Consider the following 144,179-nt stretch of genomic DNA (forward strand, 5'->3'; position numbering starts at 1 on the left):
CAAAGAAACATATTGTTCTTCGTTGCTTATCCATAGAGTTTTCTTTAGGCAACAAAACACTTGAGGTTGAGGCAACAGAATCTTTTGCTTAGGGTTTAGGAAAAGGTCATGGTATTGGTTTAAATATACTTTTTCAAAAATGTGGTGCAATACATTACTTATAAATACGTGCTCCGTGTCACAAAAGAAAGGACGATAATTTTGTGCAGTTCAGTTTTCTTTGCTGTGATTAAGAATATTCTTTGCTCGTGTTTTTGCGGCTATGAAATTCAGATGCTTCGTTTTTGCTTGTGTCATTCCGGTCTCGTCTTACTCGTTCACAGAGACGTCTATCATAACATTGAAGCTTTGGATCCTGAAAAACTCAATGTATTCCGCACAGTTCGGGAGATCACAGGTGGGTATATCATACGTATTTGCATATGCATATGAATTATTAAAGAAATGCATGTCATTTTCTCTTGACTCCTATGCTATATATACTGCTCATATATGTGACGCTTGTGTGTGTGTGTGTGTGTGTGTGTCTGTGTACTCAAGTCTACCTCACCCTCTCCCCCTGAGACTGTCCACTCCAAGGACAGACACTGCAGCATAAGATGAATATCGCATGAGTCTTTCAATCTTCTCTTTCTCTCTGCTGCTTCTCCCTCGGGGAGCTCCTAGCCTTGAGTCTCTCGGTCCCAGCTCTCCCTTCACGCACCATGAAGAAAAGATCCAGAACATGCGGTGCGCATCGTTAATCCGCCCACTCCCCTATGCCACCGTCACTTTTGAGCTGCGTGTACACTGTCATCTTTCCGGACGTTTGACGGCGCCACCAGAAAGGAAGCTGATTTCTGATTCTGACTCTGTCCCCAAATGTTACCTTTGAAATATTTTTGAGTGATATTTTTTAGTAACAAAGGCTGTTTACAAAAGCAGAAGCCTCATAAAATAGTACATCTATGTCTCTTGAAGTAATACTTAAATGCTTTTTTAGATATTGTACCATCTCTACAACTGATACTCGCAAATGCTGTTAGAATTGGTCAAAATTACTCTTTAAATGTATTATACAGGGTGACAAAAGCCCACAATTAACTGTGTTGATGAATGTAACAGTGTAGTAGTAGTTTTCCTATTTACTCGTCGTGCAGCTCGTGCTCACGCGGTGCCACATATGCCAGCATTATCTAAATGAGATTCAAAGCATGCCATTCTGCCAAGAAAAGCACTTCATTTAGAGAGCAAACAAGGTAGTTCAGGCTTGGAAGTAAAACAATGAATATCTTATGTGTGAAGAATAACCACATTTTCCAACTGATGTGAATTACAGGCAGTTTGTGTAGAATTGTAACAGTGAGACGACAAGAGGACAAAGCAAACAATATCATCTTCCAGAGCCTGAGAATAAATAAAATCAGGACGACTGAGTGCGCAAAAGGTGCAAAGCATGAAAGATAAAAGGATTTTAAACTCTGACAAAATGTGATTAGCAAGCAGTCTCAGTCGTTACTGCATAATTAACTGCTGTCTTACTAAATCAAACATTCATTTGAGATTGTGAGCTCTAAATGTATGAAGTGCGCAGCGAAATCCGTGGTGTGCCTTTTAAGTAGTGACCCCACGTGTATTTGCCCCTGAACGCATTTCAGAGATCTTATGCAGCTGAAGAAAATCTGAATACACAATGAAGATGCTAAGTGCAATCATTTAAATATAGTTGGTCTTCCGAGAGTTGTTTTTTTTTTTGTCCCCCCCTCTTGATGGCACTTTGAGCAGCAGGTGATGGGGCATAAACCAGTGGCCGTGTAGTCAGACATCTGTGTCAGCTCAGCTTGTCATCTCTCCGAGCTGTCAAGAGAACGTGACTCCTGACAGAGGCAGCCAACCTGCCTCCGTGACCCCGAGGTCACAGCTAGCATTGCACTAGCTTTCAAATGAGCTGTGTGGGAGGACAGCTCTCGTCATCCACACCGCCGCACCCGCCTTTCCCTCTCCAATTGTTTTCCTCCTTTCTCTTTGTGTTTTCGGAGGCTCTTCTCAACTTTGCATAAGTGGGTTTCTCGCTGATGTGACTCGGAATGTAATCACCACAACTTAAGCACTCTTAACCTTTGCTTGTGAGCCCGTGGACCCTTCTCTAAGTGGCTCCACGGTGTAATTTGCTGTGTGCACTGGGGTGCTGCGGATGTGACTCTCAGTAGAACATGAACCAAGGCTCTGTGATCTTTTCGCCTTTCCTGCACGGAATCATTCATTCACAGAGGAGAAGAAGGCATAAAAAATGAAGATGAGCCTAGTTTCCTTCCCTTCAGAACTAAGTTAAATTCCCTTTGCCATACACTTTTCCTTCTGTTAGTCTCACTACCTGTTGTACCCTCTGACAGGTGGTCTTAGGTAGGAAATGCATGGAAAGCCTAACATTTATGTATTTATTTAAACAATTTCTTAAGCAAACAATCCTACACACAATGCAGCATCATTTTAAAATCGATCACAAATCTAAACTGTCGATTTTTTTTAAGCCTCAGATACTTTACGCCGCTGGGTAGCGTATAAGTCTAAATTAAAGGCTATCAAAGTATCAAATTGTTGCTCTAAAAGATTTGTTGACATTTGGAAAAATATAGAAAACATCAGATTTATCTTAAAACACGGCAGTGTTATGGCACTGAACGTATCAACCTGCAAAAGTGAACATGACAGCATGTTGTTTGTTACAGGTGATTGATTGATATTAAGTGTAACAGTCTGGAGGAGGATCTGAGAGTCTCATCTTTCGAAAGTTGATTTGCCCCTAAACCATATTGCTGTGTCTTTACTAAATCCTCACTGTATTAAGCACCATACTTCCCATAGTCAGACACTGAATGCTTTTATAGTGCTGCAGCATTTTTATAAAATGAGCTCATACACAAGGGTTGTCAAATGCCTTTTTTGATGTAGTGCATGTAACTGTGATGTAACTCATTTAACAAAGCCTGCCTGTCAGTCACAATAGCCCCTTGTCAGTTTTTCTTTTTGTTATACTTTGCTTTTCATTGCAGCTAGTAACTGCACCATTATTTCTACTTTTGTGCCATACCATAGCCTGGTTCAGTGTGGTTTAGTAGCTCACAAAAACCCTCACTAACTACCATGTTTATAGGCAGCCTCATATTGAGCTCTGTCCTCTTTTACTGTGTAATACTCCCATGCTGAGCCTGCTTCCCTGCTTCCCATGGACCACTTCTTCCTGTTTGGTAAATTCTTAACATTAATTGATGGGTCAATCGACTGAATCTGGCCCCTCTAGCTTCATACAGTTTCCCTCCGTGTAGATTACTCTGAGAAATGCTCTGTTAAATGAACTTCGGTGAACAATCATTTATTTTGCTCTATCTGTAGAGAGAGATAATAATTGTCCAGTAACTAGCTCTTTCATCTCTTCCCTGTACACTCTTAAATTTAAAATTGGAGTTGTTATCTTGAGTCCAATAGGTGTTGGTGGGGAGGCCAAAGCCTTTTTCTACCAGCTTATTTGGAATGGTGAACGCACGAGAAGCTGAAGTAAAATCTAAGAACTTTGCTGGTGGTGGTGGAAATAGTATCCTCTGGGGATCAGTTGGGCCAGTATGCAAACTGAGCGGGATCTAGTGAGAAGAGCAATTTGGCTGTGATGTGACATTTGACAAGCTCTAATACCACAGGGTGATAGGACAGTGCTTGGCACTAGGATGGTGGCCGTGCCTTTGAATGTGGGGACAGTTGGTTGGCACAGAGAGACATTATAGATGTCTGTAAGGAAGTCTGTCAGTTGTGCTGAACACTCTCTGAACAGATGGTTGGGAATGGTATCGGTTCCTGCAGCTTTCTGTGGGTCAAGCCTTCCACACATCAGCAGTGGCCACAATGTGAACTAACTCATTAGGCGATGGATGAGTCTGTTTTCTTGGTGTACTGATGAATGCTTTAAAGTGTGCATAGAATGGTGTTGTAGATATGTCCAGAGTTTGATTCTGAATACGCCTGTCAAAATGAAGAATCAGCTCTTGCTGAAAGTACATGCCTTGTTTCTTGATCAGTGGTCAGTATAGATGGCCCTCAGTAGCACCTCTTTTGTTGTCCATGGCTTCTAATCCTGTGGATTTCATGACGATGGCATCTGGCAACCAGCCTACTCGTCCATCCTGTGTGTTCAAAGCAATCTTGTATAGCTGAAGTGGATCCTTCTGGCCAGACTATGACCCATTTACTTGCTGCCCTGGGGAAACCACTTAAGTAGTGGTTGGTCAACATTATAGATATTAGTCAGACTGACCAAAGTGGGGATGGAGGAGGACTCCCTTGAATGCCCCTTGGGTCGTAGTGTACACTAAATCCAGTATGTTGTCCCCTCTAAAACCCTCATGGCATTTGGTACAGTCTTCAAAGCCAACCACTACAGAACCTTTGGGGATGTATACAAACAGATAGCTAGGCAGGGATTTTACCATCAGCAGCTCCTGTTGTAGGGAGCAGTGGGACAGCCATTACAGCAATAACACACCAAGCGCTGTTGACAAGCACACAAGACCAACCATAGCTGGCCTTACAACTTGAAGTGTCTCGGCCCAGCTGGGTTGGTGAAATAACGTTAGCCCTTCCAGGTGGGTGGCTGTGTTTGTAATTCTGTCATGGACACACGTGGAGATTTTCTTTTTTTATTTCACATCGGGTAGCTTAGCAATGATCTTGGCTGTTTCTCTGCTTCCCCTGCCTTTCACTTTATTCTCCCTGAGGGGATGCAGTGGGAAATACCAGTGTTGTCTAGACTGGGTTAGGGAGACATGGCCAGGAATGCAGCTTTACAAGGGTGGTCCCCACTTGTCAGTGGGCTCTACTCATGTGAATTTGAAGTGGGTTATTTTCCAGATAAACACCTAAACTCCCTCAGTCAACAAAGTATTTCACAGATATCAAAGTTCTTCTTCTTTTTTTCCATCTTTGTGAGTATACCGGGTAAAGACAGCTGATATGTGTCTTGTGATCAAACGTGATTAGAAGATGAGCTCTATGAAATAATTTTGTGGAAATTTTGTGAAATGTATACCGATCAAGCATAACATTATGACCAAAGGTTTCTCAGCAGAACATTATATTGTCACAAGATGGTCAATGTTATTTACTTATCCTGTCAGTGCTTTTAATGTTGTGCCTGATCGGTGTACGTATATGCAGCATGAGTACAAATCACACTGATGGGTTAAGTTAGGAACAACCGTTTATATATTTTCTCTTTCCTCACCAACAATCTTCACCTGCTCTCTGAGGATGTGTATCTACCTTGCACAGTTGTAACAATGGGAAAACCTATGTGAATTGTTAGCCCCTGATTATATTACTACAGGCGAGCGTTCAGGAGTGCAGTAGACTGTTATCTTGATTAGGGAGAGCCCCCCCTGCCTCACTGAAGTAGCCGTATGGCAGAGCTGCGAGGTGCCTCAGCGCTGCAGGTTTTGTCATTAAGACAATTAGCATTGACAAGTACAACGCTAACGATTCTATAGCGCTGCTGCCTCTGGGCTTAGAGGCCCTTACAGCATCATAAACTGCACACCATGAGAAACGAGATGGACAAATAACAAAAGAGCAATTAGCTTTTACAATCGTTTTGACGGAGTATATTTAGAACTTTATATAAATATCTTATAATGCTTTGTAAACGAATTAACTCCAATTACTATCGTATCTCAGTGGCAGCCAATATCTTCTTTGGGAAAGGCTATATAAAGTAGAAGTATAGTATACTACTATTCTTAGAGGAAGCATTGTCTTCCCCCGGCTGTTTGGTTGTAAATCTTGCAGTCTTGAAATATTTCTCTTGAGTGAATATGTGTATCAAATTATTCTCATGTCCATTGCATATTGAGCCCAGGCGTGTGATTCCTCGCAATTACCTGATCTTTTTTTCCCCCCTTCTTCTTATCCTTCTTTTTTTAATTTTTTTACAGTTCCTCATCAAACAGCCTTAATAACCGTTCATTCAGAGCTCGCTCTACTGGGATAAACAAAACGATGTCCAGGAAGCGATAAAGGTGCCGTTGAAAGTTATTGCTTTCTTGTCAATGAGCCAAGACGGCCGTCTTTCTCCACAACTCCGGTCTCCTCTCTCCACCATCGCCTCCTTTCTGAATAAACAAAAATGATGCGTCCCGTGGGAGGAAATCACTCGGTTTAATATAATGGAGTCAGACACTGTTCATTGACTGGAGAATGCACCATACTGCACAGAAGATTTTTCACCACCACCGACCTCCTCTTCCTCGGCAGTAAAACCGCAGTCTCTCTTTTATTGCTGAAGTAACTTATGAAATGTTGTGTTTTTCTTTTTCTTGTCATCATATTTACTTAGACTTCCCTTCCTTCCACATTCTTCCTGCTCCCAGTGTGGGTTTTCCCTTGGTCTCACAGACTCATCCAACTGTTTTGTTTGTCCTCTGGTGTTGGCGTGGGGATTGTGCTCTCCTACTGTTCCTATACTAAATATTTCATATTTCTGAATCCATTATTGAATATCCTAAATGAGCCACAGCCACCTTCTCGACTTTTCATTTAATCTTTTAAATGATTCAACAGTAGGGAGGCTGATAAAGGAAAATGCACAAATATTGATATGTCAGAGTTAACACTTGTGGTAGCTGGCACCAAACTCCTCTGTGGATTTGACGTGCCGTGTTTTCAGGTTGGGCTCAGGTGGTGTGGTCACTGTGGCTGCGGAACGCCGCTAATTCTAGAGAGATGCCAGTTCTCGTTTTATACTTGTCACCGAGTAAAATCCACTATATGACGGACAGATGATTCTAGCCTGTCAGTACCAGAGGCTCATTATAACTGGCGTGTCTGTGTGTGTGTGTGTCTGTGTCTCCATTTAGGCTTCCTTAACATCCAGTCTTGGCCTGACAACATGACAGACTTGAGTGTTTTCTCCAACCTGGTGACTATTGGGGGACGAGCGCTGTACAGGTACTTGATAACGTAACCGCTTTTTCGTGATCACATGTGTTAGACTGTTTAGTGTAACTGAAACTGTTGCACATGAATAGATTCTGATTCAAGTTGTAGCAAAGTGACGCAAAAACATCTTGTCTGAAACTAGAGCTCATAGTAATTAAGTAAAGTGCATTAATTCAGTAATGACATAGTTAGAACAGCTTTGTGATTGCATTTGTTAGAGTATAATTAAAACTTGTAGAATAAGCATGTAAAGTAGCAAATGAACGGGTTTGGTTTGTCGCAAGGAGAGGCAAAATATCTTCTCTGAAACCAGAGCTCATGGTAAATAAGTAAAGTCAGAATTGTACATAATTAATGTACACACAGCGATGTGTGTTTGAACTTAACTCACAGCTAATCTCACAGACTGTGCCATAAATTTAAAGCAACTAAAGCATTAACAGTCAAAGCATTTCAAGGTGCATACATTTGTTTTTGCAATGTGCAGTGACTCATATTACTTTGGCATTAAAGTAGTGACGCAGGGTTTGTGACAAGACCTATTGTAGCGCATTCTGCTACACTCCAAACCAGACCGAAGAATCCTGATTGCGCATCAAGCACGTGCACGTACGAGCTTGGGTTTATGCATCATTTTTATGTAAATCAACAACCAATGCGGTCTGGTTGGCTTTGCTCCTGTGGTTAAGTGCTGTGGCTTTTGCCAAGAGCAATTTTTGTTACCACCAAACATTTTTTTATTTTTTTTCCCACCGGTTTTGTTTTGACATTTAAGAAGACAGCTTGGTGTTTTAACCCAGCTGATAGAACATAATTATTTATCATTTAGATTTTAGTGGTCTCCGCAAGAGAGCTCTGCAAATTTGTAGTGGCATTTTGGGTGGAAACAAAGTGTCATCTGAGGATATACTGGGGGTGCAGCGCGCGCCTGTGTGTGTGGGTGCGCGTGTGTGCCTCTGTGGGTGTGCGCGAGAGTGTGTGTATGTGCACTGCACCTGCCTGCAGATGGAAACAGCAGGCTGCAGTACAAATTACAGCCTGCCACCCACCCTTGCCCCGTACTTGATCCTGCACACTCTCTGTCTATCTGATGGCTCTGACACCCCACTGGCCTCCTGTCATTTTTAAACTGTGCAAGTGGGGCATATGGGGGAAGTTGGGGGTGGGCTTTGAAATAAAAAAAGAAAGAACGAGAGGCTTGCTCTGAGGATGAGAATATATATATGCTGAAGGCAGAGTAGAAACATATAGACACATGTAAACACAAAGAAAATTAAACAAAGAATTAAGATGCAGCGCCCCGCACTCTACATGCTCCACAGTATTAAAGATGCTAATTGGAACATTTTAAACATCAGCTGTATCATGTAAAACTGATAGTACAGTGCCATAATTATTGTTTACAAATGAGACCACGTGGAGATAACTAGCAGCTTTTCCTGTTGTTCTGCAGCACTATGTTTTATTTATTTTTTCAGAATAAGGCCACACACTGTAAGAATGCTGCTGCATGTTTTCACGGTTTATTGCTAAAATAATGGCTCTGGCTCTGTTTAACTGAACGCACTGACAATGAGCATAAGGGAAAGTTGAAGTATCCCCATTTGAACTCCTGTTTGTTAATCTTTAACGCGCATATGTTAAACATTTATTTATAGAGCGTTCACAAGCCGCGACTTGCAAGGTGCACTTTTTAAGAGCAAGATGTTGAACAAATAAACAGGCTCTGTGTGCGTTTTGTTTGCTGCTATCTTCCCGTTCTGCATTAATCCTATCTAACACGTCCACATGTAAATATTCTGCAAACGTGTTTTAATCCAGTGTGAATTTTAACAGCTAAACAAGACGAATTCAGGGATAGGATGCATGTGTTAGGGTTTCCTTTTGATACCGGTGGCTCTCAGCCCGTATTCACATATTTATTATTAAACCGTTAACACAGTCTTGCATCAACGTTAACCATATGGTGGTAAATGTATGTTCAAAAATAATTATGCCAGGTGGCATCACATTTTTCATTTTTCTTAGTATGCCAACATAATCTGAAGTGCGATATCTTAAAAGTATGCATATAGACTTGATGAGTAGGCCACATGATAACTTCTTTTCTGCCTCTTTCTTTTCCCCCGTTCTAACTCATCTCTTCTCCTCCTGTGCCCCTCACCTTGCTTCCCTTTTTGTCTGGCCCCATCTTCCTCTCACTTCCACCCGTTATTTCCTCTCTCTCAGTGGGATCTCCCTGCTGGTGTTGAAGCAGCAGGGCATCTCATCGCTGCAGCTCCAGTCTCTGAGAGAGATCAGCGCGGGGAACGTCCACATCGCGGAGAACAGCCAGCTCTGCTACTACAACACCGTCAACTGGACGCGACTGTTCCGCGCCACCAACCAAAACTTTCTGATCCGCAGCAACCGGAGCCCGCAGGAGTGCTGTAAGTTCATGCCAGAGCAGGGCAAATATTTTTACTTGCATTGCATAGGAGTTAAAGACACAAAGCATTTGAATACACTGTTCCCAGTCAGATTCTGTACCTAAAACACCAGAAAACAATAAAATATGTATTATTACAGTAGGTTAGGTTACACACTGAAAAATGTAGGAAATAAAATTGCTGACATGATTCAAAATCCACATTAAATGTGACAGAAAATCAGTTGGCCTATCTGTTTATTTTTTGTCATGACAGCAGATTGATAATTATTAGCTAATTAACCACCAGGACCATGCGGCGAGTGCACGGTTTTAGCCACATTTAGTTAATAACATATGTTAATAACATGGGCAAATAACATACGATGAGCTAAAGAATGTGTTTCTAAAAATGGAGGAACTTTTATCATACCAGTGCCACAAGTGTTAAGACATTATTCATGTATGTTTAATGGTCATTAATGAACCAGTATTTGCATTATTGAGTTGGCCCCCCCTTTCAGTGGGCATGTGCTCCTTTCCCCTGGGCAGTTCCTTAGTGTTGAGAGCGCGCGCACACACACACACACACACACACTTTACAGACTTTGAAGACTTTGGATGAGATTCAGGAGTCACATCCTTGATGCGATTGTGTGCGTGTCCTGACTGAGCCTGGCAGGGAGTGGAAGAGGGCAAGTATCACACTGTTACAGGGCAGCAAAGACGGAGGAGAAGGAGCCTTCTCAATGTGAAGATGCATTAAGCTGAAGAGAAATGCCGTAGAAACTGCATTAAGTTTGAACTGAAAATACAAGTATTTTGTGCCATCAAATCCATTTTCATCAAGTCATTTCATCCGGGTAGTTTAGTAACCCACTGGAAACCATTTCAGCAGCCTTCCAAAAAGCTTTCTCAGTTACGTTACCATTAAGCAAACAGCGTTTTCACTCTACATGCATCGACTAGAGTTTTCTGTGGATTTGATTGCAGTGGATTTTCTCTCTGTAGCTCGACAAGTCGGTCTTTAAATAGTGCGCTGTCTCCAAGTACGTCTAGTTTTGCGCGAGGCTGCTCGGTTTCATTTAGCTGCGCTCTAATTTGACTGCGAGCATTCAGATGAACAGCACCGCTGAGTACCTCTTTTGATATTTGACTGAGCGAACGCTTGACTGATGTGCAGACGAGACAATTAAACATGTTTACTACATTTTGTTCTCGTCTCCAAAGCTCCTTTTGGAAAAGAAGGTTCTGCGCGCTTAGCTCCAGCATTTAACAATAAAGACGAGCTTTCTGCCGCTACAGCTTCGTCAAGTCAAAAAGCCGATGAAACTGGAATCCCATGATGGAGGCCTTAAAGTTTGAGTGACTGCTCTTTGCAGTGAAATGTCAGCGGTTTCTTGGGATGTTTCTTTCGCAGATCTTTGGGTATTTCAGGAATAAGAAAAGCTTTGTGTTTCTTCACACACTTATTCAAAACCCTGAGCTTGGAAGTTCAGTGTTATCACCGCAGTAAACTAAATAAACTTTTTTTTAACAATGTCTCTACACAGCACATGATTGGTAACCCAGTATGGGATCATTGAGTTTTGGATGTGTACGTTGGCCTGCATATTTCACAGCCAGACACGTTACACCTTCATCAGTAGCATTATTATATGGAGCCCAGTTGAGCTTGGATAGTTTAAATCAGGTTAAACTGAGAAAAGGTCTAATCAGCCAGGTTGGCATGGCCTAAAGACTGATTGTACAAAAGCTGCAGCACCTTCATAGCGATGTGGGAGATGCTAATGTTCTTTTCTCCTGTTCCAAAACTGGAAACGTTGCATGCAGATGATCTGCGACACTGTGACACACTCATTTTTTTATGGCAACATCCCAGTTTGTTCCCAGAGCCGTCGTTCATGTTATTAGTAAAAACCAACCCTGCCAAAATGATCAAAATGCTGAGACAGAGGCATATAAAAAAATAAATAAATAGGTGCTCTACCGTGTGTTACTGACATACTGTGAAGTATGAGTGAGCACTGGAGCTAGTTTATAGTAAATGGCCTGTAAAATCCCAAATAATCCAGCTAATGGATGCAAATGCAGTACGGTTTCAAAATATGACATCTGATCTCATATAAAATCTATTATTAGTTTTAGTTGTCCCATGCTGGGACATTTCCTCAACAGCTACACACTTGTGGCTGTTCAATTGCATTGCTTTCTTCTCCCTTCCATCATACAGTCTTTATTATAACCATCATCACTGCCTATTCTTCTGGCTGGCTTGGACCTCAAAGGGCTTCATGCCTCCTTTTTCTCCCATCATCTCAGATACATCTGACCTTCAATCCTCCCTTGTGCATATCTCTTTGTTTAGCACCCATCATTCTGCCTTATTCCTCATTTCTGACTGCGTGGTCAGTTTATCTATAGCGCTGGAGCGCCAACAGAGGTGGTTAGGCTTCTAGTGAGGGGTAGAGCTTTCATCGTGTGCCCTAAAAAGCAGCTCTATTTCTCTTTTCTCTGCGTATCTGCATCTTTCTGTCTGAAGTTTTAAGCATTCTGAACATGACTATGGGTGACACCGAGGCATAGCCCCTGGCTTACATGTGACCTGGATGGTGAAAACAGCAGGGGTCTTTTCGTTGGCATGTTGAGAGGGGAGGAGAGGAGAGAAAAGAAGAGAACAGAGTGTGTTGTAAAAATCCACGAGAAAGGGGGAAAATCACTTCAGAGGCAGATGATATGATGATAGTTCCCAGCGTATCTGCAGCGCTGTCACCGCGTTACTTCAACACTCTCATTTTGTCACTGTAGAGCCGAGTGCTGGGTGTGGGGGCAAAAAAAGAGAGAGATAAGACATCCAGGCCATTCAAGAGCAGATGTAATGGCCTGAGTCGATTATGAAAAACATCACGGCAGAAACGGAGAGGACAGAATACGGATTGTTCATGACTATGTGCAAAGTAAATTAAGCCTGCGCTTTATATCTTTAGAAAGCAAAGGTCGCCTTTATTGTGGCTTTATTGTTATACATGACAATCCAAATAACCAACAATACTTACTGATTCTGTTCATGTGCAGCTAGGGGTTGGTGTGTTGAATGCAAAAAGCAAATGTTCTCGTATTTTTATTTATTTTTTATTTTTTTGCATTACATTTAAATTGTTGCTTTTTCTTTGCTTCCCCTTTCTGTGAGTGTAAATTAAATCAACAAGTCTGCGTGGCATCTGCAGGTGCTCTCTGGGTCTCGCTGGTGATTTGTCACTGTTTGCTCAGCATTTCATAATGAAGCAGCACAGCAACTTTGCTAACTGCACGGCGGATTATATCACACAGGACTGTGCACGCGCTACACACCGAGACCACTTATTTAGACCCTACAGCGTATACACTCGCAGAAAACTGCCAGCCCAGCCCTGGATTGATCAGAGTTAATTAATGTGATGTTTTTAAAAGCTGTTGGAGAGTGTTTTGTAAAAAAGAAACTGGGTCGTAAGTAATTATTCTGCAACTTTTCTGCGTTTATTGTTTACTGACGAGAAATATCTGAATCCCTCATCACGTCTTTCAGCCCCACACCTATTCCTCTTTCTTGCTGCAATTACTCCTGCCATTGTTTGGGAAAGTTGTCACCTCAAAAACATGGCTTTTATAGGCCACGGAGAATGAACAGCTGCTCTGCGGAGGCGGAGAACTTAAATGCAAAAATAAGCCCTCACAAATTGCATGTGGCTTAGTACATCTAGCCCCGTGTCCTCTCATAAATAATGGGATTATTTGGGGTTATTTTTTTACCCAGCTAATTTGGGGGAATTTGGGGTTTTTGTTCTCTGCGCCTGCACCGGTGGTGAGTCATCAAAACACAACTGTTTTCTGCATGAATGAAAAGCGTTTCCTCTCACACTGCCTTTCTTTATGTGTGCACCGAGCAGCCAGGGAGCGCATGGTCTGTGACCCGCTGTGTTCAGACGCCGGGTGTTGGGGTCCTGGCCCGGACCAGTGTCTGTCCTGCCGATACTTCAGCCGTGGGCGAACCTGCGTGGATACCTGCAACCTCTACGAAGGGTGAGTTACGCAAGTGCGCACAAACTCAGACACGGCGCATCAACACAGTGCGGATAAGACTGGGTAAATAACAGATGGATAAATGGATGCGTGGTTCAAGGCTGGGTGGCATTCTTGCTGCTGGACAGACTGAGGGAGACGGCAGATTGGGAAGTGGCTGAAAAAATAAAACTGTGCTCTAGTAGACCCTCTACAACTGATAATATATGACAAAAGAGAGAATAGATTTTCTACACATAAACATAACCCTGTCTAATGCATGTAATACCATAGCAGCATATAATCACTTTCTGTTATATCAAATAAGACTACCGGGATTTCCTTACAAGTTAGACTCACCCCAGAAAAATGATCACAATTGAGAAAAAACACTTTAGTACTAGTGGACAAACAAAATGAAAAATATATATCTCTCTGACTCTGACTGTTCTTGGGGCACGTAAAGCACTTTGCAAACTCTCTTCAGTCATCAAGATCAGATCTTGCTTTTGTCATTTAGGTTTTAATCGGTATCTCCACTAACCCACACGTCTTTTGCTTAGTGCTGTTTCTATTCCTTTTGTTGTGCAAGGTTCAGAGAGAGGGTAAAACCAAACCCACCCATTGCAACCAATTAAGTAACATCAGCACTGCATCACTGCATCACTGCAGTACATGCGCATGGTGTCAGTGGGACACGGATAAATAGAACTTTTATTTTCAGTGGCATAATGCGGAAAAAACAAGGTAGTATTTTTGTCACTGAGAATGTCAAATGCCTATTATCGTGCTAAGTGCTAACCCGGCCTGCTGTCGACCCCCAAAAGTGCCACATAGAGCAACACTCTGAACCTTCATCTCATCAGTCGTGGCCCATCAGAGTTGGTGGCAACAATAGCCCATTTTATTGTTAAAGTGAGGATGAGTCCCCGGATTCATGAATTCTCCACTGCTTCCTGTACCAAAACAGATGTTCCCAGAGCTGACTTCCTTAAGGCTTTCAAGTCAAGTGCCAGTTCAACCTTAGTCTTTTTCTTTTGTCCCGGAATCAGAAAGTTTTTATTTATAAATATAAAAAGGACCTTGGACCTTTTACCAACAGAAAATGTTTGTCAAATTTGGAAATCAAATCAACAAGTGGCTTTTGAACTAATAGACGCACATGTGGAGCAAACTGTATATACCTCAACTCACCCAGCAACCTGTGCTATAAAAGAAAAAAGAAATGCAATATGAAATTCGCTTCAGCCGCTTGAACACAGTCAATCGTGCACTTCTCAACTATGTAAGAAAATAAAAAGTTTTGAGTGCTTTCTGTGGTGCCCTCTTAGTTCCTTGATTCACTGTCTGCACTTTAAAAAAACATTAGAACAGCATGAAATATGTTTTATATTTTGGCTTCCCCTACACTAAAAATGCCCTTTGCATTTGATATCTTAGTTGTAGATTCTGATTCCTGATTATAAACTGATTTGGCAATAGAGTGTCATCTCTAGATTATAAATTGCAACACAGAAATTGTCAAGGGGAGACTGTGAAACACTAAACAGGGTCTTCTCGTGGTGAGGTCAGCTGAATACTTAAGTACTACAGTGAACTTTTCACTCCAATAGTCAGTAGCCTATATCCGAATATCTATAATCCAGTATATCAGAAACCACAGAGGAATTCTGTTAATGCCATTTACAATTCATAAATTGACACGGTTTAGAAAGTTTTAATGCAGTTGACCGTACAAATATTATTAAATAAATTGTGATCAGGACCTGTCCAGGGTGTACCCCACCTCTCGCCCGATGACAGCTGGGATAGGCTCCAGCCCTCCTGTGACCCTTCACAGGATAAGTGGTTACAGAAATGAATGAATCAATGAAATTGTTGATCAGTTGTATGTCTGCTTTCTGCTGCCCTCATAGTTTGAATCATAAATTCCAATTGAAAAGAAAGTCTGCTTTTGAAGTAATCACATAAAGGTTACTAGTGCAGTAAAGATCTGATTCCAAGCACTTGACAGAAGTACTTGACAGAAGCCCTCGCAGAAGTGTTCTCAATAGGTTTCAGAAGAATGAAGCAGCAGTAAAATTTGTTTCCAATCAAGGACAAATACATAAACACAAATCAACTTATCCTATTTTGCTAGACTTGAAGGCATCCACGGTTGTTGGACGGCCTGCTGCATCACCCGCTCATCAAAAGTTTTCAACAGCCCAAGGCTCTTTGTTACAGTTTTCAAGTTTAGCAGTCATTTTTTTTTTTCTGTTTACTAGGGATGATATTAAGAGCCAGAGGGAAAAAAAGAACCATTTAAGGAGTGGTGGTGAATCTTGGTTTAAAAGGCACCCCTGCAGTGTCATAACAACAGGGGTTCCTTGACTTTAAAAGGAAATTTAGCTTGATGCTACCTACCTCGCAATGAAAGGTGAGAAGACCTGCTCCCCCACGGAGTTTTATTAATGACATTTTAGTTTTTTTTTTCCCCTCGCAGAGATGCTAGAAAGATGCTTTAAAGTTCAGTGTCCTGATTCGATCACAAAGTTTTGGAGGCCGCGTTGCAGAGGAACGAGGAGGACGAGAAGTTAGGGCAGGGGGGCTAGGCGTGTCACTGCGTGTCACAGTCACTGCTTGCGCACGGGGCCACGCCCTGCCTACCTGTCCACCTGCACGTCAGCACCATCTACACCGCCAGCATCACCAGCACAGCTATCGCACCCTCCACTATATACAAAGACCCTAACCCTTCACCGTCTCAGCGTAGTAACATTGTGCTTCACGAGCCTCAGTTGAATTAATTCATATTTTAATATTGCTTGTGGATTTATCTGTCCAATCAAATCCTCACATTGCTCTGTAGTTGAGATTTTTGTTCCGGCAATTCTAGTAAATGGTAAATGGCCTTGCTTTTATATAGCGCTTTTCTACCTATTGGTACTCAAAGCGCTTTACAGTCACAGACACATCTACCCATTCGCTCACACAAGCACTCACACATTCACACGCACTGGGAGCAACTGGGGGCTCAGCGTCTTGCTCAAGGACACTTCGGCATGTGGCACATCCCGGGGATCGAACCACTAACCCTCTGGTTCGTGGACAACCCGCTCTACCTACTGAGCCACAGCCGCCCAGTCCAGTATGGATTTGCTGAGTGGCAGAAAGTGTACCTTAAGAAGGTGAAGAAGTGTGTATTACAAAAACATGGAAGATCCAGAAGTTAGAGCCTGAAACCCCCAGAGCAAGCACAAATATGACGGTGGTAAGGAAATGTTGAGCAGAACCCTGCTCATATTGGATTAAGGGGACTCGTCTGCTTGAGGATGGACAGATAGATAGACAGAAAAATAGTGAGGTGGGAAAGAACGGAAAGGAGTGAAGTAGGAAAGAGAAGTAGAAGCAAAAGCGGGCAAATTTATACATGCATATGCAGCATACATACATTACAGGTGATACTTCATACATGGAGGATTGATAATGAATATAAAGAGTGGATAGAGACAAAATTTAAAATATAAATTAAAGAACAGCTTAGTGGGTGTATAATGTGCTTATAAAGTTACTGTAATAAGAATAAACAGGGGCACTGAGGCAGAACACTATGTCAGAGATGAAAGTCATTTACATTACAAGTGAGTAGGCTGGCATAATGTATGCATATACGGCATGATGTATCATAAGCAGAACAGAGTTATTATTAACATTCAGGTAAGAATGGATGACTGCATGCAATGAATATTTGGCAGCTTGATCAGATCAGACAACATGCAGCTCCAGACCAGAGAAACTGGTCCCTTTATAGTGCACTCATTGGATTACTTGTAAATTCGAATTTCAACCCTATAGTGTTGTTGTAGGGCATAGGAAGAGTTTTTTTTTGTTTGTTTTTTTGCAAAATTAATTATGTAGAAAATCAAGGTCAATCTATGCTGATTGGCTGGGTGATAAAGAGTTAAAAGTAAAGAGGGTGACTTGCATCTGAACCCAAACTGGTAGCCTGATAGCAGAAGACTCTGCCTCCCATTCTACGTTTGGAAAGTTGAGGAACCGCAAATGGACCTTCATTTTCCGAGTAAAGTGTTCTACTGGGGTATTTATGAAGGCTTAGAAAGTTTGGCCTTAAGGGTCTGGTACATAAGGAGAATTCTTTTAAATTTTTATTCTGCATTTTACTGGAAGACGATGAAAGGAAAAGAAAGCCGGTAATTCCCATCAATGCTCTTGTTACAGCATTTTGAATCAGCTGGAGGCTTTTAGGGAGTTTTTTTGGACATCCTGAAAATACGGATTTACAGTTGTCCAGCCCAAAAGCAGCAACAAAAGCTTTAGTTTAAAAACACACACACGAAACACTGGACTCATACCAACTCAGCATTGGGTCAGCGGTGGTTTATTAATGGTTTTTGAAAATGTTTACAAAGTCAAAACTTTTTTTTCACCGAAAAAATACCAAATGTGCATTTTTACTTGTCCGTGTGACCATACATACAGGTTTGCGAATGTGTTGCTTTATCTTTGTCCTTTGCAGAGAGAAAATACAGGAAAGAACAGCCAAGCAAAAACCGCCTGCAACAGCCCATAAGCGTCAATGATATCTTCCAGCTACACCGCAGCCTTTATTATTTAAACCAGCGCACACCCAGACAAAGGCTCACCATCCCTAACTCCTGGAAGGTTCTATGAAGGCCAGATGAGGCATAATTAATACTAATTTGATTTAGCTCCCACTGGGACGTCAACTGTTTTTTTCCCGCCACCTCTAAGCAGTTCTTCCACTCTGACCAAAAGAGAAGGACCCAACATTCGTTCCCTTTCTCCTGCAGTGACAAAGGCAAAGTGCCAGCGCGGTCGCAGTGTGGTCAGAATTAATGACTTTTTGGGGCCACTCCGGTGTTCTGCTATTAAAAGGGGATTGCAGAAATTGAATAACAAGGCACTTAATTTAATTGATTTTTGAAAACGTTGCAGCCCTCGCAGGTACTGCACCTTTCAACTGCGTCGACCCCCTGAGTGATGGTATCAGTGTTACAGTTAGCTAATTAGCTTCAATGCTTGCGGGCAGAACAGGAGTGTGTGTGTGGGTGTGGGTGTGGGTGTGGGTGTGTTTGTGTGTATTGTGTGTTTTGGTTACGCTACAGCTACATGTACTGACCATGAGTTACTGACTAGGACTAATAATTCCTCCATCTCTTTCAACCCCTCCGTCTGTCGTACTCGCTCCGGATTGATTCAGACATTATTGATTGGTTTACAAGCTTGTGTTTATTACGGAGAATGAGATATGGAGATGACATTGAGATTTGTGATTCGTATTTAGCAGGAATTCAACGAATCATTGAATTGTGTGTGTGTGGTTTTTTTTCCCTCATTTTTGCTGGCATGCTTGGTATAGAAATTGCACCCTTCTCTCATAACTGAAAACATGAAACCGTAATAAAGTTCATTATGACGTTCAAGGTCTTGTGCCGTTTCTTGTCCGTAACCAAAGCTGCAGCGTATTGGTACTCAACAGGACAAAAAATAGAAATAAAAAATCACAAAAACATGCTACCTTACATATTTTATGGCCATTTCTTTTTCATGGGTGCATTGTCAGCGGGAGCAGCTTTGCTGTCGAGATCGATTTCAAACATAAAACATGAAAAACAAGTTAATGCTGAAAACTGTCATCACCTACGTCGCGCAACGAGACGGCTTATTTTAGTATTGGGCGAGGGTTGATATTAAAACACCAATCTTGGATTCTTAGTCGCTGAGTAAACGGAATAATAGATAAAAAAGGATCTTTTAAGACACTCCTTGCTTTTTACGCAGAGGGCAGATCAGTTTGCTGGAGTTTCACTTGCTTTGCACAGAGTTATATATTGAGTGATGGTACAAGTGAAATGGAGGTAACTGCAGCATCATTGCTTAACATGTTTTTTCTGTCTAATATCTGGAACACCCTAACCCTAACCCAAATAAGGGCATTCTAATAATAGGGCCACATTTAACCGAAAAAGAAACGCTATATCTTTTTCTCCTCTACAATATCTATCATTGTTGTTCTCTCACTCTTGTTTCTCTTTCTCACACTCCCTCCCTCGCTCCCTTTCCTCCACCTCTCCCAGGGATATCCGAGAGTATGCCAATGGGTCAGTGTGCGTGGAGTGTGACGCCCAGTGTGAGCGAGCCGACGACGACTCTTTGACCTGCCACGGCCCGGTAAGCTCGCCGCTACTGACAGTGTTGTGGCAGATTGAAGTGTTCATTTTCTGCATTAAATGGAGACAGAGAAGATGGCTCTTGGAGCGACCCATGTACATTTGCTGTTCTCTCGTCATTAAATGGGAATGTGAGGAAATAGTAACTGACTTGGTAACATTTTTCCACATTTGGAAGTGAACTGCACTCGGTTCCGTCTCAAAGCCATAAAACTGCTGGCTTTGTTATCGACTTGGACTTAAAACAATAGTTTTAAATAGTATTGTTTGCTGAATTCATCCGTCCTGCTCACACTGGTCAGCCCAGATCAATCCCAAGTGTGTGATTGAATTTGTGCCCCCTGCCTTGTCCAAATAATTTATTAAAAAGTTTATCTGAGGTGGATATGGATCTTTAGCACAAAAAATAATAATAAATCTCCCAAATTTACATCCTTTTTATTGTAAAATTCCACCTTTTTATTACAATCCCTCCACCTCGTAAGTCTTATACCAACCTAAGATAAAACTTAAAACAATTATGTGTTCCCTCTGTGTTCATATCACCACCTCAGCATGCGAATATCCTTTAATGTCATCAACAATGAAACACCAGCGGGTGACAAAGGGATCAAATCAACTAAACACATCTCTAATTAAATTGTACTTAAAGGATTAGCCTAATCATATTCTATACTTCTCTTATTGTCACCAAAGTCGCAAGCCTAAAACCCACTATTAATTCAGCCAGCTCCAGAAAAAAAGCCGAATCAGTTTTCTGTGTCGGGCCGCCCCGAAATAATAAGACAAATAAAGGATTTGCTGCAAACATTCCCTGTGGCCATCATAGAGTATGATGAATTATTGTATTAGCAGTCAAAGTGTGCCTTTCAGCTGAGCTATTGATTATGTCTCATGTTGTGACTTTTGCCAATACAACCGATTGTTTAAGCTAAGCTCAGCATTATTTCTCATGCTAAATCACTGCGGGTTTGAAGTCAGTGCATGTGCATATCATGCATTTGTTTTCTTTTTTCTTTAATATGTGTGTACACCAATCAGGCATAACATTATGACCACTCCAAAACAGTTGTGACTCATCAGAGAATGGTCATGGGCTCTCTGAGGGTGTCTTGTGGTGTTTGGCAACAGAATGCTGTTTGTTAGTAGGGGCCTTTGGGTCCTGTGGATCAGGCTTGTTCCAGTGCATCCCACAGATACTTGATAAGTTTGGGATCTAGTGAATTTGGAGACCAGGTCAACACCTTGTGCTGTTTTTCATGTTTTTTTAGTTGTTCCTAAAGCGTTTTTGTGTGTGTGCTTGTGTCGGGCTGCATCCTGCTGGGGATGGCTGCTGCCGTCGAGGAGTGTCATTCCATGTGTGAACTACCAAACATTCATTCAGGGATGTTTTCTATTCTATTCAATGTTCTTTCCCAAAATGTGTTTGTGTGACCAACAAACTTTGATAGCACATTGATGAAAGATTGTTTGGTAGCAGCTGTACATATAAAAAAATAAAAAAGTAATCCCTGACCTTCCATTCCTGAGTGTCTCTTGTGAACACTGGTACGCCCACAGCCACACAAGGCCCCTGACCCGGCGCTTTCTCTTAAAATCTTATCTGGCTGTTTGACAGAGAGGGATGATTTGCGACAGACGCAAGCCAAAGAGGCCGTGTGCTGCCTTTTGCGGCCCCATCACACCCCGTCAGATAGCTCTACCAATAGTTTCGTAGCAATTCCCAAAAGAAAATAAAAACACTGCAATCTTTGTGTTTGTGTGCGAATTTTGGGAAGTTAGCACAGTTATCGTTTGTTGGCTCGAGAAGAGCGTGTTTGTTGCTACTGGAGGAGATTTGTTGTTTTGATTGTCTTGGTTGCTAGCTTCCAGCTTTGCACCTGGCTTTCTTGGACAAGTGATGGGAGGGTGGCTGCTATAATGAGAATAAAACAACACAGAGCCTGCAGCTTACTTTCAGCAGACTGAGGAACAAAGGCATTAAACATTTGAAGTTGACAGTTGTTGCACAGAACTGGGTTATTTTATCTAGGTAATTAGAGTAAACACAAAAGTACGGACTACATCCATGTCTTTATGATCTGTTTTTGGTTTATATAGAGGTCTTGAAAATTTTAGCTTCTATAGGCAGTTACTGAACATTCTCATACAATCATTACCCTGTGTGTGTGTCTGTGCATGCGTTTGTCAAGCTGTCTATAATGGAAATGTCCCAACCTGTTGGACTCCGTGCAGGCGTCACATGTGCCGCACAGTCACACAAATGGATTACAGCAATCATGTTATAGCCACAGAGTCCATAGCAATTACATTACAGCTTACACACAGTGATTTGATAGGCCTAATGCCCTCTGTGGAGAGAGAGAGAGAGGAAGGTACTGGAGACACAAATGCACAGGTGATGATCGGAGAGCTAGAGCAGTGTCTGATCAGTAATACAAGCGCACTTGACATTTCATCTCCGGCACACCCATCTGTTACTATGTACTTAGTGAATACTGAAACCTCCCAGCTCAGGTGTCCCGTTGAATACCTTCATCTTCTGTAAATGACGGGTAATAGCAGAGATTGTGTTGTCTTTAATGTCCATTAATTGCCTAGTTAAACATAAACACCTGGTATTAATATATTTTGCGAAGAAGGGACAGAAATATTCCTTCACACGTGCACGTAACAGCACCATGTACAAACCCCGACACACAGGCAGACCAATTTAAAATTACAGCAGGGTGCTTTGGTTGATGCTCCGGTTTCCCCAGTACCCTGCTGGACCAAACACTGTTTGCTTTCTCCGTCACATAATTTAGCTTGCTGATGTGATGGGACTGTGGCATACACACACACACACGCGTGCGCAAATAGCTACGGGTGGGAAGACACTCATAAAACCAAAGTGGCAGGCTCAACGCTGAAGCCAGTGAGAGCAGAGAGACTTTCAATTTGCATAATTATGCCAGGGTGAGTACGCATTCACACGCATACAAGCTATGAAGAGCGTATGCAGAAGCATGAGTGTATAGGCACTCACGTACAAACACACACACACACACCCATGCATGCAGGCCATACAAAAACGCAACTTCAGGTTGAAGCGTTCAAACCCACTCCTCCTTCCTGGTGATGGTTATCTGCCTTTGCTGTCGTCTTTGTATCTTTGTGGCCCCTTGCTTATCAAGTATAAAATGTGTATGTGTCTCACGTGTATTTATACAGTGTGTGTTAATGTATCAGTTCCTTATTGTGTGTGTCCAGTTTAGACATCTAGGGAGTTGTTTATGTGACTCAAAGGTATGGCTGTTGATTCGATTTCCGCTCCATGTGTTTACGTGTGGGTGTGTGCGGGTGTGTATGTGTGTGTTGTTTGCCAATGAGATGTTCTTTAGGCCTGCTGATGTTACGAGGCCTGTCTGGGAGATCTCTCTGCCTCTCTTCCTCTCCTCCCCCACCCCTTCCCTCGCCTATATTAGCTCCATAAATCCTGTTCTAGGCGGATTGTTATGGTCATTGTGTGTGCTGTGAGCGATGGTTATTATCTGCCTGCTCTGCTCACACTGCTTTATGCGTCTCGTCTGCTCCCCCCCCCCCCCCCCCCCCCCCCACCTCCGTCCCTCTTTCTCCCGCTCCTTTTCGTGCCGTACCTCGCTCTCTCTTGCCGTCTCTCTCCTCGGCTCTGTTGTTCTGCATCCAACTCCGGTCTGTCTCCTTCACTTGCCTTATTACTCCGCTTTTCTCTCCTCTCACCGCTTTTTTCACTCCCGTTATCTCTCTTTCACTCTCAAACTCTCACCGTTACACAGATGCAGGTACGACAGCTCTATCTCTGCCGCGAGACATTCCCATATAAATATACCAGTCAATCAGTCTGCGGTCTTTCAGTCTGAGGCTGGAGCAGATATCTCTAAATCTCAAATTTGTGACAGTGCAGATTTGTCCTTTATGCTGGACTTAATGATATCAAGTTTAGCTACCAAGTTTGGCATGAACACCTGGGGGGAAATAGTGTCACCTAAACACCTATGAGAGGAAGCAGTCCAGTGCAAGAAGCACTGATAACTGAACTTGTTGCAGAAATATGGTTTTCAGTGTAAACATCAGGTAGTCATGAAGAAATCAGACTATATATTGGAAATAGTTATCCAATCAGAAACTTGACTTTTTTCAATCCAAGTTGTACTTTACTAACACTGGTATCATGCACGCTTAGACATGTTTTATAAATCAAAATATGCATTTTAACAATTTGTTTGTACATGTGTTTTTCTTTCTTTCTTGTCTTCTTGCCACCTGCAGGGCCCGGAGCATTGTGTGCGATGCCTCCATTTCAAGGACGGTCCAAATTGTGTTGAAAAGTGTCCCGACGGCGTGCAAGGTGCCAACAGCTTCATCTTCAAGTACGCCGAAGCCAACAACGAGTGCCATCCCTGCCACGCCAACTGCACCCAAGGGTAAGCCGAGTCGGGACAAGGACAAGTCGGAGCTGAGGGCTTTGACTCTCGTCACTCCACGAGATGTGAAGACACTTCAGATGTTCTTTCCTAAATCTGAACTGAGTCCAATCTGTAACAGATTAATGAAAGCAAACGGCAGTTAAATGAACCAAAACTACTGTAAACTTTATCCCAACCATAAATGTAAGAACAAACCTTTTGTTTTAAACCTTTTGTCCTAGCTATAATTCTCATCACTCCAGCTTTTAAATCTTCATAATTACATATCCGAATTTATGTTTTTATGTTACAACATCATCACAATCGCTGGATTTGCTTACATGTGTGCAGAGCAGACACCGAAGCTCACCAATTTGCCTCAAAGGCCAATTCCAGCACCACCTATTTCCAAGGAGAGTCAGTTGCATTTTGGTGTGTGTATTTTCAAGAGGAGCTGTTAACTAACAGAATATATAATCGTGCTGCATTTTCTCACTCATGCGTTGTAGGTGACTTTTACTTTCGTACAAGGCTTTTGATTGAAAAGCACATGCTCGCAAAGCTTCTACTATCCACATCCTGCAAACAGAAAATGATACACCCAACACGTTTCAAGATGAGTGAGATAAATTGGGGCGAAAAGCAAAAAAAAAAAAGTGAAGTACCCACTCCACTGCTCACTAGCCACCGATCGCTCAATGTAATATTCAACAAGGTTTGGTAAGACATCATTTTGTATTTAACTCCACAGGGAGTTTATGTCACTTGCCTGTGTGTTGTTTCTCCTCTCCTGAGTGACAGGCTGCGGCTCGCTTGAGCATAACAATATAGTCGTAAATGGAAAACACCAGCCTGACACTTTGTCACAGGTACAGTTTCATAAGCGGGTCCGCCTCTCAAAAAAAAAATAAACAAGCTGATGCAGGGGGAAGGCAGGGAGAGAGATATGCTGAGAGAGAGAAAGAGACAGGGGCTTCCAAATATTCAAAACAGCCACTACATTTTGGAGCTACAGTACGTAGTGCATGTGGCATTTGATGCCACTAGTGCACACTGCTCATAGGAGGTTTGAAACGTTAACGAAAGGAGACTGGTGAAACCTCTAGCAGAGATCTTTGCTTTTCCCCAGAAGACACTGCCGCTTTGTGATCTGCCACAGCCACTGACGTCTAGTTGATGTTCACTATGTGAATTCTAGAGTAAAGATGAGGCTGAATAAAAGCTAAAAAGGCTTTAGTTCAGAGCACATTTTGCATTTCAGGAAGCATATGGAGTCATCTTGGTGCTATCTTGACATGTTTAGTGCTGTCTCACCTTTTCCTTTATTTGTTTATCTAGGTGCATTGGACCAAGACTTCAAGACTGCATTGGCTGGATGGACAGGTATAAAATTCCTTTCTTTGGATTGCATACAAATACACAGACAGACAAACAGACAGAAGAATCACAATAAGCAAAGTCTCTGATTAATGGTTAGCTCTGAGGCCCAAAATCCCCTTGAGTGTCCTTAATGTCTTTCTGTGCATGGATGTTTGTGTTTGTGCACAAGCGGTTTGTCTGCCTCTTGATAAATTGATAGCGCTTTAGCTTTTGTTGTGAGGCTTGGGGGGTTGAGAAAAGGGAAGAAAATGCTGCTCACAGTTTACAGCAAATGGATTCCAGACTTAATAAGTGAAACAGTTTGGCATCAAGTGGTGCTGAGAATTGTTAGGTGGCATTTAAAGGATGATTAAAAAGAGAAAAAAAAGGCTGGTAAGCAGAGGGAGCAGCCAGCACTGCACAACTTAGCGAGAGAGTGTGGAGATCTCCTGCACACCAATAAAAACGCACTTAGACCTAGATCTAGCAGCGTAGCACGCATCTTTGTACTCGTGAATAAGTGAAATCTGCACAAAGATAATCAGCCACAATCTCAGTATGTTCTCCCTGAAAATGAACCGATCAGTTCTCAGCATCTTGAACCTTTTTTCTGAGGGCGTACTGCCGATGCTGAATGGGATCTTATGATTTCAAAGAAAACAAAAACCATGCCATTTAAAAAGACTGATCAAAATCTGCACATTTCTTCCCGGAACTGTATTGGGACACTGCCAGCAGGATGCAGAGGAACTGCAGCAGATGGGAGAATGTAGCTATCAGCCGACCTGGTGAACAGATCAGCTTTTATCAGATCTCCGATTGCTCCGGCCAGGATGTAGCCCTGTCCTAGCCACAGCTATCAGGCTTAGCTGGCTGCTCTGAGATGTCGCGCATGTTGTAAACCTGTCACCTGTTGGAAATATCGGATTTTGAGCACGGCCGAGAGTGGCTTATCAGGAATATATGATTGCACAAAGCCTTCTAGGGCCACCTGACATTATCTCGTATCTTTATGTAGCGATTTTGTGTGTATCTGGTTAAAGCAGATTAATCACTTCCTGTCACTTACTCGTGTAATATTTTGTCTGATAAAATTGATTAATAGCTCATTTAATTTGTAATTTATTTTTCACTTTATGCAAGATTATCCATGCTGCCTGTTCCTGATATCTCTGTGTTCACTGATTGGCTCCTTGTGCGTGATGATTTAATAATTTATTTTTTTTAATACCCTAATGTTGCTCTAATGGTGCAGAAACATTGCATTTAATCTGGCCAAATGCTTCTCTGGTCATGTGCAAAGGATGCTCGCTGGGTGATCTTTAGAAGTGCACGTCTCGAGTATTTTCATAGTCCAGCTGGGTTTCATCCGATCGCTCAGGGGACCTGTTAATGTCAGCTGGAAAGACCACTGAAGTGGAGCGTATGGAAAGAATTAGACTTCTACTGTATGTCTCGATGTTAAAATGACATTTGGCATCTCGTAATCCTCGGCGGCTGCTCAGATACTGAACTGATATGTGTCTATTTGTAGCTACTGTGTATCTTTGAACGCCGGCCATCAGTCGTCTTGTCCCTTGCCAGATATGAGCACACACACACACACACACATCTTGTGTGCATGCCCTTAAATCTAATGATGCTTTGACTGCTCGCTTCCCTGCATAGAAGGTAGAGACTCTTTACACAATGCATAAATTATCATTCTCCCTTAAATTAGTTCCTTTAAGGAGTAGTTTGACATTTTGTGAAATAGCCTAGATTACTGGGTCTCATATCTGTCCCGTACATATGAAGCAACACTGAATAGACGGTTAACAGAATAAAGACCAAACAAGGGGTAACAATTAGCTCGGGCCGTTTGCAAAACAGTCTTCCAGCAACATTAAAGGTCAATCATTATCACATTATAGCTAATTTAGTTTGTTTAATCCGTATGCAACCCAGACTGTGAAAAAAAAGGCTTTCACAATGATTATGTGTCAGAGTATTGCTCTGCTAATCCACAAACATTGTACATTTCTATGTGGATATGCACTCACTTGTATAATGAATTCTAATATGACAGTCCTGTGCTAAATACCCCCATTGCGACTGTCATAATGCTCAGTTTACATACAAACAGTGTCAGAAAGGTGGGATTGGAACTCTATGATCATTGTGGAGGGTAGTTTGGGGTGCTGTCAAAACTGGATTGAATTATACACAAAAAAAAAAATTCTGTTTTTTAGCCCCCTGGCTAAAATGGGCTCTGCGAAATAAAAAAAGATATACTGATCAGGCATAACATTATGACCACCTTCCTAATATTGTGTAGGTCTCCCTTGTTCCTCCAAAACAGTTGTGACTCATCAGAGAATGGACATGGTCCTTCTGAGGGTGTCCTGTGGCAGCAGAATGTCGTTAGTGGGGGCCTTTGGGTCCTATGGGTTGAGGGGAGGGGCCTCTGTGGATCATCCCACAGATACTTGATCAGTTTGGGATCTAGTGAATTTAGAGGCCAGGTCAACACCTTGTGCTGTTTTTTTTTTGTTGTTGTTTTTTTATTTAATGTTTTTTGAGTTGATCCTAAACCGCGTGGTTGGGGTGCCTGGTATGGTCTAGTTGGGCAGTACATGGCATCCACGCGAATGCCAGATCCAAAAGTTTCCCAGCAGATCCCCTGCATTTGTTTTCACTACTGCACCTAATGAACTGGCAATAGAAGACCAAGCATGTTAATGTGTTAGTGTCAAAGCTGCTTGTAAGCTTCTAAGCTAAGCTAATTCTCAATTCCTGTTTAATAGAGACGTTACAGAGTGATATCTGTCTACTCTCCTCATAAAAACAAAATGTCAAACTATTCCCTCAAGGAGCTGTGATCATGACATATATTCAGTAGAATATTTTGCAGTCCATTAATTATCCAGGCTCCCTGGTGGATAATCCATAAATGGTCACACGCTTTTCTAAACTTTAAGATATTTTTTAAATGATTTGTAGCAACATGCAAGTATCTGCAGTGAGCTTTCGCTGGCCGGTGCAGTACATCCGCCCGGCTGATTTATTGGTCGAGCTCCAGTCCTCGCCAGCTCTCAACCGTCACATGTGCTAAGTATAGTGATTTTCTCCCTGTGCAGCCGGTGAGAGAGATGTGGAGGAGATACGGAGTTCTTCACTTCCCATGAAGACGGCTGACTGTGATAATGTTTTATGGGCTGCATCTTTGCAGTCTGACATATACAGCACTAAATAACGGCCTTTTTTTTTTTTTTTTTTACACAGATTCGTAGCCTGAGTACTCCTTGACCAAATTAGGCTTTTTAATACATCAAGAAAAACAGCAGGGTTAGGCTAGGATTTGGGAAAACCAACTCTTCGCTGCTTCTGTAGTATCTCTACAGTAAACAGTCTGGCGAGCGTATCAAAAAATTATTGAGGGTCTTGATTTCAGATGGCAGTATCAGCGTGGGGCTGAGAATTCACTTTGATGGTGATTTCCATGTTTTTGATCTCAGCTTCTATTTTAATGAGAGGGCATGGAGAGATATTTGTTACCAGATAAAGCTAAGTGGGGAAAATAGACAAAAACTAAAGCAGAGGACTTTACTTCATATAATCATATGCTTCAGAAGCGTGTTTTGTGTTTGTTTGCTGGCATGTTTTGTGTATGTGTATGTATGGACACGAGTCTAGTTTGTGTCATCCTAAATCCGTACTGCTACTCAACCTATTCAACCTGCGCGCCCTTCCTCCACTTTTGTCATCTCATTACGCGCATCCCGTTCGTCATCGCCCACTCCACTTTCTCGTCCTCAGAACCCCTCTGATTGCGGCGGGGGTGATCGGCGGCCTCTTCATGGTGGTGATCATGGTACTGAGCGTCGCAGTGTCTGTGCGCCGCAAGAACATTAAGAAGAAGAGGGCCCTTCGTCGCTTCCTGGAGACGGAGGTAAGCAAGAAAGTAGATGAAAGGTCAGCTGAGAGGAGGGAGAAATTTCCCTCCGCTGCACTCCCGGATAACAAGAAACGGAGGACATGAGCGACCTTCCGTTACTTGAAATCTTGCTGCAATCCTTTTTATATAAACCTTTGATTTTGTGTCATGTTGGCTGTAATTTTGCCGTATCTCTGGACAACTGAAGACATTAAAACAAATGGGAGAAAATACTGGAATACATTTAAGAAAATTAGTGGAAAGGGTCAATAAATCTTGACATTGTCATTGACTGAAGAAGAGAGAGAGAGAGAGAGAGAGAGAGAGATTTGTATTTGTATTATTTGTAGTGGAAGAGAAAGCCAGACCGAAAGGGAAAGAGAGACTCTATGTTTCCTAATGGTAATTGCTGAAGTGGAGAAAGTTTCAGAAACTCCGAGGCTCAGATATTGACTTTGCCGTGGCGTGCTGGAGAGGATACTTCTACTAGTTAGAAGCAGGGGACCACGCCATTAGAAGAGAAAGCACTCTTTCTTGGCACTGAAAGGTGAAGAGCACACTATATAATGCACTTGTGTGTTCACAGTGAGAATAAGGTCTTGTTTCACTGCTTTATCTCTCTCGCTCTCCACTACGCGTAAGTATAAGTGAAGTGTCTTGATAAAATTGCGCTGATACAGGGTGCTATTATTCTTCCTCTTTTATACTGGACTTCTGTTACATTGTCCCGGTGCATTTCCATACAAAACTAAGCAGCTACGGTTTCACAGAGCAATCTGAATATGTCACCAGAAGTTATCTTTACATACGCAGTCAATTCCAAAGAAATCTTCTTACTTATTACATGGAAACGTGAGTATTAGATGCTACGAAAGGAGTGGCATGTGACAAGTTTGTAGAAGAAAATGGAATGCAAATGAAAACTATAAGATTTTAGAATGAGAAGCCATACTCTCTCCAGATAATTCCGCCTTTAATGGTTAAATTTTGCATTTAATCTAATTACAGTTCAAATTCTGTATTGTAGAGTCTTTGATTGATAATCACATGCTTTAAAGGCCCACACAAAACAAAATGACATCCCAGAACCACCAGCAACAAAGGCCGACTCTGACGTCCCATCATACCTATGTCCTAACATTGTGTAGGTCTCCCTTGTGCCTCCAAAACACTCATCAGAGAATGGACATGGGCCTTCTGAGGGTGTCATGTGGTGTCTGGCAACAGAATGTTGATAGTGGGGGCCTTTGGGTCCTGTGGGTTTAGAGGAGGGGCCTCTGTGGATCAGGCTTGTTCCAGTGCATCCCACGGATACTTGATCAGTTTGGGAACTAGTGAATTTGAAGGCCAGGTCAACACCTTTTGCTGTGCTTTTGTGAGCCTGTGTCAGGCTGCATCTTGCTGCTCCCATCAAGAAGTGTCATTGCTATATTGTGAGGGTGCATGGTCTGGTCTGGACCATAAACCTTTACCAACAGCCCAATGCTGGTCAACAGCCGTTTGATGTCTTGGTGTGTCTTGGCCTTAACAATAAATCTGAAGACTTACACCAGTTGGTTTATGGTACTGCACATCACTTTCACATCCGTCCAGCCGAGATCAGTCAAAAATGTGTCCAGTGATCTTCCACCTCACACAAATATCTGCGATCTCATACAGTGGGTTTGGAAAATGTTTCCACTCCCACAACTTTCATTTTTACACTGCTTGGTATGTTTTATTTAATTGTGGATGTGAATGGATACCATTTTCCCCATCAATCTACGCTCAATAATAATCCACAAGTGACAGTGTGGTTTTTTATAGGCATTTTGCAAATATATATAAATTCAAAAACCGAAATCTCTCATTTGCAAAAGTTCTTCCTGTCTGATTACTGCCTGTGGGCTAACTTCATCTATCAGTCTAATGCTTTCACTGTCAATTTGACCAAACCCCCGTAGAAATGCTAACTTTACTGGAGACAGAAAAATATATTTCAACCCGTTTTGTGTTTCTCTTTCTAGGCTCATGTGTTTATCCAGAGCAGCCTGTCTGTGTGTCTTCTGAGTAGCCTATTTCTAGTTGTTAAGTCATTTGTGGGTTGATAAAATAGACTGCAAAGTTTCTGTGCAACGGCACACATTTTGGTTTGTTTTTAGCACTGCTCTGTATAGTGGGAAGCTGGACAGCTACTCTGTACAATGGCTTCTACGCAGCCTCAGCATCTTCAGCACCACTGCTGCCGGACAGCTCCCAGCACAGTGAAAAAGAGCTCTGTCCTTACTTGTGTGTCGGTGGATCATTTCAAAGACATCTGCATTATCCTGTGTGTGTTTGTGGATCCCCGCCCTGCTTCTTTGCACCCCGCAGAAGCTGATTTGTTATTCCATTTAAATGAAGAATGGCTATTGTTTTTAATCAAATGGTAACCATAAGCCAGAGGGACAGACGCTGCCGACCACAGCCAGGCTGATTTACGTTCTCCGCTTTCCTCTCTCTGCCCTCCCTCCCTCCCTATCTAATCTTCCACCCTTTTCTGTAATTCTCCTTATATTGCTCCCTCACTAATGCTTTTGCATCCTCTGACTAATTCAGCAGCTCGCTTCTCCATCGCCGTCTTGTTGTTGTTGTTGTGTTTTGTTTTTTTTCTGCTCCTCTCCCTCTCCCCATCTTCCTCCCTCCCCCTCTCCCCGGATGTAATCTTTCTCCCTCTCTTACTCTTTCATCTGTTCGTTCCTCCACTTGAGCAGTAATGAGACAACAAAAGTGTCAACTCCTGTTCAGCCTCTGCAATTATCCACCTCCCCCAATCTTTTTATCACTTTTTAGCCACGTATCTCCAGCTTCCACTTCTGTTCACCCATTAAATGTCTCTCTTTCACTTCACTGACATTATAAATGGTAATGGCACTTCATGGTTTGGATTTGTCTTGTTGAAAAAAATTATTTATTTGAAACCCTACTGTCACGGTTTGTGCTAGACGGCATATGTAATTACTAGTTAAGTTTAGGTATTTGACATGATGGTTCTTGGAAAAACACTTATGCCTAATTTTAAGTAACTACATGGTAAGAGTAGTTGTGTTTCACAGCACAGCTACTAAGAAATGAGGTCGCACCCTCTTTTTCATCATTATTATCAAAAGACTTTCGAAAGCATTAGGAAAAGGTGCTTTTTAGACATGATTATTAATCACAGGTGACACCATCTTCTGCAAAAAGTGTTTTCTTTTTTAATTGACCTGGACATGTGTACACACTTGAATATTGCACTGTTTCCACAATCTTCTATGCCACTCAACCATATGAGTGATATCAGGTAGTTCACTGATTTCTTAGGATGTGTACTAAAATAAATTCATACATTTTAGATTTTAAATGTATCTTTTATTTCACCATAAAAGGTCTGGTTGAAATACCAGACATCTTCTTGAAGGGAGTCCTGATGAAGACAACTGTTTCACAATTTGCAACCACAAGGCATATAGCACACTCGCTTGACGTTTCATTAGGTACACTCGTGAAAACAAATGCATTTTAATGACACTCCTTGATGGCAGCAGCCATCTCCAGCTCAAGGTGTTGACATGGCCTCCAGATTCCCTAGATCCCAAACTCATCAAGTATCTGCGGGATGCACTGGAAGCCTAATCCGGGGCTACCCCCTCTCTCAACCCATCGGACCCAAAGGCCCCAAATAGCAACATTCTGTTGCCAGACACCACAGGACACCCTCAGAAGGCCCATGTCCATTCTCTGATGAGTCACAACTGTTTTGGAGGCACAAGGAAGACCTACACAATATTAGGACGGTGGTCATAATGTTATGCTTGATCGGTGTAACAGTCCTGCACTAAACCCACCTTCATGACTGTAATAATGTTAAGTTTATGCTAAAATAGCACCTGAAAGGTGCTAATTCAACCGTATGATCATTCTGGAGGATTTAGTTTGATGTGCTGTTAATGTTATTTAGCCTAGTCCACTGACTAAAAGGCACAACAAGCACGATGCAATAAAAGCACAATACAATTCAATAGTACTACAAACCACAACATCCAAAGTGAAAACTCAGTTGAATCAACCACTCTCTCAGTTATTTTAAACAAATGCTGAATATCATAACCTTCATGGAGATAGGATTTAGTGCAGGACTGTTATATTAGAATGCATGTGCCGTCACTAGTATTTAAAGAATTGGCAAGTAAGTGTATATAATTTGGGAAAAGAATACAAGCAATAGTAAAAGAAGCTTAGTGTACAGGATATACTGTGACATCTATAGCACGTTTCAGATCGTGTCAAGGTTTAGATGAATTAATGAGAAATTGTGACTATGCTGGCTGTTTTAAAAATAATAAATAAATAAAACAGAATTCCTGTCCCTGTTTGGAGCTTTGTGATCTTGTTTGTGTTACTGAATGTTCTGTGCTACTGAATGTGTTTTTAGTTGGTGGAGCCTTTAACACCCAGCGGAACAGCACCCAATCAAGCCCAGCTTCGCATCCTGAAAGAAACAGAACTCAAAAGAGTGAAGATCCTCGGATCTGGGGCCTTCGGGACCGTCTACAAGGTAAAACACAATCAAAAACAGCGCACCAGTAACCGTTTGCGTTTCTGTTGCCAAATAAATGAATGTGCCACTAAATTTGAGACCGTCTTCCCCATCCTACATTGTGAGAGGAAGACAAGAGAGAGACGGATTGCGGGATCATTAATGACAGGAAATGAGATGGAAGGCTGGAGGCGGGACATGAAAAGAATAAGTAATAGCAGACAGTGAGACCCCTGGGGTGACAGTGAAATAAGAGGTGGCTGAGGTCGCTGGCAGTGCAGTGATGGGTTGGAGAGAGGAAGGGGGGAAAAAAACACAGCTGAAATTAGAAAGAACAGATTCTGTCTCCCTGAAATTATAATTGGTCATTTTGTGGATCCCTCCATTCACAATATGGCACATTTTTAGCTCAGAGCCTAAGGAGCACAAGCCCAGATGCCCTTCTTCAAAGCAATGCCTTGCACGCTCACCTGGGGAATTTCAAAGCAGCTCTCGACGTGTAAGATTATATAGTCACTCCAGAGCTGATCCACAGGGCCCTGAACTCTCTCCCACTGGATCTTCTCAGAGTTGAGGAACGTTGGTGAGATGCCAAGATCCATCCTGATAGTGAGCAGAGAAATCTCACCTCAGCAGCTTGATTGCATGATCTTAATGTTTCAACTCAAAATCCTTAGCCAGTGTTGAAGCTCAGCAATCAGACTCACTAAATTTATTTCTTTCCAACTCAGCTCTCTGAGAGCATTTCTACTTATTGGTTTGGATGGTGATATACCAACCTTGCTGAGCTTAACAATTTACATGGATGTGTAATTTAAGACAACAGCGTGGATAGATTAGTAAGTTTTGCTGGCATGCCAGATTTAGCTGCAACACAGTCTGGTTTGTGATGTGATTCCACATTTTTCCTCATCAGAACTGAACAATGGTGTCAAAACATGCCATCCATATGTTTCATAAATTATTGTGAAAATGTAGAAATATTCACCATCTGGAAAGTCGGCAACATCTCGTCTTTGTTTCGCAGTTTGAACCCTGTTTTAGAGGTGCAGTGTTCGTTAAAGCAAGATGTTAAATGTTGCATAAATTCTGACGTGTTTACAAGCATGCAACAACTTTGTCAGCCAGGAAATGAATGCGCAGCCTGGCATTCAGTGTCTGCATCTCAACTAGGCGATCATGCGCCGAAGAGTGAAATCAAACCGAGGAATCACCACTTCTAGAGGCGGGGGTGTTGCTCCTGCCGTCAATGAGGGTGTGCAGTCACATCAGAAGAAAGGGGGAACCCATTTTAAAGACTTTGAAAAAGTTGAGAGGCACTTGATTTCTCTCCTCTCTTAAATGCTTTGGCAGCCGCTAAATCACTTTAATCCGACCTGAAATTAGATCCTTCACCATGATTAAACAGTTTAACGTGGGTCTTTCTCAAGGGCAAAATAACCTTAATCATACAGCATGCCGTGCATTCTCACACGCTGCCGGTGAGAACATGGAACACGGATATTTACAAAGCTGACAAATAAAATTTGGGGTGAAGATATTCAGTGTATTAATTGAGATTACTCATTTTTTATTCATTTATTTATTTATTTTTTAGTTGGAGATTTGTCCAACGAGTTTGCAATCAGTATAATGAGTCTACATCATTCTTTTTTGTGTGTGTGTGTGTGATCCTCCTTCAGGGTATTTGGGTCCCAGAGGGTGAAACAGTGAAAATTCCTGTAGCCATTAAAATCCTAAATGAGGCCACTGGACCCAAGGCTAACGTGGAGTTCATGGACGTGAGTATCTGGAATCCCGAGAAACATAAAGAAATTATTATTTGTTGCTGGTTTTATCTTGGTTGAAACATCAACTTTTACTGAAGAAACTTCAGTTGCACTTCATTGGTCATGTGACTAAGTGAACATAAATTAAAAGTGAACATGTCACCAGTAAAAAACACAACAGTATGTGAACACATCAACATTATGAAACACTTCAAGATGTACCACAAAAAAAGTGATGGCATCACCAATCATATACAAAAGAAAAAAAACAAGCGTACTCAAGCACTGCATTTAAAGTGTACGTAAGGGCTGGGATCACAGTCTTTTGCTACTAAATTCACTGCTGGCACTGTGACTATGAAAATTCATGTAGTCATTAAAATCTTTAAATGAAGCCATTGGACCCAAGGGAGTTCATATGGAGTTCATGGGCAGTAGGAGTATCTGGAAAACAGAAAAGAAAAAATATAATTATTTGTTGCTGCTTCTCTGTTGGTTGAAACCTGAACATTCATTCTTTGTCTTGGGTAAAACGTTCTTAAGTTGTCAAGAGAACACTAATCAAAAAACTCCAAGACGTACGACATTAGGTGAAAGAAACAATGGTCAAATACACAGAAGAAATTACAACAATCAGTGAACGCATCACCAAACGAATACACTTCAGGATGTACAACAATAAGTGAACACTTCAGGATATACAACAGTAAGTGAATGCAACACTGTTCCAAAAGCACCAGTCTGTTGCCAGCCCAAGGTTTTTACTTCACCTCAGTAAAAAAAAAAAACAAGCCTACACAAACGCTGCCCTTAAAGTAAAAGTAACACAACTAAAAGCTTCTCATTCTGTCATTGACACTGTTTTTTTTTTACTGTAGTCAGTTCATTTTAAAACAAGATCAGGTAGAAGATCAAAGATCTACTGGCTGGGGCACTGTTTTGAAAATCCCTGTAGTCGTTAAAATCCTTACCTAAGCCATTAGACCCAAGGGTGTTCATATGGAGTTCATGGACATACATATCTGGAAAACACAAAAGAAAAAAGCAAGTATTTGTTGCTGGTTTTCTGTTGGCTGAAACCTGAACACGGGTGGAAAACACTGTGTTCACATTTTTCCCAAGAATAACTGCCGCATCTCTCTTCAACTGAACTCCAGTGCTTATGTTTGTAAGTGAACACAAATCAATAAGACTTCATGACGCACAACACCAAGTGGAGGCATCCTTGGTCAAATACGATGCAGAAAATGCAAACGCATCACCAGTAAAATACACTTTATTCAGGACGTACAGCGATTAGAAAACATATCACGGTCCTAATAAAATGCAGGATGTACAACAGAAAGTGAACGCACCACGCGATCTAACTTCAGTACAAAACAAGCCTACACAAGCACTCCACTGCTAAAAGCTACTAATTCAGTCACTGCCTACTGTTATTCATTTAAAACAAAGACAAAAGATCACATAGAAGCTGTGTTGGGACACGGCCATCTAAAAAGCAATCACCGGAACATTGTGGTCACACATCAATGTCCTGGCACACACATCAGCCCTGCTGATGATACGAAGCTATTAGGAACTTAACTTCCACCCCAGACATCACGCTAGAAACCAGTAGCCCGTAGGAGCTCTACATACCAGGCACATACGCACACATCATGCCACGGGCTCCCAGTGCAGTGCACAAGGCCCCACTTATAAAACATTCACAGCTTGGCTCATTTCAAAAGGAAAAGTGGAAAAAAAAAATCAAAATTACTACCCTGTGATGATGCAAGGCAGATGAAATAACTCCCATCAACACACGTGCACACGCAGACGAAGGCGCGCACGCGCAGGGAGGAGCGCGCCGAAAGCGACCCACTTGCACTCATGTTTCCCACTTAGTTTGGCAGTTTTAAAAGGAAGAGTTTTAGAGTGTTAGCATTTCTATTTTTAACGGGACGTCTTTGATGAATATCCCGTGTGCGTTCAATTTTATGTTGCACGTACTTTGGGAGCTTGTCTGACAATCGGTAAAACCAGATGCAGCAATGAAAGGGACAACGTATAGGAGACATGGAAAAAAGGTGATGGGACATAATGTGCACAGAGGGGGGTGGATGTGATAGTATAAACAATGCTTATTCATGAAGCAGCAGAAATAACATGTATGCACGTGGAACAGCTCCAGCCCACAGTTCTAATTCATCGCCTCGCCTTAAGGAGGGTTTGTTTGCTGTGCTCAAAAATATGTGTAACTAACTAATCTAAAAGAAGAACAGCAGAAGAGACCGACAGTGTGATTGGCTGAGTAAGACAACAGAAAGACTAACTGACCAATAAAAGTGGGAGACACTAATAAATCCTTCTCCCAGTGAAATCATACTCTTGACCGATACCTCCCTTAACCTTCATCTGCTTCCACCATGTAGTCCTTCTTTTGACTGACGAGCAGCTGGGGGCTCAGCTTCTGCTCCAGGGAACATCGGTGGTAGCTACAAAGGGAAAGCAAAGTGCCATTCATTTGCTTTACCCATCTGTTATTTCCCAGCCGGACTGGGAATTCTGATTGGTGACCTTCTCGTGGGCAGGCCACACTCACTTGCCACTGACTGTTTGAAGAATGTCACACAGGATTGATTGTCTCTCAGTGCGCGCGCGTGTGTGTGTGTTTGCTTCTGTGTGGAATTTCCTGCTCTTTACCTGTGGAGCACTCAGTGAAGGGAAGCTTCTTTTTAACAGCAATCCAATAAGCAAAAATATATAGTCCAGCAGTGAAGTGTCCAGACCATTCAGGTCCTCATGTGCGTACATTTAAGAGTTTGCTTGTAATCGTTATACTGGCTAAGGGAGGTAAGGTTGCTGTTACGTCTTTTGAAAGCCTGATCGAGGCTCCTTTTCACTGAGGCAGGATAAATCTAAAGATAACTTGTGTCCTGTCTATGGATATGCGGTGGATATATTGTTTCTGGACTCCCTTGTGAATGAACAAGACGGTCTTCTGCCATCCTAATGTTTTACTCAGTTATTGTTCTCTCATGATGTCCAACAGTTTTCTAAAAATCCGTTTTAAAAAAGCATTTATAACCTGTTATAAAGCACTTCTCAAAACAATGTTGCCCAATACTGTACAGACAAAAAAATAATAATAATATCACACCAGTTAAGTTTATTTTTTTTCTGCATGTCACATCTTCAAATATAACAATATTAGAAAATAACCAAGGCAGCGATATCATATACATCAGGAATTTACGTTGTTAAAGCAAACTTTTAAATTGAAGTTGACATATGTTAGCTGTTAATACAATTTTAAAGACTTTAAACTCCTTAGTTGGGATTAACGTTATAGAGAATAGTATAAGAAAAGTGAGAAATAACCACTCAGGGTAGCCAGATGTAAACTTTCTGAAGGCGATGTACAGAATTAAGCAAAGATCTTTCTGGCTTTAGATAATAATTATCTTAGCTCAGATGTAGTGTTTGTGCAGCCCTTTCTTCGTTAGAGATCTACTTTTTTTTCAGTCACAATCTCTCCCTCAGTTCACCATCGTCAAATTCCCAAAAATTACCTACGCCTGAAGCTGTGGAGTTCATTCATTATGAACACTGGAATAATCCAGATTTGCTTGAAGGGGATCTTGTCCAAACAAGTCTCGGTACAAGCAGGCAGAAAGATCCAGTCTCTCTGACTTTGGCCTGATTTACCACCGTCCTTATCGCATCTACTACCATCGATAGACATCTTAAGCACACGAGCAGGGATCTGATTATGCAATCATTGTGATAGAGGAGCAACATAAATTCTCAACAGTGTAGTGGTTGTTTCTCTTTGTCGATGTTCAGCGGACCTTCATATGCTGTATATCTGTCTCTTCCCAATACACACACACACACAACCACATCCACCTAACTTGTGTATTTGGCTGCACAGCTATCCATCTCATGATGAATTGTTACATTAACCCATAACCCTTGTAGCCACAGTGTGTTGTGTTTGTGTGTATTAGCGTGTGGATGCTCAGAGCAGATGAAGGCCGATAGGTTTCTGTATACATTGAATAATATTTGTAAGGTGGAGTTTATGATGCTGCTCCGTTATGCAATACTGCAGACCTTAGGTGTAGCGTCATACAGTAGGTATATAACCTATACACTGTACGATGGCATACAGTATTTTGCAATAAGAAAACATTTTATACCTAACAGCAGACCACAGAAAAGAAAACGTTCTTACCGTATTGAAGGGCGGACGCCTTACACCACCGCAACCTCACCTTGCTGTGTTTACTATATGTTTAGCTTACGACAAAGAATGCTGACAGTCTTGAAGTGGTGAGTCGCTTTGATGCTGAGATTTTGAATAAAATTCTCCTGTTTCTGACTGAGTGGAACCTTGCTGCTCACTTCAAGAGGAACTTCAGCCTTAAACAGAATAAGAGCTCCTATGATCTCTGGCACTTCAGCCTACACTGGTAAACATGATGAACTCTCTGGGAGTGTGTGAGTCTTTGAACGTTTGTTCTGGCATTTGTCTTTTAGACCACTTGGGCGCAATATAACATATCATGAATCTGGTGTTATCGGCATGGAGATGTGTTTTGTTTTATTTGTTTGGCCTGTGCAAACAGACATTCATTATAACGATGAAATTATTGACAAAGTTAGTGTACCCTCTCTGCCTTCATACATTGGCCAGCCTCATGGATTTGGTGCACAGTGGTGTTCTCTTACAGTCAGTGGTTTTTACAACAGGTTATGTTTAAACTAAGTTAAAATAAACATGCACGCCATTTCCTTTAAAAAAAAGTTTTCAAACCATTACATACGTATATAAAAAGTAAAATTAAAATGTATTATTCAATTCAGAGTTGAATTGCCTAGCAAAACCTAGCACAGTACTATTTATTTCCATGTATTTACGTTTCCTTTATTAAAACAGATCTAGAGGATCTGCCCCCTTCCTGCCCAGCCTGCTCTGATTGGTCAGCTCCCATGGCCTGAGCAGGCCCCGCCCAGTATACGCCCCAGTGAGCAGGATGAGTCATCAATATTTTCCAGGAACTGGCAAGAACTTTAAGTAGTTTGGGGGGTAAAAAAAGTAACTCACACAATGAAAAGGTGGGAAAGGGGAAAAAGAAAATCATCTTGTGACTTTGTGAAGTTCCAGGTTATGTCAACAATTATTGGCACTTTGAGTGAGCTGCCATCTTTTCTGAGGGACAGGTTCCCCTGGTACAATTTACCAATTTATCAAGATTATCTCATTCAGTTAGTCAACAATTTTATTTACTAAGTAGTAAACTTTCATCTAAAATGTATATACTGTAGTATTTTTTTCCTGCACAAAAGGTAACTATAAGCCACTGTATTTAAACTGTACACTGTGCACTCCACAATCACAAATGTAACATACCAATATGTTTTAATCCCTTGTTTTTACATTTAACAATTGGCTCAAGTGGCTGTTGCTTCTAACAAAAAATATTATCTGTAATAACCCTGACATATTACTACACATTTTGAACAGCCACCGCCAGCCCTCTACCTCCACATGCCTCAGTGTGTATCTGTCTCATTCAGGAGGCTCTAATCATGGCAAGCATGGAACACCCCCACCTGGTCCGACTGCTGGGCGTCTGCCTGAGTCCCACAATCCAGCTGGTCACGCAACTGATGCCTCACGGGTGCCTGCTCGACTATGTCCATGAGCACAAGGACAACATTGGATCGCAGCTGTTGCTCAACTGGTGTGTCCAGATTGCCAAGGTAAGGACATTAAAAAAAAAAAAAAAAAAAACATCCATTAGCTGCTTGAGTTGCCGCATGAATGGCCGCTTGATACGTTTGGTGTATTTACTTGTTAACTAAGTGGCTGATTTGTTTGGTGATAAACACGGTCTTTGGCAGGATGGTTGAGTAAGGGATTAGTATAGGATATTAACTGTAGGACAACTTGTGTTTGCTTTGGTTTATCCGCATCTGTGCAAGCACCGAACCTTACCTTATGTCTCGACTAACATAGGCCAAGTGACTGACTACATTATTTGTAAGGCGAGGAACTTTAATGTTTATGTTGGCCTTTAGCACATGGCCAAAAGCCAAGGACAGTGACTGGAGATTCGGTTAAGTGTCTCTCTGTGTGTGTGTGTGTGTGTGTGTGTGTTGGTGGATTCAGCAGAGCTCTCCTCACCAGCCAGAACTGGAATAAATAATTCAAAATATTGCTTGACTTTGGTGGGGGGAGTGTGGCGCTGAGGGAATGCAGTGTTACAGGATCATGAATGCAGGAGCGGATTATAATTAGATAAAATGATACAAGCTGTCAATAGTAATAGGTTACACATAGTAGTTGTTTCTATTTCTCTGTGTCTTTTTTTCTCTGCATAAGGTCTGAATCTGCATCTTTTTGACAAAATATAACAAGCCTGATGACATATTGTAACATGTCTTACTAGGGATTATAAGCTTATCAGCCGTTTTCTATTTATTATTTATCAAAATATATTTACTGCAGGACCATTGGATTCGACTGTGATCTAGCCCTACATGTGTTATAATGTAATTATGCTGCATCTCATAAATGGCTGATGAGATCGCCACACACAATAGGTTAAGCCAAGAGGAGCAGAATGAAAACGGCTTAGCAGTAGCTGCAGTCCCAGATTTAATATCTTAGACAAATACTTCTGTTGCTGTTTTTGGCTAAATCAGAAGCAGGCACTTCTCCAGTGAGCTTCTAAGCTACAATATTAAGCCATCAGTTAAATTTGGGACACAGTTATGATCGTACCACAAATAAAGTGTTGGGGGCGTTTTGTAGGTTTAGTTTCTTGTTTTTGTTTTAAACACCAAAGGCGATCAAAGCTCGCATTAAGTCTTGCCATGCTGACAAAAATTTCCCATGCTGTGTAACACCAATATTTTAACGGTATGGAATTAATCCCACAAATTACTTTGTGGGGGAAAAAAATGGAGATTGGCTACTTGCACATGAATAAATATATACCCGCTGTGAACAGTTGTCAACATGGAGAGATGTATAATTGATAAAGGGTGGATATGATGATGTATTATTTACCACTGTGTTGAGACTGTGTTGCCCACGTATATATTGTTTAGTGTTCTGAATAACTGGCTACAGCTCCTGCAGACACAAACAGCCATTAGGGGCCAGGGGTTAATAAGGTGCCACCACTAGGGCTGATGTGCACACAAACACAAAGTGTCTTGCGCACTGACGTTATCTGAATATTGTCATCAAGGTGATCTGGGACACTTAGCCTAAAACCATAAATATTCCCATGTGCAGCGCCTATAATGAGTCGTTGTAGCAGCCTTGAAATATTATTTCATTATCTGTAACATCAATGTATGCGTGCACCCTCACAGGGTCTTACATTGCTTTCAAGGCTCTTGCAAGTGACAGCTCTCCACTCAAAGGCAACATCCCTGCGGCCCTGCCTCTCTGTCATGGCCACCATCACCACCATAGATTATTAATGGAGTGATATGAGAGTCATACTAATGAGCAGATTCATCAGAGCTACTACACACACAGGGCTCTGATGCCACAGAATGTTTTTTTTTATCTTTCCATATTCCCTTCCTGTAACCTACTATATCACTTTCTCCTCATTATGTCTGCTTGGTTTTTGAATCTTCTAGTTCACTCACTTTTCTCACTGTATATACAGTGTACTATTGCAATAGGGCTGTCAAAGTTGACGTGTTAAGAACCTGAATTCCTTTTAACAACACAATGTTTTTAACAAGCGGTTAACACATGCACATTTTGTTATCATGTCCTCAGCCTGCCTCGTAGTTTGGGAAATCAGGAAGCCATCAAAGCAGCAGATACACTGTGGAAAGCAAGCAGAATCTAAAGAGCCGTCGCAGTAAATAATTTTGCCTGCAGAGGGCAGTAATACATCCTGTACTGTCAAAACTGACATAAATCACTAAAGACGCAGCAGAAGAAGAAGCAGCAAGCAGAAACTAATGAGCAGAAATGGGTACAGACACAGATCTTTTGAACAGCAAGCTCAGCTTCAAATCTCTGCTGCCAGCTTCTCTCGATAAGAACTAAGTTATTTTAATTTACTGCCGGTGTGAACCGAGTTATCAACTGAGCAGGGAGCAAAACAGATTTTGAAAAGTGTGATTCTATTTCGTTCATTATTATGGAAATCATGCGATTAATTGCATTTAAATATCTTAATCTATTGAGGGCCCTAATACAAATATCAACTAGAAATGCCAGACAATACATATTCCAATTAACCTTGAATAATCTCAGTATGCTTTTCCTGTAATACATTGGTTTCCCTAAATGATTTAATTGTTTCTACATTTCTTCCTTAATGTGTCAAGCGACAGGCTTTTGTGGACATATCAGTTTTGGTAATTTACTGGACTATTTACTGGAAACAATACCAGTACTGCTTATTTTACTTATACCACTCTAATAACAATACCTTTCCTCTTAAAGGGGAACTCCGGCGCAAAATGAACCTGGGGTTAATAACACATGTGTACCGAGTTCGACCGTTCTCTGGTATTTGTTTTCATGTATTTGTTTTGTTAGTCAAATGTGACCAGTTTTCTTGCAAACCGCTATTTAGCGTATAACGCTAGCCTTCGGGGCACACCGACACATAAAAAGAAATCGCTATTTCTATACCACTAACAAGGCTCACAATATCACCACACTTACACGGTAGCATAACTAGGGTCTCTACATGTAAACCGAAGCATTGAGAACTTTGCAAGTATACAGGCAGTTTATTAAAAATCATTCGGTTTACATGTAGAGACCCTAGTTATGCTTCCGTGTAAGTGTGGTGATATTGTGAGCCTTGTTAGTGGTATAGAAATAGCGATTTCTTTTTATGTGTCGGTGTGCCCCGAAGGCTAGCGTTATACGCTAAATAGCGGTTTGCAAGAAAACTGGTCACATTTGACTAACAAAACAAACACATGAAAACAAATACCAGAGAACGGTCGAACTCGGTACACATGTGTTATTAACCCCAGGTTCATTTTGCGCCGGAGTTCCCCTTTAAGGGTTTATTAAACTATAGTAAACCATTGCAACTTCCATCATTGTCTTGTGTAATAAAGCACTTTATTCCTAGGTTTGCATGCCTACGTTACCATGCCTTCCTTTGCTGCTACCATGGATTATCTTCCTAGGAAGCCATACAAGCATTTACCTTCGGGCCCAGCTTTTTGCATTATGAAGTTTAAATTAATCCAATGTGCTGCCTGAGGTAGTAAAGACAATGCCACACATTTTAGTTCCATATGGCAACTGTTCAAATTCACAGCTTTAGTGTCTTCGCTAGAAATGACTTCATAGTACGAATGCAAGAAAACTGAAATTAAATGTTGAGGATGAAGATATTTGAGCTACAAAACACCACACATTACACACTGGATTTAGTTTGGTAATTGATTCAATTACAGCCTTTTTGTGGTATGCAATACACCGTGTTAAACATGCCGTCTCAGCAAATCTCGAATTGATTGCCGTGAAATTATGCGCATAATTCATTTTACTAATTTTGGTGAACTTCTGACCTTTCTCCTTGCCCCCCAGCAGGGGGCATCACTTTTGCAGTGATGTATCTCAGCATCCACAAGACGGATTGGCACCAAATTTACGTCTCTGGAAAATGAGTGACTTTGTTGGCCATTGTGAGTACCAGGGTTTGTGAATTTGACTGACGCATTAGAAGGACTGCAATGAAATTTGAGACAGAAATTAATTAATCCCACTGGATTAATTAGAATACCTTCTCTGATCCCCTCAAATTTATTTTAGTGCATGACTCAGACCCATGAGCCACCAAACTATTGCCAGACTTACAATGTCTATCCTAAAACACCCAACAAGTATTCCATGTTTTGTCAACAGGACTATTATTAAGGCTCCCTCTTATAAAACAGCTCGGTTTGTAAGCGTCTACACTAATTCTTCAAAAGAAACATAAAGAACAGAAATGGTATCATCTGCACTTGCAGCTACAATTTGTATATAACATTCATGGTGCCCATTGTGATTTAGTGTGAACCTAATACATTGTGAGTTTGACGGAGAACTTGTCCCACAATTTATATTCAGGATTAATCGATCACATGGTAGGTTAACTCTTTGAAGCAAGCTTTACAATGAAAATTGTTTGTCGAGTACACCAGCAAACCTTCCCTCCTCTCGTCGTCAACATTACTGCTTGCAAGTCAGGTGTGTGTGTGTGTGTGTGTGTGCGCACTTTAAGAGGGACCCACAGTGTGTATCACAGGGTCATTTCTCTGTGTAAACCAGACTAGGCAAACATGCCTCTCTCTAACTCATTACATACATCCCTAGGGTTCCAATGAATACTCACTTCACCCCTATTCCCTTTTCTGCTCTCTCTATTCTGTGTTTCCTACCCATATGTGAATCTCTTATTTTTCTTCCCCTCCACCTTTCTCCTAACATTAAAGCAAGCGCAATATACCGTCGGCACCCGTGGATGCACATTTTCAATTTTTTTCTTGACACAAATATTGCCCTGTTCTCATGTCAGCAATAAGATCTGTATTTCTCAGCCACAACCCGGATCTCTGTGATGAGGTATCCATTTATTTCTCATTTTGTGTCCAATTTATATAGCCCTGCTTCTATAGGAACCTCAACTACTTTTACTATTTAATGTTATAAAAGGCTGACAAAGACTTGTGGACTATTGTGCTGCAAGGCAGGCTGACTTTGTTCATTTGTTGATTTTTGCATTTGCAGTGTTGTTGCCGTTTAATTTTTGCCGACCATTTAGGAAAGGAATAAAACATTCATTCATCTTCTGTAACTGCATGCCCTGTGAAGGGTTGCAGGGGGATGCAGCCAATCCCAGCTGCCATCGGGCGAGAGGCGGGTTACACCCTGGACAGGTCTCCAGTCTATCGCAGGGCAACCATTCACACTCACACTCACACCTACGGACAATTTAGAATCACCAGTGAACCTAATGAGCATGTCTTTGGACAGTCGGAGGAAGCCGGAGTACCCGGAGAGAACCCACGCAGACACAGGGAGAACATGCAGACTCCACACAGAAAGGCCCCAGTCGGCCTGGATTCGAACCCGAAACCTTCTTGCTGTGAGACAACAGTGCTAACCACCACGACACTGTGCCGCCCCAGGAATAAAACATTTATGCAAAAATTTCCAGAATAATATTTGCAATTGGGACACAATTGTTCCAAGGGCAGCTTCTAGCTCAGGGCAGCTAAGATCTGCCCTTGAATCAATCTGATTATTATAATAAATTCAAATTACTGCAGTGCTGTGTTATCATTTCTTCTTTTTGAAAAGGAGATTAAAGCACTCACTCCAAATTTAAACTCCCGAGGACAAACTTTTCCAACCAACTCAGATCTCAGTCAGGCCAAAATATTTACGATGGTACCTTACAAATGCCAATAGGACTTCTCAGCCTTCTGTTTTTATTCAATCCACTCATCCTGACGTGAAAGCCGACCGATACTCACCAAACGACTCTCGTTTCCAACTCCAACATTCAAGTCACATTCAAATGTTTGATTCCAGCCAGCACTGGTGGATAACATCCCTGCTCTGAGACTACATGTTAATACACAGAGCGAGGAGCAGATCACAGCCGTCGAGCCTTTGATACCACCAACCCTTAGAAATGTCAACAAGTGTCCGCCTATCTCCCTTCCCCCTCCTCCATCTCTGGCTCTTACTGTCTCTCTTGCTTTCATGTCCAAACTAATTAATTCTGAAGCTTTTTTTTTTCTTATTTTTTTGGTGGTGGTCTTTCATGACTGAATAAATAAGTGCACGATTCAGTGTTAGCGACCGGAGTACCTCCTTTTCCCATGGGTAAATATCACAACATGCTGCTTAATCTGAGGGCAGCTCTTTGTGTGTTTTCATCTGTTCCAATGCTCATCAAAATGGAGAACTGGTGAGGTATAATTCATGGATGTGCGAATGTCTGTTTGAAGTGCACTGTACTGTATAATCACCAGCATGTCGCTGACGTTGTAGGGGAATCCATGATGAAAATTAAATGGACCTGAAAGGACCTGGATGAAAGTGGCTTCATGTAGTGGCGTGTTGAAACGGGGAAATCTTTAATGCACTCTTGTCCAGTCGTCTTGGTCATTATATTTTTAGTTATGGTTGTGGTACCACTCAACTTTAAGCTTTAACCTTCTGAAAAATGGCTGAACTTTGCGTACAAGGATGCACTTAGTCACTAACAATGCTCAGGCTGGAGCAGGCACCCATGGAATGTAATGACATCAGTCATCAGTCAATGAAATCAGTACCTCATTATTTGCTATACTGGATTAATGATGACATTATGTTTATGCCTCCACACCATGGACGGCATTATGTTCTCAAGTTGTCCATCTGTACATCTGGCCCATTCTTGTGAATGTGATATCTCTGGACCACGTTGAGGGAAATTCTTCAAATTTGGCACAAACAAGGACCTAAGTATGAACTGATTAGATAAGAAATAACTCAACAAATCATAATCTTAATGTAGTTGGATTTGGCCATTTCTCAATACTAAGTGTGCCAGCCTTGGAATTGTGTAGTTCGAATTTGCATAATTCGGACTTGACAAGTTCAACTTTGCTGTACAACCTCTGGAGGAGTGGATACAGTATGGTTGGCCCACAGGATGAATTCTGGGATACCTGGCTGTCCTGTCCATTTAAGTTACCTCCTTAATGTATCCTCGATAAAACAGGCGAGAACACACTCGGGCATTTGGGCATAACCTGATCAGATGCGTACTCTGAACTGGAACAGGAGCAAGTGATGACACTTTACAAGTCCACAAGAACACAAGGACAGACAAGAATGCATATTCAGAAACGCCCTTTTTTTCTAACAAAATGGCTTTGATTGATTGTAGGACTGTCTGGACGGACATGGATGTAAACTACATCTTGAGTGGTTGACGGAGGCATACTACCAAGGTCGTTGTTCTATGTGCCCATTTTTTATTTATTTATTTATTTTGTTATTACTTGGCCCCAAAATGTTGACTGATGCCATAAAATTTAACATAGATTTCAAACTAACCTTTATACACAAGGCTGGCCAGACAACGATTTTTTGTGTTCCAACTAAAGATTTCTATTAGTTGCAGTACTGTACTGGTCATGTCGCCCTCTCAGAAAATGTAAACTGCATTGGTCATGGATGAATCACTCTTCCAAGAGAAATTCAAGTTAAGAATAAGCATTAGGCTGACAGGTGGACCGGTGCATTATCACTGGGAGTTTGGATCCTGTTGTGGTGAAAGGGGAGAATGAGCCTGAAGCAGAAGCTCTTGATTTTGCTTTCCAGTCATCACCTACTCCATAATCGTGAGCTTTGGTTAGTGGCAGAAAGAATGGGAACATTTTCTCATATGAGCAGCCAGTATGGTTTGGAGTGCAGGTTTAGGTGGTTTGGGTGTCAGATCAGGATGCCTCCGAGATGCTTTCCTCTGCAGGCATTTCTGGAATATCCAACAGGGACAAGGAGGGGAGGGCAGAACATGTTGTAAGGATTACATATCCCATCTGGCTCAGGAACGCCTTGGGATTTTCCCAGGAAGAGATGCAGGACTTGGCTGGCAAGAAGGGAAAAGGACATCTGGGCTACCTTCCTCAGTCTGCTGCCACCATGACCCAAAGCAGATAGGCAATGGAAAATGGAACAGATGGGAACTGAACAGATGGATGGCCTTGTGGTCTTAGTAATAATCATAGTAGTATTATTTTCTGACCTGAAAATAGTTGATTTTATCAAGAAAACATTAAAATAATATGTCCTTGCAGTGAGGCATGGTCACCTGGAATAACCTCTGAATGCAAAAGCGCAAACCTTGAGGCAGCAGACAGATAAATATTCATTGCAAAGGACAGAAGGATGTACAATGACTATGCGGCCTGCACTGGCTCATGGTTGCCACGTTGTCAGTCAAAAACGCACACAAACAAGCCAAGAGGAATGCATTCTCACTTTCTCTCCCTCTCTTTCTCTCTTCCTTCCAGTCTCTGTCTCTTTCTTACTTACTCACTCAAACACACACACACCCACACACACACACACCTAGAGCAGTGACACAGTTTTAACAGCGTCTGGCTGAGCGGAGATGGATGTAGCCAGGTAGGGCGGTGGGGGAAATGGATGACTGCAGGCAGCCCACACAATGGGTGAGACTGGCAGCTCAGAGAGACGGCTCTGCACTAATGAGTGACTGCCAGACACACACTCGCTGGTAAATGACGTCTTGTAGACATCCAAACCGGGAAACGCAAACATTAACAACGCGAAAAGAGTTGATTGGATTGCACTTAAACGCACACATTCATACTGCGATGCCCTCAAGTAAACAAGCACACCCACGCGGGCGCTGTTTGACGTACACAATCGTTGATTTATTCTTTTTGCTTTTTGTTTACTTCCCTTTTCCTCTCGCTCTGTGTTGGTGTGAAATTACAAATTAACTCAGTACTTCTTAACCTCTTCTTAAACGCTAAACCACGCGAACCACACTGTGCTGGAGATATGTATCTTTACCTGCTGCTTTATGTCGAGCCTTTGCCCTATATTTCGCTCCTCCTCCACTTCTCATTACAGAATAGGTTCACCCTCAGATTTTATATTTATTTCCCAGAGGTAATAGCCGTACCACTGCTCACATCTCTGCAAACAGACATCTGTTTGTAGGTGTGTGAATATGTGTGTTAAGACCGTACTCTTTTTTTATTATCGAAAGTGCGACATTAAGTCTGTTTCAGCAATAGGCAGGCCTTTCTGTATATTTTCTTCTTTTGCTTTTGTGCAACATGGAGCTGCAGAGAGCCATCCAAACATTTTGTCAATTTTTATACATTTCACTTCATCGATACAGAAATGGAGGCAAATATCTCGAGTCGATGCAACAATACAATATGCTTGTAGTACCACCGCAAAGTTCAGCTTACATATTGTTTTGTAACTTTTCATCTGTATCAGCAAATTTCTGTTTTTCATTGGCTTACTTGAGTCAATATGAATCCAGCGGATGCAAACTGCTCAACTTTGAGTTTTGTAAAATATAATAAGTTTTGTACTTCTAAATATATATATAGGATGGCCTTGCGACAACAGTTTTTACGGTCTGATTGGCTATGGGTTTAGATAGAGAAACTCAGAAGCATAATATGGGACACGATTTTAACCGGGTGCATCGACAAGTGCAAAGCAGCCAGACTGTTTGTTCTCTAAAGATGCCAGCTGTTTTGATTTATATATGTTTAGCTGAGCAACGAGGGCCGGCTGAGGCTGAATATAACCCGGTGCTTGTAGTGGTTAATAAATTCCCTCTTATCCAGTCACATCACTGGTATCACTCTGAAACACCTGAGCCAATAGCAGCGATGCATCACGACTACATTTCAAGAACGAGGAAAAGGAGGCTTTTCCGGCAAATTGGATCATTGTCTGAGTTGTACAGAGTAACCTGAATAACATCTCAAATCTGCTACCAGACCAACCTGTGCAATGATCATGGAAACAAATAGTAATGCAATAACGTGCTGATTTGTGAAGCTGTTACAGGTAAAATGGGACACAACCTCATATACAATGTATTCCAATTCATGACAAAATCATGAGATGCTAGTTTGGCTGAGAGGGCAGTTATAAAGGAGACGCACAGGATTAAATTACCATGTGTGCCTATTTTTAGTAATTTAGCACCATTCTGCCTCCCTGTGATATTATAGATGATGACAGATCAGGTCGTTTGCTTCTTCTGAAGATAATCCAGTCTTTACTTTATGTTGTTTTCATTACAGAGTTATAATATCCTTTAAGTCGGTCCTTGGCCTTCAGCGGTGTTATGTGTGACTGGAGTGATGCTATAGTGTGTCACTGTCTGCATGTTATGGTATTATCATGATACCCATTTACAGAGGAATGGCTTTGAACTCTTAGAAATAAACACAAAAATGTGGCTGGCTTTATGAGTGTTATCTTACTGCATGCATGTGTGTGTGTGTGTAGTGTCCATGTTTAGCCCACTGACGGATATGGTAGCTTCTCCTTTCGGCTCGCACCCACTTCATCTTCAATTAGTCACTTGTCCACTGTAGCTTCCTCCCCATCAGCCTTTCTGGAGCCGACTCAAGTCCTGCATGTGTTAGTGTGTGACAATGAGAGCGCTAGTGTGTGTGAAGTGCATTGTGATGGGACTTGTGTGGATGAATAAAATGCATTTACATGCTTATGCATTTGCGCATTCCCTGTTGAAGGGCAGATAAATGAGAGCGTGCCTTTGAGTGTGTGTACGTGTGTGTGTGTGTGTGTGTGTAATGACGTCCGGTCTCTCAACCCTTTGCCAGAGACAGGTGTCAGGCTCTGTGACATCTCACCTCCCGGGTTGTAACAAACCTGCTAAACCACAGAATGAAGGACTTACGTCACATAGAACAATCTGATCTGATTGTGTGGAACTTCTTCTTTTGCATTCGTATGGTCTTCCTTTTACTACTGGGTTAGTGTTGGTAACACTGGTTGATCTTAAGATAAATAGAAGGATGATGCAATGCTTGTAGGTTTTTTGGACCATGCATCTTAAATCAAAGCAGCAATCTCGACGATCTCCATTTTGTTCTCTTCAGCAGCACAATTGGCAAAAAGCAATCATTTCAGGTGTGTGTTCGAACCTCACATCCCAGAGGTGGCAAACGAGGGGGGGGGGAAAAACGCATGAGGCTTCACACACAGATGAGTTGAAGAGTGAGTCTGTTGCATTAGCCCCACCTGCCCTCTCTGGCAGAAAAACAATTCCTGGCCGAGCAGCAACCTCTGGGGCTGGAAACTGAAGCCAAAGCGGAAGTGCCAGAAACGAATAGCCACTCAAGGCTGGCTCCAAAAGCAAGACAATCCCAATAGACCCTGATATTATAAAGTCAGGTTGGTAGCAGAATTAAAAGACGTTTACAGGCTTGTACATAAAAAATAATGTTTTGGTTTAATTTCCCCATCAAGTGTTAAGTGTATCTTAACTGCAGATAAGGTGTTAGGAAGAGTCAGGTGATGCCAAAATGGCGACGACCAGTGCCACTTGACTGAGCTCCAAGACTGCCCTCCAGGAATCCTGTGACTGACACTGGGACAATGAGAAGCTTGCCATTTTGCTCTCCCAATTCATAGCGCAGTGAAGGCGACGTACAGTTTCATCAGATGCTCAGTCACTATTGTCTTACCACAGATAGTGACTTCATTTTTTTTTATTTAATTGACAATCTTGGAAAATTATGAACTGAAAACGGTTTGAACATGAAAATAATGTTTTGTTTTATGGAGAAAAAGCAAGTATCACACTGTGATCCTCTCTATGTGACAGGGTTTTTGAGGCGCAGTAGTCTCATTTTTTCATTCATATCGTCAGGGGCACTATTGTCAAGCTGTCAAATGACCACTCCATATTCAGTGCACGTCTGTAGACTAAATTATATAACAATCTTCTTCACCAAGTTCCTGCAAAAGCTCACACGAACAAGACATTAATCCATTTTTAACTCTCCAAAGCTTTGAAATGTGGGGTTCATGTTAATAGTTAGAATTTTATGAAATATGTGGTAACGACTTCACCAATTAGCCTGACCTGATTTGCATAAAAGTTAGTTTACTTTGTCACAGTGATTGAGGCGAGGCATTAAGCGGGTTGTTTTTGTAATTGAAACACTCTTGAAACTGTGACAACGATTGAACATATTTCTTATCTGCTAGAACCCATCCTTGACCCCACATAGATCAGCTCGCTCTATATAAAACCCAAAGTGTGTTAAGACCCCGTCCCGAGCTATCAATTCAGGAGCAAGAAATCTTTTTTTGGTGTAGTAATAATCCAAGATGAGAAAGAGTTACTGTGCGGGGGAAAAGCAATCAAAGTCAAGTACGACCAACATGCCATTAAACCTTTTAATGATCTCAACCTCTCCATATTCTGGTTCACTGCAATTAGCAATAAAATTCTTAACGGGAGTGATGTAGTTGTTTGAGTGCGGGTCAAGTTACCCGGTCACGAATATAGACCTGTGCCGTCTGTTATTTTCAGTGGTCTCTGACTCATAGATAGGGCAAGAAGCTTTCAAGAAGCAAGCAAAGTCAAATACACAAATCGTAAATTTTGAATTTCTGTTACGCTTGTCTCAACACGTCCATGACCGAATAGGTCCGTTGCCAGTTATTTCCAAAATGACATATGTGATTGCTCGCGGAGACAACATGTCATAAAGTAGACAGGGGCTTGGGTCATCCTGTGTCATTCCCATACTTTAGCTAGTTATTAAGCTAGTAATTATTCTCTCTTTGTTATTGCTTTCCTTTTCAGTCATTGTTCAGGCATCCAAACTACTTATAATAGACTGTTTTTATTAAATTACAAAGAAATTACGAGCGGACACAGTAAGTCACAGGTGAGCACTGGTCAATTTGATAACCTTTAAAAAGCAAACCATTTGCTGTGCTTGTCTTTAAGGTGTGTTTAGGGTACAACTAACATCCATTGCACTCCAGGATGCATAGTACAATGAATAACTGGAGGCCACTGCACCCAATTTACTCTACAGATGTTCTTCCTAGCATGACACAGATCTTGGAGCACTCGCTGCCATTCATTTGATGGGACAGAATTTTTTATATTGGTTTGTGAGTGTCCGATAGATTACCTTGAATTACAAGAGCAGCACAAAACAAGGGAATAGTGAGGCCAGCAGCACCCGAGAGACACGCTGTAAAAACAATGTGGAATATTTTTGTTTTTTCTTTGTAAATTAAAGGTTTATTCCCTGTTGAGATATTTTTGTGCACAACTTGCCACTTTGTTCCACATGGGGTGCATCCATAAGGAGGCATTTGAACGAGTTTGCAAGGGAGAAGTTCAAACTCGATTCACTCATGGGAGAAGTCAGGTGCGCGGAAATAGCAGATCAACTCGAATCGGGCCTTGAGACTGAAGAGGAAGAATCTAAACGACATACATTTTCTTTTATGATTTAAGTCTCCCTTAATTAACCATAAACCCAATGAACTCACTTGATCATCCTCTTATATCAAGTGAATTATACGTGAACATGCTGGCAGACCTTTACCAAAGATCCTTGGAAGAATATGGTGCTCTCTTATTCAATACATGTTCCAGCAATCATGACTAAAGCATCCACGGAGATAGAAATGGACAATATCAGTTAGTTATTTTAACTCCAGATACCATCAAGAGGCAACATAAAATTGTATGCTGAGGTGCATGCACTGCATCCGGTGTCATTAGTCTCCCCAGATCAGTGGGGTCTTTTCAAACAGAGATTTGCATTAGACAGTTTGAAGAAAAGCACTACCAGTAGTTATTTGATGCACACAGTTGATACCACGCTGACTTTGTCTCTTATGCTAATGCGAACCTGCAAATCTCAGTGGGATGTTGGGTTTTGAGTCAAATTTAAATCACATCATAAAACCTAATTGTTTCACTTCTCTTGTCCTTAGCCAGTCGCTCCCCTGCACCCCTGTGCCTGTGGTCATTCCAAACACATCTAAAAAAGTCCAAAATGGCATATTTTGAAAGTTCACAGTTCTTTTCAAACCCTCTCCAAATGCCCCATGGAATCGCCACGGCTCAAGGTTGGTTTGGAGTGGTCGTCGCTATCATCGTAGAAATTAGGCTAATGAAAAGCCAAACTATAGAAAACCCGTCCCTCTCATTTCTCCCGGTCAGGACGCGAGGTTTGGCATTGTTGAAGCCGTTATCATTGCCGAGACAGGATCCTCTTGTTACAATATGGCTTTTGTTAGAACTCGTTGACGGGATGCAGGCACGTCTCACACTCCCTTCGGCAAACTGGGACCGGCTGTAGAGGCCTCACACGCTTTTACACTCATACACACACATTTGTGGACACATCCCAAAGCTCAGCAGAGTAAGAAGTACAATATTGATAGCAGCTTCCAGTCCTCAGTCTCTCCGAGGCTTACCACACAATCACCTGCAGCCACACACAATAAAAAGTTCCTGTGTTCACACAGACAAGAGCGCACTCTTGCAGGGAGGTTTAGATGCACACAATAATATACAGACATAGGCTTGTGTATACACACACACACACACCTGTTGGACTGAGGAAACACTGTATGTATTATTTACCGAAACTACAGGGGACAAAGCGAGCTCAGAATGAGGAAACACTGTCTGGGAGGAGAGAGAGGTGGGAGGATTGAAATGGAGTCAAGAACTTGAGGAGTGGACGGAGCGGTTCTATTTTATTTATTCAGCTTTCCTTTCACCATACAGACTGGGTACATTTTTTTTTTTCTGTTTTGAAGCGCTCAAACCAGTAAACAGATGCAAATAGTCTGATAGAAACCGTTGAATTAAACTTATACGGTATATTCATATCCTCGCTACCCAGGAGCATTTCTGTGTTTATCATACTGGGAAATGCTGCATTGAAATTTATACACTTGGCAAGTACTCAGCCAGATCTACACTTGGCTCTCACCAAGTACAACTCGGTTTCCTTCGTTTCCACTGTCGAAACAAATCCGATTGTTCACAAACGTAACCTGATTAATACGCATAGCAGGAAGGACGTGGGGCAGAAGACAGAGTAGATCATCCACTGATCAAACGATGGGTCTTCAGGGTGTGCTTTAGGTCAAGAGGGGCCTAACAAAACAAGATTTTTCCGTCAAACATGAATTCAAAGCCATCGTATCTCGGCTGCCGGAGCATTTATGCAATAACATTTTATTGGACATTCATAATCCTCAACAAACACACTTGGATGCACAATCTTTGCATCACCCCATTCCGGGGAATTCCTGCTCGATTACCAAGCAGCCAGCCTCGCAACAGATCAATCATAGATCGCAGTTAATGTCTCCCGTTTCGGCACCCTGTGATTGCCCTGTTATTATCCAGCTAATTGCGACTATCATCATTATTATCATTTCTCTATTACAGTTCATTACTCCACTGGCGAAAAAAAAGGATGGTGTAATGGCCTAAGTGGCGGTTATTCCATGTATTGATTGGTAGGAAGGTGCAAACCTTGTTGCATGCTGTTTTTCTGATTCTGTTTTCTGAGCGCTGGCGAGGCTTCACGGGCTGCTCGGCCAGTTATTGCCAGGTCTGACCAGTTGGGTTGTAAATTGGCAAACTCTCAGCGTAAACAGAATGCGAGTGTGTTCAGAGCACTTGGGCTGGCTGTAAATAAGATCTTTTCTACTTAGCAACTTTATGGAAATGTAAAAAGAATATAATGGCCCACAGTTTGTAGTCATCAAAGATCAAATCGCTGCCGAACTGTTGAGAAGAAAATGAAATGAGGCCAAGGCATGTTATTGTGCTCATAAGTTAAAAGAAAAGGGCCTGCAGAAAAATACTTTCACACCAAAGAAAATTGCCTCATCTTATTTTTTTTGATAAAGCATTCTTTTATCCTCTTTTCCAATGAACACATTTTCTTTTCAAACACGCATACAGACAGATTGGTGTAAAGATCCGTGCCAACACACATTCTGGGAACCTCAGCTAAACAGCAATCTGCTAGAAAATCTGTTATTTGTGGAAAATCAATAATTTATTCTTTGTCAACTGAGAAACTTAGCTCAGGTTGATGCCACTCGCAATTCTGCATACCGCACAGGAAGACTGCCTTCGGCCAGATTTGCATCAGCCCAGAAGGACGATTACCTGTCATTTCATTGCTCGCATTGGAGATACCGTCTTGTCCAAGTTTCATTTGAAGGACTTTTAAAACCTACCCGGCAATATCTACTTGAAAATAAAGAAGCGTACACTTGAAGGCCTTTCCTGTGGGCAGCATTGCAGTTCAAATCAAGTACAGTTGATGTTTACTCAAGAGGTGTCTCAGCAGTGTGTTTCAACACACCCACCCTTTTGCAAACAGCCCTGAGGCAATCTCCATACACTCCCTCGCTGGAAAGCACAAACAGACCGGGCTGCCTACACTCAAACACAAGCAGACGGATGGCTCACCAGATAGGGAAGACTGTACCGTCTCTGAGAGGTAAAGAAATTAGAATAAACGTACGCTTTAAATGGCTGCTGTCTCTCACAGTCATCAACCTTAGTCAGCAGCTGACTCATAAGCTCCGTCGTTTGTTGCATGCCAGACGCACAAGCTGTACCAATGCGATTAAGGACAGAAAGAAGTGTCGCATCACGCCAGAGCATAGTTTCTATCCAGGACGTTTCTATGAGTCAAGACAAACACACTTAGGATTGGACTGACAGCCATGCTTTTTAGGAAATGACGAAGAAACGTTTCAGATCGTTTCATAAGCCGGAGCGTCATAAAGTTCTCAGAGGAATACATTTACATTTAGGTCAATATGTAAAACACAGTAACACAATACCCTTATGACGCCTTGATGCAACTGAGCACAACGCTCTGGTGAACCACATTCGTTTTGATCATAGCCTATAGAAAAAAATGGATGACATGTCTGCACTTCCTCCCATTGCTTAAACTGACGCTAGTATCCTGGGGACACGGGCGGCGCCATTTTGCGCGTTTGGAGCCAGGGTCTGTGCAGTACTGTCCGAGAGTGATGGCCCACCCACATTTCCGCTCGAATCACTCGCTCTTGTGATTAATACTGTGCTATACTCTACCAGTTCCAAAGAAATATTGGATTATACACTGCATTATTTATTTATTTATTCTACTCTCACGGTCCTACGGGAATTTCCAGATTAATGCACACACACACGCTTCCTTTGCAAAGAAAAATGTAAATATATATTTAAAACACACAGTCAGTCAATACCAGTTTCAGATGTTGAAATGTTTGACTTGCTATGCTTCCATAAACACTATGCACCATCTGTAAGCATTGTTATGGTATTGAAAATATTATTGTTTTAACGTTCTGGTGGATATTTGGTTGACTCTCTCTGCTTTAATTAGTGTGCTGCGCTCCCACTCTTGTGATTTACAGTTTGTGCAAATTACAGGCCACTGTAATTGAAGGGGACACAAATTAAGTTGGTCTGAGCCACAAACTTGATTATGTGGCCACAGCTACTTGGCTGACGCTCAAGGCTGACCCGTCATCTGCTTCTCTCTGAAGCTTTGAGAATGTCATTTGTGTGTGCTCGCTGACAGAGAGTAAAGGATTCAAGCTGGACAAAAAAAAAAAAAAAAAGAGAGAAAGATCAAGACATAGAGGGATAGTAGCATATTAGCCCATGCCAAATACATTAACATATCCATCTGGTGTCTCATTCTTCCTCCACTCTCACTCACCCCATTGGCCCCTGTTGCCCCCGTCGCTGGGCTCGAGTGTTCGCATCCAGGACAAGGTCATGTTGTTGGCGTATGTTATGAATCTGCCACCTGATCCCAAAAGATGCCCGTAGGGACCTGGCGCACCGGCATGCTGGCATGATGGCAGTAGTGACTCCGTAGTGGTGAACTGACAGGAAGCAAGGCTGGTTGGTGCAATCTGGGTCATACATAGTAAAACCCTTCTTTGTTCCTGGCTTTTTCTTTTCTCTCCCTCATATCCCTAAAATCACAGTGACAATAATTCGATGCTATGTTTACATTTAATCTGAGTGTTTTTGCTGCGTGTTCAGTCCCTGCATAATGTTTATGAGAGCCCATAGTAACTGAGTGAGCAACATTATGCACTGTCCATACTGTATATCTTTGAGACTGATAGAGAGGCGAATAGACAGAATTAGAAGACAATACTTATATGGCCATCTGATGGTTTTGTATCCCTGCCAACCTGTCAAGTTGCAGTTTATTGTAGTGTAGTTATTATATGTAGTGGAGGATAAAGGTCACAGTGAATTTTAAGAACAGAACATGTTGAGTTAAGGCAAAAATGTGTTTCATGAGGTCACAGTGAGCCCTGCGATCGGCGGGGACCTGTCCAGGGTGTACCCCGCCTCTCGCCCGATGACAGCTGGGATAGGTTCCAGCAGACCCCGCGACCCTTAACAGGAATAAACGGTTACAGAAGATGAATGAATGAATGAGGTCACAGTGATCTCGGCCTTTGACCTTTGATAACTAAAATCAAGTAAGTTCATTGTTGAGTCCAAGTGCCAAGTTTGAAAAAAGTCTGTCAAGCCATTCTTTGGATGTTGCGTTCACAAGAATAGCACAGATGTGCAGACAACCCAAAAGCATCATGCCATTGCTGTCACCTGCGCAGGGGCAAAAATAAATAAATAAATAAATAAATCAAGCATTGAAAGATTAAAATAAGGCTAAGAACTGCCTTTTAGCTCAGATTCAGAAAAACCTACCGTTTATCTCTTAATTTACTTCATTGACCAAATAATAGCATTTGTCCAACCTGAGAACTGGGTTTGAAAGGATTGCTTCCTTTTGTGAGGTGAAAGTTAAAATGACCCTTGAGAAATTTGAAATGCAGAGGATCGCTTAGTGAACTGGTGCCCCTGCAGCCACGGAGACAGATAAATGAAGAGTGGGTTGCTGAAACAAGCCTTTTCCAAACCGTTGTTTAGCCTTTCATTCTGACCCGACAGGTTCGGATGATTCAGTTGAATGGGGAATGATGGATGTGTTTCTGCTGAGTGTTTGTATTTCTCTGCCCTCACCGTACGTCAAGCTGCTCTTTTTCCAAGTCCTTTACTATTTGATGTTAAGAGTGTTACTCTGCTTATCATACCCTTCTCCCAACCATACCTAAAGCCCTGCGACACCATCAGGCCATACAATGGATGCTGGTGATGTGTTGTCATCTCCCTGGCAACCTCTATGCCTCTTCTCTTACACATCATAAACGTACACAGACACGACTTTACACCTGTCAAACTGTCAAAGAAGGAAACATAAAGGGTGAGAAAATAAAAACAATATAAGAAAAATATATTAATTGCAATTCTATATGCAGATGATGCTGTTCTGTCAGTGTAAGCCTATTAACAATTTTAAACTTGTTTTAAAAAGGACCAGAATGTCGCATGGCATGTCACAGCTGACGGAGAGCTTGGCATCATCAGAATGACAACAAATAAAAAAGATATAAACAATTAACTGTTAATTCATTTATAATTTAAAATACAACTCTAAACTTTCATATGTTCACAAACCAAACCACGCTAGTTGAGGAAAGAGGACTTCTTATGGTCTAGTGTAGACATTAAGTCTTTATCTTTTTACAAGACTTTCATTTATTTAGGTGTGTCTCAAGAGTTTTGCTTTTGATAATGCAAACCTGAAGACTGGTGGTGATTTGTTTAGTATCTAGAAAGCACACTAAGAGTTTGCGATGATTGCTTCCCAATATCCACACCTTTCAGACTAAAATTTGAGGGGAAAAGACCATAAATGTAATCTAAAAAATATCCTAAACTCTCATAACCATGACCTCACAACATCGAATATTCCAGAAGTGTTTATTTTCACATATTTTTATTGTACTTTAACTTTAAACCTTCTGGCCCAGGTGGTGACCAGGCCGTATTATTTGGTTGGTTGCTGAGCTTGGTGCACTCAGCGGCTCCTTAGTAACACTGTGACCACAATAAATGTAGCATTTGTTGCATTTGCATTATATGTGCTATATAAATAAACGTGACTTGACTTGACTATTTGATGTTTGTGGCATCAGATTTGGTAGGGATGTAGCTGAGAATTTGTCACACCGGTTAAACGGCATCCGTTTTCACAGTAATAAGGCTGGTTACTCTATAATTTTGACTTTGGATAAAGTGGAACAAAAGGTTTTTATGTCAGCTCTGATCTGGTGGCAGGGACAAGGAGACTGAGTCTATTTCAAGAATCTGTCTCATACGTTGGAGAGTTTTATTTTAGATGAAGATTTTAAAAGAGGCAAGCGTTTAAGGGTTATATTTCAAAATTCGTAATGCACTTGTGATTATTACCTGACATTTGTATTCGTTAATACACAGGATTAGATGTTACAGTCCCTTGTGCCCAGATCCCAGGCAAAACACATTTAGAGGCCCTGTCCAACTGAGAAATACTGACAAACCTACAGTCAATGCGTTATGAGATACAATCAAACCTACAATCTAAATGAACTAAGTAAATGCTGCTGGCTTGTATGGCCCGCTTAGAAGCAGACAGTGGACAATTCAAACCTTGCGAAACATAAGCTAACTGGGGCCTAAGGTTGATCAGTTTGTCCTGAAGTTAGAGGATTTTGTTTTAGATGAAGATTTTAAAAGAGGAAAGCGTTTAAGGGTTATATTTCAGCTGGCATAAGTTGTCATTCAAAATTCATAATGCACTTGTGATTATTAACTGACATTTGTATTGATTTCCTGAGGAGTTTGACATTGCAAGCTACATTTTACAAGCCGTTCCGCTTTAAATATTGTATATCTGCTTAATTTATTTAGATATCTGTCTCTCTCTCTGTCTCTCTCCATTTGTGTCTGTCCTTCCTTCTGTGGGCGTTGAGGTCAGAAGACCCCCTTTCATACATTCATTCATAAGGGCCAGCTGGATGAAGGGCATCAAAAATATTAGCTCAACTCTTGGCTTTGCTCGTGAGCAAAGAGCTCTGTGTGTTTTCCTCTCTTTTATGGTTTGTTTATTTCACTTCAAAATGCCACTTATGTGAACATTAAATCTACTTATTCAAAACAAAATTTGAATTATTAACTTGTACAACAGTGAGGAAAATGCCTCTCCTCAGAGCTAAAATGCACACTTATTAAAGATGTGCTCAAACTACATAATAGGCTTGAGATAAGATATGTATTCCACTAGCAAAGCATTGTTAGAGGTAACGATGAAACGCGTCAAACCCCTAAAGAGAGTTAATGGGGATTCCCTGTGGACTGTGATAGAGATTTGGTTTCTGTTACTGCCTCAGTCAGATCTTTTCATTTTGTATTTGTCTAACACGGCCAATGGCGCGCAACCCGATCTCTCTCTTCCTCTCCACTGTGTAAAAGACCTTAATGAAAAGCATTTCTTCCAAGCAATCTGAAAGTAAACATCACATTTCCTTAAAAAAAAAATCTCTCATGAGCTGAACTTCGGATTACATTCCGAACTGATTATTCTTCGGAAGCCGCAGAAATTACCTCTATCACAGTTGTTCCTTTACGTAAATGTACAGCCGTGTCCAGGTGAGGCCACTCCAGGCTCAGCTGCCTCTGCAGCGGCCACGACGGAGAGGTCGAATCCCATTTAGAGTGATGGTCAGTGATGACAGCTCCAAGTGGCCTCCCCCTCTCCCTCAGAATCACATCCTCACCTCTACTTAGAAGCAAAAAGAAACATCTGTTGGTTCATCTCACATTGAATCAGTTGATATCAGTCACAAATCATCCATGCCTCCTGATCTCTCAGCATTGCCCTTGCCGATGTTAGCAATGCAAATGTATTTTTCTGCAGGCACATCTAATGGGGATCAGACACAGCTCGTCTTGGTTTTGAATCAGAGAATCTTGTTGTGATAAGAAGAAATATAATTGCAGCGTTGTTCCCGTGCACCACACGTTTCCCACACTACACTTGCAAAGAAAGAGAGAGAGAGAAACAAAAAATAAGCAACCTGGACAAAATTAATCGGCATTAAAAATGTTATAGCGAAGAGTGGTAATTCACAACAGGCGTGGGGTTGAATGTTTCAACTGCGTGTGCTGTCAATCACAGTTGTAACATGTATGTTGGCGGTGGTGTGGGAGGTAGGGTACGTGATGGCCCTGATAAGTCTGAAGAAAAATCGCGTAAAGGAGGTTTTGTGTCTGATAACCTTAATACACTTAAATCAGGAAGAGTTGTAATACCAACATAAGGAATTTACCATTATTCAGTAATCAGGAATGTGCCTTATGCTACTCCGGCTCAGATTAATTTCATTACACAGTAAGGTGGGAATTCCCTTTATCAATCCCATTTCCCATGTAATTTTAAATCAAATGCATTCAACCATGGTGGGCTCAAATTATCTTTTAACAAACTCGTAAGCCTTTTCCGCGTTGCAGGACTTTAGATTGTTTATAGCCCATACGATTAACCATAATTACCTGAGAAAAGGCTGTTGTATACTTTTAATTTATAATGTTTACTCCCAGTATGTTACCATCCCAAATAGCAAACGATTCCTTTGACATACTGTGTTATAGGTTGTTATTTCAAGGCAATTTGAAAGGGTAAAGAAAAAAAAAGTTTTACTGACATTACAGTTGACGTCGATAGTGAGGGTTGAACTAGACGCTCATATAAATCTCTTACCATTTATTATTACAGCTTTCCATCCGTGCTTCTGTCAGAGCACGGGTCAGAAAATAGTTATAGCAGGTCGTTTGGCCTTTGACTTCCGCTGGCATGCTAATCGCTCCTCCAAACCGTTTTATTATGCCGAACCCGAGATAGCAGCAACAGAAAGACGCTTGATTCCACAAAAAGATGCTGCTCTGAGGCATCCGTGAACGCTTTACGCGCAATTGAGGATCGTCTGGGCGTGCTAATGTGTGTGAGTGTGTGTAATATTTCTACAAGCCAAATTAGTTTTTAAGAGCAGCACAACATATTTGCATGCAGAGTGTGCAAAGAGTTCACAATACAGTATGATATGCACTATTGATTTTTCTTAAGAACGTTTTTAGAGATTTTCCTTTTTTTATTTCTTTTCTTACATTGGTGCTTTAATAATTTGCCTGGTGTCGGAATTAAAGATATTGGTGTTACACATGCACACAAAGTTTCCCTATATTCATAAGAGTGGCTGATAACCATTTGGAATTTTGCACATGCCAACATTGGATCCATATTATTTATAATCGTTTAGCTTGTCCGCTTGTTCATTAAACATGATGATCACGTGGCATTCATGCGTGTGCTTGCGTGCGTATGTGTTAACATGAGAGCTCCTCCTCTTCGCTGTAGGTACGCTAGTGGAATCTGCATGACGGGTTTATCACAGAGAATAAATGCATGTGGACAAGGTTTCCCCCTCACAAACTGCTAACCCAGTCTGAGCACAGACAAATGGTTCATATTCAAGCTGCCCCTTAACGTCATTTTCTAAATTCATTCTGACATGGCAGCTCGAAATGAAATGAAAGCCTGCCGCTTTCATCATTATTGTGTTATCACCCCCTCCCCCCTTTTTCTCACAGTTTCTCCTCCACGTTGGTCTGATTCGTTTCACCTCATTCCTTAAACAGTGATTCACCTTCTTTCGGTGCCCACGGGGATCCTTTTTATGTTCAAACCATACATTTAACATGCGCTGCATCAGGCAGATGCTCTCCTCGCGTTGCAAACCTCCAATGACACGGCGGCGTTATTCACAATTCGGTGACAGAAATAAATAAATAGACAGTCACTAAATATCCTGTGCCCTCCAGAAATACCGGCATCCCTGTTAGAATGAGCCACAGAAGCAATAAATGAGAAGAACAACACAGATGAGTCATGTTCACATGCTGCTGACTATTCAGTGTTATAAGATTACTATCATTCACCGTAATGGCATTTATTTATTTATTTTACAGGGTTTGGGATCTTCCACGTGATAGGATGTGTACAGTAACTCAAAACAAGTGACATCCTTAATGACAGTCCAAACAATTTTCATTTTAGCTGTAACCTCTGTTGTTAATATAAACTCCTACTTTAGTATTTCACATCGCTCAGACACCAGGTTTTATTGCCCATGTGGCATGGAGGGGGTAAGAGGGGCTTGAGGCATATGCAAGACTCAGGCTTAAACTAACCACCTTATATAATCCATATTAGTTAGAAGCCTTTATTATGTATGTAAGAAAAATGTTTCACAGGGTTCAAACTGGCCTAATTGTCATTGTGATCCACTTTTGTCTCGTTTCAGTCTTGTACGACTGCCTTTGCACGTCATATGTAAACGTTCAGCAATAAAAACACTGTTAAGAAATAAAGCTGGTTACAAATGTTAGAGGACTTGAAATGGTAGCATAGTGACTCTAATCTGAACAAGTTTTTATTTTACTAAAATATGAAAAACTAATTAGTTACAGGGAATTAAAAATCAAAGCCCGCCTCTTGTTTAAGTCCGCTTCAAGTAAATGGGTTTTGTCTTCTACAAGCAAAGTATGTATGTGTACAAAGGTGGAATGAATGAATGAAAAACTGCCTATTTCTGCCTTACTAATTAGCTATTTTGTTGCCTCTATATTCTAAAAATGAATATAATGAATGATGTGACTATGGTATTAGACGTGTACAATATAAACCTTCCTTGTGCCTCCAAAACAGTTGTGACTCATCAGAGAATGGACATGGGCCTTCTGAGGGTGTCCTGTGGTGTCTGGTAACAGAATGTTACCCTACCCTTTGGGTCCTGTGATTTGAGGGGAGGGGCCTCTGTGGATCATCCCACAGATACTTGATCAGTTTGGGATCTAGTGAATTTGGAGGCAGGTCAACACCTTGTGCCGTTCTTCATGTTATTTGAGTTGTTCCTAAACCGTTTTTGTGTGTGTGTCTGTGTCAGGCTGCATCCTGCTGGGGATGGCTGCTGCCATCAAGGAGTGTCATTGCTAAGAGGTGGGGGTGTCTGGTCTGGTCTAGGTGGGTGCTACATGCCTAAGTAACATCCACACAAATGCAAGGTCCAAACGTTTCCCAGCAGAACATTGTATTGTCACAAGATGGTCAGTGTTATTTACTTCACCTGACAGTGGTCATAATGTTGTGCCTGATCAGTGTATATACACGCATACAGCTCAACCAATTGATTCATCCTATATGCCATTATTACACATTTTTTTCCTGAAATTCAATAATATATTACTATATGTATATTACTGTATGAATTAAACAAACATAATACAGATGTACTAAATGCTGAACTTTATAGAAATCATAATTAAATTACATGGCACACTTAGCTTATGTTTTGTTTAGTTTTTTCACTGAAAGACTGCAGTGTCACAGCAGGCTAACGTGGGTCTATGTAACTTTCATTATTACATCTCACCAAAAATGCTATTTAAGTGTTTTGGTTTAATGAAATACAAGTTCAGAGTTCAAGTAACAAAACCTAATGTTATGAATATAATTTTAATTATGTGCCACGGTGTAAAGTCATAGTGGCAAGTGGTGCAATCCAGCGATGAATTCCTCTCGTGTCACCAGGAGCATAAATCCACAGCGAGAGGCATCACTCCTCCGCCGACGCAGCAGCAGATCACCTCGCACGCACACTCTCTAAAGAAAGAGGACACACGAGAGGTTTATGGACCCTCTGTTGGATGTTCAGTCTCATTAGAAGTGTTTCCTCATGAATAACATTATTCAGGATGAATCACTTGATTATGTGTGTGTGTGTGTGTATGGGTGTGGGTGTGTTTTAACGGCTTCCTCTGTGTGCATGTGTGTGTCTCGCCAGAATAAACAACAGTGGGAAGTGGAGGAGCAGTCAGTGAAAAATGGGCGCCACCTCTCCTCGCTCTCCCCCTATTGATTTAATCTCCGGCCCTTTGCACCTCGCCGACAAATCTGTCTTGGCGAAATGCGTCTGAGGACGACGCCGTCCGCTTGGGTTTTGTTTGCATCGCTCTGTGGAATAAGCATTAATAGGCGTGGTGGGAGGTCAGAATATTTTCTGAGGGAGCAGTAATTCTCTTGACTCTCGAGAGGACGGTTTGGCGTCCTGCATATACACCTGTTGAACTGCTTATGCCCTGTTCACCTTCCCTTCTTCCATAAATGAGATTTTCTTCACCGCTCAAGCACAGATCAGAAACCTCTGTTGCAAAAAAAAAGTTAGACAACAAAGTGGGTGAGTCGTTGGAGGTTAAGAGGAAGCCATTTTATCACACTGGCCTTCTTGGCAGAATGTAATGTGTTCATGCAGCGTAACAGCACTAACAGGGTGTGATGATTTGTTTCTTCCAGTGTGCAAAAACACATAAAGATCAATTTTAAGGTGAGCGTAAAAAGTTTGCTGTCGCAAAGTGAAAAGTAAATCCTATCTTGGTTTTTGTAGCACTCTGCTAACAATTCCAGAAATTCCACTGCTTTATTCCAAGCATTTTCTGACTAGCAATTCGACACAATCTTCTCCTTTGGCTTGTTTTCCCATGTAAAATCTCTGTGTGCGGGGTTTAGGGCACAGACCTGATTCCCGCTGATTGGAAAGCACCCCTCGTCTGGAGGTGCGATCATAACAGAGTCTATCTGAAGCCCGTGGATTTTCTCTGGTGGCAGGCTTACCTGAAATACAGCTTCCTTCGCTGGCACCAGCCCGGCTGTCGCATCCAGGCTTGCTGCAATTACAAACCTCTGGCAGTGAGTTGTTCTCATCATGTCCACATGGGAGGGCAGTAAATGAGAGCAACCGAGTAGAAAAAGGAAGAAAAAAAAAAGTTTGTTCCTTACGCACGTCTGCAGCCACTTCCCGCTCTGCTCACACACACCATCGCCTCCCACTCTCAATCTCATTGTGCTGGCAAATTAAAATTCACGGGTTGCCAAGCCATCCATTCTCCCTCCACTGCTTAATTGTCTCGAAAATTGAGGAGATTACTGGGCGCGATTTATGTACAAATAAGAATCTGTCAGAAAACTGGCAGTGTATACCGTGACATGCTCACACGCATGGCCTCAGTGATATGGGAGCTATGGCCAGGATAGGATACCTTGAATTCCAAGCTTTATCCTTTACACTTCTATCATTTCTGCAGCGCTTTGAGCAATGCATGCTGGCAGGAGCTGGACAAGACGCCGGAAAGATGGAGATCAGACACTTACATAAAGAACAAAGTTTTGATTTTCCCTGCATCTGTTTTTGTATGGTGGGAATCTGCCTGATTGTCGTGCCATCTGCATGGTTGGATGGCGTATATGAAAAGCAGGCCGCTTCGGGCACAGTTCACGTCATGGTAATGCGTTTTAACAATTTCCTTTTAGTGGAGTCGTGAGACACGTAAGAAGGTTAGGTCTATAGACAGAGGCACGCAGTCCTTCATTGAGATTACAAGGCATGAAACAAGCCATGGCGAGACAAGCCGACGGTCGGGTGATTTCTGGCGCCGGGCTGCCACTGATCGCCTGTGGCCATAGTTTTTCCGGTGTGTCTGGCAACCACTAGTCAGACCCCTGTTGCCAGCTGTTCAGACAATTCAGCATGCTCAGCATGTTCAGACAATTGGCCATCAAGGAGTGTCATTGCTATGGGGTGGGGGTGTCTGGTCTGGTCTAGGTGGGTGGTACATGTCTAATCAACATCCACATGAATGCCAGGTCCAAAAATGTCCCAGCAGAACACTGTATTGTCACAAGATGGTCAGTGTTATTCACTTCTCCTGTCAGTGGCCATAATGTTGTGGCTGATCTGTGTATATATGTAGACAAAGTACTGTAAATGGAATTAAGGTCAATCTCCACTGTCTTTGTTTTATATTTATCAGCATAGAGTCTTATTTCTGTCCACCCTCCCAAACACACACACACGGAGCATGCAGGCGTATCTCATCGTGTGCTGCATGTGTGCAGGTGCACGCGGGTCTGCATGCAAATGTGCAGGTGTGCACCGAAACCATGTTCCTCCTTAGAGGGCGAGCCAAATGAGGCGGCATGATTACAGCCTTACAGATGTACCAATGTAATCTCACCTCTTAGACTGCTGTTGCCCGACCCCACCCATGCCTGCCCCTCCTCGTCCCCATCCTCCATCCACTCCTCCTTTCGCGCCGGCCCATTCCGGCTAAATCCAATTTGTTACGGTCTCAAACAAGGCCTCGCTTTTCTGTCTTCTCGCCCCACTTCAAACTAAGTGGCTCCTGTTATTGCTCGTCCAATTTGAAATAGTCCTCCCCCATCACCACCCACCCACCCATCTTTCTTTCTTTCTCTTCGGGTCCCCTCTTGCACTGATGCTCGATAGTGCAGTGTAGAGACTCCAGACGTGTAGAACAAGACGAACAAAACTGAAAAGCTCTCATACAGATGTGTTCTTTTGAGCTTGAGGGCATTTTGTGCCATTTTGTAGCAGGTCTGCTTTTGTAATGAAGCAAATTCTGATTATTTTTTCATCCGCTCACATGTGTGGATCTACACAGGAGGTGGTGTGGGTAGTTTTATATGTCTTGACATTTTGCAAAGATTTACTTGTATCAAGGACATCTGTGTTTGTGTGTGTGCACAGTATCTCGGTGCAGTTTGTGTGTTTCTGAAGAGATCTATAGTTTTTGATGGAGAAATGATGCCTGTAATCCCTGTAAGAATATCAGAGGAATCATTATTAATTAAAGTAAGGACGGAGAGAAAGAGCAGAGACGTGGCCTGTTAATTGTTCAATAAATGTGCTGAAGGAAATGTTTTACTCCAACGTTTCTCGCTCCTATGGGTTCTGTTTTTAATTGCAAACCTGCCTCTGGGTTGATGCTTATAGATGCCGCTTTTATTGCATCGCCAAGCATTTGGCAATTACGAGGGCTTTTCCACAGTCTAGCTGTTTGATTGATGGGAATTATAACCATAAAAATAACAATGTGGTGGTTACGACGATGGCACCAATAATTATAAAAACTCTAATGCGGACTTGATGGTGGTCGTGGAAGTTAGCGATGGCGATGATGAAGACGGATTGCGATGTCGAACAGGAGTCAGGCTGGAGGTTGCCGCGTACCAGAGGGCACTCATGCCTGCCGATATGTGCGTCGCATACAAATAAACCCACGATAGGAGCTGATAAATAATTTGCTGTGTGTGTGTGTGTTTGTTGCAGGGGATGATGTACCTTGAGGAGCGAAGGTTGGTCCACAGGGATTTGGCAGCCAGAAATGTTCTGGTCAAGTCTCCAACCCACATCAAGATCACCGACTTCGGCCTGTCTCGCCTGCTGGACGTCAATGAGAAAGAATATAATGCTGATGGAGGAAAGGTAATCTCTCAAATAAATAAATAATACGTACGGTACGTCTTCATTTAACATCTTTGATTATCACAATGGCGGATATGATGACCTTGTAATATATTTATTCATTCATATGCTGAAATAAATTGACAGACTTGTTCTTTATTTTGGGAAACACTTATTTCCTCTCCCTACTGTTGGAAACGCAATGTAGAAACTGCACTCACCGTCTTATAGAAACTTTTGTCATTGCTGTATCCACATTCTGATATATCCATGATAGGGATTGACTTTTACCAAACACACACACACACGTTTCGACAGAAATGGTCGGTGCGTCTGTCCCAAGCTCGTCTTCAGCTAACATCTGTGCACCTTGTTTTGACCAAATAAGCACCATCTGCACATGATTCACAGCGGCTCTACTTGACAGGAAACACAACAATGGCAGCACAACTCCAGAAATGCAGTCATTTCGGATTGCAGACTTGGGTATTTGTAAGGGTAAAAGGAAAGAGATCTAATTTGTTTATTGCGCTCACAGAGCAGGAGAGTCAGGATTGGCTTAAGCGTATTTGCATGGTGGTTATGGTGACAAAGGCATAGATAAATATGTATTTACGTTATTGACATGGTTTTCAGTCAGTACGTTCCTTCCACCTTTGTTTGTGCATCAGCTTGTCCACCAAGTGCAAGCACACTCCTTATTTTGGTGCCTGTCCACGGGCTGCAGTTCTCCGTGATGTCGTTCCCAGCGTTCTGCTCGTAGTAGTATGGGATCTGTTCAGAACTTCCGTTGTTCTGGTTTTGACTTCATTGTGGTTTTGCATTTAGAGCATCTGACCGATTCTCATCTGTAGAAATCCAACTGGATTCCCATTTTAGGATTCCCATTTCAAATGTCTTTTTCTTTTTTTCTTTTTTACTGTCCAGACTGTCCAAAATTCAGAATCTGGATAAGCCAAAAAAATGGATTTGGGGTGGAAATCTGAACAAAGCATTAGGGATCTTTAGATGGATCTTCAGATTTTTTAATTTTTTTTCAATTTTTTTTACAGCCCAACTGTCCAGGTCAGCTGATTCAGCTAAACCGTCCTGCTGCTGCCTAAAGCCTCATATTGTATGAACATATGACTCTCTTCTAAGTCTTGGCAAGAACGCAGATGGGCACACTGTCAATCTGTTTATTTTCACTCCATTTCATTATTCTGTCTTTAACAGCGGATGAGAATATTAGAGGATCTACTACTCTATCGTTCACATTATTCAACCCGCGCTGATTGCTGATACATCTTGTGTGCTCATACATTTGAGTCAGCAGTAAGCGACCTTGTGATCCACTTCTATTATCTGTTGTTTGCTGGGCTTGGTTTTGGAGATACCGTATTATTGAATTATTATTTTGCATCGTACTATCGACGTGTTGTAAAAGACAACAATAGACATTAGCATTAATGAGGGTTTCATATCCTGAGGGAGGAACTTAGCCCATCACAAAGGACATTTTTAGCGGAGTGAAATACCATCCTGCTCTATTGGACCGTTTTATTTACCTTTAGGGAACAGAGATCTCAAAATCCTGGTAAACGTGGTAAACAAATACGTCCTTGGGGCTCTCCGCTCGAGCTTCTGACCTCTCTTCTAATCTTTGTTTATCCTTTGCCTCTTTTGTATTTTCTTTTCAAACCCTCTTTTCTCCAAAAAAGCCTATTTCATTCTCTCTCTGCCCTCTTCCCAGCGTGTCCGTGATGGTTTATGTTGACGATGAGCACTGGCATTATCCCCTTGGCTGAGTGAAAGACAGACACTCTAACCTTCGACATCCCCCTCCCCTCATCCTCCATCACTGTAATCAATAGAATTGGCCTTCAAATCTAATCACAGTGTTAAGCTGCATCCCAGACCGCCCTGCTTTTTGACTCACCTTGTGTGTGTGTGCGTGTTAGTGTGTGCGTTTGTCTTCTCTTTCATCGAGCCTTGTTTTTCTTCGCTCTGTCTATCCTCCCCACTCTCCAAAATGGTTGACACAGTTAGTCCTGCCAAAAAGATTTATTATAGGCCTGAAACCTCACCAACAAATGATCTGAATTTAGTCTGAAGTCTGCTGTCATTTTCCTCATCATTTTGATGGCAAATGTTACATGTATGTAATACTGACTTGCTATCCTTGTGCCTGGCAGATGCCCATCAAATGGATGGCCCTGGAGTGTATCCATTACAGGAAGTTCACTCATCAGAGTGACGTTTGGAGTTACGGTAAGCTTTACAAATCCTTCTAGAGAACGTACGGGCGTGCACATCAAAATAATTGTGATAGCTGCACACACACTTTTCTGTTTTCACTCCATTGAGTTCATATAGACAAACTGAAACTACTAAACACAAGCGGACGGTCAAAATGTTTAACAAAACATTCACGAGGTGTGTAATTGTGTTTTGGTCACAAGGCAGTGCAAAGTGAACCCAGAGGCAGGACACAGGTGCAGAGATTTGTGGTGGATTGTGATGTTTGTTTTAAAAGTTGCAGGTTATGATGAGGCTGAGTTGGCGTTGGTTGGTTGTGACAGGCAGGCAAGGCGAAGGCAGCTAGGCAGCAGACTGGAAATGGCAGGCCAGGGGAAAGTGGAGGGGTGCTGAGCCGGGCTGAAGGTCTGGGAGTAGTTGTGGCTGGACACGGAAGGTTACAAATATTCGAACGCGAATGCGAAGACAAAATCACATCTGCCGAGATCAAGAAGCTGCCGCTCAGGTAGACGCAACAAACTGGTGAGGAGCAAATAACAGACCAGTGTAGATGTACCGCAGAGCTTGATGGGTGGATAGGAGGCAGGTGTGCAGGCTGATTACAGAGCAGGAGCTGATTGAATTGCCACGCCCAGAGACTCACACACACTCGAAACAACCGAAAGAAACATGGGGAGTAGGGGAAAGAATACAGACACATGGCAGTTTTCTTTCTGCCTTATATGTGTTGACACTTTGGGAGAGTTGAGAGAGAGAGAGAGAGAGAGCATCTGAGAGATTGTGCAAGAGAACTGGTGGGGTTTAAGACCGAGAAGGTTGAAAAATAGAGCTGGTGTGGTGGAGGTGGGCAGGCAGGCAGGTGGCTGACTGAAGACAGGAAGGTACATGAGGTATCTGGACACAAAAGAGAACATGGTTGGAATGTTTGCTAAGCACAAGAACTAGAACAAGATGGACCTCAGGTGCACACAGTGCTATGGACTCAGATGTGTTCTTGCCCTGTCCGTTTCATAGAGGATGTACTGGGAGGTAACTTGTGTGGACTTAGGACAGTCGGATATACCAGAATGCATTTCCCAGGTGGCATCAAGCACACGGCGGTTTCAGTTCCAGAATGTCAGTACGGCATCCTGCGCTCCAGTCCAACTTGTCAAAGCCGAACTACTAAGTAACACCTAGCACATACAGAGGGAGACAGCAAGAAAGAGACAATATGAAGACATGAATATGCAAGCCATCTAAGTACTGTATTTTGTCTGGCTTTCAAATTTCCTTCCTCTCTCTCCACGTTGCATTGCATAGTTAAAAGCAAACCATTTTTTTATTTTATTAAGCAAATCTGAAGGCAGCCATGGATGCAGCTAGATACGTTGCATTCCTCAAGAAATACAAAAGAAAAATGTCAACATCCCCTTTCTTGCAAACTAATTTGACTTGTTTCTGAAGCACTGCATGAAGCAATCACAGCTTAGTCGTCTTAAGTCTTTAGTACACTTTTAGAGGTTCTCAACTTCTCTCACCCTCAGTACCAAGTACAACTATAGTATTATTTACATTGTTTCCCATTATGTAATCACCTGTTTATTTTTACTTTAAACATTACCTATAATTTCATTCGTAAAGCGCTTTGCTTTGAGCAGTGAAATAATTCTGTAATTTGCATTTACAGGAAACTATCTATGGAAAATATATTGATGTAACGCAGTAGAAGAGAGAGAAAAAAGTCAGTCTTATATACGCCTTTAACTGTGTTAATATCAACATGTCATCAAGATCTTAAAACTCAATCTCATTCACTACCTCTCATTTAATAAGATTTTTATTGTTATATTTTCAAATAATCAAAATTATTTCCGGTGTAAGTCCACTAATGACTTTAATGCTCATTTAAAAAACGATTTACAAATTAAAGGATTATCTTATCTTATTAAAAGTATCCATATGGATTAATGCGTCCATCTCCCCAGTGGTCCTTGGTGACCTGAAGCTATCACAGCTCAGTCTTATTGTGTGCAGTTAGCGCTTCCCGCCACGTATTAGCTGATTAACACTAACCTGATTAAAGCTGTAGTGCGCTGAACATTCGGTCCGGCTGATGACTTTCAGGGCTCTGATTAATTCTTCACCTCTGCTCATCTCTTGTCTTCTGTGGAGCTATGTTCTCTTATCTTGACCTCTCAGATTTACGGTGCGTTTTACAGTTACTTTTCTTATTTTTTGCTCAGTTTTCTTTTTCCTATTTTTTCCTTCATTTATTTTCATTCCATGTCATATATACAGTATACTTTTACTGTATAACCATCCTCTCTCAGCTCTTGTCTTCTACCCTTTACCATTCTTTAGTCCTATTTCCTGTCATGGCGATTTTCTTTATCTTTTCTCCACTTGTTCTTCCCCCTGTGAACATCTATTCTCCTTCTGCTCCTCTTTACTGAACTCTCCTCTTTTGTGCTTCTTCTTTTTAGGCGTAACCATCTGGGAGCTGATGACCTTTGGAGGGAAGCCGTATGATGGGATTTCCACCAGAGATATCCCAGATCTGCTAGAGAAAGGAGAGCGCCTCCCTCAGCCGCCCATCTGCACCATTGACGTCTACATGGTCATGGTCAAGTGTAAGTAGGGGCTGAGGGTGGGCAAAGGACCAGAAACTTGCGTGAGAGATGACACATACTGTGTCTGGTGCAATGTATGAAAAGCCATAGAGAGCAATGAGCAATGCCTTTGTAAACTGAAAGCCAACCTGACTTCCCCCGCCCAACCTTTTTTTTTGCGGTTGGTCTGGAGTTGGTTTTTTGGGAACTGACTCTCCAGCAAAGATCTGCCAGGCCGATCAAATAATTTGGGAAAACTTTAAGTGGTGGTGGATAGAAGAGTAACACGTAGCAATGTAGTCTTCCACGTTATCCCCGCACCATGGAGTTGAATTTGTTTACAACAAAATTGCACTGATTGCCTGTATCTGATTGCGTGCAGAGGTACTTTTTTTTTCTCAGTATCGGTTGAAATACCCCAGATACATCAGGCTACTGTGGCCCCAAACACAGTAGTACCCAGGCCACATGGCCATTGCCACATCCACAACAAGTCATGGTGCTAAGGAAGCTGCTCTAACCCCAACCTCAAGGTAGCTAAGGTGTATTTGTGTTATTGTTACACTTTCTACACTATCTTGGTTTTGTCTTTCGACCCACAATATTCTTTTTCTTTCTTTTTTTTCTGTTTATTATTGTCGTTGCAAGTATTGCAAGCTGTACACATGGTTTCCCATATCCTGTACCATGTCCAAAGATTTGGACCAGATTCAGACAGCCTCTCCAGCAAGGACAAAACAAATACCAGTTTTCTGCGGCTTTCTGAGGATGTTCTTTTACTGCAGACCTTATGTCCAGGGCTGGATAATATTGGACTTGAGTTCCAGAGTGTCGGTCTGTTTAACTGCAAGCAGTAGTCAAGCCGATGGATACTCCTTTAGCCAAGGGACGCTTTGTTTAGCCAATGGATGCATCTATTACCTGGCATGGATTTTAAGTTGGAAGTGAGAACTGTTTTTTATGTGCTGTTTGTATGTTTGTCTCTTATTTTGTTGCTGATTTGTACAAGAAAGAAGAAATATTAACATTTTACTGAGTGATTATAAAATTCCAGGCGTCAGAGATAAATGTTTGTTTCTTTAAATCTGAAATATTGCAGTTTTAAAGTTCAAGCTGGCTGTTACCTTTCAGAAGACAGTGTTTGGTCATCTCTCAGACGGCAGTGATAGTGAAAAGTTTTACGAAAATAATAGAAGGACTTTAGATAGAAGATGAGTTGGGAAATGATTTTTCTAACCGACTGTGATGCCCCCAATGCCAAGATCTTAGCGTGATTGGTCGGACACTGCTGTCACGCCATCGGGCACTGGGGTCACGGGTGGCACTGTAACCTCTGGCCACGGCTGCCAGGACAAAGACTTGCTGCCAGCGTCACCCCCGGCCTTGTCCTCTGCTCTCCAAGCTGCAGCCTCTGGCCGTCCCTGTCACCTTGGCTTTTGCATTCACCCTGAACCCGTGCCAATCTGGCAACCGCACACACGGCAGGGAGAGGTCACCGTCACCTGCATGTTACCTACCTACAAACTCATTGTAGAGCCCAGTGCACACCAGCACCGCACGTGAAGACGCAATTTAGCATATTCAGTTAATTTGAGTACTCTTGCTTTTATTGGCACTAAACCTAGACTCCAAGCATCACGATAAAAGGTGATCACTTTTACACGTGAGACCTCTTGTATCTGGATCTGTGTACTCGGGTCCAAAGCTGCATCTCTCCCTTTGGAGCTCTATGTCTTATTTCCCTGGATACCTTGACAGGCTCTGCTCGAGGCCAGATCACATCTTTGCTTTGGCATTGTACTCATGTGTTCACTGGGAAATTGGCAGCAGACCATAACGCTCCATATGGCCATTCGGGTGATGAAACAGTATTTATCTAGAAATTGGAAGAAAAGTGATTACAATAAAGAGAGCTTACAATGGGAATCTTGAAGTAGAAGTGGGAGAATATTTTTTAAACCAGTTTTTGGAGTTTTTAAGAGGTACTTTCATTCTTCATTGCCTCAATCTTATGTATTATAATTATACATTCTGCAAATTTTCGTAGACAGCTTTACCAAGTAGTAATATTATGTTCCCAGGCATGTAGCTTTATTTTAGCACACTTGGAAAAGAGTGAGTAGGTTAGGTGGGATTATGAGAAAGATATATAGGTACTGTAGTATTCGGCCTCTTTGCAGTTTCTAATCTTACTCACACAGACCTTTTCATGTTGAATTATTCACCCCGTAGAGACTTGAAATGAAAAATGTATGTTATTTAGAGCTGAAAGGTTGACATCCAAGTCAAATTATTATGAATGCTTTCATGCAAAATAACACAGAGGAGAACATGTCACGCATATTTGACACAATCTGCGTAGGCAGCACCCTAGACTCCAAAGTGTGACGACTATTGAACTGCACTGCCTGATTATCACTGACACATATTCGACATACTGCTCCTCTCACTTTGATGCAGTTGCTATAAGTTCACAAAATCAGGAAATAACTGGATCTTGATGGGTGTAGATCATGGTTTTTCTGCCTTCTGAGAAAAACATACTATTACTGTAGGGTCAGACTTAAAGTCAATGGGTATATGGAAAAAATATCATGCAAATAAGGTAAAATAATGTATGTACATATGTGTAAACACATTTTTCAGGCTGGATGATTGATGCAGACAGTCGACCCAAGTTCAAGGAGCTGGCGGCAGAGTTCACCCGGATGGCTCGGGACCCCCAGAGATACTTGGTTATCCAGGTTAGTGAATCTGAGTTACTTTTACAGTAAGACCCAGATTCTGGGGAACTTGCTTTGGTGTCATGTCATGTGGTCGTTACATGTTCTTTTCTGTCACAAATCACATTTATACTTCTCGTTCATTTAAACAAAAATCTATCGCGCTATACCTTACTTTAGTGGTACACCGTAAAATGAGAGTGCTTGACTTAAATTTATCAATAAACCATCAGTAGCATAAATCTTTATTTTATCTTTTTCATACAAAGAGAGGGCGGCACAGTGGTGTGGGATGGTGGTCTGTTTCTGGGTGGGGTCTCCATCTTACTCCGTCTTACTCCCACCATCCAAAGGACAAGCATCTACAGAAAATGAATGAATACAAAGAGAGCTTGGCAGCGCATTCACCATCGTGCTTGCTCTTGTGTGATACTTTCAAAAGATCCTGAGAGAAAAACACAAGTTGAGCATTCTTGCATGTGTGGTGAACGTTATCGTACACGTCAACCTCTCTCAGGGCGACGATCGCATGAAGCTGCCCAGCCCCAACGACGGTAAGCTGTTCCAGAGCCTCTTGGATGAAGAGGAACTGGAGGACCTGATGGACGCCGAGGAGTACCTGGTACCCCACGCCTTCAACATTCCACCGCTGGCATACACTCCCCGCACACGCATGGACTCCAGCAAGGTATTTTCTTTCAGGAATCTGCCGACACCTTAAATCCAGCGGCCGTATCACAGCAGTTATCATATTTAAAGCCTGTTAAAATCTATCTGGTAAAGTTTAGTGACAGTAGATTTAATAGCATTTGAGTATCTTTGATGTCACTATAATTTGGCTCGATATTTCTGCAGTAAGAGACAGTTTTCTTAGTCTCTGACTAGAATGCATATCCTCTAAATCTCTGCAACCTTATATACTAGAATATGCTTTCACCCACATCTGGAATTTCTTTATTTTACAACTGTTTGAACAAACTAGACAAGTTTAGTTATTGTTTCCAGTTGTATGCCCCGAAAGATTTTAGGCTACAACTCACTCAGCCATCGCAGCAAACTTGCACAAAATTATATGTCAGATATGTAATTTGTTTGTTATTTTTGTTTTTTTGTAGTAATTATACTTGAGTTTCTTATGTTTTGATTTGATATAGACTCTTGATTCAGATTACTTATTACCGTTTCCTTTTGAGTGTAGCAGCAGGGCGACTAGCACTGAACCGTGATGGAAAAGGAGACAATATACATTTAAAGCAGTCATTCAGATCATTTAGATGGCCTCTAAAGTGGTGTGGGAATGAGTTTTCTCAGCGTGTACAGAGGGAGTCTTGTGTTAAAGCTCAAAAGATTGAGGTCTTAAAACCACACTCACACAACTCTCTCAGTGTCTCCCTCATTTTCGTCTCGCTTTCCCATTCTCTGCCTGTTTTACTTTGTCTTTCTCCATTGTGAAACTACGGTAATTGCCTTTCTTCCAAACCGGAGCGCACGGCCCGACCGCCTCAGTTCTTCAACGGTCACAGTCTTTCTTTGGACTTAAATCCATCGCAAAAGCAGTCGCACAGGCAGGACTCAGCCATTTTGCATTCCAGCATCCCCCTGTGTTTGTGTCAGGATGGGAGTGCCTGCTGAATGCCAAATGAGAGACATGTCTCCAACTCTGCTTGGTGCCTTTCAGAGGGTGAAAGATTATTTATTTGCATAATATTTGTAAAAATTAGCCTCCACTCTTTTGGGGTTTTCTTATTAGTTTGGGTGCGGAATTAATTTTACTCATTTCATACAGTTACATTCATCTACATAAATCATGTTGATTATTGTAATGACCTTAATTATTGTAGTCAACAAAATATTTACGCATAAATACAAACTTCACTTGCATAGCTGCACAGCCCAACTGAAATAAATTAGTTTCGCATTCACCTAGATGCACATTACCACCAGAGCCGTGTGTTTCTGATCTGCTGAGCCGCGTACTACTCAAGAGGTCCTGGCCCCATCAACCTCCTCGGTGTACATGGCTTATTTTTTATCTATTCCGCCCCGAGGGCCATGCATAATTCTCCAACCTGCCTATGATACCTCTTATATTTACACATTATACCAAACCAACTTGCCTGTAATAGAACTACTATTGTCGCTGATAGTTTTATGCCCCTGTGCTCTTGTTTATCCCTGTAATACTCTGTACACTCGCTAAACCTTTCTACAATGAACATGTTGAATGCTACCTCTATCAATTCTTTTTTCTTTTCTTTTTTTTTTTACCCATTATCAATCTTTCATGTTACATACATCAGCTGTGTCTTGTACTCTTGTTTGTATCATGTTGATGCTTCATCAGATGTATGTATGTATGACAAATGCATGTATCATCTTGTTCCTCCTGTGGCTTTCTTCTCCTCCTTCTCCTCTGTTATCATCTCTTTCCTTTTTCTGTCTCCACTCAATCTTTACCTCCAGCAGATGGGTCCCCCCCCCCCAAATAAGCTGGGCTCTGCTCAAGGTCCTTTGAATTGTTACTGTCGCTTTATGAATAAAAGTAATTGAACTGAAATATTTTGGACTGTCCCTATTAAAGTGTATCCTAACAAAAAAGACACAATCAGAATTGTTAATATAAAAATCCCCTATGCCCTAACAAAGGAACTTTTTTTTGACTGTACTAAACATTCAAGTTTTATTATTTTAAGATTTATTTACCCACAATGGATTAAGTCCAACATGGCCTGCGGGGTTTCAGGAAAGTCATACGTCTATGTTCAAATACAACGCAGAGAAATTGTTTATTTCTATCTTCAGGTTAGTGATGTTAGAGTACTGAGACAAGAGAAGATGAAGGATAATGAGTGTAAATGAGGACTTAAAGAGGGAAATTGAGGGGATATACCTGTAGTTACAGTGTAATGAGAACACAGCGTGAGCCCCGGAGCCTCGTTCGAAAGCTTCGGGCTTACGGAGCAGGGCGCTGAAAGGGAAGAAAGCGAGGATGAGTCCAACAGCGCCATGAAATGAATGATGCCGTTTTACACGGAAAATGAGCGTCCCTTTAAGGCTGCTCATAGCTTTTGGCCCTTTGTGAATTCTGTATTAAGCAGCATGAAACCAGGACATACCGGTGGTCCCACTTTGCTTTGCTGATGATTTTTTTTTTTTTTCACTAGCCTCTTATTTATTTGATTGTTTTACTGGAAAAACTAAATAAAAATAAAAAGAAGTCTTTCGTCCGTATTCCATTTCTACTGTCTTGCCAAAAAAGGTGAATCTAGTATTAAATGCTGCTGACCAGAAGTAAAATTTACAGTTGCGCCTTCGTTCACAAACCATAAATCAGGGGACAAAAGACCTTTTTTTCCATTCTCTGTATTTTCAAGGAAAAGCAGGTGTGACAATAGAATTTTTTCCTCTTATTAGTGTGATTACAGACTTCTCAGGCGCAGTGCAAGGGAATGTAGGCAGGGAAATATAAAAAGGGAAAACAAACCTCTTGCTGGTAAAACAGGGGAACAAAGATAAATCAGAGTAAAGCTCCCGGTGAGGTTCTGAAAAGCCCGTTTTTGTTACGAGCGCAGGCACAAATGCGCACAGCAGGGCACAGCTGATATGGCTACTTTAAGACTTTGCTGCGTGGAGCCTTTTAATTAAAATCCTTTTAATTAAATTGTCCTTGGCAGTCACGCTGCCATATCATTATTTAGCACTGCTGTTTGTCTCCCCTGCCTGTCATATTAAAATATTACAGATGAACAATGGCACAATGCACTTGAATTGTCAGTTTTATTGTTCACAATATATTCTGTGACGCTCTTTTTTTTTTTTTTAGTATTATTATTTATTTGTGATTTTTTTTTCACCACGCTTTTTTTTTTTTTTTCTTTTTCAAACTTTGCAATAACTACCTACATGTACTTGTCTCATGGGATTGGCTTTGACTTCATAAACTGAAACTCCGTCTCACATTCATGCAGCTCCGTCCTAACTAAACCCTCCTCTGCTTCTACTCAGAGCCAGTTTAGCTGCCAGGAGCCCAGTTTCAGCATGGAAGACATGCTGGCCACCCTCCCCAGAGTGGTCTCTGTTCCGCCCGTTTCGGGAGGCTGCCTCCCTCCGCAGGAGCTCACCTCGGGAGGGCAGATCGGCGGTGGGTTTAGCCGTGGCAACCAGGATGACCCCCGCTGTAATGGCACCCTGAGGAAGCAGGCCTCCCCGAGGTCCAGCACTCTCATAGCTGGCCCGTCTCTCACCGGAGGACAAGGTAAAGCAAAAGATGCTATCGTGGCATTTAGTTCTGCTGGGTTATGCTGCAAAAAGGCTTTGGGCTCCTACCAGTGACTTTAGAATAAGCATCCAAACATACTCAACACACCTAAACTGAAAATTGTAGCTCAAGTTGTTGAACACCACCAAACTCAACTGCAACAACAAAATCAACCTGCATTTTTGACTTTGGGTACGTTCACACCTATCATTTGTTCCAGTTCATGGAGTAATATGATATAGCATGTTACCATGTTGCATTTTACTTTGATTGGGTTTTGTTCAGTGTGCAAATTTACAAATTTATGACACACCCTGCAAACACTGACAGGTCATAATTTTGTAGAAAATTTGGATTTCATGAAATCATGAAATAATTGCATCAAAATTGGAGAATCAGCAGCAAGTGTGAGCACTGGCACTTACTGCTGTTTTGTGGTTTGTGCAGCAGTGATCTGTATATGGACAACATGTTCACTTCATCCAAGCAAAGCTTAGACAACAACATTTTAGACATGCCAGACATCTCAGAAGGAGACAAAACACTTTTAGAGGCATACAACTGGTCATACTGGTCTGTGGGCAACATGTGTTCTCACAGCGAATCAACCACTCTGGGGAGCAATTGTAAGCCGTCTGAGACCACCTTTTCTAACCGGTCTCAGTTCTGTTGATTTGTTCTGGAGAATAGTGAGATTGCTGTGTTCAAACTCGCCCCAACGAACCCACCTGGCAGGGAAATGCTCCCCGGTTTCAGAACAATAAACTAGGTGTGAAAGTACCCTAAAATCGCTGGCTCATAGCCAGCAACACAGGTCCAAATGTGATATTGTGGAGTGATACTTCAATACACATCTATGCAATGTGTTAAATTTGGAGCGAGAAATGATGCCACCGTTCCCAAACTTGATGACTCATTGTGATACACGGTCTTTGCATCAGTCAAACTTTACACAGATTTGTGTCAGCCTGTAAAAGAGAAATCAAGCCTGAATTAGGTTTTGGAATACACGTGGATCTGCTCTGTGTACATTCACTGAAGATTAGTGGTACACAGTAAGACGTTAAACGATATGAGTGTGTATGACTGCTGATGGGCCTGTCAAGTACTGATAAGGGTCTGTCTATTGTCAGCAGAAGAAAAATGAAAGGAAAGCGCATCTCAGGTCACTAAGGCCCCCAAATCCCCAAACCAATAAAGAGCCCCTGACATAAGCCATAGCCCTGCCTGAGAGCTTAGTCACAAGCACTGAATGACTTGCATTAAAAGGATGACTCGGATATACAGGATACCACAAATCTGTATCCAGGATCCACTAATCACGGAGGGTTTTTTGTAATGTCGTACTTTAAACTTCCGTCTTACCTGTGTTGCCTTTGTGTGTTTTTGATCCACAAGGAGGAGAGGACAGCAGTGGACAGCGTTACAGTGCCGATCCAACCGGCCTTTTGGCAGAGCGAGTCGCCAAAGGAGACAAGGACCAGGAAGGATACATGACTGCCATGAGAGACAAGAACAACTCAGGTTACTTTAACAATTCTGAGATCACTTAGCTTACAAAACTCAACAATAGATTTTAGCTAATCTTACAATCCCCTTTTTGTTTCCAGATTATCTTAACCCTGTTGAGGAAAACCCCTTCGTCACACGTCGAAGGAATGGTGATGCCCACACAGTAATTGATGGGGCGAGCTGCCACACTCTGCACTTGGCTGGAGCTGCCGCTGCCCCTAAAAGTCAGTCCACCCACGGTGATGATGAGTATATCAATGAGCCACTGTACCTGAATACCTTCCTTAACCCTGGGGACAAGAACGGATTGGCTGGCGCAGTCTCCATCGCCGGCCCAACGTCATCTGCTGCGCAATCAGTACTGCAGACAGTCAACCCATCAACGTCAAGCCACGGCGTTCCCTCAGCTGGATATGTGGTACCCCCCGGCCACCTACCCCACCCCTCGTATCCATCGCACACTCTGCATCCAGGGCATTCAGGACACGCTCTGCACTCAGGCATCACCAGCAGCACCATTATGTTTGATAAGAAAGGCAAGAAAGCCACTTTTGACAATCCCGAATACTGGCAGCACAGTCTCCCTCCCAAGTCCTCACTGCACAACCCAGAGTACCTGCAGGACTGCAGCACGCGCTTCTTCTACCGCCAGAATGGACGCATTCGCCCTGCTGTGGCCGAAAACCAGGAATACTTGTCCGAGGCTGCTATGAAAGCCGGCAATGTTTTGCCACCCCCTCCATACAGACAGAGGAACACTGTGGTGTAGTGACCCACCTGTAGCACACCGGAGGGATAAATAGAGAGATATGGGTGGGGATGAATGGACGTTACACAGTCCTCTCTTTTCCATGTATTCTCAACCTGGATTCACCTTGCACCTTCGATGGACACTTCTCTTTGTCATGTCTGATTCCAAATCGTGTACTCTCTAAGGTTCTGCTTTTTCATGTCAGAACTACTGTCAGTGACAGCCTCATCTGACACTCAGACCATCTTTCTTAACTTCACCCTTGGCCATGACCCACAAAGCAAGTACAGACAACTCGTGGAAGTTGGTTCTGTCTGGACAAAATATGTCGTGCCATCTTTAGCAGAAAGGCATATGAACAACACAATCAAAGAAAAGAGGTGTTCAATAAGAGATAAGGAGATATAAACTGAGGTTAGCTGGGAAAAAAACAAAACAAAAAAAAACATTTTGACCATGCGTACTTGTCTTTACACATCTACGAATCACTCTTCACCATCTCCTTTTAGCACATTTTCCATCCCGCTAGATGTGCACATTGTGATATTCACAAATTGCTGTTGCTTGGGCGCAGTTAGTCAAGTAACACATGCCCATGGAGTTTTGTCGTGACTTACCAGCAAACCTGCAGTCATGCTAAAAAGCTCAAATATGGCTTGTGTGCCTCCCAACAGTCTTCTTTGACTTCTACATTTTGCAGCACCAGTAATGGTATTCAAACACTGCTTACCCACAGCTCATATCGTACCTGAAACATGTTAATATACACGTGGGCTTGACACACCAGTAATGACCATACATTAATTCCTACGTTGATACACGCTCTGACAGAGGAGCCTGCTGCCACTTGAAATGTGTTTTGGAAGTGAAGCTCAGTCGACCTTGTGCTGAGACAGACTGTGCCGATAATGCCAGTCCGGTGTGCGGTGCATAAAAGGGTCAACAGGAAAGTAAATGTCATCACAGCTGTGATAACGCCCACTACCTGGTTGAAAGCATTTGACAGATTATTGGAATGGCTAGGTCGGGATTTAAAAGGTTGATCACTCTGAAGATGACCCTTTAATTCCCACATTCATTTTCCGTCCTGTTCCCCATCTACACCAGTGCAGTCAGAAGAGCCAGCAACCCAGCCAGTTCAATATTTGTGACCGACACAACCGAGGCTAACGTTCCAGTGGAACTGACTCCTGGGATCGGACGATTCTTTTAAGGGGGCAAAGAACACGATTGTGGAGAACATTTAAACAAAAGATGAAATTTCACAATCTTTATCAGAGCATAGTTTTTGTTCTTTTTAATCATCAGGGATCTGTTTACTTTGTTTCCTTGTCTTAGACTACGTTTGACTAATGAAGAACTGGATAAACAGCACAGACACCCAGCCATGAAAGAGCACTGTGGAGATGGCAAAGAGGCTGTAAATAAGCCAATTACTTGTCATTACCAGACAGACGCAATTGTGGGGGGAAAAAAGACTCAGTGGACCAAGCTTTGTCTGGAAAGATGTTAAAGAACATCAAAGACAAGTGTAAGATATTTTTTCAAAATATTTTGTCCAAAAAGCAGAAAATTCCCTTTGACCACATAGTCACGATCTGCTCTGCCTCTTAGAGTTGAGGTTGATCAGGCAGAGAAACTGTCAAAACTCTAAAGAGGCCTCATCGACATTTTCACCATGGAACACCAAGTGAAGATGGGACCCTTTCTTTTGTATCATTGTCTGACATCAATGCCACATTACAAGTTATTGCTGAATCTACTGATGGCTAGCTGTCTGTGCTCGTACACTGCTGCCAGATGCCACATTAAACACTGATGGAGCATCTGTTGTCAAATGACTTTGAAGCCTATTTAGGCCGGGGTTGATCATTTAATAGCACTTAATGCTCTGGCACAGCCAAATGACTTTGCTGTAATTCTCGTTCTAAGTGACAATTCATATTTGTTTGTTTTTTATATCATATTGCAACTCTAATTTACAGTGAGGCAACAAATAGTTTCATACAGATTTTACTTACAAATGAGCATCACCATTGTCTAAAGAATGATATCATAATAATAGTAATAAGTGGGGTTAGGTTACCCACAGTGACGGACCCAGGTTTACTTTGATATCTCTTATTTTAGGCAGTGCAGGCAATATTTCATTGACACTAGGCGGATTGTTTAGGTATAAAACTCACTGGCTTGCAGGGGTACTCAAGTCATTTTGTAAAGTTGGACGATGCACAAGAGACAGACGAAGAGCAAATGGTCAAGATTGAAGTCAAAGCAACAGAAGCTGAGATCCAGAATTCTCTCCACAAACACTGGATCCTACATATCCCACAATGCAACCTTTTAAATGCTTTCTCAAACTGTGCGTGTCCATTATATTGCAGGGCTTTCCCTTTTATTCAAGGCTGCCTCCACACTAATACGTTTTTGTTTTAAAATGGATAACTTTGGGTACGTTTCCACCGAGCTCCCACACTTCTGTCAGATGGATCTTTGGAAATTTCTGCAGAACCTGTTCAGCTTGATGTTAGACTGCAAGCAACGCTGACACTCATGTTCACTTCCCGATTAAAGTCTTTCCCTGACTTGTCAGGTCTTTATCACGTGAGCACTTTCCAGAAGAAAACAACAACAACATCTTTGACTAATATTGGTTATTTCCTGCCTCTGTATCATCTTATGATGCGTGACTAGCACACTAAAGCCTGGTTTATACTTCTGCAACAGATCTATGCAGAGACTATTGTAGCTTTGTCCCGTACTTACACTGCTAAAACACTAGTCGACTGGAAGTTCACATGTGTTGTGTTTCTCTAAGAAGTTAATGTAAGTTGTATGTAATAAATGTTGAACAAACTTTTACTTAAATCACTAGTCTGGCATATTACCAGACTCAATTCTTATCAGAATATGAGTCTAGTAATACGCCATTTGGTGGCATGTTTCAACCAATACATAGGGAAAAAATACCTCTGCATGCATTTGGATAGTCCTTCATAACCAATCAGAGCCATTTTGTTGTAAAGAAATGAAACTCCACAGTACTCAGATGACATGGATGACTACATCACTGTTACTTGTCTCTCCATCACTGCAAAAAACCCACCCAAACAATTTGATTGGCCCGGCAGGTGTTTGCCTGAGCCTAATCATTTCTAAACGGAGCGGTTCCAGGCCAACTTTCCGCCACAAACAATTTTTGGGCAGGGAAGTTTATCTGGCCCATAGGCTGTGAAATTGCTGTAACACTGACAATAGAGAAGACATCTGGTTATATGGTGTGTGGGAGGCAGAAGGAGGCTGAATTGTCTAGACATGGACAAAAAAAAAAAGCGTTTCGGACCACAGTTGTTGTGATCTGCATTGCTGCAACGTGTAGTTACATTTCTGGAGAGGTGTTCATCAGGCTAAACCCTAGATCTGTTCCAGAAGTAAGAAGTGAGTCATGTGTGAGTCATGTTGCGTATGCATTTTTTTTTTGTTTTGGTCTGTTATTTAATGCCGTGTAGTCTCTATGAAGATTCTCCTCCTGTTCTCAGTCCTAACTCTTAACTAGGACAGGCAAAAGGTACATGATGTGGCGTGCTCTTTAAACACAATTTCATGCACAATGTTATTTCAGCATATATGACAAACTGCAAGCTGTTGCTGACCTGATGTACAGCCTACATGAGCAGGAGGCAACATGCCCAGTCTGAAAGGTCATGCGGTATGTGTCTTCAGGAGTAGAACAGTGCTAAAACGCTTGACAAGATGGAGATTATTTTAAAATGAAAACTTATCAGTGTGGACCTAGCCTGAGTCTTGAGCATTACAACGGGCATAAACCGAACTAAATGAGTAAAAATGGTTGGCCTGCCCCTTTAACCAAAAACAGAAGGTGGAGACTGCCTAACCCCTGCATATGTCTTACTACTGATATACATACTGATCAAGCACTGTTACACAACCTTGTGCCTCTATATTTAAGATTCAAATGAGCAGCGGTGATTATTCACTATCCAAAACACAGATGTTGCCCTGGCGCTGCGCTTTCTCCGCCTCTCAGGTTTTATGGGAAATAATAATCATCCAGTTGAGCTCCAGCTGTGGCTCAAGTTGCCACATCATAAAGGGGGGCATCAAACCTATTGAAATAAAAGTATAAAGGAAGATAGATTAGTGCCATAATACTGCAGTAGATGCACTGACGAAATGTGCAACTAAACAGAAATGTGAATTTTATAGCAATTTTTTTCTGTGTTATTACCACGTTGGCATTGGCTTCTTTCTTATTTACATGTATTCGATCTGCTGTCTTACACTTTCTTCAGATTTACTGGTTTTAATATACACATACTGTATATACACACACATTATTTGTGTAAATGCGTGGAGGGAAATTGTGACTTCTATGTTTTTACAGTTGAAGGTTGAAGGTCAGTTATGTATGTCTTTTTTTGTTATCATCAAACTTATAGCCCTCATAGACTACTTTATGGCCGCGTATCTGTGGGCGACAAGAGTCACCGAAAGGCTTTCTAATGGATCTCTATGGAAAAATAAAGCCAATCTTCCGAAGGAGAAAACGTGCTAGTGCTCTCCGCCAGCTACCATCACAAGGGGCTTTTAGCTTTTTGAATGCTAATTCGTCCACTTTCCGCTCTTGTTCTGTGGGGAAATCATGTTACCCAACATCTCACCCAGAGCACATGCTGAGAAACCCTGAGCGACAGGCAATAGGTTGTAATCCTGCAGCGAGGTTAAAACTACGGTATTAGCATTCAAGAAATGTTACCCGACCAATGCATCAGTGTTACAAAAGCTTGCAAAGGAGAAGTGCACTGTAACTGGCCGAGGAGACCACAGTTAATTGCCATCCTTTCTTTCTCCTCAGAGATGACTGTAGAATTGTATGTAGCAAACACTGTTCTGCAGCTGAAGCACTGAAAATCAACTATGTTTAGGGTGAATACAGCCATAAAAGCCCTGGTAGGAAATTGATTATACTCCAATGTTAACAAGAGTCATTGCTTAATATGAAAAACTGTTATTTTCGGGAAGTCTCATAGGTACAATACACCAGTTATTTAAATCCTGATAAATGCTCACACATTATATTGGACTCATATTAACAGTTATGTTTCTTTTATACGTCTGGCTCTGTTTCTTTACATGCAGCTTCACTATCTCAAGTGATTTCTAGCTGTCTGAGACAAAGACCAAAACTGCCGTGTTCAGGTGAACCTAATCAACTCATTGGATGGACAACTGGTTGAACACGACCAGATGAAATACCCGAATAACTTTCCATTTGTAAACCCATGGGATTATAATGTCCAGGAATAAATAGGTACAGAATATAATTTCCCAGTTTTATGAGTTGACAAGGAATTCCTGACTACTCAGGTTAAAAATGGACTTGTGCATATGAGGTACTTTCAGACCGCAGGAACTTTTTCATAGTTCCTGTAAATGTAGGAACCAAGACAGGTCATAGCTCTTTAACACCAGTTTTTTAGCATCGGCTTTAGGTGCTACAGGTTAGATACTTTCTCAGCAAAATATGAACCTTTAGCAGAGTAGCAGCATTGGTACAAAAAAAAATAATAAAAAGTTTAAACAAAATGGAACAACAATAAAGTCCAGACACTATGGGACCTACTGTATTGGTAACATTCTTGTACTGTATACATTCTCCAGAACTAAGTGGCATTGCTGTACCAACCACCAGCAGACAATTGCATCACGGTGGTGCAACTGCAAACAGGAAATACTACTCTACTTACCACGAGAGAATCTCTAGAACAGTTTGGTCCGGAAGCACCTATCGAATGATGAACCAGTTAGATCCTTCAAATCAAAAGCCACCTCACTTATTTCAGTCCTTTTGTCGGACCTTTGAAGTGGGCCAGCTCTTCTCTGTCCGTTAAGACCTATCCGGCCTAGAAACGAGGACTTCGGAGGGTCCAACTCCCGAACTGGGACAGAGTGACTGTATTTATAGTTTGTGCTCTATTTAGTTTTTTTTCTGTGCTTTGATTATTCGTATCATGATGCCATTTTTCACAGCATAAGTACATTCATTCCACCTTTGGTCGAAGTGGTCCCAGTGCACACACTGACACACATTACACTTCACACAATTAATAGCGCGACTAGAAATGGTTTTTGTTTAGTGCTGCATCAAGCAAATCATGTTTTTAAAGGAAAGCAGCTGCTAAACACGTATTCTACCATTGTAATAGAATCAAACTGTGTATGGCTGTCATGTTGTGATATTACACCGATTCATGAATATGTAAATGATACCATGCCATGATTACTGGGGTAGAAGACAGTGGTTAGGTAAGCACACTTTACAGTGGATTGAAGTGGTGGTAAAACTGTAAAATGGAATAAATAAGAGTCTTTTGACAAACGATGTGTTGCTCAGCAGTTTTACCATAGTTAAAATAATAATAATAATAATAATAAAAAAATAATCGGATAATATTTTTATAGGCGGGAAAAAAGGTGGCCAGGTGCATCTGTAAATAGAACAATGATGCTCTTTTCCAGCTGAAGATTTTTGTTTTTTATTTCTCTGTGCATCATTGCAATTTTAGTGGTCGACTGTATCTTATTTTTATTTTATTTTTTCTTTGGGAAATATCTTTTCTGTATGTATATAAATATATATACAGTATATATATATTCTGTAAATGTAATTTGAAGAGTGAACTCTGACTTTAAAAGCGCTTGCAGGGTCTTCTTGTCACCCCCCTCCCCACCCTATCATTTCCCCTGTGATTGTGTGATTGTGTATCAGCACAACTTGGTGGATTTTGTGTTTCAACCTCTGCTCTTGCTCACTTTGTAGGAGTTTTTCTTCGGTTTTTATTACTGCGTGACTTATAACCACACTACCCTCCACTCTTCTCTCAGTATTATCCACTTATTGAGTTTTTTTTTAAGATTTTGTACACTCTTAAGATGCTGTTGCAATACTATATATATATTCAATGTGACATCCCCTTTTTTCAGAGTCTTTTCCTAACAAATGTTATTAATCCATTAGTGTCACTTTACATACAGAATTTTGAGGACTATATTTTCTTGAGTGTTTTCATTTCCATTTGCACTGATCTTTACTTTCTTCCATTTGGATCAATACTGATTGAAAGGTGTAACAATGTCATGTTGCAGCCCTCGGAGTTATTTAATAATATTTGGGAAACAAAATGGAAGACACTTTGCTGGACTGGGCTCGACTGATCATCTAGGTCACTGTTGTTTGCTTGTGCAGATAGGTTAGTAATTACTACACACCGGGACGTTTCCAGAGGTCACAATTTTACAGGAAGCTGTTTTCATTTCACTTGATCTTTACTGGACTTATGGGGAGTTGGGCCCAATTGTCACCTTGCCTAATATTTGATGTGAATGCTGCCACCAGAATCATTATGTTGATCTATTTTCATTGTGGCTTCGTAGCAAATGTGTCGGTAGCAATCAAGCAGCGTGACGAACGTCAAGAGACGCCCAAGAACTGAAGCTGTTTGTTAAATTTCACATATGGACTCACCATTTGACAATTGGAATATAACTGTCAGTTACATTACATATTTCAAATGTAGAAGACTCAAGCACAACTTGTGTTATTTATGCAGAAAGTGAGCTGTTTTCTGATAAAACTGTATAGTTTACTAATGATAATTACTGCAGATTCAAAAGTTTGAATTTTAACCTGTGTAATTACTTCAATGTTTGTCATAATTTTTATATATTCACACTAAATCCCACAATACTGTAGGTATTTCGGTTTTGATTTCGGTGGCTATCCTGTCAATTTACAATATCCAGCATTTACATACTGTACATAAATCTTGGAATGGGGTCAGTTTGGCAAAGCTCCTCACAAGTCATTCAAACTGTTCTCAAGAAAGTTTTTTTCCATCGTGAATTTATCATAAATCATAATTTCTTTTTACTGATACATTAGAATGATTGAAAAGTTTTATAGACTGTGCTTTGTCACATATTACCAGTTTTACATGTGTTCCTTTTCACGGGGTAATTGACACATTTCCCAAGCGATAACATTTAAATACATATTCCCTCTGTTTTGTTACATGAATCTGTCAAAACTATATTTTTAATTCAATATGAATAAAGATCAGTCAATATTTAAAAAAAGAAACGTGCTGTAATCTCTACAAACAGATGCTGTATCTTCATATGTATGCGCATTTGAAGGACAAGATTTTGGTCACGGAAGTTTCCGGACAGTTGTATTGACCAGTCCTTTTTGGAGAGGCTTAGGTTGCATACAGGTAAACGACGTAGAGCGCAAAAGGGGGGTGGGGGGGCACGTTGTCATAGCTTGTAGGCAAGCAAGGTAATGTGATATGTTGCGTTTGTCAAGCAAATACCTCAAACAAAAACCTATTTAGTGAGTGTAAACTTGGTACTTGTGGAAGAAAATGGTCGTAGAGATTGTCTCTCAATGTCGGCAGTCTGACTACAATGATCCATCATCAGATAAAAATCATTATGTGCGGAAACCTTGCATTGGTTCAACGTGTTTTATTATTCTATTTGTTCCAAAACCTATGAGAGAAAACGTCAGGTTAATTGGTGATTCTAAACTAGCCATGCGTATATACGGTTGTTGGTCTCTCTGTGGTGTTGGTGTCAAACGTAGAGGGGGCCAAAATTAAGAACTGACTCCAAATCATGGGCCAACCAGAATGGATATTAATTTAAAATGAGACACAATTTGTCTTTTCAGAGGTATTATCAGAAATCCAGAAGTATGATTTTTTTCCCCAATCCATAATAAAGAATTCAGAATAAAACTAAGCTCACTGATTAAACAAGTAAGGAGAACAAATTTGAAATAAAAGTCACATCTGACCCTTTCTGTGTTTTACTCTCACTGACTTTTCAAATCTGCAGTTTCAAACTGGACTCACTTGTGATGCAACTAGCTCGCTCTGCCCTGTCAGTCAGTGGTGCCTACACGGCTTCAGACCACCTCCTCCTTCCATGTACACAGGTAGCAACAACGATGCTAGCGAAGCGAAGCCACATTTCGTTTCAGCAAGCATCGGATACGGTCCTGGCATGTAGGCTGCTCCGTGCTCGGCTGTAAAGTCTCACAAGCAAAAACTTGCAGATGTGTTCTAAACACTTTTCTCCAGACTGTTTTACCGACTGGGGCCAATACGACTATTTTTCATACAGTCAACAGTCCACAGTATGGTTTCCTAACGGTATTTGTATGTTGTATGATTCGCTGTAATCGACACTTTGAACTGATGCCAGAATAAAACAACAATAGTAGTGCTAACGTGGTGGTTACTACACGGTGGAGAGGCGGGGCTACTTTAGCGTGCTAAGGTCGTGTTAAACATGCTGCCGTTATTTGGTCAACCGACTGGTTTTTAGCTGTTGTGGTGTTGTAATATATAGTTTAGTAAGTCTTCTGTTTGCCGCATGTGCTACCGCGGAACAGTAAGCTAACCAATTTAGCCCGTTGTCTGCTAACTGGTACGTCTCTGTATAAGAATCTCAGTAAACATATTTTAGTATTTAGTTCCCCAATGCTTGTGGCTTGAGCTTTTATGGGTCAATTGTGATGTAGTTTCAGAGCGATACCAATGCGCTGAACAGTTGCAGAGGCAATCATAAGGCTCTGATGAGTTTGCCAGTAAAGTTAGGAAGGAGAGCTGATTGACGTACTTGCCGGATGCCAAAAGAACGTACACAAAATACCAATGTGCACGTGTAGCATCCTGTGGTATTTATTTTTATTTTATTACATCACTGGCTTTGTGTAGTTGTCTGTGTTTGTCCCCTTCTAGATGGGATCCGGCAATACTTCCACTTCAGCCCTTATAGTTTTGAGTGCCCTTTGTACCTCCTTACTTCAAATGTCAGCCTGTTCTCAAGTGGTTCAGCCAGACATATGGGAGTTCTGTGTAGCCTGTAGTCACAGCATGACATCTTCATTTTACCCAGATGATGCTGCAGACATCTCTCACCATTCAGCATATTATGCCTTTAAGCTAGAAAGAGCAGAGCCAGGCAGTAACGCTGCTCCCATCTCCACAACCTCTATTCTTCAGCCACTTTTTTTCACATTAAAAGCCTCTCCCGTGCACACACACACACACACACACACACACCCACACCCACACCCACCCACACACACACACACACACAAACTTGTATGGTCGCCGGAAAATCACGCAGGAGCACCAATAATAAAGTGTCATTACTTCTGACACTTGCACATTCGTGATAGATGCATCTCTTTTCCAGCTGATGACATTTTATGGCATTATCATCGGAAATCCAATAACAAGATCAGCATCTTGGAGCCCTTGCCCCATGCAAAGTCAAATCGCTTGCCTTAAGATGGTAATAGAGTGTGATCGAAACAATCTGTCACTGCCTGTCATCCCACTCTCACGCGGCAAACCCCCTGCCCCTGACAAACTATATGGATTTTTACCTGATATGAGCGATGATCGGCACAGTTGAATATAAATGATCTTAAATGTCTTCGGGTGAATCGATTGAGTGACGCCTCTCAACAAATAAAAGTGAAGGCTCTATTGGAGAGTGCATCATTCTTAACCACAGTCTTTTACTGTCTACACATTTCCATGTGCAGACAATCTAATATGTGCTGATGTAAACACCTTAAAAGATAGAGGTTTAACAACTGGCTGTGTGCCAGAACTGTAGTTTTGATTGATCCAGCAAAGTGTGCCATTTGGTGTCCCGTTCCATTCACGCTGCTACAGTATTTGCTGTCTTATCCCAGGTTAATGAAACGACCACAGGAACTGCACTGTACAACTTTCAGCATGGACGGTACATGCCGTGGATGTTTCACCAGAGCAGATGGCCACTTCCCAGCAGTTTGTGACAATCACATCATATTACCTGATGCAACTGTGGAGTAATTTTCTGATTTCAAATGAGCTCTAAAACTTGTTTTGTGTTGTCTCTGCTGTTCCGCCATTATTGCTATCTCTTTTTCACAGAGAGCCACTGGTGAGGTCGGCTGCCTCTAAATCCCAGCATGTTGGCAGCCTCTGATTGAATGGACTGTACAAAGCCCACTAAGCAGTGTTGCGATCCCCCATGAGAGCTTTCATTATGGAACAGCATATTGGATTCTCTTCACGGGCTGTCTGCCTCTGAAGGCTACAGTCTCTCCAGGAATGCACACACATACAAAGCATCATACGAGACAACATGTAGACAGCCTGGTAATAAATCCTGCCTGATTCTTAGTGAATCTGGTTTCTTACAGCGAAGACACAATAATGCACCCCGACACTGTTGCTGCCTGCACTTCCTATGACCTCTGCGGTAAGTGGGCTGCCCACGGATCAGCCAAGAAGCATGGTTACAGGGGTTTAGGTTACACGTGTAAGAATTTTCAGCTGCAAGATGGGAGGTATGTTTTAGCTGGTTTTGTGAACCATTGGGAAATTTCTGCAGTGTCGGAGAGTAAGCGCATTTACTCAACTAATCCATCCTTGGCCTTCTGATTGATTGCTGACCCACCAACCAGAGGGTTCCTACCATGGTTACAATTGTTAGGCAGGTTAATTATTTTCTCGAAGCAGAGTGAAATTGAGAGCAATAATAGGGAAATGGATGAAAACTGTATGTGGGGTAATTGTAACAGCAAGTCATTGTATCCACAACACAATCCATTCCCCAAACCGAAAGTAAGCACTAAGAAATGTTGCTGCTGGATTCAACTGTAAACAACCACACTGGCAATTCAACCCTGCCACTGTCGGTAAAAATACCTACATACAGTGTGTTAGATGACTGAGAAAACCTATGATAAGCTAATTTAAAGTAGGTAGGCAAGAGAACTGCTAGTGACCAGAAATCGTACATTTCCCTCTTTATCAGTCATCCAAAAGCACAATCAGCGCGGACACACTGGAAGGGCAAGAATTACAAATACAATACAAAATCTGATAAGAGGGAGGCTCAGGGTAGTACATATGACAAAAGGCCAATTACTCTACATAGATACAATTTTAAGATACATTAATTTAGCATGCTTACTGACCTTTGATATGTAGAAACAAGCTTCATACGGATTACTCATGCAACATTAATAATCTAATGATGTCATATATATCAGGAAGCAAGACCAAACCAACATTTTAAGTTTGAGAGTTGCTCTTAATGCATACATATTAATACTTAACTGGGATTTTTCTAGCAGGAGTTTTACTTATAATGTTCCATTGCTGTACACTACTCAGATGTGATGTTGACATTAAGGAGGATTTAAGAAGAACGAGTGTTCCCATTCTGTTTGTTTCATAGTCACCGTTTTCACATTTGAAAGTTTTTTAATGTTGTTTGCAATCAATATAAATACCAGAGAAAGGCTGCTACAAAAAAGCTGTGGAAATACTTGCAATCAGCCAACGTATGCAATAAGTGGATGTGTAGTGGGAATGTGCCACAGCCAGGGACAAAAATAGCTGAGTAAAGCAGTAGAAAATGTTGATCCAAGAATGCTTTTTTTGTTTGCCATGATTACCTGAGCATCCGGACATATTTTTGTGAATCGAGTTGAAAGAAGTACATGGTGAGTAATCACTGTGCTACATGTTGTACTGTTCTGTTCAATTTCTCCTCCACTCAAATGACCCCGAGGCAAAGCATACAACAGTGTTGCACAATTATATCAAGACAACGAATGCTTAAATAGTTTCATATGGCATAAATGACCCCAAATCCATTTAAGTTTAATGATTTATTAGGCACATTAGAATTTAATCAGTTGTTGTGCAAGTTGTTTTGCACAAGCTTCTCCGTATTGGTTACTATTAAATATTGTCATGTCAAGCTTGGGAAGATCTAAAACAGTCCAGCATTTCACTAAATAGCGCTTGACACTGCATACATTAAGATTAATAAGTCAGTCTCATTGGTCAATTTGCATTCTGCTTGGGAAACACATCTCATCTGATTATAGTCGAATATGAGCTGCTCGGCATTTAGCGTTTATCACTCGCTTTGTTAGGCCAAGCACAGAGAGGCTGCCATCAAAAACTACACAGGCACTTTAAATGAGGAAATGGTCATTACAACTCATTTATGTTTCCCTTCACTTCCAATAATGAAAAATACATTGTGATGACTGAATATATCTTCGGGGAGAGGATGCTGGGACTGTGTGTGCGTGTGTGTCTCTGACATCAACAGTTACTCCCGATTTATGTCTATGCTGTCTTCAAATACTCCCCTCATATAAGCATTTTTTAAATAAACTGTGCATTTAGCAGGCCAAATGTGGATTGCAGGCAGTGTCCTTTTGGTATTTCTAGATGGTCCGTAAGATCATAATTTTGATGATTAATTTTAGTAAAAGAGTAACTGCAAGCAAGTCTATTTAAGTAAAACTGGTCAAAATGTGTCTCGTGGGATTCTTTGGTATCTGAAACGTGAAACCAAACATGTATCCTGATCTGTCTATAACCTTTAGGAAACAATTCAATAATCTCATTCTCATTATACATTCACTTGCCAGTTCATTAGATACACTAATGAGAACGAATGCATTCTAACATTACTGTCCTGCACCAAATCCCCCTTCATGACTGTTATAATGTTCAGCTGAAAAAGCGTGAGAGATTTGGTCATTCAACTGCATGATCATTTTGGAGGATGTAGTTTATGCTGCTGTTAAACTGGATCGAATTAAACAAAACAAACAAAAGAATCAGAACAGCTCCCTCTGTTAAACAACCCCTGCATACTACAACCTTCGTGAAGCTGAGATTTAGGGCAAGACTGTTTTTATATTAGAAAGCATCGTTCCCATTAGTGTACCTAATGAACTGGCAAACTAGTGGACGAGCATACAGATTCGCCACATAATTAAATGTGGTTATGATGGGTATGCACAGACACGTAGATGAAATTAAATTAACAAAATCAAATAAGTGAACGTATCTGTCAGTTATTATTTTCAGTGTTCTCTGAATTGTGTCACCACCGAAAAAAACGACACTTTTTTTTTTTTTATTATTATTTTTTAATATGTGTGTATTGTTTAGCACCACTATTTCTGTTTTTGTTCAGCTGTCAGGACCTCGGCTGTCCTGCTCGGTCATTGACTGTATCGGTCATCCAATAAACAGCGCGCGCACTTTCTTAGACGCTCCAGGTGTACTGATATAGGCTATATCAACCGCTTTAGTTTAGTTAGTTAGCCTTGCGTTTAATTTACTCCGAAACAAAACATTTCCCTCACGTCTGTCAACAGAGACTCCAAGATTCCAATTTAGGTATTGGTTTTAAAGTTACGTCGTATTTTCCTGTCACATACTACCCTAAGCCACTGGATGCTAATGCTAATTCAAGCTACTTTCAGGACGGTCTGACTGGTGTGTCCTGAACACAATGCATCACAAACTTTCCTTCAGCTCAGCTGTCAGTCGGGGGGCGGACGCGGTGTCAACACAGGTAAGCAACCTGTTTATGTTGCCTTTTTTTTGTTTCTGCTAATGGGAGAAACTATGCGCAGCTGTTTATTTTCCTACATACTGCAGGTGTGTGGCTGCACTGTGTGTGGTTGTTCGGCCGCTGCGCCAGGCTGCTGTGTTGTTATGTCTGGTGGGCTGTTTGTTTATTTTATACTTTGTGTTTTGTCGCTGGCTGTTGTGTATGTGTGTGTCCAGTGTGCATTGAGAAAGCAATGTTTCAATGTTGCCTCCTTCAGATGATAAAAATCAGCCAAAAAATCAGTTTTGTTAGCAAAACTTTTTTTTTTTTTTTTTTTTAGAAATTATTGTCAAACCACCGATTTAATAGTCTAACTCATCGGTGTTGAGTTACATCAGCACGAACACGTTTCCATATGTGATTATGTGAACTATGGCTTAAGTGTTTTCACTGCAGACATTTTGACTGTTGCAGCAGGAAAAGAACAGGAGAGACAGTTTTTGTTAACAATGGCTCAGTCTCATCAAGTGTCCTAGGGAGAACAGTGAGCCAGCATACACAGAACAAGGACCTTGGAAACATAGAATGGAATGCAGCCATTTATTTTTTTCTCTATCTTGCTAAGCACACCTTTCTAGCTATGGCGAGCCAAATCATATGCTGGGGTAAAAAACGTCTCTTGGTGCCAGCAGTGGCTGAAGATTATTTAATTTACAAAGACATGGTTGTCTTGGGTTTTATCCAGTGGCCTTTAAAGAGTGCATAGACTGAAAACCTGCTGCTTGTTTTTTATCATTACTTTGAGGTCTCTATGTAATGTGAATCATGTGTGTATGGTGCAGTGAACATTTCACATAAATCCAGTCTTTGTCCATGCTTGGCATAAATCGATTTTATTCAAGACATAACCAGAACCAATTCATAACATACAGTAGCAGTCAAATGTTTGCGTAAGGTTTTTTCTTTATTTTAGATTAATACTGAAGAAATCGAAACTATGAAGAAAAACACGCATGGAATTATGTAGTGATCAAAAAAGTGTTACAGAAACCAGAATATGTTTTATGTTTTGGATTCTTTGAAGTAGCCACCCTTTGCTTTGATGACAGCTTTTCACACTCTTGGCATTCTCTCCATCACCTTCATGAGGTTGTCACTTGGAATGGGTTTCCAACTCTCTTGAAGGAGTTCCCAGAGGCGTTGAGCACTCTGCTGTCCAAATCAGTCCAAACCATCTCAGTTGGGTTTAGGTCAAGTGATTATGGAAGTCAGGTCATATGAGGGAGCACTCCATCACTTTCCTTCTTAGTCAGTAGGGTGCGCTTGGCTTGTTTCCAGGCTAGTTAAGAGCTATTAAGCATACAATCTTTCCAAGTATGGACAAAAGCGACCATATCCTGATGGTAAGAGTTATTAATTAAGCTTTGTGTAAGAGCATCCTTTTGCTCAAATTAAAGATTAATCAAGGGCACAGCAGACAAACTAGCATTTCCTCATGTCTGCAAAGTTAATGGCACTCAAGTAAGATTTTAAAACGACTTCCACTCGCAGAATATACTAATAACATGTGAGCAGAGTGATAAATGAGACCAATTGTGGGCAACGCTGCATTTTAATTAAGCAGCAGCCTTAAGTGAGGAGGCGTCATTGTTAAGTCAACTCTCCGTTGCAATTATGCTGCTCTATTCATGTGTAACATAATGGCTTGATGACAGTTCTTTGTTGGCTTACAGCGGAGGCATAATTGTGTCCTTTTACACATAAAAATGGCACATCTCAATTTTATATTTTGACTCTAAGTAACACTCACTCAGGAACAAGGTAAAGGTTGCGTCTCTTTGAGTTCATCCTGCCAGAGAGTCGCTACTCTACTGTATTGTTGGTCAGACTGTAGTAGGGGAAAATTGACTTTGTTGTCATTAGATCCAGGTGCAGTGTGCATTGTTTTCTTCCTACTAATTACCTAATTACTTCAGTTATTTATACTTGGTCTCCAGTGGCACAGAGCCTTAATTCCACCCAGCAGGGGGCTGCATTGAGACATGCAGGCTGTGCAAAAGTTCTCCAGTTATCAGTATCTTTAGCCAAATTTATTTCCTGTGATTTCTGGTAAAATCAGGACTTTTCAAATTATAGCCAGAGCTTTTAAATGCTAATGACAAAGCTCATTGTAGTGATGTCCGAACGGCTTTGGGACCAATCAAGGCATTTTTAAAATTGTCAAACTGGATAGAGCGCATAGCCTGATCTTTTGTGTTTGTTTGATGTCTGCCATAAACCAAAACCAAACATAAAAGAAAGTGACTAAACATATCTCTACTTCACAGAACTGAGAAAAGATTTCTGTTGTATAGTTTTATAATTCTGCTGTACACCAGCAGCCACTTATAAAGATATTTAAGTTTAACTAGTTATTTATTTTGTGAAAACCATCTAGCTTTGTGATTAGAGGAAATGTACTTGTATTTTATTTACTGTTTTATTTATTTATAGGCCCATTGTGGATTGGTGTTTGAGTTTATTATACTTAATACAGTTGCATAGTGTGCATATAGACCTAGGGAAAGCCTTTATGAGTCACCAGGGGAAGAAATCTAACTTATTTACAATCATGCAGAAAAAAAAAAGAAAAAAGTTACATTGGGAATTTGGATTGGCTGATAGTCAATATTAAATGTTAGAATCTGAGTCAAAAACACTTATTTGGGACATCCTTAAGACATTTTGTTGAATGCCAGTGATGTGACGATACTAATTTCAGGTAGATGCAAATGTAATAACTTTTACTCCTCAGTGACAGTGAACACACCCACATCACACAGCCCTACGATTGGCCAAATTGTTATTTTAAATGTCAAGTTTGACCCAGAATTTCACAGTAGGTGTATCCCTAACCAATACGATGACACTCAACTCAGTCTTCTAGATCACTGTGAATGAAGCATGTGACTGGGGAGGCTGTTTGATCTGGGTGAAGTTCCCGTACTTTGAGCGCATTTCCTTTCCTCTGTCCACTTAGTGTGAGAGACCAATAAAGACCAAGACCTCTACACTTGACAGGAATAGACTGAGACTGTATTTGTGGAAGGAACAGACATGGTTAATGGGAAGAGGCTTTGTTCATGCATGCATGTGTGCATTTTTCTTCTTTTTTTCAACCTCTGTCTCAAAGTGGACGTTTCATCTTGCGTCCCCCCCATCGTCACATTCCAGGAAATAATATGAGGAAACAACAAAAGAGAGTTGGCTGACACAAATACACAAGACATGATCAAAGCAAGGCTGATTACAGCCATTATGTATCCACTGTCTTTGAGTGTATTCATCAGTAACTTAATCTGCTTTTAAATGACAATATGACAATCAGTGCATGGCCATTTACAGAAAGTAGAGCTCCCACAATGAGTGTACTGTCATTATGTCAGCTATGATTGGGGGCACGCAGTTATAGAGTGCAGTTAGGAAGTGGACAGTCTATACTGATTGGCCATCTAAGCTTTCTGCATGTTTCATCACAACGCCAGAAGAAGAGCTCATGATTACTCCCATGTATTTTGCTAACAAACCATTGTGTTTTTGTTTCTAGAGAAAGAAAGACATTACACCTTGGTGCCATACCCATGTCACCATCTTCCTTCATGACGCAATTTCCAGCACCAAAGAACTATTGCATTTTCCTTTTAGTTCACAGATCCAAGCAACAGCTAAAGCTGAGGACACACTACAAGATTTTTTGCCAGATATTAGCCACAAGTCCCAGTTGGACAACATCTGCACCAGTCTGCACTAGTTGGGTACAGTCGGCATGGATAGTTGGCACAATAATCTGTTGTGTATGACGGGGTGAAGACGCAAATCTGCAAGTGTGTGAGAGGAACAGACCCGACCGGACTTCAGTCACAGTCAATCAGACATGTTTGATTTTTTTTTTAGTTGAATCTGTATGCAATTGGGTAGTTCAAACTGATTACCGACCTAACTGCATGCACATGTTGCCAAAAGCCAATGAAAAAGAGAGGGTAGGACACAGGGAATAGTGTCAGAAGTATATGAGAAGTAGCAGGAATATCAAAACACCAATGGCAAAGCGGGAGAGTGGTGACAATGCGAACCTGGACCACACTAATGGAGGAGAGATAAATCAAGTTGTGGCAGGAGCCAATATAATGTTGGTTGCAGTTAGGGATGCAAGCAATTAATCGATTATCGATTAATTGTCGATAAGAAATTACTCGATTAAAATTAATTAATTGCAATTAATTGCATTTTGAACCCGTAATTCCCCGGCAGTCCTCGTGGGGGCGCTCTTGACGCCAGACGTACTTGATGCACACGCGGGAACACAAGCGAAGCAGGGCTCTGACGACGACAACAACAGACAAACGAGAAGCGGTACACTGACAGGATGAAGAGGGCAAAAGTTGGTCAATGACGACAACGACGCCAAATGCACAATATGTGGAAGTATTTTAAAGTACAACAACTCCACAACTTCGTTAAATTACCACCTAAATATGTCACATTCAGCCGTGCTACAAACAGCGAGTGGTTCAGAATATGTTTGATATGCTACCAAAATGTTATTCCCTGCCCTCAAGTAAGCTCAGAATAAATATTTAATTAGCCCCCTCGTGCATAGCGGTCACAACAGTGGACAGCTACTAAAAAGTAATTTTCTCTTTAATGCAATGGTTTCTACGGTGGAACTGCATATCAGCCTCTAGAGTGCTCTCTGCTGCCGTACTCCATTGAGGTCTATTCAGTGGTGAGTCGGTGTAACTGCAAGTAAACTTCCTCTGAATCCAACGTGGCCGCTAAAAAGCCATCCGTGCCGACCACTGCTGGTATATCCTGTCAAAGCTTCTATTCTTGAAGAACCACATAGGTAAAAAAAAAAAAATATGATGATATACAGTAACATCTAAGGAAGCATATTATTATTTTTACTTCCAATATGTAGAAAAATACATTTAACCATGTGTCCAATGAAGTGGACATCATGCATCACCAAGTATATTTTTAACACAAGTCATGTAATTGCTTCACTGTTTCTTGTGACTGTTTTGGTTACAAGTCAGTGTATAATTGTTCTATTTATAAGCTATTCATTTAAAACATAACTTTTTGTGCAGATTAGCTGTAGTTTGTGTTACTATACTAATTATTTTATATTTAATTAAAGATTTATTCTGAGCTTACTTGAGGGCAGGGAATAACATTTTGGTAGCATATCAAACATATTCTGTAGATAGAACCTATTCAGAGGGAAATTCAGCCTCTCAGAAAAATTGCCGCTTATCAATTAATCGATCATCGATCGATAAGATGAAACAACTATCGATTAATGAATTACTCGATAATTTGCATCCCTAGTTGCAGTGCATACCACAACTGTTGCCCTTGCACAAAGTTGGTTTGTACACATATCTTGTGGTCTGTGTTCTCTCATCAGGCACAGTTGTTAAGTGTGTGATCCCCAGTCTTTTAGTCGTCATACAAAAATCTGCTGAAGCCAGTCTGTTAGTGTGTACTGTGTCCCCAGCTTACGTAACAGCAGACAGTGCAGTCCAGTCCTGACTGTTCGTAGCATTTCTGAACATTTTAAAGGCTTTGAGATTCTCCCAGAGGACATTCCACTCTCCATTTAGCCCTTTATGTTCTCAAAACGAAAGGGTCGCTGAAAGCTGAAGTTGCTTCGTAGAGGAGGGTCAGAGAGTGCTAAAGGCCTGGTGGGAGAACAGAGGAGAATGTGTGGTCACCAGAGCAGGTGAGGCCAGACATTCTGCTGCTTTCGGTCAGCCACCTCTTTGTCTGCCCAAAGACCTTCACTAATATGTAAGTCGCTTGGTCCCAAGAAGAAAGCAAGAGTGACATGAAAACGGAATACATTAGGAGTACAGTGGAGACTTTAGACAGCCTCCTTTAAGGGTGTCTGTAAGGTTAGATTAACTTTAGGTCAAATGTATAAATCCCAGACAATCCTAGTTTCCTGAGCCACAGTGCTTAACAACCTCAAGAGAAATATTGCTTATAAAGGTTCTACTTCTGAAATGCAACATCACTCTTGGTATTGATCCAGTATTACCCTGTTAATTATGATCATATTTCATATAATTCAGAATTTTTAAGTTTATTTCTATATAAGATCTTAATTTTGCGGATATTTGATGTATCTGCAGTACAGTTACCATAAACAGCTGGCAGCTGTAGTAGTCCAGACGTAGAAAGGAAGCTTGTGTGTTTATGCCTGTTTCCATAATGATTAAGATTTATAAAACAAATCTATCTTTGTGTGGACACACAGCCGTGGATTTATGCAAAGTTTCATGCATCTAGTCCTTGATCAATTCCTACATCATGTAGTCACTGCGAATGAGAACTGCTCTGTAAATTTTGTCTGAGAGTATTTTTCAATACCAACACTATGGTATACAGTATTTACCTGGCTACATGATCTTCACAGCTAGATACAGATTGGACTGTAGCAAAGTGTCAAGGATAAGTGCTCTGTGATAGCCTGCCGTCAAGAGTTTATTGTCTTCCTGTTCCGATCACAGTGGGTGGATATAGTGTAGTAAAGGATTGCTGGAGTATTTGGAATTTGAAACAATTTCTTGCCGGGATATTGATGGTATCTGTGCATCTTTGTTCTTTTATAATCATGAATTATACAGTATATTCAGTATGGACAGCAGTGCAAATGTCAGGCTACACGCAGACAGACGCATCTAGGGATGGACCTTTAGGGTCTTGGGCATCGCAAAGTTTATTTTACAAAGTTTTATATCCACTTGTCCAAAAGGACATTCATACGAAAATTCATGAATTAGGCTTCTACACAACTGCTATACACTGGCTAGTTTATCTTGTTATTTGTCAGACAAGTTGGGTTGTCGTCCTCTTCCTTATGATGTACTTAGTCAAACTCTATCCACAGCTATTCATGAATATCCATTCTCTCTCGATTTCGAGTCCTGACACTATTCGCTCCTTTACTTAGAACAGTTAAAAAGCCATTGTTTACATTGTTTACCCTGTTTACACAAAATAATTTTTTTGTAAAAATTTTCTTGTGCTTTTGTCTTATTATATCCCTTGGTGTTTCTGTTAAAGCATCTTCATACAGTATCCTTGTGAAAGAGCCGTATACATAAACCAACATGACCATCAAAATAACAACTATTTCTAAGTAACATTATTAAAAATTAGACTGAGACAAGAAGATCTCTAATATTCAAAAGACGCATATTTTGCTTTAAAATCAACAAGATACTGTTACTGAGAGTATATGTCCTTCATAAGTGTGATTTAGCTGACACGAGCCTCATTGAAAATCACAAGAAAGCACACCGCAAAATCAAAAATACTCACATTACAGTCACACACATCACAAGCAGGTGCCCCTTTGGCGCAAAGCAATTACAAAGCTAACACTCATACCCACGCTCACAAAGCCATAGTCCACAACCAAAGAGAGACAAATTACCTCCCTGTCAGATAAGATCAGACTTGACATCGTTTAATTAATTTCAGTGTATATTAGCATTTTTTATTGTTTTTTCTTTCCTGTGTCTACATCCTTCTCCCAGACTTGTCCCGAGGAAAACATCAGTTTGGAAAATGATTAGCCTTTTCTGCTCTCTATTCTTTAAGGCACTTTCCCCCTGTATCTCTCTCGTCTCTACTGCAGTTACATAGGAGATGTGCTTGGACTAGAGTTGTAAGTTAAATACTCGACACAGTGACATATCCCTCCTGTAATTTCAGACATAAGCATAAGTAACAAAGGTTAACTAAGTATTATGCTAGAGAATAGTAAACCGTTCAGAACACACCCCTTTTGAAAACTATAATTGCAGTGAAATCTACCAGTATTAAAATGACAATCACACTCTTGGTTTGGACCATTGATTCCAAAACCATTTGGGACTTAGAATAATGGAGTCTTGCTAATCTGCACTCTAATCTCTCTTCAACTCGCATGGTGGCATGGTGATGCATAATGAGAGATGTGAACCCCCTGCTACTATACAATAGCTTCTACTAATGCACTGCAGCACTAAAAGATGCAGGCAGTGGATGCAGAGCGTGTGTGTGAATGCTCGTGTGTGCCTGTCCCCTCAGTCGATTTGTCAATATGTGCACTGTCATGTGGAGGTGACCTTTTGTTTTGTGTCTCATGCTGCTTTACACTGAAGGCAAATTTCGTATTTGAGTACAGAACATTGGAGACGTATGTAATGTAAATAATCATGTATTAACAAACATACACGTGGAATGTCACTTTACATTTAGTGACATAACCCTCAATCTATTTAAGGTGAAAAAAAATATAAAAATAAATAATAATACTAAAATCAAAAATAAATTAATTAATTGGCATCAAGAATTTAAGGCTTCCTCTGGGCTCCAAAAGTTCAGCGTTTCCTTTAAACAAGACAGTTTTTCACATTTTACCTGATCTATGTGGAACTACTTAAGAGGTTCAGACACGGACATCATGATCCTAAAAACCAACCTATTGTTATTAGGAATTGTTACTTTAATGACATCAATGCCGGTAGAGCGCACACAACGGCATTTTCCCGAAAAGGAATCAACTCCAGAATAGGGCTGCTCGATTATGGCAAAAATCCTAATCACGATTATTAAAGACGATTATTCATTGATTTGAGAACAAGCATTTATTGAACTTTTAACTCTTTAACATTTCTTTTAACACGATAAGTTTGAACTGAAAAACAAGAAAAATACAAATAAATAAGAGAAAAATATATTAATAAAATGAATTAAATAATATGTAAAAATAAAAAGTAAACACTATCCCGGACTTGAAGGCTTATATATGGCTCCATGGTGCGGCTCGACCATAGGTCCGTTGTGGTGGTAAAATATAATGCTGCTGACACTTCTCTTGCAGCTTTTCCGCGGCATTCGTCATAAAGGGCAGGCCGCGCAATTCTGATGAAATGGTGACGTGATGGTAACACATACCGCTTGTTCAAAGTGTTAATCAGTTTATTGAAGCCCCCGGGTCGCTAACCGTGTTGATAGGGCACATGTCTTTGGCAATCATATATGTGACGGCATCCATTATTTCTTCATGCCTGCGGGAGCTGGGTGGACATGCGGTGGCATTGTAAAGTGTGTCCTTAATTGAGGACTGTGTGGCGGTGGCAGGAGTCGAGGAGCTTTTCATTTTTGAGTTTTGTTTGTTTGCTTCACTGCTTGGTCATGTATTACTCTGTGTGTGGACTTTAACTGGTTAAATAAATTGGTCGTGTTCCCTTGAGGTGCAGACATATGCATATGCATATGTCAGACTCCTCGAAACCAAAGTGTTTCCACACCACAGAATTGGTTTTACCTTTCATCCCGACCAAAGGCTGCCTTTCTGCCATCTTCCATCATCTTCTTCTACGCGTTTTTCCCCCAAACACCCACTGGCAATAAGCACCGGCGTGGCCGAAAGCTCAATTTTTCGGGCGGGGTGGAGCGGACTGCACAGGTGGAGATGGAAATGGTTTGCTGCATTTACCACACAAGACATGCGTGCGGCAGAATGATCATTTTATTACAATTATCTTGTTTTCATGATCAAGGGAAGCCAAAATCTAAATCGAAATTGAAATTTAGGGCCCAGCCCTACTCCAGAATAGTAACAAAAAAACTTATTTTCCACAGTAAAATACTTCCACACAGCAAGCGTGTTTAGTCATGTAACTTTGAGTCATGTTCTTCTTCAATTTTTGGCAGCTTTGACAGCCTACTGCCACTAAAACGGAAGAAGAGGTTTTCTGTTTTTCTAAAAGATCAGACTTGGCTGAAGCCTATACTGATCCGATCCACTCATTTAAAAAACGCCCGGACTGGCCCCACTACCGATCGGGACGTCCTAAATTATTTTAATACTTGTCTCACGTTATTTCATTAATGTGATTGTGAATCCGTTTTTTTTTTTTTTTTTTTTTTTTTAAATATGCGGCATAGTCATCGTTCTGCCTCTATATAATTTCTTTGTTTCTCTACTTTTCTCCTCCTCTCTGTTTTGTTCATAGTTAATCTCCTCCTATGCACACAAAGTCACGACCAGACACTCTCCCATCCACTCAACACCACCCAGGGATGACACCATCGGCTATGTTCCTAGCAGATTAAGGCCTTAGATATCAGCACCATAAACAAGTACCTGATCAAAGCTCTGTGTCACGGATTACCTACTTCAGAAACAATGTACGGTAGAATTGACACAGGTAAAGCTGAGAAATGTCAAGGAAGCTTGGTTCTTTATTGGTTTTCAGCTCAATTGTTGTATAAAAGTGTGAGAGACATTGGTATTTGAAAGAAAGCATCAGCAGCTATAGCAGGAAAACGTGTCAGGATTTTGAAAAAGCTTACAGGATGTTGTTGTCTGCTTTTACTAGCAGGCTCACAAATATGAACCATACAAGCCATTCTACTAGCCGAAAGCTGCTGAACTATCACTCCCCGTGATCTGCAGCTTGTCTGGTGTGCAGAGTGGGGAAAAATTACTCGAGTCATTTTTAGATAAGTGAATTAATTCTTTACAGCAGCAAGTGAAACGCAACAATCATAGAAAAGCTTTTCATTTTTCCAGGAGCGTAATTATTTTCTGTAAGCAGCATGAATAGGCACAGAAAACAGCGCTGTCGACAGTAAGTTGCACATTATGAACAGAATATCGACAGGCGAAAACAGCACAGTGCACAAGTATATGATGAAGTTAACATGTCGAGTAACAAATATACCACAGCAATGATCACTTGCGTAGCCTGAAATTATTAACTCTGCTACATGCTTTTCTTGTTTCTGGGTGATCCAGTCACAAGTGGGCTGCCCTGAGTAGTCCTTCTGCAATCTATATGCAGATAACCCCCCATAGACTGATTGATTTGGACTTGGGGCAGTAGCATACTGTTCTAACAGCTGTTTGACACATCTTTGAGAACCATGAACAGCTCTGTTTGTTGTATGTGCATGGTAACATGATGGAAAATGTAGAATGTAATAAGCTGTAAATTCATCCCTGCTCACGTTATTATTCATTTATTCATCCCGCCTTGACATTAGTAATTTTAGAGACCTGCACATAGCTCCGATTATAACTCAAACCTTGGAAGTATCCATACGCACAATAATGTCACTGCTGTGTTGTAATTATATTAACTTGCTGTCACTGTAAATGGCTACACACCACTTTTATGAGGGAATTGCACTCATCCTACTGAGGGAATAATGTTATTTGTTAAGTTAATCTTTAGATTTATTTATTTCTTTGTTTAGTTACTTAACAGCTACAAGGACAAAAGATTAAAAGGTTCTCCCTACTGATGAAGAGACAGCTCCTTCTGGCTATCATACAGAATAGCAGCTGTGAGTTTTCTCTGAATGAGTAAAGCAGACCCTTTAAACAGAGGACGTCAGCCATGCAGCTTCCACTTCCAAATGTGGTCTGAGTGATCAAATGCGTCTTCAGTTTGTCTTGTTAACACCTGTTCTTTAAGCTAACAAATTGTGATTGAATCACTTAGTACTCATGTTGATACAAGGTCCAAGGAATACTAAAAGTGTTCGTACACTCTAAAATGTGACGAGTTGAGCTTACTTAAAAGAATCTAGGAAACCGATTGCACTAAAAAAGGTAAGTAAATATAACAGTCTTAATTTAAGTTTACTTCATATCTACTTGTCAAGTTTACTTTAAATCTAGTTGCATTTACTTAATTTTGTGAAGTTATTTAAACATATAAATAGCAAGTATAATAAACTTGATCTTTCTAAGTGTTACTGACTTAAGTAAGCCAAGTTAGTCTGACTTAAGTGAACAGTTGTGTTTACTCAGTAGAATTCAGGAAACTGATTGCACTAAAAAAATCAAGTAAGCAGAACAAAGAATGATAAGTTTGCAGACTTATTTTATTATTGGAACAAAATGTAATTCTGTGCATCTTAAGCCAAGGCCACTGTTTGTGAAATCAAATGAAATGACACAATAAAAACAAATATGTAAGCCTTATAAAATAATCTTTTATCAGCAAATCTTTCTAAACAAATGCAGAAATACATCTTTCTCCCTGACATTATTTAAGACTTCAACAAGGCTCCTTTTATCACAATACCAATATTCACTTTAGCTTCTGCCAGCTTTCAAGCTAAATGAAACAAAAACAATGCATATGCTTTGAACTGTAATAAACAAAACATAACACCAAGTATTGGGGTTAACATTCTATTCGTATTCATATATCTGTATTCTGCTGGTTGCAAACTAACAATCACATTTGTATACTCTTAAACATGTTAACAAAACCAAATGGACAAATATTCTAAGCCCCACATTGATTTTTAAAAAAATAATAATTTTACATTGACATTGCATTTTCATGTTTCATTATTTTGTCTCCACCCAAAACACATAACCTTAAAATAGGTGGATTTATACAGGCAATCTGGTTATTTGAATTTCCAAAAGCTCCATGGCCACTAACAACTGGCAGTACAAGTATCCCTTAAGATTTTGCAGTCACTATCCAGTATTTAAAACTGGGCATATTAATGCTGGTATGGTCTGAGTCAATTCAACAAATAATTTCAAATGTATATTTTTCACAAAGACAGAAAAGTGGTGCATCTATAGTACAACTTCACTGCTAGTTAAGGCTCACTCAGTATTTAGAGCCGTTCTCCATGCCAAAACAAAGACAAAATGGATATCTCCTAACAACCCATGGCCATAGCATAACACTAGTACTATTCAGTTACCCAGGAAATCTGTTGTTAAGTTCACTGTTGTAATATGAAAGTGGAAGTAAACTTTCCATGAGAAAAGACATATCCTCTCACTTTTCTATTTCTGTAACATCTATAACATTTAGGCCACCCCTAAATGTTATAGATTTTACAGAAGGATTTGGTAGACTGATAGAGTGTCCCAACATTTTAAAACAAACATTTGGATAAGTACACAGAGGTTCTTTGAAATCACCTGACTTATTCCCTGACTTCTCAAAAGGACTCTGCTCTATTTTCAAAAGACTGCTAATGCCACTTACACTCAATCAAGCTTTTCTTTACTGACCTTCACAAACTAGTTTAGATTAATCAAGATGGGATTAAACCTCCAACTGATATCCCACAAACTGGGACACTATAGAAACTTAAGTATAACAAGTTGAGCATCACCCTCTGAATGAAGTCAAAGGTGTTCTTTAGTCTTTTTGGATAGTCCATATGAAGAGCATATATTAGTCCAAATGTAACACAAAAAGCTTGTGCGTGGCTTCCAATGTCATCCATGACGATATTACCTTCCAGTATGATAGCTATGCTGGAGGGTTCAAGGTGCAGGACATGTGGACCTGGCTGCTGTCTGTCTTCAGGTATAACAGTCAATACCCCAACAGGAACTTGTGTGACATCTGCGATGGTATCCCAGTCCTGCAAATATAAAGGAAGGTTAAAAACTAATTTGAAAAATTTGGCTTCATAGTGCAAAACCTTCAACATACCAAATTATGCAAATTATGCAATACTTACAAAACAGACTTTGAAAAAATCACTTCCATCATCCCCGAGGAAAACTGGGAGACATCGCAGGACAGCAGTCCTCATGGCTCCGACATCATCTGTCTACAATTGGGAGAAAAACAGTGAAATAAGGAAAATAATTTTATGAAGAAACTGCATCATATTTTGACAACTTAAGTGATTTAAAGGAATAGTTTGACATATTGGGAAACTTATTTTTGTAATTCTGCCTCAAATTAGCATTTGCAGCTTTCATGGTGAATGCTTTTGCACACCGCATGCATAACCTGAGCATAACCTCTATTACCTAGTAATTTTTCTTCAAATTAGCATTTGCGTCATGATCACATCATGTATGTACTATAGCTAACAGTATAAATTATCATGTGAATGACATGATAATGGCGGTTTTAGTTAGCTGCCTTGGCTACTGTTAGCTAACAATAGCATTATCCTAGTTATCTCCAGAGATGTTTGTAATTACTAAGTTAAGAAAAAAAAAGTCCTGCCAAAAATTCAGGAACAGAAAGTTACAAGTCCAGTTTACTCAGATGACCTTAGTTTTACAGGTCTTTAAGGAACAATTAGTACATACTTACATTCCATAAGTTAAATCAACAGGATAGGGACAACTAAGTAAAGTACACTATCACGATTTAAGTAAGCATAGCTATTACCTTTTAGAGTGTACAAAAAAGACAGAAAAATGTGATTAAGCCTTTAACTTTTCTAATTAATTTGAAGAGTTGCTTCATACAATGGCAGGTTATAGATAAAACAGTTATATGACCTCTGAGAAGCCGACATTTTGTTTTTTCAGATAGTCTAGTGCAGAAAGATGAGTCGTCTATGACCTGAAACGGAGAAAAGCAGCAAATCCTCAGAAGAACCTGACAATTTTAATGATAATAATTATTGAAATGAAATTGATACAAATTGCTGTCACCTCTTGCATCCTGTTTACCTGGATAAATCCATTCCATATTTGTTAACTTTGAGTGTTCCATAAAAACTGGGCAATGGAGAGGTACAGCGAGAGAGTAGGCTACATTGATTTTTGAACATTATACACTGAAGGTTGTACATTTAAAGCCAACAGCCGAAGTACTAATCTGACAGTTTCTTTCCAATATTATGTGTATAACCGTCTACTATATGAAAAATGTTTGAAGATTGGTCCATTTTTTCCTATTAAATTAAAAGTAGCCAATGAATTCTGTTATGTTCATCCAGAGGAAAATATAAATATAAAGAAAGGAAACTATTTTTTATTTTTTTTGTCTTTCAGAAGGGGGTGTTTCGGAATCTAATTGATGAATAGCTGCCATAACTGGGAGCTGCGTCCTTCAATTGAACTTTAATTCATATGTGCATCAATCATTTTCCCCCTTTTATAACATAATGGATACTCACAGCTCTGATTACTGTGTGTTTTGTCCTTGTGATGTGACTGTGTGTGTGTAAGCAAAAGCAAGGGGATATAAAACAGGGATTTTTCATTGGAAATAGTAAACAAGGAGCAAGGAAATCTCCCACACCATGAAAGCAAGTCTCTCTCTTTCTCTCTCCCCCCTCTGTCTCCATTATGGTGTAAACGGGGCCTCAGCTGTGCTCCTTGCACGCCCCACCACTCAAATATTGAATTTTTTGTCCTTCGTACAGATAAGCCAAAACAAAGTGAAAGAGAGTGTAACAATCTGGGGGAAAAGGCTATGTATGTATATACATCGATCTAGTACACATTGTTTTGGGGACTCACCTTCAGTTTGTGGTCAAAACCTTGATCTTTAAATTAAAATATTTGTAAATTTCAGTGTTAATATGTGGGATTTGGTTAACCCATTCAGACCGGATCATGCATCTATGCGTAGTTACCATTAAGGCCGGCAAACGCGTCTGTGTCATTTTGAGCGTTGTCGTCTTTTTCGAGGCACATGGCCAATTATATGCACTGTGATTGGCTGAAATATTCTTGGGGTGAGTGACAGAGATACTTAGGGATTTTTTTTAAACTCATGTGACTAATAAAACGCTTTGTGATTGGTCGAAATAAGCCTACACGTGGAGTATGTTTTGGTCGAAAATTTTAAACACCGTGCTAGCGATCCGTCATGGCTGACTCAAGTGAAGGAAGTGATATTGACGAAGTAATTGAAAAAATAGATCTTTACTGATTTTCAAAATTTTAAAAATGTTTGGTGTTTATTGATTTTTTAAAAAAATGCATTTGAAGATTATGCCCTAGCAAGTCAGTCAAGTTGAAAGCCAAAGAAGTAAGCTCTCAAATGCTTTTTATCTCATGTTTTTATCTGCTACAGAGCCTGAGAAATTAAGGTTTTAGTAAGCGTTGACATAGTTTGACATATTGTTCTGAAAAACCTCAGGTTTTGAGAGGGGGTTTACAGAAGAGTATTTAGGCATAAAAAGGCCTTTTTTAGCAGGTGTTTTAGGCCTAAATGGGTTAAGGTGCGGAGTAAAGTTCGAATTGCCGCTGGGGTAAGGATTGTAGTGGTTATATTATGTTAATCTAGAGAAATTAATCTAAGTCAATACAGAATTGTTTCCCACAATATTTCATGAGACCCCGGCGTTTTTTTTTTTTTTCTTTTTTCTGTGGACAAATGTATGTAAGATTAAATAAAGTATCAGCAAATAAAACTTATTTTAAGAAAACTGCTGATTTTTAATCTAATTTAGCTAGTGCTTACAAAGTTAAGCTAGTTCACGTTATGTCTGGAGTAATTTCCTCCGGTTCAGACCAACTCTTTTTAAATAATTGTAAATCCCCATCGTCTAAAAAAAAAATCAAGAACACAAACATTGGGTTTTAAACAGTCGCTGTAATGTAAAATTTTATTAGTGAACATCACAAATGGAGTGGTGTGAAAAAGTGTTTGCCCCCTTCCTAATTTCTTATTTTTTTTGCATGTTTGTCACATCTAAATGTTTCAGATCATCAAACAAATTTAAATATAAGATAACAGAAGTAAACACAAAATGCAGTTTTTAAATTACGGTTTTGCAGCAACAACTGCAATCAAGGATTTGCAGTAACTTGCAATGAGTATTTTACAGCGCTGTGGAGGTATTTTGGCCCACCCATCTTTGCAAAATTGTAATTCAGCCACATTGGAGGGTTTTCCAGCGTGAACCGCCTTTTTAAGGTCATGCCACAGCATCTCAATAGGATTCAGGTTAGGACTTTGACTAGGCCTCTCCAAAGTCTTCATTTTGTTTTTCTTCCACCATTCAGACGTGGACTTGCTGGTGTGTTTTGGATCATTGTCCTGCTGCAGAACCCAAGTTCGCTTCAGCTTGAGGTCACGAACAGATGGCCGAACATTCTCCTTCAGGGTTTTTTGGTAGACAGCAGAATTCATGGTTCCATTTATCACAGCAAGTCTTCCAGACTGATAGATCTCAGTTGCTTTCTTTCTCATTTGTTTCTAAATTTCTGGATCTTGGCATGATGTCTAGCTTTTGAGGATCTTTTGGTCTACTTCACTTTGTCAGATAGGTCCTATTTAAGTGGTTTCTTAAGTGAACGGCCGGTGTGTTTGGAGGGTCTGGGGGGAACTGGCTTTGGGGAAGTGGGGAGGGATTCGTTATGAGCCCATAGCGGAGTAAATTGGACCCTAGCGGGCCGCCATAGCATTAGCATTGTACGGGTAACACTGATACAGTGTAATCTGAAGAAAGACATATGTCTTCCTTGGGAATGTACATGTTGGGTGCCTTCACAATTCTATATTGTTCCAATTCAGTGAGCAGTTGATGCAGTACTTGGTTCGGTTCCGTTCCGTTCCGTTCGTGTTCATGGGGCAGTCGAGACAAAGTTCTTACATGTCCTCAGCACTATTTTATTATAAACAGTTTTGTGACTGGCAACAAGGGCTGAACGATATATTGCATTTGCGATAATATCGCGATATGATGAAGTGCAATTTTCTAACCGCAAAGGCTGCGATTACGGCTGCGATTATACCCTGCTCACGTTGTAGCGCCCGCAAAGTCATAATCACAAAACACACCTCCATTCATGGCTTCCTCCGTCATCCACCCACATTCATCTCCTACTCCAATGGAGATAATCCACCGATTCCCGCGTAGTTTGAATCCATCCTCCAGGAAGGACATTTATGATGAGTGCAAGTCACCGGTGAGCCCCCGCCGATACCGTTCCAGTGGAGCAAGTCCGACTCTGACTGACTGACTGACTACGTTAAAAAACTTCGGTACCGTGAGTACTCGGTGTGCATTTTTGTTTTGTATGTGCCGTTTGCTGCACCGCGACGAGAGGCGCTCGTTATTTTGAGTTATTTCCTTATTTTGTGTCGAAGCCCGCGGTAAAACCCGGAGCGGAGTTTTGAGTTGTTGTTTTGTGGGGGCGCAGGTACTGGACTGAACTGTGATTTTGCGGAACACTGAAACAGACTTTTCCAACCGGACTGAACTGAAATTAAGAGACGGACTAAGGCGCACCCTTTTTTGTTTGTTTGTTTTGGCACTGATGATCATAATTGTGGTTATTATTTTGTGTCTGTTGACTAATTATTTTTATGTTCTGTTTTATTTTACGTTGTCAGACTTGACTCTGACTGGCACCCCAACATTAAAACGAGTCAAACCCGCTACAACGTGACATGCGCGTGACATGCGCGTGTAAAACGTGTGAGCAAACGAGATTGTCTAATCACAGAGGCTGCACTCTGGTCACGTGACAGTATACTATTGTGTATGTTCAAAATACTATTGTGATTGAATTAGTCAAATAAAAATGTCAGTCATCAATTCTTGCATCACCTCATGTCATCATAACAGGTCTGGCTTCCAGGAAAGAACCGTTTCTTTTTAATCTAATACAGTGTTGGCCATACTATATGATGTATTGCTTGTCTTTGCTTAATAATACAGAAGACAAAGACCTTTAAAATCGCATATCGCATCGCAATCGCAATATTGGCATGAAAAATCGCAATTAGATTATTTTCCAAAATCGTTCAGCCCTGCTGGCAACGCAGTTATGTTGCCAGAGACCTCTGTTGGGTGCAACAGAGGTGTCTGGCAACATAACGGCTTTGTCATATCATTGTAAGATAGTCGTATCGGCCTGTGGATAACATGTTCACTCTGCAAATGAACTGATCCAGGATGCGATTGCTAGCGGGCTGAGACCACCCTCTCAAACCGTTGTCTACCAAGTCATATGATTGGGCTTTGTAATGCCTTACTGAACTATCACTATATTCTCATATTTGAATATAATGTTGATAGATTTATTCACTATAATTGCATTAATTTATATTCCCGTAACATAGAAAGTTTTATGATTGCAGGGCCTACTCCAAGCTTTGTGTTTGGACTTGTAGTACAGTAGTAAAAATAATTCTACATCAGACGGCTTTGTCATCCCAGTTGGTGTATACATCTACAATGTATGTCACTGGTTAAATGGAGACAATTATATTGAAAATGAGCAGACTTCACCCTAATAGACAATCAATTGTCACATTCACAACTGTCCAAGGGACAATTTGATTGAGATCGCTGTCTTTCGTGATTATACAATTGGACAGGCTGACAATACTTTTCTGATTAGAATAATTGTTCAGCAGTATTTCACAGATTCTTATGTAATCTTGTTCTTGCAATTGGCTTCTGTTGGCGGTTACACATATAATTAGTTTTTATTGCAGTGGTCACATGCAGGCTCACTTTTGTTGTGCTGAGGTTGTACTTTGGGGCCTGTAATTGTCAGTGTGGTCTATCTAACCTGTTTGTTTTCAATTATACGGAAGCTCAAATATTATATAATACAATTTACAAAATAATTTTGTAATTTTTATATGTTTTAAGGTTAATTATTAAATGATAACTGCATTGGGAAGTAGTTTTGCAGATTTTCTATTACTTGTTCTAGTGTTACCCTTGCCAAGATGCATTATTCTTGATTTGTCTAGCATAAAACAATTTAATAAAAAATATTTACTACTGAATAATACTCTGTGTAGACATAGGGGGTCATTAATCATACTTTATGTAGTTACAAATCCTTATTCTCTGCCCTATGCTTTTGAAATGGTTGTTTGTTTTGTTAGGAATATCCAAACAGCAGCATAAGAGCAGTCTTTAATCTCTGTGTGGCTCTATTATTCCCTCTTTTTTCTTACTAGTGTACAGCTAGTTTTGATTTAAAGAATAATATGTAGAATAATGCGGACACTGAACTCGTGGGTTCTGTCTTTTTCATGTTCAATCAGTGGACTCAGATTGATCTGAGCCATCAGGAACCTTGACCTTTATCTCAGTGAAAGTCACTCTAGTGTTTCAATCCCAGATCATAAGAAAAATCTGCCTGACTCTGTGTAGATGTGACACAGTGGGAATAATAATGACAACAACAAAACAATGAATTGATGTGATGCTGCTCAGACCTTCTGAGCGCATTTTGGTCTTTCATTTTTCTCTTCTCTTCTGCAGCTTTGTTAACTGTGCTACCAGCATTTCCAACAATCAAGCTCAGATGTATGAAAATTGGTTTCATTCCCGTCCCTCATATGAAACCTTCAAAGGTGAGCAACAAAACAAGCTCCCAGTGAAACGCCTTGCTATTCCAGTAACATCTTCATCAGTGTTGAAACTAGAGAAGGCACATGCTCTTCAAATGAGTTCGCCTATCACCCAGTTGCTTGCTAATGAGCTGCCTAATTTAATTCATTACCGTGCCATACAAGGGTTTGACTAATGAGAGTGACCCTTTGCTGAATATAAAACCTGCATCTGCCAGGAGCTGCGAGGTGTGGCCAGATGAGGTGGCTCATTGTTCTTGAGACACAGAATCACTGTGTTTTTTATGACTACAGCGTATTCATTAAGTCAGTCAGATAGATACATTTATTTTTACATTTTGCGTATACAATAAGGCTTTAGTCTCTTCATTGAAGAGGTCGTTTGGTTGGCCCATCGGTTCTTGTCCAACAAAATTCTCATTGGTTAAACAATCACAGATAAATCCTGGAGTAGTAAAGAGCTTTTCTCTTTATGAAAGCATCATCAATTATATTAGGTGGTGGTTGGGCTGTAAAAACACCAGACTGCCTATCTGTACCCCCCCCCCCCCCCCCCCTTTCATTTTTCTTTCTCTGATACCAAATATTGAAAGCCACCACAGGACACCCTCCTGTGTTCTGTTGTCTGAATGTTTTTAGTGGGGGCTAGAGGGTGACACGGGAATCAATTGTCACTCCCATCCCATCCCGAGCCCACAAAAATACTACCGTCATATCCCGATCGCGTGACTGCCCCCCCTAAAAAAAATCCTGTCCCGCAAAATCCAGAGAGAAAGACTCCCAAATCCCGTCCCGCTCCCTATGTTGTTGTCTAAAGTTATCAGACTCTGTTGCCAAACTTGCCCCCCTGTAGCATGTTTGGTTAATCGCGGTCAAATCACTGAGGTTGCCTCGGAAATTTAGGCTACACTTAGGCTATACATGCATTACCTGCAGACCTAGGCGATTTCATTACGTAATTCCTAATGGAGATCTTCTCACACTATGCGGAGCGCAGCGATTCCAACGTATTTCACCGCATTGCAGCGTCATTTTTTAATTTAATCTCCTGCTCCCGCCCGCTCCTGCCCGCTCCAGTTGATCTATCCCGTTCCTGTCACATTACCAACAGTGAAATTGACTCCCGTACCGCGTCCCGAAAAATGTTCACCCTCTAGTGGGGGCCTTTGGGTCCTATGGGTTGAGAGGAGGGGCCTCTGTGGATCAGGCTTGTTCCAGTGCATCCCACAGGTACCTGATCAGTTTGGGATCTAGGGAATTTATAGGCCAGGTCAACACCTTGTGCAGTTTTTCATGTTTTTGAAGTTGTTACTAAACCTTTTGTGTGCTTGCTTGTGTAAGGCTGTGGCAGCCTGCGGCAGCCTGCTGGGGGTGTTTCCCCTACCATTATATGAGGTAGCCGCAGCTTATTAAAAACCAGACCACACTCACACAAACATGAAAAATAAAAATTCAACCGAAGTAAAGTTACACTTCAGAGAAACACAGTAATAACCGTAGAAGTATAAATCATAATTTTGACATACACTAGGAAATAGGATATACACATAAACATGAGATACTGAACTTATGTACAGAGACAAAAACAACCACAATTCATTTCAGACAGCAGTTGATGCATGAACAGGTACGAGCAAACCAACGTTTCTTTTTTGTGGCACATCCTACAAAAAGAAAGGAGAGAAAGAGATTTAAAAAAAAAAAAAAAAAGATTAAACTAAGTGGTGAGGTGAAATTGTTTTTTTGCAAAGTCCAGAGAAGAAAGGAGTTCTTTGAATATAATATTGTATCTAAACATATGAGACTATATGAGTTTCTTGTTTGAAATGTATGGATTATGTTTGGGCTATCATGATGTGCTACCATAGCTCTGTTCTCCAGTAGGAATAACGTCACTATACAAAAGAGGTGGGGCTGCAGGCCTCTTTCATTTTTCTTTCTCTGATACCAAATATTGAAAGGGATCCTTTCTCTGTTGAAAGGGGCTTTCTTTTTAGCCAGTTGAACCTGTTGTGTAGGTGACAAGAGAGGGGGGAACATATTCATCCAGGGCCTCGTGTGCCCTTTTACATCTCCCTGGTCTATCTCTCTGCAAGCACAGAGCTCTGCAAAAAGTCCATTAAGGCCTGCCTTAATGAAGAGGGACAGGACACAATAGCACCCTCAGAGAGGTGAGTGGTGATCAGAAAGGTAGATGAGGAATCCAGCTCGTCCACTCATTCCCCAGTGGACAAGACAAGGCTTTGGGCTTCAGCCTGTGCCGAAAGAGGATGACAGGGTAATGAATGGAAAGGGAGTACTGCTGGAGCCATCAACTAACCAATCTCTCATCAGCACAGCTTCCTCCGCTAATACTCTCCCCTGTCTCTTCCCATGGCTTTGTCTGAGGTGTCTGTCCGTGCCACAATAGCTATTGCTCACCCTGAGGAGATAGTTAGAACTTCCTGAAGGGGAAAATAATGAGTAATTATGTGGTTTTACCGGCCCCAATGAAGATGAGATGTTTACCTAGTTGTTCTGGCTGAAGTCAGTCAGTTAGATAAAACGGTATAACACACCTGTGGTAAAACATCAGTTTAACATCAGTTTCACTCAACTCATACCCCCATACTATGCCTTATGAAAGAAAGCAAGAGGAGTGGGCGCATATTACTAATGCAGTGGCCTATCACATCTTCAAAGAGATGGCCCCTTTATCAACTGTGGAACAACAAGGCTTTGTACATATCGACTTCAGTGGGAAAAACAAACAAAAATTAAACCTTTTTAAAGAGCAAGTCAGCTTTTTGTTATTTTTGCTGTCTTTTCTGTTTATATTTGATTAATTGCACATCCGTGAGTAATTTCGCCTGGTCCTAGTTTCTGGTATAGCATTTAACTCTAAGTTGCTTCTCCAGTGGATATGTAGAAATGTTCGCATCGTTTCTGGTTGGCTTACAACACATCCATATTACTGTTTCTGTCCTTGACACTGCCAGCTCATTCTGTGGACTTACTTTGATCAGGCATAACATTATGACCACCTTTCTAATATTGTGTAGGTCTCTCTTGTGTCTCAAAACAGTTGTGACTCATCAGAGAATGGACATGGGTCTTCTCAAGGTGTCTTGTGGTGTCTGGCAACAGAATGTTGTTAGTGGGGGCCTTTGGGTCCTGTGGGTTGAGGGGAGGGGACTCTGTGGATCAGGCTTGTTCCAGTGCATCCCACAGGTACTTGAATGTAGTTTGGAATGTAGTGAATTTGGAGGCCAGGTTCAGGCCTTGTGCTGTTCTTCATGTTTTTTTGAGTTGTTCCCAAACTGTTTTTGTGTGTGTGTCTGTGTCAGGCTGCATCCTGCTGGGGATGGCTGCTGCCATCAAGGAGTGTCATTTCTATAGGGTGGGGGTGCCTGGTCTGGTCTAGGTGGGTGGTACATGTCTAAGCAACATCCACATGAATCCAAAGGTTTCCCAGCAGAACATTGTATTGTCACAAGATGGTCGAGGTTATTTACTTCTCCTGTTTGGTTTAAATGTTGTGGCTGTTCGGTGTACATTACACATATTTTTTCTGAAGATTGTGTACCAGTATAGCTGCCTCTTCAGTCTCAAGAGTTGTATAGTCATTCAAGAGAACCCTGACGCAGCCCATATCCAACACTGTCTACCCACGTATTCTATGCTGCCTGGAGCAGGTATCCCATAAGCAATAGCTCAGAAAATTGACAAAGTGCAACAGGCCTGCATCATTCACATTGACACTGCCTGCCAGTAAGGGTTTATTCATTGTTGAAGGCTAATGCATATTAGCTGCAAGGCTGCTAGCTTTTGTAACACATTTTAAAGTAAAATGGTATAATTTTAAAATGGGGATTTGGTTGGGTTGCACTAACAGTATGTGTGGCTTATTATGTAGTCCAAATCTGTGGAATATGAAACTTTATCGGTCTAAAGGGGCAAGTTCACCTTCACCTCCCTCACTTGCTTTGTTAGATCAAAAGGAATTATCTTTCTTAGAACTCTATTTGAAATGCACACTTGAGCTAACTTTTCCAAGTGGTTTCAAAAGATGAAATGGGGTAGCAGAAAATCTGTTAAACATCCTCCTAAGCTCATCTACATTGACTTGTCCACACATTTCAAGTTTCAAGGACAACCACAACATGACATGCATCAGGTATCCCATCTAGAGACTTTACAAACACATGCTCTTTGCCCCTAGCAGATAACTCCTGCAACTTTTAATCAGTCACAAAAATACTCCAGTGTGCAGAGCATTTGTGCTATATCCGGCATTACACGTTTTTTTTTTTTTTTCTTTTTTTTTTTTTTATTAGACCGCTCTTCGCCTTACAAGCCACCTCAGTGCATTGTGGGCCATGAATGGCCTTCTGATAAGAAATGTTGACAGATTGGACATCCTGCCCCCCCTTGGCTGCCCCCTTGGGATACCAACTCCCTCCCAAGACTCTGTGTGTAAGCCTGCTCACAGAGAAGAGAAGTTATTTAGTGGAGGGGGATGTTCCCATTAGGGTGATGAATGGCCTAATTACTGGAAGTAAACAGTCCCTGGGAGATAAAAGACAAACTGGGGTCTACCAGGAGGGATGTGTAGCTGTATTACAGGCCCCATCCAGCCTGGATTAGGTAGGGAGCACAGCTTGATTACAAGTGTTTGTGTGTGTGTGTGGATGTACATATTTCTTGGAGTTTTTTCCTTGTTGGTCGGTTTAGGTGATGACATCCTGACCAAACGTCCTGCCGCTTGTTTCATTGTTCCACCAAGTTTAATCCTTCAAGTGCATGCACTGTGCATTATGTAAGTGTCAAACAACAACCAGAAGACACACATCTCTTGAGTGTCACGAATAATTGTGTTGTCCAAATACCACAATTGTGTTTAAGGCTTGTGCCAGGTCTGTGCTGGTTTACATTTTTAGTAATGTTCTCACTGTCCTGAAACCAGTCATTCAATGTCAGAATGTTTGTGGGAATCATGCAGATGTTGCTCTTAATATCTAGTTTGGCTTCATAGCTTCCTGACATTCATTGACTTTCAGTGTACTTAAAAGTTCAGAATTACATGTTTGACTTGTTTGCTACGCTTCATCTGTCAGAGACATTTGTAAGCTGTTACAGGTTATAATTGTAAAATCCACACATTCATCAGTTTTCTGGAGTCACAGGAAGAGGATTGTTGCAGCCTTAAACATCCTGGTTTATATTGAAGTTGCAGGCCCTTTTAACCCTCGTAATGCTGAACCAATCCCAGGTAGATCTTGGGAACAGTTCTTATGTTCATGACTTCCTTATTAATGTCACATCATCTTGTTTTGAGATTTTTTCCAGTTTATCTCTAGGGTGATAAAAACTGTACTTCCAGTGTTCCACTCATTAAAAGGTATAAGATTAGAGGATGTTAAGAGATATACAAGTCATGTTCTCCTCCTCAGTAAAGCTAGCAGGGTGTTTCTTTTAGTCTTTAAATGTAATGCAATGAAATAGAGAACTCTCATTTGACCAAGTTTCCTAAGATTTTAAAAATACTGTTCACAATTACTTTACTTCATGTGAACTAAAAAGAAATTACAATTTTATCCTGCAAAAGATTCCAGTGTGACTTAGTGATCATAAAGTAAGCTGCTCACAGCCCATCACATCACCACCATTAACTCAGTCAATGTCCCTTGTACACTACTGCCTCCTTTCTCTTGTCCAGACTGAGCTATTCAGCATTTTTTATGATCGATTACACAGTTAGTCAGGGGAAGCCACTGGGCCTTTGGCGACTGGCAAATGCGCAGACACTCCTATTCTGCAGCACATGTTTAAAAGCCTCCTTTAACCTTGATCATGAACGATGAAGAACATGACACCTAATAAGTGTTTTTCATTGTTCACTATCCCTGTAAATACATAAATCAACTCCACCTTGTACAGACAAGGGTATGGTGGACAGTATGCAGCAATGTGAATGTGTGGGACAAAGAAACAATGCACGAGAGCAATACACCTTTACTGCAACAGTGCACTCTAGCTGGTGTCGATATAGTACAACTGTAAATGAGATAAGTTAAAAGAGATGGTGTTTCCCATACAATGTTAATACTATGCCAGGGTCTAATTTACTCCGCCGTGGTGTCATAATGAATTGGAAATATTTTTGCACATGTCAAACAACTTGTGTTTGTTTTTCGTATTGCTCCTGAAAGCATCTCTCCCTCCCTCCCCAAAACCGCCTCCCCCCAGACCCTCCATATACACTGGTCACTCACCTGCTCTGTAATTTAACCTGATGGAGAAAACGGCACTGACAACTCGCATAGCATGTGAAGAATTTTTTTTTGTTCGCTATTAATAATTTATTTTACCGCCACTTTTTTAAACCTGATGTTTGTGCTCTTGATTTTTAGACCATGGAGATTTGCAATTATTTAAAGAGAGTTGGTCAAAACCCAGAGGAAAAGACTCCAGACGCCACGTGAACTAGCTTAGTTAGCAAAGTTAGATTGAAATTCAGCTGTTTACTATACTTGGTGGCATTCCATATAATGGCACATCTCAACAGCCTATTCCTGTATATGAACTGCTGATGTTTGTCACTAAATCCAATATCTGCGTTATTATGGTAATTTAAAGACGGACTGGTACAAAGTGCATGCTTTTATTTCATATGCAGACATTTCATATACTGTATAAATAGTTTTTAATAGTTGGGATAGCATCATAATTAGGGGCTTTTATTAAGACCGTAGAAGACGGCAAGACAAAAACAAAACAAAACAAAAATGCCAGGGTGTGGAAAACACTGAGAGACGAAGGCAAATCCCTGCAAAAATGAAAAATATGTTTTTCCTCTGGGTTTATATGAATTTTGTATCTGATCTAGTCAGTCTAGACTTACATTGGTTTTCTCTCCAGTGTCTCCCTTCCTGAGATACTTTTTTTAGATTTAACTTTATTGTCATGCCATATAGTGTGGGTACTTACACAATGAAATGCAGTTCTAACTAGAAGTTCAGGTAGCAGCAGGTGAAAAAAATTATACTAGTAATAGTGTATAAACTATGAATATTGTACATAAAATTTTGTATTTGCAGTATGGACATTGTATTACTGTATGCACAAATAGATACAGGTCTCCAGACTTAATCTTCTGCTTGCAATACTGAAAAGGGGCACACCTTAAATCCTCTTGCAACACAATTATTAAAAAATGTCTCCATTTTACTGTACTACTTAAAAGTGTTTGGTAATACATTAAAAAAACATATAAAATACAGGCTTAACTTGCAGAAAGTACAATGTGTCGTCTCATTTTTAAGGGATATGTCATTTCAGTAAAAGAACTACAGCTTAACAAATGCACATCCATAGATGTAAGCACAGTATGTGATCGGTACAAAGAAAATTTACAAAAACAGTACAAAAAACTTTATTCTTCAAGTTGCTATTGTGCAAATGTTTAGGGCTGCAACAAACAATTATCTTTTCATTTGCTCAAACTGTCGATTAGTCTACTAATGTATCAACTTTTTTCGGAGTTGTCAATTAATCGTTTGGTTAATTACTAAAATATATCTATTCAAACATTATGATGACATATTTGAACATGATATATATGAATAAAAATTGGTTTCACTCTTGACGTTTTATCAAATGAAATAAAAGGTCGGATTCATTGAGTGTAATTGAGTGAAAGATGTTTTTATTATATTCTGACATTAATTAGTGTACACTGAGTAGTAGTAGTAAACTTCACAATAAAAGAACCCAGACAGCGAGCAGGTATCAGAACCCAGAACAATGCTTAGAGCGTAATATTGATTGAAATTTACATTGATTTATCTTGTCTGTGCGGCTTCTCAGTCATTCAGGTCATCGTATATTCAAAAAAGCTGAAACCAGGGAAACCGGAGACTGTAGAGTCTCTTGAAGACGTTTCACTCATCCAAGTAGCTTCTAAAAGACTGATGGGGGTTTGTGATGATACTCACCATGGAGCTGAATTCAATAGGGAAACAGCTGTGTGAAAGGAACTGTTCCTGGGCCTGCTGGTCCTGGACCAGAGAGTCTTAAATTGCCTCCCAGAGGGCAGTAGGGCAAACAGTTCAATGGCGGGGGAGAGAGTCCAACCTTTCATGCTGTTTTCACCACCCTTTACAGTGACTTCTGATATGATACGGTGCAGTTCCTATACCACACTGGGATCCACTTAATCAGGATGGTCTCAATCGTGCTAGCCTGGAAGCCAGATCAACTTCCCTGCCCAATAATTTTTTTGAGGCAGAAAGTCGATCTGGAACCGCTCCGTTGGGTAATGATTATGCTTTGGCAAAGATCTGCCATCTCTTACTTCAGCATTTGTGTGTGTACACATTAGGAAGAAAGGTGACAAGAGACCCAAACCAGGAAGTGGGAGGAGCTAATCTTTGATGCAGGGTTGTGTCTCAGCTCATCTATTGTTGCCACACTTGGAATGGAGGGACAGGGAAAAGGGACGGCAGCTGCCATCAGAGGCAGTGCCAGGGCAGACGGAAAATCAGCAGGCGGCTTTCTGGGATAGTGCTGGTAAAGTACAAACACAGTGCAGTGGGCAATACTCAGTATCCACTCCCCCTCCTCCTCCTTTAGCCCAGCTCCCTCACCTTCACAGTCTCACCCACCTCCTCACAGTATGGACTGTTTCGTCCCACAGGAGGGTCTCCATCTTTACCATTTATTTTCTTTCTCTATCTATCTGCTTCATTACTCACTAGGGAGAGTGTTGTATGTATCACAATCTTATGCTAGTTTTTGTTCCTGTAAATGACTTTAAACGAATACACAGTGGTGCCATTTAGATCCTAGTACTTAGAGCACTGCAGAAAAATCACCACTGGGGACTAAAGCAGTGACACAGTGAGTGACAGTAGATAACTCTAGCGAGCCCTTTTCTCATTGCATATTGCTTGTGACGGAACTCCCGATGGGTGGGAAATTAGCTCTACACTCTGCAACCGAAGTGTTGAGATGTTCAGCAGACACACGCCTGAGGTGACAGTTCACATGAGTATAAAACACAATGCTGACACAGACAGTGTGCACTCCATTTACACGGCCTACATTGGCTTGCGGTACTACTACCGCCATCTCGTCCTTTCATTGTGAAGAAGAGGCTCTCCTTCCTCATCTTCTCCCACTGAGGAATCTGTTTATTTCTATAAGCCCCCCCACCCCCACCCCCTCAACTCCAACTCTGAAGTGTGGATCATAGGAGATGAAAAGGCTTAGGGAAGTAAAGCTCTCTTCTTCCCCTCGCTGCACATTTCTGGTAGTTATTCATTCATGACAAAACCCATTCATGCTCTGTCAGGCTATGTCCCCACTGATGTATGGTGTTGTCTCCTGCCATGATCCCTGCAATGTGCACCGGATCTCTGCCGCCTCGCTCCCACCCCCATCTATGCACCTCACCCCAGCACATCACTTTAGCTCAGGCAGGATGTGACGTTGGGTTTGGGGGTTTATTCCTATATACGACAGCTTTGATACATGGCAGAGAGAATGCGCTGATGGGGGTGAGCGCCAGGAAATCTGTTTAAGATCACACGTCGGAGAGCGATGGCCCCACTGCGTGAATATGAATGAAGATGGGAAATTAATGCTGTTGCCTCTTCTTCCTTGCTCTCTCTCTCTCTGTGTTATTTATTCACATTTCATTCAGTGAGCACACAACCCCTGCAGTTTCTCTGTCAGACCAGGCAAATGCCGAGTGAGGGTGGCCACAGATGAATATGATTGCCCTCTCTGTCTTCCCTGCTGCCTGGGTGCAAGGAAATCAGATCTGTTTGTACTGCCGTTTAAGATGGTAAGGGTCAACTTGTAAATCAACCTGTTTTTTTGCCCTTAGAATTCATTACCATACAAAGCAGAGAAACACAAGTGTTGCCTCCAGAGAATAGGCTGCTCTGTGTAGTGGCATGATACTGTGTTAAACCTCCCCTGCATTACCTGCTCTAATTAAGCTGGTTGTTCCCTCAAGTTTAAAGACATTTTAAAAATCTTTCAGTTCATTGTTTGGTGTTACCACCCACAACTTTACTGTTTTGTGTGAGTCTCTCTGATATACCTACTGTATGGTACCCAACGCCAAACTACTGACAGACAGTTTTGCATTCTCGTCTGTAATTGTGTTCAAGATGACTTCTTCACTTGCTGTAAAGTACGGATCTGACCAGATGAACGGACGTGTTCTTGCCCTGCTTCTTTTATCAAGGACGTGTAGAAGGTACTGTAACTTGAGTCGACTTGGGACAGCCAAGAAACCCAGATTGCTTTTTGAGGGCTTCATCAAGTTACACTGATGTTCCAATGACCGTCCTCCCGTCCTCCCGAGTCTGCAGTTCAGTCAAACTTGTGAAGTTGGAAGTTTGCGTTCTTGGTATTGATAAATGCCCCCAAAGCAATCAACTTGTAAACTTAAGTGAAGCATTTAGCAGCCAAAGGGTCGCCACCCAAAAATAAAAAGCTACATTGAGATAATTGTGAAATGACCAGAATATATTACATTCATCATTTCAAACACTGCTTTTCATTAAATAACCACACAATGGGTTGTTGCAAGCTTGACAGTGTCATAATAGCCCATCATAGACAGATGAGTCTAGACTGGGGTGTGCAGCCACAACATTAAAACCACCTGCCTACTATTGTGGTGGTCTCCCTTGTGCCTTAAAACCGTTCTGACTCAGAGAATGGACACGGGTCTTCTGAGGGTGACCTGTGGTGGCAGACACCCAGATGTTGGTAGAGGGGGCCTTTGGGTCCTATGGACAAAGGGGAGTGGCTTCTTTGGATTTGCCATGTTCCAGTACGGAGGCTGGGTAACATTGGGTTTTTATTGTCCTGCTGCTGTACTACTGGGTGGCCGCTGCAGTTGAAAAGTGTCAGTGCTATGTGGTGGTCATGCCCATAAACTGTATAAATATGGACAATGTCTCGCCACTTCCTTGCATTGGCCAAACTGAAGCTATTTTCCTGGGGATCTTGCGACTTTGGAGCTACGGTTCGAGAGTGGAGCCACACAGAGCTGCGATATCGTTGACCTGCCCACCAGACTGACTTGCGTTTTTGTTGAATTGATTGACTACGCTCTATTCTACCTCCACCAGTTACAAGGAAATGTTGAATTATACACTGAACTTGTTTTTAAGTACAATGGACCGCTTTACTGAGCGGCTGGCATGGTAAACGGTATCTATCTATCTATCTATCTATCTGTCTATCTGTCTAACTATCTACAACATGGTGTCACGCAGGATATTATTCCCTTCCTTTAATGAGCATAATCCTTTGTAAAATTCACACCCCAGTGTCAGGCCTTGTTGTGTGTAGAATAGAAAGTAATCTGGCAAACTAACAGTGTGTGCACATGTCAGTCTATTCTGAGCTTTGCATCTTGGATCAAGAATTGGCTGGTACCCCACTCTTTCATACTCCCACTGACTCTAGCTATTGTGAAGCGTCTGTTCTTCTGTTACAATACCCCGTTGGTTTGGTTGAAATACATTACGGATAATTTGGTTTATAATTCAGTGTATTATCAAACTAACATGTATAAAAACTGGCATTCTAATTTACAACCATCAGCCAAGTAAAAGAGTAAAACATTTCAATCAGTACTATTAACAACTATTACAAGTGTTCACAAGAATTAATGACTTGATCCAATATGTTGTATGTGTGAAAACATCCTGGTTTTAGAACAGAATCTTTTTGCCAATTTAGGTATTGATAGAATCTCAACAGGAAACTTTAAGTGAGTGGAATAAGCCTTCACCAGTGACAGATGGATATTAAGCTCAAAACTATTTTCATATGGGTGTTATAAAGCAAAAAAGAAAATATTTCTGTGAATTCTTTGCAAGTGGCTGACTGATTGATGTATTTTGCTCAGTTTAAAAGGACAGAAATCTAGACAAAATGAAACACTGCAAGAAAATTATTTTTGTTTGCTATAGGCATATAGGGACACACAATACCTTAAAAAAAATGTACTTTTGAACTTGGCTGCTTCATTCGTGCATGTTAAATACGACCATCAGCTTGAGTCACTTTCAGCCTTGCACTTAACAAAACCACGGTTCTTCATTCATATTAGTGCCAGAAAAGTAACCGCTCACTGAACCCTCACAAAATAGTTTGGCTAAGAGGATTTGGTTAATATCTCATTAGCTTAAAGGCAACAGCTCATTCTGCCTTTGCTTTTATTTGGACAGCATTGCTCTGGATTAACCCTCTCTGAATAATGAATGCCACCAAGCCAATTTATTTGGCTTTGTTCACTTTAATTCAATTTCCGTCAGCCCTCAAAACCACCTAAAATGTTTTTTTTTCTTAGTACTGTGAAAACTTGTCAGGTTCAGGATAAGACTAGAGGTTGACGGCGATTTGTTGAACAATCAACAGGCAAACTGGAGGAGACAAGAGACGTCAACATCGCAGTATCAGTACAGTACCAGCTCCTGCTACAATAATGTGTTACATGCCACGCTGAGACACAAGCTAACAAATGTTGTCATATTGTTTGTTAAGCTCTACCAAAGAAGGGTACGCCATGCTTGTGTATGTTTCTTTAAATCATCACAATATGGCATAACAAAAAAGGAGGGGAAAACGCTTTCTGTTTCTTTTCAGTGCCTGTAATACTGTATGTGCCAAAGCTGTTTCTCTTCATGGGAATTACTGTGCTGATATGTGTGGGGAGTTACTGTCTTCTCTGCTTTGCTCTGCTGACTTTTCAGCTTCTCAGCTCGTGCAGCTGTGTTGTCCTAGTCTATCTTAAACCATGGTGGTCTAATCACAAATGAACCTTCTGTGAAACATATGACACAAACCCAATGTTAGACATTATTTTCACTGCAGTGACTGTGCTCAAGACTTGCTTGTGGAGTTTCTGCATTTAAATGTGTTTAATGCCTATTTATGTCTGCCACGTACTACATTAAAGGTTAATTCTGTTGTAGTAATCCCAGAGTTAAATGCCACAAGACACCAACTAGCTGGTGCATAGATGACCACTTTCCTGCCTCCACTGTGTAAGCGCATTCTGTATATTTGTGTATTACCTCCTTGGACCTTCCCTAACATGTACCTGTATGTCATTTAGGAGTTAAGCGCTCAGCTTGATTCCCTGTCTGTAGTCTTGTGCCAGACAGGCAAAGTGGGCCAGCACTAACATTTCAAAGCATTTCAGCATACAGTATCTACACCCGGGGGGAGCTGCAAGAGCTCACGCCAGCACATTGTCATCCCCCTTAGCCTGTTTCTAGTCAGAGACATTTGCTATGCTGCCACTTTTTCCCTCTCGCTGCTTTACGCTTGTGTCTGACACGTCCTTGTTGTTCATTTCTTATACATGCCATCTTCCCCCAGCTGCTGTAGCTCTTCCCAGCCAGCCGGGTCCATTAAATTGGTGTTTACCAGCAGCAGAGATTCTGTCCCTGTCTCAAGTAGGACCACCCAAACACTCCAGCTACATGAATAACGTATGTCTGTGACATTACACGCACAGCACTCATGAGGCCTCAAAACCAATGAGGTTACAGTGGGAGGAGAGGTCATTGGAGTGGTGGTGTAAGTGAGTGCACGTTCAGTGAGGTACCTTTATAAGGTAAAAACGCACGTGTTTTGAACCAGCGTAGTGAAGTCATACACTAAAATAATACAAAATATGTTCCATTTTAAAAGTTCACAAAATTAAACTGATCTTATGGTTTGGAATGGGCATTGACTTGTAAATATGAGACAGTAGTGTTTGAAACAAACACATATTTGGCATATCACTGCCAAGAGAAACGAAAAGTTTAAACTAGCTCAGCTTTAATGTAGGGAGTCAGCTTGTTGCTTCATATCGCCGGTTTCCATTGAATATGTGTTGTAGCATGTTGCTCTCACGGGTAGTGTAGTAAACATAGTAAACTGATACCGATAAGATTCCAAACTGTTACCAGTAGGTATTTTTCACAAGGAAGAAGATAGCATATGTAGTTCAATTATAATATTTTTTTTAAATGACCATCGTTCAAATTTCTTGTAGTATTACAATTTGGACTACCATTTAAGTAGGTGTTCCCAACTGCCTACACAAGGCCGTAAGTGACAGTTTTTTTCACAAACCCATTGACATTATCAGACATGTTACAGTTTACAGACACCGGCACATCAGGTGCAACCTGTTAACAATGCTCTGCCTATTCCTTCGACACCGTGTACATCTTGTGTTTTTTGTAGGTTTATTTAATTTCAGCTAATGAGCACGTATGTCAGCTTGGTTGATTGTTAACATGTCAAGGCCCTGCATTTACATGTGGGGCTCCATGAAAACATCCCATTACCTCTGTATTTGTCTGCCAGCAGCCCAGTACAACAGGTCCCCAGTGAAGCTGAGGTGCACTCTACAAGCTAATGGGCCTTTTTTGTTTACCCTATTTGGTTGGCAAGCCTTTCCTGGCTAATTGTCCCTGCTAATCAGTTCTTGGCTGCTTGGAAAAATAGTGTTTTAAAACATGTGAATTCAGAATGCTGCTCCTGTAGGCTGAACAATGCAAGCAAGAATACTTAATCCAAAGTTCTTGTTTCCTCCTTTGTGAGTTAAATATATTCTTCCTTCACACTTCAAACTTTTTTTTCTTTCAGAAATCATTGCTTTTTTTATGCAGTGTTTTTCAGAAAGTTATACCTGATATGTTTTTCTTCTAACTTCTTCTTATACATCATCAACTTGGACCTCTATTAGAGAAATCCCACCAGAGGACTTGCTGTTACAGATGCCATGCATACACTTATATCATTACAGCAAAATACCATACATATTTTTCTGCATCCCCTATCCCTGCACATCTTGCACCCAAAATGCTTGCACATCTAATTTACTGTCGTACCTTGCTTCCACGCACTAGCTCCTCTCCAAAAGTACATGTATCTCTGATATCTATACCCAAGTGTCAACCACCGAAAATGAGTTTTGCACTTCCACAATGAAAAATTGTCAAAAGGCAAAGGCACTTTTTTTTTTGTAAGTTGGAGTGAGTGGAGCTTTAATGTGCCTGCAAATGAGCTCACAAATCTCTTAGGCCACACTACAACATCTGCGAGTTTGCAGAAAAATGGTTTCTGTACAGAATATGTCTGTTCATGACCGCGTTTGTGTATGTGCTGATGGGTTTTATACATATACAGAGTGACTTTCTAGGGTGTGGATGTAAAATGTGACAATTTGTGTGATGTGTTTCAAGTAGAATCCGTTGGGCTTTTGGACGATTTTAGCCAACAACCAACAGCTTCTTTGGCCATATTTCAAATTTGATAGTGTTTAATTTGACTTTTTCATTGTAGTTCTCTGATATAGCGCGCCTCTGCAGATTTGCTTTTAACTCACTTGAACTTTTGTTATAGTGAAGGGCGACAAGGGAAATTAAGTAATGGGCTTGGCAGTGTGCAAAGTGAAGGGGTAATGACAGAGGCGCTTGCAGATGTACCTTCCTCTGCCTTTTTTTCTCTACCAGGTCTTATTAACCACTTCACTTCTATGCACTCCTACCCCCTACCCTCAGTGCAGTCAAAATGCTGCTCAGCTCTTTATGTGTGAGAGAGGCCTCTATTCTGAGCCATTATTTCACTCTCTTGTTTCATCCCACCACTTTTTTTTTTTGTTTTTTTTCCCACGGCTTCTATCCTGGTCCCTCTTTCCCACTAGTGGATGACTCGAAACAGGCTGCTCATTTCTTCAAAGTCACATGGATATCCAGCATTTTGAAATATTAATAAGTGTTCCTTTCATATAGTAGATTAGGTAGTTTATGCTTTTCTGTCAACAGCTTTGCTCTGTTGCATTGAGCAGCAAAAGGGACATCTTCAGAGACTGGATCAGGGGCCAACTGGAGACTTTGCCAATAATTTTCCCAACTTGTTTGTGATGTGCTATCTGTGTACGGGCAGGCCTTTTACGCCAAGATGGAAGTGACAGCTGCGGTCACTCCTGGATTTCTCTTCAAAAAGGCAAAATGAAAAGCGGAGAGTACACCTGTATATCCTCCCAGCCCCTCCACACACACACACACACACATACACACACCCCCACACCCACACCCCCACACACACACACATCTTTTCATCTTCTTTCCTGTGACAGGTGGTTATGAGCGAAACAAGCGATTCTAACGTAGCATTCAGAGAATAACCAGTGCAGCAGAAAGTGGGTAATTAACATAGAAATACGCTCTTCAGCTGAGCCTCAAAAAGAAGACTCAAGCAGTGAGGCCACACTGGCTAACACCTGAAGCTCAGATACGTATGTGCGTACGTGTTTACCTACACGCGTTCATTATCTCACTTGTTCCAGTGATGAGGACACACTTTATCTATCTTTCATCCTCTTGCTTACAGCCAAAGTACTGAAAAACTTTGTATCTCACAAATGTGAGCTTTTAAGGAAGTACCCTTTTCCTCCTTTTGCTAACTACATTGGAAATGGCATCACAACCCCAAGTGGACATATAACGTTCTCAACAGTTGTGGCAGTGTTTACAGTAATTGCTTTTACAAATGAAGTAAATCATCCATGAGTCTCCTGAGAATTTCTGTTTAATTCATTTCAGATTTTATTTGTACTCCACATTTCCATCAAAAGCAGCTCAAAAATATAAACCTGACCGCAATCCTCAAACAAAAATAATTGGTTGCTCATTGTTTAATAAATCCATTTCAACGAACGTGATTCACAGTCCTCTGGTGAGCAGCGTTTGATAACCTTTTTTTTTTGCATACAAGACTCTCCCATTAGCCGTGTTCTCGTCAGAGTAGCTGTTCTGCACAATAGACATAAATGTGCTTTTTTTTTTTGTTTTTGTCTAAGCCTAATAATATATCTCTCTATTCAATGTGATAATGAGATTTTTTATTATTTTTTTTGAATGTAGATTAAGTTGTTTCTTTTTCTGCTGGATCATAAAATATGATGAGCTACAGCAGCGTGCCAATTTAGTAAACCCTTGGCTATGACAAAGTCCCAGGTTGTACTGGCATGCCAGTTGTCACCAGACTTTTCAAACTCTTGTGAAAATTGAGGAAATTACTGGTGAAAGTGACAGGAACGATATCATTAATATTCACAGTAAGAAGCTGGTGTCAGCCGACTCCATTTTTTTTTTTTTTAGATGTGGAATAGGAAATAAATCTTTTATATGCAGCTAGTACTCAGTGATGATGCATACAATGAGCATGTAGCGTTTCCTTAACTCAAAAGCTTTCCAACCCATAGAGGCTGCTCTGTCAACACTCAAGAGACACCCATTGTAAATAAAAACAGTATAAAATACAAAAAAATCTGCATTACACAAGTTGAGGATATGCTTTTTTGTATGTGTTTACAAAGGCAGGAGTGAATAAATGCATGAAGGAACACAACGCAAGGAAACCTGAAAGTGTGTTTGTGTTTGTGTTTGTGAATATGTGTGTGCATATCTGTATAGATTCAGTTTAATTTACATAAATGACTGCAGCTGCGTTAAGTTGGTTGAATAAGTTTCCAGTACATAAATACATTCTGTACAGTGTACACACACTGGACCAGACAGGGTTTGGCTGCTGTCAGTTGTCATTGTTGACAGCTTTTTGTAGAGGAGAATAGACAGACTATGGAGTCTGATTGACAAGCATCTTCCATACAGCTTTTTTAAAAAAAATTCTTTTTTTAATCCCATCAAGATGAGAAATGCTGTTATTAATTTATTAATGACTGGCTATGAGGTGCATTCTTCTTCTCTTTTGTTCACTCAAAATACATGAATCTTTATGAGGACAAACTTATCAAACAAAGCGTGTGGAATAGCATTGCAAGTATGGATTCTGATAATGGTAAAATTATTTTTTGTTCTGTTAAAAGGGTCAAGAATGTGTGCGTGAAAGTGCATGTTGGGCCTTTTGCTGGTCTGTTATAATCAGCTGTTGTTTGTTTTATATTTCTGGAAAAGTTATAGTCCTCTAAACTAGGTGAGTTAACTTGATTGCCATTGGCTGTTTTTACATGGACAGTATTTCATGAGTCTGATTGAAATCATTTTTGATTAGAGGTTAACTGATAGTCGCTAAATAAGATGAACTGATAGAATATATACATTTACAACTTTTATTGACATGCAAAATGTGGTCCTACCCATTGTGGTGCATCAGAACTGCCAAAAAATATGACACAAAGTTTTTCCCAAACTTCATTCAATAGAAAGATTTGACCATGGTGGACCTGGACATTTTCAATGCTGCTGCCCACACTGGTTCCAGCTTTGTCCTCTTTTTCCAACATTTGTTTGAACAACTGGTTCTGCCACCACTGTATGTCTGTCTGTCCCGTAAACTCTTCAAGTCACCTGATGTTTACCCACATAGGGACAAACATGAGCAGAAACAATGCATTTAGTCTAGCCAGAGAGAAATGATCAATCCATTTGGAAATATCGGAATTCTGTTCTGATTGAGGCGGTTTGCTGAGGCCTTTTTTTTTTTTCCTGATTTGGCTATTCTTATTTTTAGTGGACAACAACAGTTGCTGCAGAACAGTCCATATGTTTTCTGATCTGGTACTACTTTGTGTCGTGAAATTTTTGGTTATTGTCTCCAAATTCAACTTTGTCCCCAAGCAATGTAAGGATGATATTGCAACTTCACACTAACCTGGCATAGACAGAGTCTGATAACACACAATTTGGATTTCATTATGGGGAGTGTTTCAGCAGATACGGACATACAGCTCTGCCTCTGCATGCAGTTGGATAGTTGTACAACCGATCAGAGCAACCTACCATGTGATGTATGCTTCTCACCAAATGCCTTATTTTCTGTTAAGTGTTCATGCTTTAAAATCAGGTAAACAAATAGAAAGGTTTTGGTTGGTATTTGAAAAAGTCATCACTGCTTTTGTTTTTCCAAGAACCCCTTTCTGTCATTTCTGATTTGGACACTCTTGTTACTAGTGATAACACAATGTGTGGTTATACGGGTACCAGACTTGTTAACCAATCAACACCAGCTGTTAGTCCAGGCCAGCAAGGCACACTGGGTACGGTGGTTGGCTGACTCCACTCCACTACAGGGAGAAAACACAAGTACTTGTAAAGGCTGTCCACACAGTCAGAGAGGCATTAGCGGGCTTGGCTTCATGATTACACATAGGCTTCAGTGGTGACTATTAGAGGTAATCAATTGTAGAAACAGTGTGTGACCTGCTCTCATTTAACACAACATTAAATGTTTGGAAAACCCTCATCGAGTCTGAAGCTAAATGAAATGTGATCCTGAAATATGAACAAAATTCATTACAACAGTTTGCCTGTGCTGTGTCGAAATCATTCACATGTGTCATTTAACCTGACAGAAGTGAAGGCAGTTGATAATCAGTGCACAGAGAACGTATTGTTGAAGAGTTGTAATACAGGTGTAAGGATTCAGATGGCAACCAGCTGAGATTATAGTCTATTAGAACAGTTTGCCTCCCATTAAGCATTCATCCTATGTTTACTAAATACAACTATGGGTAGTGGCATTATCCCCTGGCTCATCATTGTCACAGCAGGTAGATGGATGATGAGGAGCGTTCATAATTGTGAATTAATTTAATCATCTGTGGCGGATACCCGAAGCAAATTTGTGGAACGAGGCGCGACGAAGACTGATGTCTAGAGACTTTTTGTCATCTTTCTACTGTTTCTTTAAGTCATGGCTTTCCACTGTTACATAATGATACTACACAATCAGGCGTAACATTATGACCACCTTCCTAATATTGTGTAGGTCTCCCTTGTGCCTTCAAAACAGTTGTGACTCATCAGAGAATGGACATGGGCCTTCTGAGGGTGTCCTGTGGTGTCCTCCATTCTGAAATAATGTCATTTACAGTTGTTGCACATGTGTATTCTTGGACATCCAGGTTGTTTCACATAAAAGAAATAATGATAATGTCATTGAATGTCCTCACAATACAGTACATCTTTATGTAAAGCTTTATGATGCATAGATCTTAAAGGCAACGTGCAAAAAAAAATTAAACAAGATTATGTTTTTAAGAAGAGTTTGACTTGAACTACAGTGTCTGCATTTTCACATCTCTCCAGGGTTTACAAAAGCAGCCTACCTTTTCAAAATGAATGGAAAAGCTCAATGGAGTTGGAAAGTACCAGTTGAATTATGCTTACTGCTGAGTCATAGCACATATGTGGGGCTGTTACAGTTTCCGCCATTACAACTATTACATTTTTTGTACCCAGGTGTGTCAATAGTGAGTGTCTTACACAACTGTTGTCGAACTCCTGCCAATGGGCTCTCTTTGAGTCGAGATAAGCTGCAATACCTCCCCCTGCTGGATGTAAGGAAAAGTGAGCACCTTTTTTCCTGCTAAGAGGGTTACATTTCAGCTCTTGGGCTGGGTAAAATCTGATCTCGTGTTCAGTATAAACCATCAATACCACCAGTATAAAGAGATGAGGAAGGCTTCCCTTCATTTGATTAATATCACGATGAGGAAATATAACTTGATGATCTATAAATATAGGAAAGTCTAATATCTAATATAATATGCAACAGCATCAAGAACATAACATCTTGATGCACCACTTTCATGAGACAAATCCTCATGTGTATATATAATCTAAGGACCTAAACAGCACAACAGGAGTGTACATAAAACCCTGTTCTCTGAAAACAAAGCTATAGAATTTTCAAGTGCTTATGAAGAGATCAGCATCTGTCCTCTCGTCCGACTCTGGAGACCAAAACGACCTGCTTGACTGCTACCAGTGGTCGTCTTCCTACTAACGGAGGTTAGAAAAGCAGGTACACGGGGAGCTTAGTGATCACACTCAACGGTGTTTAGCTCCATAGAGCATTTCATTGAGCATCTGGTGGTCCGTCATTACGCACTGCATCTGAAGTGCCACTGTCTCATGTCCTCCGCTGTGACTCGTCCACAAGGGACAGCAGACGAGTTTTATGATTACAGTACGATAGTCATGCATCATTTGGTTAGCATCCCTATACTCTGATACACAATCTTCCTGCAGTTATCTGCGCACTCATTAATGCATATAAATGGGTGTGTGGGTGTTTATTTGCATGCCTCTGCATCAACATCTGCTGGTTTGTTTTTTAAGCAGCTTGCTATAGCAGTACGTTTGTCGGATTGTGTCTGGGTGGGTTTCCTTGTGTGTAATTGTGCACGCACGTGAGTTGCAGGTGTGTGCTAATTTGTGTGCATGTTGGAATGGAAGGGCGGAGACACAGGTAGACAGAGGGACGCTCTGCTGCGTTCACACCGTGTACGGCAGGGGTGCGGAAATGCCGTTCTTGGCAACATACATGTAACATGTGTGCCTGGCAGGTGGTTTGCAACACACCAATGGTACGTGCCAGTTAGTAGCACCAGGCACCAGAGGGGAGCCATGCCAATCTCCTGCCAACACTATGGGGCTCATTCACTACAGAGAAACAGCCACTAGTAGAAGGTAGAAGTGAATGTCCTTCAATGATCCAAACTGTCTTTTTTTCTTTTTTTTTTTTTTAATTTGTAAAGCATATCAATGTTTCCCACAAAATGTCATGAGACCCTGCTGTTTTTTTTCTACTGTCTTAATAAAGCCCCTAATTACAATACTATCCCAACTGTTAAAAACTATTTGTACAGTATATGGCACAGTAAGAGTTTTGTATCAGTCCATCTTTAAATTACCATAATAACGCGGATATTGGAGTTAGTGACAAATAGTAGCAGTCTGTGCAGTCCACATACATGAATAATAAACATAATGCTTTTGAGACTTGGAATTCTATGGGCAAATGTATGTAAGATTAAATAAAGTATTGTCGAATAGATATACTTTATAGTAAACAGCTGACTTGCAATCTAACTTTGCTAGCTAGCGCTTATAAAGTTAAGCTAGTTCACATTAAGTCTGGAGTCGTTTTGAATAATTAAATAATTGTAAATCTCCATGATCTAAAAGTCAAGCGCACAAACATTGTGTTTTAAAAACTGGCAGTAATGTCAATTTTTATTAATGAACAACACAAATAGCTTCACATGCTACGTGAGTTGTCCGTGCCATTTTCTCCATCAAATTAAATTGAAAACGGAGCAGGTGAGCGGCCCGAGTGTGTGTGGAGGGTCTGGGGGGAGGCGGCTTTGGGCAGGAAAAACAACGCAAGCACATCGTTGTTTCAAACATGAAAAAAATGTTCGATTCGTTATGAGACCATGGCGGAGTAAATTAGACCCTGGCGGGCCGCCATAGTATTAAAACTGTATGGGAAACACTGCATATTCAACCAAATTAAACTAAAACAGGAACAGAATGCAGTTTATTTATCTTTTTAATATTTATGTGATGATTATGCACAGTATGAAACACGCCCATCTTTACAAGGCCTCGTACCATTTGGTGTCAGCTGCGTGTATTTACTTGCTTCAGTTGAGAACTAAAGGCTTAGCGGGCTGCGACTCCGCGGTGTTATGCCAGGGAGCACTTGTCCTTGCATCAGGATCTGTACGTGTCTCTATTTATGTATCCACATGTGTGTATGTGTGTTTCCTGGCCTCCTGTGGTGCACTGGGAGGCAAAGCGGTGTCTAGTTCTGTGCACGTACCGTGTTCTCATTACCACTAACAGCCTTGAGCCGGCCTCGTCATTAGAGGGAATTATTCTCAATCCAATCACCTATCAGTTACGCTACGGTACAGAGGCCCACAATCTGTCCTCATCCGGTGGCTGAGATTTCTTTGTGATGTCTCCTGAATTGTAAAGGACGAACAGCAAAACATGCAGATGAACAAGCAGAGTAGAGAGTACAGGACTGAGACACACATAATGCTAGATTACAGTAGCTGCTGGTCACACTGCAACACATCTGCTTCAGCTGTTTCAAATGATTTCCAACAGGATGTCCAAGCACAAGGGAATTTTAAAATTCTTAACACATTATAAAAATGATTTATATGATACTATGGATATTTAGCCATATATTTGGGTTTGGTTAGGTTAAAGGAACAGTTTGGTTTCTTTGAAGTGGAGTTGTGTGAGGTACTTACTTTCTGTGTATTAAATACAAGAAGGAGACAGGAATACCTACACACTGTGGACAGGATCAACCACCTAAATAAATCAATATCAGTTTGAGGGCATGGTGTATTTAGGAGATTACCACTACTTCACCTTTGTGCCAGACTGTCTTTTGCAACAAGGAATTGAAGCTGTTCATCACATCAGTCCATGACCTCTTCAAAGCCTCCAGATACCACTGGAATAAACAAGACTTTTACCTTGCAGAAAAGTGGAGTCTGCTGGTCTAACACTGCTTCAATTTCTTAGTTTTTTGTTGTTGTCTGACTTTGGTGTCTTATCACATTAGTTACGATCCCAATTAATGTGTCAGAACACCTAAGTCACACAGTAATAGACCACTAAAATGACTGATTTTGTCAATGCACTTTGGTGACTTTCAAGAGAGCACAAAAACTGCTTCTGTTAATCAGGAGTTAATTTAAAAGGGTGGTATTAGTTAACCAGATACAACGCTGTAGCTTTATTTTGAAAGGATAATTCATGATGAATTGATTTTGCAAAAATATTCTTAAATAAATCTTTTTCCTTAACAAGTCAAGTATTAGTTCAGGCAAGATGCACCCATGTCACGTTCAACATGTGGCATGATTGTTAAGTGGCTTAAATTGAGCTCACCCAGTCTTAAAAGCAGTGTTGATGCGGGTGTTTCTAAAAACGTGTTGCTCCCAAGACCTTACCAAAATACAATTAAATAAAATGTCATGTTGCCAACCCACCTAAGACTTTGTTGTCACACGTTTAAGCTTCACAGTGGTCCTTTCAAATATCCCCAGACTTTAATGACCACACAGCCAGAAGTTGTTGTTGAAGTTGTTCTCAGTGGTGAACGAAAACAAGCTCACAGCAACATTACACATATGTAGATATCAATAGAACATATCACATCATTAATAATAATTCACAGGTTTCACAGCAGTTTCCTACTGTATAAATGCAGGGGTATATCCTGGACTTAGGGCATGGTTCAGAATCACTCTGCTCCGAACAAACTTTTCTTGAAGCAGATGTTTTCATGTAGACCGGTAGCACGTCCCAGGGGGCAAAACTTGTAGCAGGAAGTGAGAGATGAGTCACACATGATTTTTATTCACATATGTCATAGAAAGATGGAGCTGTGAGTATATTCCTGACAATGGTGCTCCTCCCTGAAAGTGAGAAAACATAATGTGTTGATATTAGCAGTTTGTAATACAAGGTCGCAGCGTTAAATGAACTAGACATCACTGTTATCATTAATCACCTTCTTAGAAGAAGCAATTTGTCCTTAACATTGGTTGGCACCCATATTTTAAACAGTCTCCAGATCTCTCTCCACATCGTCCCTTTTACTGCTTTTCTGTTTTCCCACCAAACCCTTCCTGCATGTCTGTTGGCTTGTGTCGGTGGTGGTGGCGACTGTGCAGGTAGGGAATATGAATTACCTGGCAGGCAGGCGGTGTTCTGCTTGGAAGACGGCTGTCAGCATGGTGAGGATGGATGGGGAGAGACAGGAGAGAGATGAGACTGACAGCTCCAGCCAACCTTCATCCATCCAGCCACCCCTCCTTCCTTTTTTGCATGTTCCCTCCACACCACCTCTAAAGTCCTCCACTTTTCTGAAAAAAAAAAGAATTTAGCTATTATTGTAGCTTAAAGCTGTTAAAAAATTAACTGCCACTTGTTGGTGCTCTGCACAAAATAACCTTACTGCTTATTACCAGGGGCTTGCTTTGTTGCTAATGAATACCAATCAGTTCTTCTCTGACTTTGACTGTTCTTGAGATTTTAAACTTTTTTATGTTTCTAATATAAGTTCACTACCCACAATGCACTCTGCACAGACAATTAAAAAGTTAATAAGGAACACTAGTGCAGTATATCTGTAGGACTTTTATTCAACTTAATGACGCAAACGTTTGCCAA

General features: G+C 41.0%; 2 protein-coding genes across 4 annotated transcripts in view; both read left to right on the forward strand.

Moving 5' to 3' along the window:
* Positions 1 to 14,093, forward strand: part of LOC311487795 (receptor tyrosine-protein kinase erbB-4-like) — a 19,375-nt gene extending 5,282 nt beyond the window's left edge. For all 3 annotated transcript variants that reach the window (XM_084544171.1, XM_084544170.1, XM_084544169.1), the window contains 4 exons: positions 324 to 397; positions 6,879 to 6,969; positions 9,190 to 9,389; positions 13,294 to 14,093. In XM_084544171.1, coding sequence (XP_084400297.1) covers positions 324 to 397; positions 6,879 to 6,969; positions 9,190 to 9,389; positions 13,294 to 13,430 — 502 coding nt within the window. In that variant the 3' untranslated portion in view covers positions 13,431 to 14,093. The remainder of the gene's footprint in view (positions 1 to 323; positions 398 to 6,878; positions 6,970 to 9,189; positions 9,390 to 13,293) is intronic.
* A 13,970-nt stretch (positions 14,094 to 28,063) lies between these two features.
* erbb4b (erb-b2 receptor tyrosine kinase 4b) lies at positions 28,064 to 92,663 on the forward strand. Its single transcript, XM_084544172.1, has 12 exons — positions 28,064 to 29,316; positions 33,734 to 33,856; positions 35,521 to 35,619; positions 41,176 to 41,361; positions 70,364 to 70,519; positions 72,673 to 72,748; positions 75,202 to 75,348; positions 77,974 to 78,071; positions 78,568 to 78,738; positions 82,056 to 82,305; positions 83,707 to 83,832; positions 83,919 to 92,663. The coding sequence occupies exons 1-12, from the start codon at positions 29,035 to 29,037 to the stop codon at positions 84,587 to 84,589; spliced, it is 2,385 nt and encodes a 794-aa protein (XP_084400298.1). The 5' UTR covers positions 28,064 to 29,034; the 3' UTR covers positions 84,590 to 92,663.
* The last annotated feature ends 51,516 nt before the right edge of the window (positions 92,664 to 144,179 follow it).

The sequence above is a fragment of the Chelon labrosus genome (genome assembly GCF_963514085.1).
Source record: "Chelon labrosus genome assembly, chromosome: 5".
Taxonomy (NCBI): domain Eukaryota; kingdom Metazoa; phylum Chordata; class Actinopteri; order Mugiliformes; family Mugilidae; genus Chelon; species Chelon labrosus.

Coding starts and splice junctions, on each gene's coding strand:
- erbb4b (XM_084544172.1), top strand. CDS start 29,035: ATGTGTATGTATGGACACGAGTCTAGTTTGTGTCATCCTAAATCCGTA. Junction 35,620..41,175: donor CTAACGTGGAGTTCATGGAC/GTGAGTATCTGG, acceptor TGTCTCATTCAG/GAGGCTCTAATCATGGCAAG. Junction 41,362..70,363: donor GGTGTGTCCAGATTGCCAAG/GTAAGGACATTA, acceptor TGTTTGTTGCAG/GGGATGATGTACCTTGAGGA.